This window comes from Spea bombifrons, chromosome 2 (assembly GCF_027358695.1).
Source record: "Spea bombifrons isolate aSpeBom1 chromosome 2, aSpeBom1.2.pri, whole genome shotgun sequence".
Taxonomy (NCBI): Eukaryota; Metazoa; Chordata; class Amphibia; order Anura; family Pelobatidae; genus Spea; species Spea bombifrons.
In genome coordinates, this window is record NC_071088.1 from 8,106,750 (window position 1) to 8,240,000 (window position 133,251).

The 133,251-nt window shown below is 41.8% G+C and overlaps 3 protein-coding genes across 4 annotated transcripts; 1 reads left to right on the forward strand and 2 right to left on the reverse strand.

Annotated features, from left to right (window-relative positions):
• Positions 1-2,890: 2,890 nt before the first annotated feature.
• DOP1B (DOP1 leucine zipper like protein B) lies at positions 2,891-42,636 on the reverse strand. 2 transcript variants are annotated; one of them, XM_053456781.1, is made up of 37 exons: positions 42,513-42,636; positions 36,475-36,633; positions 29,561-29,742; positions 28,622-28,792; positions 27,876-28,065; positions 27,588-27,686; positions 26,961-27,084; positions 26,354-26,463; positions 25,675-25,789; positions 23,883-24,003; positions 23,642-23,761; positions 22,501-22,597; positions 21,826-22,017; positions 20,331-21,009; positions 19,923-20,194; positions 19,117-19,269; positions 18,550-18,650; positions 18,031-18,221; positions 16,082-17,660; positions 15,328-15,439; positions 14,927-15,112; positions 14,073-14,198; positions 13,705-13,839; positions 12,483-12,538; positions 11,983-12,087; positions 11,487-11,553; positions 10,709-10,853; positions 10,350-10,435; positions 9,879-9,988; positions 9,510-9,656; positions 9,223-9,284; positions 8,864-8,992; positions 8,461-8,597; positions 7,690-7,745; positions 5,583-5,741; positions 3,823-3,952; positions 2,891-3,344 (listed from the first exon to the last, which is right to left on the reverse strand). In XM_053456781.1, exons 2-37 carry the CDS (start codon positions 36,610-36,612, stop codon positions 3,090-3,092), a joined length of 6,837 nt encoding a protein of 2,278 aa, XP_053312756.1. In that variant the 5' UTR covers positions 36,613-36,633; positions 42,513-42,636; the 3' UTR covers positions 2,891-3,089. The 2 variants fall into 2 exon arrangements, with proteins under 2 accessions (XP_053312756.1, XP_053312755.1); XM_053456780.1 differs by having other exon boundaries at positions 16,082-17,663; positions 42,513-42,635.
• A 9,214-nt stretch (positions 42,637-51,850) lies between these two features.
• LOC128472772 (carbonyl reductase [NADPH] 1-like) lies at positions 51,851-55,560 on the reverse strand. The gene is made up of 3 exons (XM_053454719.1): positions 55,224-55,560; positions 52,872-52,979; positions 51,851-52,552 (listed from the first exon to the last, which is right to left on the reverse strand). The coding sequence occupies exons 1-3, from the start codon at positions 55,510-55,512 to the stop codon at positions 52,116-52,118; spliced, it is 834 nt and encodes a 277-aa protein (XP_053310694.1). The 5' UTR covers positions 55,513-55,560; the 3' UTR covers positions 51,851-52,115.
• Positions 55,561-58,117: 2,557 nt separating this feature from the next.
• SETD4 (SET domain containing 4) lies at positions 58,118-67,679 on the forward strand. The gene is made up of 11 exons (XM_053456849.1): positions 58,118-58,313; positions 58,777-58,879; positions 59,708-59,803; positions 61,745-61,782; positions 62,141-62,229; positions 62,501-62,930; positions 63,819-63,993; positions 64,265-64,346; positions 64,598-64,678; positions 65,246-65,369; positions 67,438-67,679. The coding sequence occupies exons 2-11, from the start codon at positions 58,807-58,809 to the stop codon at positions 67,573-67,575; spliced, it is 1,326 nt and encodes a 441-aa protein (XP_053312824.1). The 5' UTR covers positions 58,118-58,313; positions 58,777-58,806; the 3' UTR covers positions 67,576-67,679.
• Positions 67,680-133,251: the final 65,572 nt, after the last annotated feature.

The following is a 133,251-nucleotide window of genomic DNA, read 5'->3' on the forward strand; positions in this document are numbered from 1 at the left end:
ATACATACATGCAAGTTATAGTATGTCATTACATAAGGGGGTCATCAGAGGACAGGGTATCCCATGCGGGGTCTGTCTGGACCCTGCTGTGATACCCGGTGGCTCCCCCTACTGGCCAGTCACAGGCATTTCCATTCCCAATGCAAGTCTACGAGTCTATCACTGAAAGAAAACAATTTATTTTTTTTTTATAGAAAAATTACTGAAAATAATACATTAAATAAAAAACTAAACAAAGTAAGCTAAGTGATGTCATTGTGATATCAGTGACATAAAAGTCTATAAAAGGATCACTTTCTACATTGCACTGATAAAATAAAAAAAAATAATAATAAACATATTATTTTATTTATTTTTTACAAATTTTTTTCGGTTAAAAAAAAAAAAAACTGTGTGTAAGTTGTGGGTACCGAAAACATGGAAAAGGGCAATCTTAATGAAACACACATGGTAAAAATGAAGAAAGAAAAAAAAAAAGTTCACTAAACACTCTTCAGCGAACATCCAATATGGAGGCAGACACACCCCTAGTGTCCTGTGATTAGCCAATCACAGAGATCGCGTGACGTAGGTGGTTGCTAATTTGCTAATTGGTTCCCACGGACTGCCTCGGTAGCATCGCGCATGGGCGAGCGCACCCATATTTACTTCATATCCGTCAATATAGGTTTTTGGGCACATTTTTGCATGACCGCACTGAACACCATGAAGGTTTTAAGGGGTTAATGGTATTGTTACTTTTGTATTTCCTCCATTGTAGAAGCCGTATGGAATCTGCTGTTAGAAGGGGTTAAATCCCATGTATTATTATTTTTTTTACATTTTTGCTTTCCTTGTGTATTTTGGAGAAGAGATAAACAGAACACAAAAAATGTTCCTTCTTTGGCCATTAGAAAATTAGAAAAAAAATAACGTGAAAACACCAGGCAGTGCCATTTTTGGTCTAAATTTGACCAATTCTTCCTTGATTTCTGCATTAGGTGTAAAACAAAGTAAGGATTATATAAAATCAATAAAAAGATATTCTATCATAACATTTGAGAAGATAGAGCTTCATTTATGTATAATAATTTTTGTCCTAATAAAATTATTACGGTATTTGAGTATTTCTAATTAATAAGACAGATATACAAGCTCTCGGCGACAACGAGCGATGGAGTCCAATAAAATATTTTCTAGCACAGAAAGTTTATATAACGTTTATTAACATTCATTATTTTACACGTTAACGTATTCCTGTTTTAAGCCTGAACCCCTCATATTAAACATTTGCATTTTTTTAATATTAATATTCAGATGATTTACCGCTAACAAATCTTTCCCACTTCAACCATTTTCCAAATTACATTCATATTAAAAACACACAGGGGGAGGGGAAAAAAAACAAAAACGCACACATCCAAAAAAAGCAAAAACAATGCAATTTATAAACAAGAGAAACTATTTTGATTATTTTTAGATCATGGTCCAGTTCAAACAATAAAACACATTTTTTTCCTGTACAAAAAAAGAAAAAAAAAAATTCACATTTAGAGCCGCCTATCAATTTTGATGCATTGGGGTCATCTATAAAAAGTGATTTGGGTGGAAAGCCTCAAAAGTGGTCTTATCACCATAGCAACATAATGATTCAGCCGACTGGACCATCCTATTGGTTCGTATTATGAACACCCAGGTCATTCTCCTTTTTCTCCAGGACAGGGGAGTGGGTTTTAGCCACACCCACTGCCAACCCAATTCCCCGCCCACTCCTAATCCATGTAATGCTCTCTGGGGCTAGCCCTGCCCTTGTCACAGGTAGACCCTCCCCTCGCAAAGCCTGGAGGGAGAGCCAGGTCCGCTCTCCTTCCCGGGGAAGACCACCAGGGTCGGACCCTCGTAATGCACAGTAAAGTTGGAGAGCTGGAACTCACAGCTTGGGACGTTTGGGTCCCCGGCCGTCGTGAGCAGGTTCATATTTATATGGAGGCTTTGGTAATGCGCATTCAGGAATGTTTACTTTAAGACTTTATCCAAAATGGCATAAAACGAACGCACATATTAACTAAATCTCCATACGGGAGCAGCTCCATCACAAACAAAGCGACGTATAGAAAAACAACGAGGTCGATTCCAAAAACTCTTATCGTTACCAGCCGTAAAAATAATAATTAAAAATACAGGCAACAGAAAGAAAACACAAACAGAGATATTTTAAATGAAGTCACTGATCAGAGTTTTGGTGAAATGGATCCGGAATCTCTAAGTGTTCCGTTTATAACAATGGATGAAGCCGAAGTCTTTGAAGTCCGACCCTGACAGGAATTTAGCAGGGTCACGTAACGCAAGCTTATGTGACCCCGTGGTGACAGCACGGCTGCTCGCACAGAGTATGTATGTATTACAATGTATGTATGAGTGAGTGTATGTTAGTTTAATTGTGTGTAAGCGTGAGTGTGTGTTGGGGGTGGCAAGGGGTAGATGGGGCCACTTGGCTTTACTTGACCCCCCCTGGGCCAGAAGGTGCCAGCTCTCATATATATATATATATATATATATATACATACATACATATATATATATATATATATATACACCAATATGTCATAGGATGACTTATTATTAAGTCCTTTACTCCACAATGGGCGTAATCAATAAATAACGATATAAATAATCTCTTTGGGACTCCAGTGCCGATCCAAAGATGGATGTGAGAGCACATCCCGACTGCTTCCGCCAAAACGTATCTTTACTGCAAATCATTTAAAACGCGAGTGGGGGAAAAAGGGAAAAAAAGAGAGCGTTTTACCCTTATGTTAAAGAGCCTGAAATCATACGGATGTCATTTCCTTGGTTCAGAGCCGACGCGTTCCGCAGCGCACGCCAAGCCCAGTTTATCGTAAATAAAGTAATTGTAATGAGTCATTTTCACATTGTGCATGCACCGCTTTGTATGCGCGCTTTTTAATTCAAGTCTAAAAGTTCTTTTTCTGAAGATTTCACTTCATTCACACACTTCTTGCCGGTTTCTGCCTTTGATGTCTTTTTTGGAGTCTAACACTTCTTTTAACCGGACGTTTCGCACAAGTATTTGCTCTTTTTTTTTTTTTTTAACCAGCTACGACGTCCAAGAAGTCAGACTCCACGTTCTCTTCGAGTTCCTTCAGCACCCTGGCGGAGTCTTCTACGGGGTATTCCACATAGACACTAGACGCCAGAGCCTGGTGGGATCCGTGCCCCTTTGCTTTGAAGGCGTAGCTGAGGGTCCTGAAGAAGGGCATCAGCTGTGTTATGTGGGATACAGAACGGAGATTGAGAAGAGGGAATTCACGGCGCTTCGGCGCAGCTTCTTCGGTGAGGTTTTCCTGAAGATAAATGCAGAGAAAGTTATTGCGAAACGCGTTGAGAACAGTTAGGGTTACAGTTACATCTCAGTCTGGCTCTTTCCCTGAAGACTTTGTTGGAGATCCATATGTTACGGATACACCTGAGGTGTAAAATTTGGACAGGGCAGAAATATTCTGTAGCTCTACTAGGATCAGGAGGTGACCGTGCTGCAATTCATGTAAGTGGAACAGCCTCCCAGCAGAAGTGGTAGAGGTTAATACAGTGAGGGGATTAAACATGCGCGGGATCGGCATACGGCTCCTGAATCTAAGACGAGACCAACGACTGATTAAGGTCTGAGTCGTTGCATTGGAAAATGGGCAGACTAGATGCTTCACTCAAATGGTTAGTAAACGGAGAACCCATTTTCCGTGCATTAATGGATGCCCCCTATTGTCTACATACACAGACCCACCAAAAGCAGAATGTGCATCCCGCGCGGGGTCCACTACTCACCCCAAATCTCAACTTCAGCAGCTCTAGTATTCGAACAACATGGGGTTTGCATTCGTGATGACTCTCTCCAACCTCCGAAGTCATGTTACAGGAATCTGTATCGACTTCTGGGACAAAAGCCCATCTGTACCTGAAATATCCGGAGCAGAAAGATGAGGAATGATAAATCAGCGCCTTATAACGTTTCATTCACACCGATTACCATCCAACCGAGCAAAGCTTCACGATGAGGTGAACGTCTTACTCAACCAGTAATGAAAGAGTATGTTTATTGTGCTGAGCAGGTCTTCATCGATTGTATTTTCCGTGGTGTATTTCAATTGACCAGCATTATCAGTCTCCAGTTTGTGGTTTGGGTCAGGACACAAAGTGCTTGAGTGGATCGTGTTGATCATTTTTCATCACACAACATTTCAGGGTTCAATAGTCCAATGACCAGAGCCATAAATCTGTGTTACCTGCCGCGCTACTACTACGTTTGCATTGATAATAACATTTATTTTCCCTTCCATGTACTTCTCGCCCAATATTTGATGTGATCGCTCGGTGCTTGCATTTTACTAACTGATGTAGCAAATTCACTTTCATACCAAGTGTCCCTTTTAAATGTTTGCTTTCTCTCGTGGAGGCATTAAGCCCTCCAGCTCCTATGGATTCTCCCGTGGAGGGATTAAGCCCTCCGGCTCCTAGGCTCGCAGGACGTATGTTCGGCTGATGTGGACTCCTTGCCACCAGCCAGCTCCAGTACTGGCTCACATGAGACTTCCAAGGGATTTAACGAGCTGAAAGCTCATTAAAAAAAAAGGACCAAGCAGGCGAGCGTCCACTGCAGTGTCAGCATATCAAGTGTGTGTGTGGGGGGTGAACATAATAAGGGCAGATGGTGCCTCCTGAATGTGTGCCATGAGGCAATCTCAAGCTCTTCCAAGATAATTAGCCTCCCTGGGTGTAGTTGGGCCAACCTGGAATTTTAAGATTACACCTTTAATTGCATCACATCTCTGTCTGATTCAGGGCTTTCCCTGCATTGCTGATGGCAGTACCTGTCAGAGGTCTCAGGAGGGTCCGGACATACCCTCTATGAGTACCTTTTTACTCTCACTGTTTGCCTTGATATCGAGGGAATTTCAGCAACACCGGCTGAGAGAAGAAAGTGATCGTTAATTGTTTTCCAAGCTCTTTTATTGTCTTTAACTGCATGTTTTTTTCCGTGACGTGTCTGGCATGTCAATTGTCTTTAACGGGTTAACTTTTGGACTACACAGTGTGGTAAACGTTACTCAATAACAAAGCGATAATGGAAACTCAGCGACATGTATGTGGCGGGAGGACCTGAACTCTGAATCAAAGATAAGTAGAAAACTTGCCACGCTCAGAGTTTTATGTTTAGGCTGACATTCTCAAAAGCCAATAAAAAGGAGATAAAACATTCGGCACAGATGGGTGCGGAACTTTGCCCTCTAATGTCTACGGAAGATAACGAACCTTTATTAAATAATTTGTAATTAATCCTTTTCTGAATGGTAGATTTCAGTCCTCTGCTGCTGCACACTCCAGGCATCATACCTACGTTAATGTATATGTATAATGTATATCCGACGAGGGGCTCATCAGAAAGCGCTTGCAACTATATCAGCAAACTGTCTCTTTAAGTAAGCGCTTCCTGCGTGGGCATCCCATGGCGGCGTTCTCACCACGGTAAGGAACATCTAGTTCGGCGAGATACCGTAATTACAGATCTTATTTAATAAAAGACTCACATCTGAAACAGAGGCATCCTATCCGGCGGGAACGACAGAGCCGTGTCCAGGAACTTGCTGGCCGATAAGTAGAGGTCGAGCGAGCTTTGCTGGATCTCGCAGTATACAGGCCCGTTGCTCTCTGCTGCCACGGCTTTGGATTTGCTGGTCTTACCGGTTCTGTAAGGGTTAATAAAGAAACACGTGAACTGGAAGTCAGGTCGAGCATAAACGTAACATTCATCATAGGGTGCTTGTGCACACAAATATAGAATTTGACAGCACATAAGAACCATTTGACCCGTCTTTTCATTCTTTCATATTTGTTGTTTTTTTCTTTTCTTTCTTTCTCTCTCTCTCTCTCTCTTTCATACAGGGAGATACATAGGAGAATACAGAATACAGGGGGATACATAGGAGGATACAGAATACAGGGGGATACATAGGAGGATACAGAATACAGGGGAATATACAGGAGAATACAGAATACAGGGGGATACATAGGAGGATACAGAATACAGGGGAATATACAGGAGAATACAGAATACAGGGAGATACACAGGAGAATACAGAATACAGGGAGATACACAGGAGAATACAGAATACAGGGAGATACACAGGAGAATACAGAATACAGGGAGATACACAGGAGAATACAGAATACAGGGAGATACACAGGAGAATACAGAATACAGGGGAATACACAGGAGAATACAGAATACAGGGGAATATACAGGAGAATGCAGAATACAGGGAGATACACAGGAGAATACAGAATACAGGGGAATACACAGGAGAATACAGAATACAGGGGAATATACAGGAGAATGCAGAATACAGGGAGATACACAGGAGAATACAGAATACAGGGGAATATACGGGAGAATACAGAATACAGGGGAATATACAGGAGAATACAGAATACAGGGGAATACACGGGAGAATACAGAATACAGGGGAATATACAGGAGAATACAGAATACAGGGGTATACACAGGAGAATGCAGAATACAGGGGAATACACGGGAGAATACAGAATACAGGGGAATATACAGGAGAATACAGAATACAGGGGTATACACGGGAGAATACAGAATACAGGGGAATACACGGGAGAATACAGGGGAATATACAGGAGAATACAGAATACAGGGGAATACACGGGAGAATGCAGAATACAGGGGAATACACGGGAGAATACAGAATACAGGGAGATACACAGGAGAATACAGAATACAGGGGAATATACGGGAGAATACAGAATACAGGGGAATATACAGGAGAATACAGAATACAGGGGAATACACGGGAGAATGCAGAATACAGGGGTATACACGGGAGAATACAGAATACAGGGGAATACACGGGAGAATACAGAATACAGGGGAATATACAGGAGAATACAGAATACAGGGGAATACACGGGAGAATGCAGAATACAGGGGAATACACGGGAGAATACCGAATACAGGGGAATATACAGGAGAATGCAGAATACAGGGGAATACATGGGAGAATACAGAATACAGGGGAATACACAGGAGGATACAGAATACAGGGGAATACACAGGAGAATACAGAATACAGGGGAATACACAGGAGAATACAGAATACAGGGGAATACACGGGAGAATACCGAATACAGGGGAATACACAGGAGAATACAGAATACAGGGGAATACACAGGAGGATACAGAATACAGGGGAATACACAGGAGGATACAGAATACAGGGGAATATACAGGAGAATACAGAATACAGGGAGATACACAGGGACTTTTTTTTTTACCCCAAACTGTTTTACCCCAATAAAATATTTCTTAAAACTAGTTCATTACTAGGTTATATCTAATTACACCGATCCCAATAGGTTTCTTCGCCTTACAATTCACTCTGTCTGAGAAGTATCCTTTCCATTTCGTCACATGGTACAGAAACTGACACCAGATTGGTCGAGTCCCAACAAAGCCTGAATTTTATTATTATTAATGTTTTATTTTATTGTTAAAACTGTATACTTTTCTAATATATATATTTGTCTGTGGCAAAGTATACCAAGTCTGTAGAGAACAGCTAAGCTGTTAAAACGGGGAAATGGTTTTAGATGCTAAAAGTAACAATGTCTTACTTCGACAAAGTATCCTCTTCCATTAAGCGATCTTGGAGTTGGACAAATGCATGTATCTAAAAAAGGAGAAAAACCCATTACAAACCTGACTTTTTAATGTAATTATTTGCTGGTGCAGAAACCATCTACATATAAAAGATATATATATATATATATATATATATATATATATATTATATTTATTAGACACGTGATTATAGGTTTGTAAGAATTGTAATTAGATTTGCAAATGTTGTCAATTCGTACAAATTTCTGAAAACCAGGAGGGGACCCAAATAAACAAAAAAAAAACAAGCAGCGGTGCTCCAAATTTTCATTTGCATTTTGTTTCTTTTCCCACTATCACTCTCTTTCGCACTCGCTCCGTCATTGTCTCCCTACCTTCTCCGTGTCTCCATCACCTTAACTCCGCGTCTTCTGTCTTCTCCGGCGGTCCGCTTGTCCCAGCGGTCCGCAGCATTATCCGAGCCTGGTGAGTAACTCTGTAAAAGGGTGCAGCCAGTGCTCACAGCACGTGGACAGCCTCTCCCCTATTCCTCAAATCATGGGGGACAGGGTGTGTGCCAAGTCCCTGTCCTGTTGAGGATCTACTACACCAGGGCAGAATAACGCTGCGGAGAGCCGGAAAGTCAAGACAAGTGTCCTTTTTCATGAGGGGCAGTGCCGGTTTGGGACCAAAATCCTTCTGTCCTTCTTCCCTTCCCCGATGCTTCAATATTCTAGGTGCTCAGCGCTATAAATCATAATATTGGGTAAATCACATTTTCTTACCAACTCTGTGGCCATAATTGGCCACAACGAAGTGAGATGCTGAGGGGAAATCCTTAGTAAGAGGACACGGAAAAACAGGAACATCTGTGCTGCCATGATAGGAGTTTGCCCATTCCGGATATTTTCTGTAAGTCGCTCTGTAGGAATAATAGAAACATAAAAACCGAGAGCAAAGAAGAATGATGTGGCCCAAAGAGCAAGATCTTCTATTAAAACAGCCAGCCTTCCTACACGCCTCATTCATACTCTACACGCCTCATTCATACTCTACACTACCCCACATTGATACATTGTTTTTAAAGCACTGATTATGTCACAATAAGAAATGGTTAAAATAACAATCAGGCTTTTGTTTTTAGTTTTAGACAGCCTTTATAGACAATAATCCTCAAAAGGTCTTCACCTTGTATTAGAGGCAGGTAGAGGTGATACTGATCAGGTTCACCGCTGAACACGGCAAAGCCTTGACGCTTTAGCAACATGGCCTTTTGCTCACTGCTTGGGTAGAGCTTTAAAGAGCTGCTCGGCATGTCTGCAAAAGAAAAACATTTTGGGGTGAGAGCTCAATACATGCGATAATATGTTCCAGCGAACAAAGAAGAACAATGAAAAGAAACGGGGGAGGAGACGGCGAGGTGAAGAGATAACAAGAAAAAGAGATCTAACAGTGAAGACATCACAAAGAGAAGACGAACAGACATGGAATAGAAGACCAGATATATAATTAAAAAAAAAGTGTAAGCAAAAAACCTGGCTACATACTCATCAGATCCTTAAACATGGTTTTCTCATGGGTCAATAGATGGTCAATAATGGACTTCCAGCTGAAACACAGGAGATTGTATACCAGACCTTAAAATGCATCCTGAACATTCATTTACATTTAATACACATATTATGGATACTTATTGGATGCTTTATCTTATACATATAAAAAGCTATTCTTTTTAAATAGGCGTTTTGGATTCAAAGCTTAACAAAAACATCTGCCGTACCGCAATAGAAATAACCCGAGTTTGGCAACTTCCAACCATTAGTTTCTGACTTACTGAATGCAGGAGGTGTCCATCTGGAAAAAGCCAGGGTCCATAAACAGGTCCAGGACCTCCTTCTTCCAGGCCCGTTTGGTATAGGCGTACCCGCTGAGACTGCTGAGTAGCTGGGCGCCAGCACGGAAACTGGGAGAATTGTATCCGCTACAAAAGAGGAGAAACAAGGGTGGTTTAGTCTCAAAGGCCTGGAACACCAGAGGAACAAACGAAAGATTAATTATCTCAGGTCATTTACAATGTAGGATTTCTGCAATTTGTTATAAAAAAACAACATGGATCACACAGAACAGTTACATTTGTGAATTTTGGAATGATCTCCACCGCAATGTCAGGCATTTCTCTCGCAATCGACGGTTGATAGTTTACCTGTGATTTCGTAGATAAGGAAAGACGTAGTACAGCAGGCGGGATATTAAAGGAACAGCTTTCTCTTTTTCATCACTCCTGTAAACCATGTCCAGAAGAGTCGCCAGGACCTTATGAAGAGAATTTCGGTAAATCAATATTTTATAGCTACAACAATCGCAAGTGTCACCATTTGCATGCAGACAGTCTTGCTCACCCCTACGGCACTAACAGCTTAAGGAAAATAATATCTTGAGCCCTTTGAGGTTTGTAGTGTAAGGGATATTCTAGCGTCAAATTATTATTGCCCAAACACGAGAGACCTGTGTTTCAATTATAGTTTTTCTTGAAGAACGTGGCAGCTGCCTGTTGAACCACATGAGAGATCCTTGAGTACAACAACATTAAGTGTTCCCCGAGGAACTTGGGATCAGGAGATTAATGGACTAAATTAAATTAATGAGCGGATACAGGCAGCACAACAGGACTCACCTCGGCGAGCATCGAGAGAGCGTGGACGCTGTAGACAGACGGGGCAGAGGCTGAAACCATGGAGGATTGTGCGGCAGAAGACTCCTCTGCACGGGGCAAACGCAAAATAAAGAAGAACACATACACCGTGAGTGTCAAGTACAAAATGCCTTAGGGACACAGCACTATAGTACATTGCAACTGTCCTCAACGGGCACATTAAAGTACACGTGTTCAGGATATCTCCAAACAAGCATTGGCTGCAGATTCAGTACAACAGTTTTTCCAGACGCATTTGGTTATGTAAGTGGCTTCACATGGCTTGGCTTTTCAAAACCTTCTCCAGCAAAGTGTTGATGGTATGACTCTCTCTCTCTTACCGTATATATCCTCAGCATCATCTGCATCATCTAAAGAGACCTGTGGCTGAGCTTTGACCTCCAGATTACGGCTCAGCCAGCTGGTCTGCTCCAGCGAGGAGCCGGCGACATTGCCCACGGCTTCCAAGATCTTCTGGGTCACCTCCTGAAACAGGGAATGGATTGTGTTGGAGCGACTAAAGATACATGAGAACGGTTTGCAATGCGTGGCTCAACCAGAGGAATAAAACATATATAGGTTTTTATTCTTGTAAAGTATAACTGTATGCCAGAGGGGGGATTTTATATATAAATAAAAAAAAGAAATAAACCTATGACCTATATGGCAAGCCCTTTAATATTCTTTATTGATTAAAGGGAAACATACATGGGATATTAAAACCCCTATTTGCATCTATACCCTGAACCATTAACCAAATCAGGACCTAATTGTCTCTGCGGTCCACACTTCTGATGATTTTCTTGCTTTAACGCCGCCAGCTTGCATTGGTTATGGTTTGATTTTGAGAATATTAAAAGTTACATTTTGGGAAGCACAAATACGGGTCGGTTTCTCTGTAAATACCCATCAAGAGCCATCGGAAATTATCCTGAAATGCTTGCCACGTGGCCATATGAAACCAGATGTTACTTTTCAGGATTTTAGGAGTTAAATCAGTGATACAGGTAATATTGCAGTAGCAATTTCTAAAATGTATTTATAAAAAGGGGAAAAGTCACTAGACACTCTGTTTTGGTACGGAGAAACTTTCTTATTAAATGACGACCGCGATTCTACCTGCAGATCCTTCTGGTCTTTTTTGTTATCCAAATTAGGTGTCCGGGTTACAAAATCATTCAGGATGCTGTTTTGAGACAAAGGGGAGACGTTAACTAATATTAAAGCTAATGTTAAAAGCCACAACGGTTTGTGTTAAGCGACAGATCAACAAAACAGCCACAAATGGTTATAAATCCATATGGTCAGATTTCCATAGACACCATACTACTTTTTTTTGGCCAACCGAGAAGAATGATCCTGAGAAGAGATTGAGAAGGTTTCTGGTTAAGAAGACAGGAGACGGATGTAGCAGATTGGAAGAGTAGGACCCTCTGTTCTATTTGTAGCATTTTGTCATACGCGTTGCTGTCAATTTGAATGTTTTTGTTATTTTTCCGCTCTCTCCTATAGTAATAGCGCTATGGAATCTGCTGGGGGCCCTATTATTATAATGAAATGTAGCAGCTTGATGAAAAACATAGACGAGGGGGAGAGAAACGAGGAGGAAACGTACCTTAACAATAGGAAGAAGCCGGGAGGAGCCAGGTTGAGCGGCACAGACTCTTTCAGCAGCGCCAACAAGGGCTGGAAGTTTTCCTGCATGTCGGACGGTGATAACCTATTAACACAAAGAGAATCAATCAGACGCCTCCTAATGTCTCATCTCTCAATCATACGTTGCTGGCGATGGCTGAGACACAATGGCAAGTTCATCTATTTTCTGCAAGTCCACAAGCCTGTCAATCACTACCCTTATTCCTTTCTGTACTCAGGCATTGCTATTTTGCGCATGGACGCCTTATGACTATAGCCATACAGAAAGGGTTTGTGCTTCATACATAAATAACAGCAACTCTGAAGTAGAGAAAAGTAAGAAAGATTGTTTTAAAAGACCCTTGATGGACTAAACCAAGGCAAATCCAGCATCTCTATTAGATCTGTAGTTACAAAGTGTATAATACTAAAAAAAATAAAAAATAAATAAATAAATAAAACACATTTATTTTTTTTTACCTTTGAATAAAAGCGTAACTGAACTGAAGCATCGGAATATCAACCAACGAAGACTTCTGCAGATATGTAAGAGAGAAATTAGTAACATATTATTAAAATGGTATTACTGTATTGCTATATCAACATATAGATTTTTTAATGTTAATTCTTGATGGAATGTTGCTACCCATTTAAAACCTGAATTCTTCATCCCCTCTGTGGTTCAGTTTAGCTGCGGTACGGCAAGAATCCGTTTAAACTCACAGGGAACAAAGAGAGCCAAAACTTTCAAAGGGTACAGATTTTATAATTTTAACTATACGTAGCACTGAATAATTATGCTAATGTATTATGTATAGAACAAAAAAAAACATTGAGACGTATTAATGAATCAATTTGCCACCTCAATGAGCGAAACATCACAAGTAGTAATGAGAAGAAGGGTAAAGCTGGAAGGTGCCAGAATGCCTGGGGAGGGGGTCTTGGTAGGTTGAAACATGGCCGTGGGGGGCTAGGGAACAGCGAGTACCTGCTAACCCTTAAAGCTCAGCCGTTAACCCGTTTATAACCATTACATTATAAATACGATCCTTTGTGTTATATATGCTAAACTATTATGAATATTTGCACAGCTCACCCACAGTGATCAACATCCCTATAGAACATTATGCAGCTTTTTATATTAGGGTTAGTTTTTATTGAAATATTTTCTGTTGAGCATCAACAGCATTTAATTTGTGCCGCTAAGTTACGTTTAAAATCTTCTGTGAAATATGGATCATTGGAAAAACAAGGAGCTTCGTTCAATGGCTTGATCTGCTGCGTTGGTGGTGGCGGTGGTGGTGGTAAGGGTTTACCCTGAGAAAAAGGTTTATATTTGTAATTTAATCATGGTCATTTTAATATATTTGTAATGACATATGAGGTAGCCCAAGAAAGTTTAAGAGTGTGAAGTCTAAATCTAACTGCAGAGTGTGAAGTGTGCTGTTCTTGCTGCCATCTGCTTACAAATCTCGGTATAAATCATAAATTATACTTTTAATCATTTCCATTCACGGAACGTTTTACTTTGACGAGTGCGACGCAGCCGCTTTGTTATTTATTATAACATTTTTATTCATAACCATATAACCCCAAAAAGTAAAAAAAAAAAGAAAAAAAAAAAAAAGGGGGTGAATTATTTTGAAACTTCATGGTTGGAAATTCCAAAACTCAAGATGTTCAAGTCTATAGTAAATATTACCTCTTCTCCTTTGATCTGTGGCGGCTTCTTCACAACTTCTTTGACCAGATGCAAGATGGTGTCGATCTTCAAGCTCTTCAATGCAAATACTAAGTCAACGAGGGTGAGCTGAGACTCGCTAGGCACTGGAATAATCTGTAGAGGTGATTAGAAAGCCCATAACACGATATTAGAATACTCCATTGTTATTCTAAGAATGGAAGGCTTAAAATGCATAGGGTTTTTTCCTTCATTGAGAAGGCTCGCTGGCCTATGCTTCATGGAAGTCGTACTTGCTCAACACCGAGGGAGGCATCTGTTAGCTGCCCTTGCTTCAAAGACAAGCCTCATCGACATGTGAGTAACCGGGTACAGTAAATATACTTCACCTTAGCTTTACTTTGGTTCTTGTTAAATCTTTTTCTTTTCCACACGGCGGCGACGGCAGCAATCAGCTGCACCCCTAAGTGTCCCGTTAGAGGGTTGAGGAAATCCAGAATTTTCTGCTTTAGTGTCTGTAGAGAGAGAAAAAAATAATAAAGACTGGAAGCAGCCAGAGTTGGTGCCTCTTACATGGACATCGTAGGTTTCCCACCTACGTTAACTCTCTCCTGTTACCACACACGATCTCCCAAACCTCTACACATTATCAATCCACCATGTACAGAGGTCTGTCCATCACATCTAGTCTTTGGTAAAGTGTTTGGGATTTGGACCTTTGAGATTCTTTTATCACCCCCTCTTCTGCAAGCCCCTCATTTCCCTGTTATTCACGACAAAGGTCTCTCCTCCCTCAAATCCTGCCTCTGTTTAGCGTCTCCATCCCCGACACTTGTTTATCTTCCCCTGATGCTCTCCGTTGGTGTGCCCAAGGGCTCAGTTCTGGGGCCCCAACTCTTCTTTTGGATACCTGTACGCTGTTTACGCGATCATTTACTTCTTCTGACCTCTCGTCTCCTCAATCAAATCACCGATTCCTTATATCTTCATCCCGTTTAAGAATGCCACAATCCACCCAATAGATGAAGTTCACCATCTTGGTGATTTGACTTGGCTCTGCTCTCTCCTCTACCTTCACATCCACCGCTCAACAAATCCTCCTACCTTCACAAATTCATTATCTCCTCACATAAAAGACTATTAAGTACAAAGTGCCCACCAAGAGTCCATTTTACTCGAGCCGTTTGTAGAGTTTCTTATTTTCCCTTATTTTTTTTTATCTTAACAGGGAACATTATCTTACTTTGGTGGTTTTGAAATAAACCGAAGACGACCCTTTGATTGTACCAAGCAGATCTGAAGGTCTCTTCTCCCTTTCTTGCTTGTTAATGACGCTCCACAGAAGCGATAAGCTATTAACGATCCGGGGAAGCTCCTCTAGAATGGCGTTCCGTGCGTTCTTTAGGTTGGCAGGATCTGTTGAGGAGGACTAAAGCAAACAATTCGGTGTAATTAAAACAGAACGGAATTTAACCTGGCCTTGAATGCTAGGGGTATTAAGCGTACGTGTGTGTAAAGCTAGCTTTGTGTAGAAGAATAAGGTTTTCCAGGGCTCTCTCCAAAAAGCAAGAGATTTTAAATTGTATTTTTTCCAGTAGTGAATAATTTATAAATATGACACATGTATGCGGATAAATAAGTTACCTTTTTAGATTGCGCGGGATGATCCAAAAGGCAAAAATGGCCAATTGTTGTCAGGCCTTCCAATAGAGTGAGAGGGTAATCGGGCGACACGTTCTCCCGTTTAGTAGTCACGCTGTTAATAAAAATAAAAGACACGTGTTTATATCTTGTCATGAGCAGCTGCTTTCAAATAACAGAATGCAGGACTGACCCTGGTAATATAAAATAAGTGTTCTCCGTGGCAAAATCAGTGGCAAAATACGACTTCTAGGAATGTTATTTATTAGCATGAATAAAACAACCCCAAATCGATGCTTGATGGTCTAGTGAATACAACTATAATGAAATGGATATATTCCCTTCACAGTTGAAAGCATGAATTCTTGGTGTATTCTACCAAAAAAACATATAAAAGTCATGAGAAGGTTATGGCGGCATCTTCTAGACTATGAAGGGTGACCTTAGGATGTAAAAGACGTCTATTAGATGTGGCTGAGGACTTAATTTCAACTTTCTGTTGCAACTTAATATCCAGATGAAACAAGCTTTGCTGCAATAGATGAGTAGAAGCCATCAATTATAAAGGCACTTTTAAAGATTTTTAAATACTTTTTTGGACTGAAACAAGCATGCTGCATATCTAAATAGTCTAACAAACCTGAAATCCGCCCACCCAGCTATCTAGGTATTGGAAGTTTAAGTTACTAAACGTTTCACGCCAGGAGATGAAATGGTTGCCTGATGACAATTTGGTATTTAGAAAAAGCAAGCTTACCTAATGCTCACAGACTCATTTTCATACTGCTTCACAAGCTCATCCAAGTTCTTACATATCTGCGCAACAAAAGGCGCCACCGTCAGCCCCAAGGATTTTCCAAAATAAGGTAGAGACGACGTGACCAAGGCCACCCACGGAGGGTGCATCCCGTATCCGTATTCTGGACGCAGGGCTCCCACCACTGCGGAGACGAACAAGCCTTGAGACGTTATCGCGTGAGACTGCACGTACTGCATTGCATTAATAGACTGCTGAAAGCTGAGGCCTCGTTGCCATTCCTTTGAGAGGTCTATATAGTTCTCCTGGTCTTCTTGTTGTTGGTGCAGGTGATGCTCCAAGAGAATCAATATCTGGAGGAGCTTCAGGAGCTCAATCTGTAGCGGATGCTCACTCCAGATTTGGTCTTGACCAAAATTGATCACGCTCTCTTCAAACAACTCTTCTTCAGGGTCTTTATTAAAGCCCGATGACATTAACTTGTATCTTTTTTGGCTTGTGTACATGGAAGCAGACAGCGAGAGAAGAACAAATTCTTGTACTTTACACCTCTCAAGTAAGTTGTGGATGAACTCAACATTCTTGCCCTCCGATGACTTGGCCATGGTGGCCAACTGAGACATGACCCTGATCAAGACTTCAACGCTTTTCACTTGAACGTCTCTGTTGCCCAGCACGTCCTTATGGTTGACCTTGAGGTAACATGGGTAATAAGCACGCAGGAAGCTCAGGCAGAGGTATGTCAAAAGCTCTATCAAAAGAGAATGAGGACACATTGATGGAGACTGCGTCTGAAGCTTGCCATAAAAACTCTGCCCAACAAGGGCTTCCTGATGGCGCGCCAGTAGGTTATATATAAGGTTGAGGTGGGCTGTGGAGCTGGTGTCCATGCTGGTGCTAGCGACGGCCTCCATAAATTCTTTGGGGTTGGTTTTCAGAATGGCTTCTAGCACCGAAAAAGCATACAACACCCTTTTGGAATCGTAGGGCTGCAAATACAGAAGAATGTGTTTAAACAGGGCCTCAATCAACTCTTCCTTCTCTTTCTGCTGCTTCAGAAGTCGGGTGCTTCTGATGGCTTGAAGCTCCAGATCCGCTTCATCATCACTGGACAGGGACTCAGACGTCTGCGTTACGTCAGATCCGGTGCGTGCCAGGTTTAGCAACGTGCTTTGTCTGGGGGAATCCACGTAGGCCATGTTTGGGTGGCCTATGATTTTCAGGCTCCCTTGGCCACCAGGGCCATCTGCACAAGTTTGCTCATTGCTCAGATCAGCTGAGCTCGTGGTGAAGGAGGAGGTGTTCTCGCTGTCGTTGTGCCCGGTGCTTGTATCCGCCGATTCGGTGTGCTCGCTGTCCTCCTGATCCTCTTCTCCCTGGGACATAGTGTAATTCGCATGATTTACTGTCAGCTCGTTTCTCATCTTTTCAGGGTCTTTCTCTACTTCAGCCCAGATGGCCTCCCTGTCAACCGTGTTAAATTGAGGAAAACTCTCATCCGAGCTGCTTTCGGGTAACTCGTGTAACGTTGAGTGGTCTTTCATAGAAGTAATTTTCTTTCTACACCAATAGCCGATTTCTTCTAACAAAAAAAGAGTAAATAAATACATTTCCTTACACATAACACAAAAACCAAACTCAACGATTAGAGAATACACTCTGAATTACTTTAATAAATTGTGACAGACACCTCCACGGTCTTTTAGGGTGATTGTTTTATATTGTTAAAAAAACAAATGTTTAAAAAAGACATTGCATAAAAGTATTAATAACCCAAACTACTTTTACGCTCCTGACAGTCAAAAGAATATGTAAGAACCTATGCAATTGCCTAGATTAAAGCAGGGTTTGCCAACCTTTGGGCACAACCGGATCACTCTGTGGTCAGATCACAGGCCAGGAAGCAAAAAGAAAAGCTATTATCACTGCTGATACGCAGGTCTCCTAACCTGATGCGTCTTTCTGCTTGATACAGTGAATGGAAGTGCGCTGGGTCTTCGGATGGAGCAGGAGCAGTAACACGGGCTCCAGGATCCTGGCAACATCGTTTAAGGAGAGGGCTCGGATCAGCCAACCCTGGGCAGCTGCGCCAATGGCACCGTCGGAACAGTTCAGGCTATCAAGCACTACGAACAAAGACCTACAAACCGAGCAAAAAGTCACGCGGGGATCTATAACAAGCCGCCTGCATATAATTCTGCACTTGATAATAGATATACAGATACCCGAATATGTATTATATGAAAAATATTTCTAACTTTATTTATATGCAGATTGAGCAGTGAGAAACATTGAGCCTAAAAACGTTTGTTTTGTCATCCACGTAAAATAGACAAATATATCTCCTGGGTGTTTCTTCGCAGTGTAATACCGGTTACATTGTTATTTTAGCCAAGCTTTATTGTACTAAAGTTGCATATTATAATAATATACGAAGGCATACGACGATGGTGGTAATGTGCTGTCACCTGTCGAACGAACGGTTGTGTGAAGTGACTCTGCTGCCTTGAATCTCTCTTGTCAGATGCCAAATCACCGAGAAACGAAACAGAGCTTCCAGACGGGTGACCTATTAAACACAAAAAAGGTGTAGTAAAATAAAAAAGTACCCCAGCCCCGGAACCTGGATATATCGCTTTTCTGCAGTGACTGTTGCAAAAAATCCAATCTTTACGGAAACACATTTTCTGTTGTTTTTAATGTCTACTCTACCTATTTTCAATCATGAAATATTCCCAGTACGGGGCATATACACTGTGGTTTGATGGGAAGCTGCCATTCGGATTTTTTGGCATTGACTCCCCAGTAAAACACTAAACTAACTATTTTTCATAGCTATAACAAATGTCATTTGGATGCCCCTAGCCCCATCCATTAAATCATTAGTCCGGCCTTTATGAATGGACTGTTACACCAGAAACCCTTTACTTCTGAGACAGACATCTCAAAGTTGACCGTAAAGACTGGACACCTTCTTGTGATTTAAAACCAAGATATATCTGCTGACAATTCAGCTGGAAATCATTAAGTCTCACTTTATCGTTGTCCAGTAGGGTTTGGCAGATGATCTCTTCGCAGATATTAGCAGAGGGGGCCAAGCAATGCAGCCGATAGAAGAGCTCCACGCAGGTGATGTGATGTTCCCTGGTCTCCATGTTCAGCTGATTCCACAGCACGTGGGCCACTCTCTGTAAGCAGTGAGGTTGTGTTAATAGAGACAAACCACAAGTATCACATTAAGCTTGTAAGAAGTATTAACAAGTAGGTTGTAACAAGTAACACATGCACAACTTTGGTGCTGAATTAATGCAGTCCTCTAGCTGTATGCAATTCTACCTTCAAACCCCACACTCTTATTAGAGTTCCCTATTATAACTGTACTGGGTATTTTGGAAGTCGTAGCCTACAATACACTGACCTTCACTGTTCTAGATGTCTGATCCATACCTGGGCACAGGTGTTAGATCATTCTGGAGAGGAACACCATGGTTTTTTCCCCTCATTCTATATGCAGTGCTTCGTTAGTAATTCTGAGTAATCATAAACTAACTATCATTGCAATCTGTATTAGCAGCTTCTTTGAGATATCTGGACAAGCTTTTGAAACCTTAAATAATGCAAGTTAACCTAACTTAAGGACCAAGGACAATTTTTTCTTCCTGTCCTTTTAGATGTTTGGTTTCCAGAACTGTACAGACTGACAAATTAATATATAATCAAATTCCATACGCTCCGCTCTCCTTTTTGCTTAGACAGCATTTATCTTTCCACAGTCTACCTGCCTACGATGTCTCGTATAGTGAATATTGGCTACGTTGGGTTTTCTCGTTCTCATACACACCGGGTAGAAGTCTGTTTTCTCTGCAATAAGTTTCAGAACTCCTGGAGCGACCGGCGGGACAGTGACCATCTGCAGCTTCCCGAAGACTGCGCTGTATCCCGAGGTCTTCGCTCTCCTCATCCGGTCTTCCATCACGAGAGACAAGGACTGGGAGTGATTGATGACTTCCAGCAACGTAGAAATGGCTACGTTCTGGATATAACAATCCTTCACACAACAACATATGGTCATGAGGGATTTAAACCAGAGAGGGAAGCTGGCTTCTCCAGAACCTTGTAAAACGAGAGAAAGAACAAACAACAAGCTGTTTCAGCTGGTAAAGTATCTTTGTTGCATTAATATTTCTGAATTGTATTTAAATATAAAGCAGAACATATTTTTTGAAATATACAAGCTATTGTCTCCTACCAGGATGCTGAAAGAGAGTAGAATACAGGTGATCGGTTTCTTCCTCGGACAGGTAGACAGGAAAGGTGGCACAGTCCAGTAAAAAGTGGCAAGCGGCAGCGAAGGCTTCCCTGCAGTCCACTGTAACTCTGCCCATGTTCTGTATGAAACGGTCAATGTCCCATTCCTCGTCAGACGCTTTGCTATTAATCCTCTTATTATGGGGGAGTCCTGGGGAGAAGTCAGCCTTCTCGTTCTTCTGTTTGGTTACAGGTGGCCGCGGCGTGAAAAAGTCCGTCAGCATCTGTTTGAACTGGGGTACGGTGATTTGCTTAGGTTCCCAAGACCCCCTCTTCTTTGTGCTTCCATCTTTACCATCTGCCGCCACACTCACCTGGGAGCTTCTCCCATTATTCTGTTCCTGCAGCTGAATCCCGAAGAACTGCCTACTGGCGAAGGTGGCCACCAGTTCCTGGATGCACTGCAGGGTCTTCTGCACGTTGCCGCCCTTCTTCCAAACGTCTCCTTTCTCCGGGGACACCCTGGGTACCCGCAGGTGTTGGGACAGCTCCGGAGAGGACGCGCTTAGGCCAATACCGCTGTCCTCGGACTTGAGTGGAGGAAAAACAGGGTCTTCTTCTACAGAGTCAACATCCGTTTCACCGACTGCTTTTATTCTTATGGTTTCTTTGGTTGGACTCTAAAATGAAATTATGAAGTGAGAAAATTGCCGTGCTATATGCATTTTCTTAACTAAAGCTGAACCGGATAGGTATTTATAGTTATGAGAAAGCAGAGGCTACTTTACGTTTATCCAAAAGGCAAACCTGTGCATTTCTTAATCTGGAAAATACTGGTTTAATAGGAGACAATTATAAAAAGAAATAATATTTGCTGCTAATTCATTGTTGTAACAAGTAAACATTAAACATGGATGATTGGGACACGCTGATAAAATAAGTAAACACAAATCAACATGAGTATGCGCTGCTACACAGCCACTGCAAATCCAGTTACCATATTGGCTCGAATACCCTTATAGTTTGGTGCTATTTAAAAGAAAAAATATATATATGTATTTATTTATTTATTTATTTTTTTAGATTTAATGTATGGTAGGAGGCTCCCACCCTCCTTCCTAAACTTTAGTTTTGCAACGTTGATGTAGATGCGGCAGACGTGACCTCCGCTTCCTGCACCAGTCTGCCTCATCCACATCAACGTTGAGAATCATGAATCAGGGCGGAACTAAAGTTTTTGCTTGCGTTGCCGGGGACCGTATTTTCGCCGGACGGCACTACCGAAAACGCTCTGCAGTCTTCTGATCTGGTCTTCCAGACACCCTGGAGAAGGTAAAAATGCTAAACCCGATTATAGGCCGCACCTCCACCTTAAAGATTTAAATTACTGGAAAAAAGTGCGGCCTTTAATCGGGCCAATACGGTATTTTAAAGGGACAGCAAACGTGAACTGGAAGAAGGTTCTGCCGTGTCTGATTTCCATCGCTGCTACTTACAGAGTCTGGGCTCAGACTTTCCATGTCCAGATAGGCCGGCGGCATCTGCACTTTGCTGAGAACTTTGAAACACGTCTTGAGCGCCTGAGTGAGCTCGGGCAGGCTCAGCAGGTCCATGTTCTCCGACAGAGACTGAGCCATATAACTGAGCATCTGCGGCAGGTACTGGGTTTGGACTTCGGAATACAGCTCCTGAAGAAGGAAGGGAAGAAGTCATTCTCTTGTGTACCAGCTATGGCTCTAAAATGTTTCTAAAGTGAACAACATTAAAAAGCTCTCTTTGGTGCGCCATGTGCGGCTGGGACAAGAAGGGTGGTCATCAATAAACGGACCACAGCTATAACCATGCTTACTTTTCCGATAGATCCCTTGCTTTTCAATTCATGGGATGTTAGCCCCTTGCACTTTGGAATTATTTTTATGTCCCACGATGTGCTACATGCCTGCCAAGCATCATGGATTTGTATGTAATACCAGTTATTCATCATGTGCCATCTGCTTCTCTCCTTCATGCCTTCACCCAATTAGAATGATCACATATCACCATATTTAATGACAAATCCCAAGTGTTTTGGTGCGTATTTAAAAGGGTTAATATGATATTCTAAGTACACACAGGTTTATTGCTTATAGGTTAATATAACTGAATGGAGAATGGGGAGAGATCTCCCATACCAAAGGAATTACATCCAGTAGAAACACCGTTAACGTGCAGATCTCAGACACGGACGGAGCTCGGCCCACGGAACGGGAGGCATCGAGAGACTTTCTCCTGAGAGCCAAAACAAAAGAAAAGAAGTAATTACACATAAACGGTAAGATTTTTCTGTCCTTGATCTCTCTATATTGAGAACAAAGAAGCTTTTATGAATATAGCTGCCTCAGCAAATATTTCCTAATCAGTGTCTCTTCTATGGGAAAATGTAAGGAGTAGAAGCTGCTTATCTCTAGGAATGTAAATTGGAATGGGGGATACATTGCAAGACCCCCGAAACTGATTTACTACCTAGGAGGTAACTTCTAGAGATATGTGCGATCAAGGACAAATTCCAGATGTATTTGTCATTGTCTTAAAGTTACTTCTTAGACCCGAGCGTCTCTTAGAGGCGAATGATGGAAATACAGTGGGGCAAACATGCTAAGAAGTCCTAATTATAATAAGTAACATCTTATTATAACCCCGTCTTTAAAAGCTTGTGTTTTTACAATAAATAAGATTTAGATTTTCTATCGTGATGGTATAATATCTCATTTTATAAATTATAATTTTTGGTGCAATCTTAAAGGATTTAGGATCAGAAAAAATGTAGAGTCTCTCTTTATATTAATATTGTGGATGTGGTCCTACAATAATTAATAGCGTCCTCAGTTTGTGTATGTGATAGAATACTGGTTTTGCCTATTTTATCTCATAAATGTCCCTAACAACATACTTTTCTAAGGCCAGAAAGATCCAAGACCCAATTCCCATAATAATTACTGTTAATAGAAGAATAAAGCCCCAAAACAATCAATGAAAAAACTTTGGACACATTGTAAATATTGACTTTGGCCGGCGATCACGAATCCTAGAGATCATGTGGCTATTGATTCCTTACCTGCCAGCCATGGCACCCAAGACAACAAGCCGTTAGATTCTACATACATCGTTCGGTGCCATCATGGAACATTGTTATGGATAAGAAGTAACATCCCTGAGCAACAGCTATTCTCAAAAAGTGATTTAACAAAGCAGTTGAAAGAGAGAAAACAGGTTGAATGAGGTGTATATGTCTAGAAATGATTATAATGCAGTAGCCACCGCTTGCTCACCCACCTGAAACAATCCTCAAAGCACGTAGTCATGTAATCCCAGAGGAAGTCTGAGCTCAGAGACGTGATCAGTAAATTCACAGTCTTGACAATCTCAGACGCGTTTTTGTTTTCTTTAATTGCGCTGAAAAAAACCCACACAAAAAACAGCATAAATTGGAAGAATGGCCAGGAAGCTATATAAACTGCGGTGGAAGACGATGAATATTTTCGCAACTTTTATTTCATTTTTTTTGTAAATGTACCTTATCAGCTGGCTGCCGGTCTGTCCGTAGCTCAGCTTGATGTCTGCCCCTAGCGCATCCTTACAATACGCGTAAAAGGCTCGGATCACTTCCAGAAATAAATCCCCCACTACAGGCGGACCTGAAAATAAACCAGAGTATAATGAGCACACCACTAGACTAGGTTTACTAACTATAAACGGGTAATAACAAAAATAAAACGTAGCACTGTACAATAGTTTTGACCGTTTAAAGCATGCAATCGCTAACAGTAAAATGCTATTATTAAACCCACCGGGGGCACCGCATGTGCACGCCGGCTCTTGCAGCGGCCCGAACAGGAGCTGACGGGTGGCGAACGTCATGCATTACATGACCCCGGGGTTGAAGACGGGCAGCGGCGCAGCGTGGTGAGGCAGGGGGGTTAGCGTGTGTATGTATGTATGTATGTATGTATGTGTGTGTGTGTATGCATACTGTAGAGTCAGAGTCAGTGTGTATGTAAATGTATAGTACCAGAGTTGGTATGTCTACTGTATTGTAGTGCCAGATTCACTGTGTGTGTGCATTGTGTATATATTTTATATATGCGTATTGTCACTGTGAAGTGTGGTGTTAGCATAAGTGTGTATGTCAGCATATAGTGTTAGGTTGTGTGTATCAGTGCATGGCATTAGCATGTGTGTACATGAGTGTCAGTATATGATATTAGCGTCTGTCTGTTACTGTATGCTGTCGGAGTGTGTAAGTGTATGTTGGTGTATGGCGTTAGCATGAGTGCATGCGCATGTCAGCGTATAGTGTTATTGTGTGTGTGTGTGTGTGTGTGTGTGTGTGTGTGTGTGTCAGGGGTGAGCCTAGGGTTAGTGGCACCTGGGGATGGAGAGGAGACTGATGGATGCACGCGGCACAGGGTCACGCACCATTCCAGGTACATTCATATTGCTTTGTTTGTTTAATAATGTACTAATTACCAACTTTACTGAATACGGAACTGATTTTTCTCCAATTATTTAATGAATTTATTTATGTAATATTTAACAATGATTAACTTTATTTACCAACAATTTGGTTTTAATGATTTGTATCATCTTATTAACTGGAATCATGTTTTCACTAATGCATCTATCAATTCTTTATTACACGGATTATCATTAATACATATTTGCCAAATATTTAATGTATCGATCAATACTTTATTAAAACTTCAGAGATCTAAACCTAATTTGTCGACCCCTGAGTTACAGGGTACAATATCAGTCTGCAGTCCCCCCTAAACACTGTGGCCTGTGTCCGGTTCGTGTACAGCCCTCAGGAAACTGTGGACATCCACTACTGTTCAAAAGTTTGGGGTCACTTTTCATGGGGGTGAAAACAAGGATATTTCTCGCTGTAACATTACTGCAAAAGCGTTTTCTAACGCTCAATTAGCCTTTTAAGCTTAAACTTGGATTAGCGAACACAACGCGCCATTGGAACACAGGGGTGATGGGAGTGATAAAGGGCCATTGGGACACAGGAGTGATGGGAGTGATAAAGGGCCACTGGAACACAGGAGTGATGGGAGTGATAAAGGGCCATTGGAACACAGGAGGTATGGGAGTGATAAAGGCCCTACAATAGTTACTTACAACACTGGCAACCTCTGCACTGTATTTTTGAATGGTAGTTTATATATCAATCCACATAAAAATGTTGAAACCATGACCCATGTTTTATAAACACTAGAGAGTCCAGCTTTGCTCTGTAACAACAGCGTGCTCTGTACCAAACAGGGGTCCTATTCTCTGACGGCTTGTGATGGCTCCATTACCTATCTCCGGCTTGTCCAGGAGACTGATGAGGATCCGGAAAGGCTTCAGGTAAACTTGTAGTCCTTGGTCAGGGTCTGAATGTGGGATATTCTGGTGTAATATCTGCATCAGAGCCTGCAGGGGGAGAAAATTGAAAATGAGAGAACAGCAGGACTAGTGCAGACACCTATTTAACAGTTACAGTTCGTAAAATTTAGTACATTATAATAAACAAAATCATTTGAAATGTAAAACTAGCATACAAGAGAAACAAAAATAATAATATGATGATAACCAGTTATCTGCTGGGTAACCATCACATAGGTGTCATTGATTAGTCAAGGGCTACTAATAGGTTATACCCGCTACAGGCAACTGCATTAAAGGGTTAAGGTCTATCTTAATATAATATATTGCTCAATGTTGGGCTAGAGCTGGATACATTTTCAATTGGACCCTAGGCAACCCAGGCCAACCTTACACCAAGATCAAATTAACGGGGGAGCACAAAGCGAGGATGTGCGGTACAAATTTGCTTGCTGCCACCTACGGTAGGACCCAACATAAGTAGAGTCCCAATTAGCTGTAAATGTTGGATAGCTTGATTACAGGAACACTCTAAATAATTAACATAGACGTGGAACCCTCCATGACGGAGGATCCCATGACGTTAGTATTGATAGAAATTATCAAACTCACCTGAACCAAAAAATCCTTTGAGTACTTCGCAAAAAAACTGTTACAGTATTCTTCATCCTCTGCGGATACTTTCAGCTGTGGCGCCACGAATCCCCCTTTGATATCAAACCCTGTAAAGTAAAAGTATTTGCCTTTATTGTCTACATTAGAACTTCTCGGTAGGGAAAAGGTCCGGCAATCAGTAAACTACAAATCCTATGTTGTTCTACCTTTCATGGCATCTCAGATCACTTTTGCCACAATGAACCTGGGAAGCAGGACCATCCTTGGTGGCCTGTCAATAATATAGGATTTGGGTCCTAATATCTTTCAATCAGAGGAGCCCAGAAGACAATTGCCCCTCTGACCGCCTAACAGTTGGAGCCTAACGTCCCATTGATCCAGCCATGTTTGGCTTACAACAGACTAAAACCTTACTGTGGACAAACCCACCATTCTATTTTTCGTAACCTGTATGAATAATAGCGGATGGAAAGTGGACTATGGGAAGCGGCAGTTGGGTTGGTGTTGGCCACAGACACATTTGCTGGGTAGTTTCAGTAACACATGATGGCATAATGGAACCTGTCAAAGCAGAGGGGATTGGGACCCCCTACATTTCACTTACCCAGCAGCCAGGCAAATAACCTCCTGTTCAGCGACATGTCCCTCCTGAGGACAGTTTGGATAGATGCCGACAGAATGCGAATGAAATCGGCTTCGAGAAGCAGGATCGGGCATTCACTGGGCACCTACACAAAGAAATAGCCAGTTTAGAGACACGTTACAGGCCCATTGATACAATGGCCAGTGAGCATACGTACCGACCATCAAGCGAATACTCAACTCGCAGAATAGGTTTGGGTGAGAAGGAACTAGGCTGGAATTTGGTGTTTCAGATCTGGACCCTGTTTTGATTCATCATCTTCTAGAGAGGAGTAGAAGCCCAATGCCCCCATTCCCTTAAAGCAGCCTAGGCAGAGGGTACTTTGTGGTTATCTTGGTGGCATAAGATACCCCGACAATACAAGCCTCAATTCACAGAATCGCTTGCAAGAAGCTCAGGTTAGGTATGTTCCTGGATCGATGATGCAAGACGTCTTACCGTAAAGTTGGTCGGCTTCTACGGCTCAAACCATCTTGTTAGGGGCAAGAAATTATTCTTAGCAACTTTCAAGACGCACAGCAAGCGTCTTCTACACAACACACACCACAGGTACCAACCAACAAACATCAGCACCAACTCAGAGCGTACCAGAGCTGCGTGGAACGGGAAGTAGAAGAGCAGAATCTCCAGCGTGTTCCTCTGCACGAGAACGTTCGAATCCATAACGGAGACGCAGAGAGCTTTAATCTGCAGACAGAAAGTACAATATAGTGTTACCGCGTACTATGAGGGAGGGGAAGACTACGCTTAGAAGAAAATAATTCTTGTCCTTGCATTCTTACAACGGTAGCTCCATGGCGAGGAGGAAGCCGTTGGGGTCCGCCGAGGTTCCTGGAACGCGTGCGCATTGTCATTTATATCACCCGACATACTTACAGCCAGCTGACTGTCGTTGCCCAGCATGTGGCTCTGTGCTTTGGCAGGTAGGTCTCTGTTGATGTGACTGACAACAAAAAGCGAGGCCGGGAGTCTGATGGAACTGTTGACCAGGACGCTGCCCCAGAGCGCGCCGTAGAACACCTCCTGTCCTTCCACCACGGCCAGCCTCTGGAGTAACATGTCCGTCCTCAGGAAGACAACAAAAAGATTTGCCTTGGAACACGTAGGATTTATACTGTAAGATTCTAACTGATGGATTGTCGAGGAGTGGGTGAGTTTGGAAATTTTATTTCATTTCATTAATTTATGTTTATAACGCAGGTTACTAAGCATCATTTTGCCCCCGCAGAGTGTTAAGCATGACGGCCGTGCTCGCAAGCTTATCATCGATCAATAAATAATGTGGACCCCATTCAGTTTATTACCTTTAAAACTCCATCTCGGATAGCTGTGCCGCATCACACGGAACCAACATAACCTCTATGAGGATAATCCTTTCCTATTTTGAGGAGGTAAACTGTCATCTTTTTTTGTTTTGACTGATAAATTGTAAGCTCTTCGGACCAGTGGCCTCTTCTCTTATTATACACGGATGTCTTGCGTGTTCATGTTACCGTTAATTTTGTATATTTGTTGATTTCATTGTTCATAACAATAATAGTGTTGATTAATAACTGATTAAGATCTCAGTCTTTACAGATTAGATCAGGCCCCCAACTCTTATACCAGGATCCTGCGCTTACCTCTCGTAAATTTCAGAGCCCTCTTCCAGTCCTGGGAGTAAGCCCGTGATGAAGGCCTGAAGGCTCGGCAGTAGCGATTTCTGAAGAGGAAGGAAATACGTCTCGTACAGACCTAGGAGCACCGGCCTCACGGACATGGCTGCGTGTGACAGCAGCGGGAACAATCCGGAACTTCAGGGAAAGGAGACACAAAACGTACATTAAAAAGGCAAACAATAAGTGACAACCGTTCATTCAACTTGAAACACTTAAAAACCTGGATTTCTTGCCTCTGGCCATAGGGCCTAGGGGTGAATTGTCAGATTCACATGATCATAGCTGGGGTTTTCTAACCATCAATTAGCCTTTTAAACTTAAACTTGGATCAGCGAACACAGCGTGCCATTGGAACACAGGATAAGTGATGGGAGTGATAAAGGGCCATTGGAACACAGGAGTGATGGGAGTGATAAAGGGCCATTGGGACACAGGAGTGATGGGAGTGATAAAGGGCCATTGGGACACAGGAGTGATGGGAGTGATAAAGGGACTCAGTACGCCTATGAAAAGATTCCATTAACAAAACAGCTGTTTCCAGCAATGATAGTCATTACAACATTAACCCCGTGTGCGCTGGATTTCCATTTTATGTTACTTTAACAGACATTTGCTTTTGTTTAAAAAAAAAAAAAAAAAAACACAACACAAAAATAGGGAAATTTCCAAGTGACCCCAAACTTTTGGACGGTAGTGTACGTGTACAGCATGTATATAAACGAATAAGATGGCGCTACATAAATTAAATAATATTTAAAAATTAATTAAAATAACAAATATCACACTTTAATCTGACTTTACTGTTTGGAGATTTTCAGGATGACACGATGGGAGTGACGCTTCCACGTACCAGTGACTGCTCATATACCGGCGAGCGACGGTACAGTGCCGTACTTCTCCTACCTGTAGAGGAAGAGATCTCTGGCCAGCCATTTCGTCCCGATGATTTTGAATATGATCTCGTAGGTCTCCAGGGCTTTGAGGTGCACGCCGCTGGGGAGAGCCGGGTGCAGACATTGCGCCAACCGCTTACTGATGATCAGACGCCTCGGAAGTAAACAGTACTTTAAATTGCTCTGCAAAGCCTGCGGGGATAGAAAGAGACAGCGACATGGAACAGACGTTTAAACATATAACCTGCACACATACTTATGTACAAACACGTGACAAGTGTGTCGATTGTAGACTGCAAAAATATAGTTTAATTACAAATAAGCCATCATCCAAAAATGCGGAATCTTTAAAGCTCTGTTTCCTAAACATTTTTTTTTTTTGGTTCCCTTTTAACAGCCGGACGCGACTCTCTACGCGCTGAGCGGGACACAAATATTCTGATGTCGAATGCCGATGAAACAATTTACACGCGTGTTACAAGCAACGCGTGACCATCAATCCTCTGCGGTTATGTATACGAGATTATGGTGCAGAAAAGGGCTCTATCACCTTAGCAGGGACATTCCATCGGCCGATACGACCAGTTTCCAGAACCGCTAGGACCGCTTTCTATTTATAACACTAACGCTTTAGGCAGCCCGTGGAATCTGAATTATTCTTTACGTTTCGATTACGTACCAAACAGAGAATATATGATTTTCTACTGGGGACTGATATGTCTCATGTATGTTATTGTTATTGTTCATTTCCTATGTTGACAAATTGAATGTTAGTGACTTTTCACCGCCCCCTATTGTAACAGCGCTACGGACTCTGTTGGTGCTCTATAAATAAAATGTAATGTAGTAACGGCTGGTCCCAGACCTGTTTGTATGTGAGGTTAAATACATACACATACGTGTTCAGCTCGCTGAATGTGAAGGGGAAACAGTGAATTCCCTACATGCCTCACACAATCTCCAAAGCACACAAAGGAGTGTGAAACAAAAACAGCTCAATAAAAAGCTTCTGTTTAGATAAGACCCGCAATTTCACCTTTAGACTTCCCTTCAATGTTATCACTCATTCTGCATCATATTAACCTTTGAATCCCAGACAGGGGACCAGCGTGTCACCCGCGTGAAGCCTATATGGTTAGCGTAAGGTCCTTAAGGTGCTGTTCCACTTAGACAAGAAAGTAAATTGCACTCCCTAGTATGTTAAGCAAATAAACCTCAGCAGATCCTTCTCATTGTATTATTTCCCTTTGTCATGTGCAACTTGGATACAAAAGTTTTGGGTTCAGCAGAGACTGTGGAAGAACCGGCCCAGGCGGACTCTGCTGCCATCCCGGGAGGGAGATCGCCCTCTTGGGTTATCGGCATACGTGGGAACTTCTGACCTCCGGCTACCAGGAGCCTGCCCTCACAGGACGCGGCCAGGACTGCCCACCGATGTCAGTAGGCGGTCCCATGATGTCGGTGGGCGGTTCCATGACATCATGGGTATTCCTACTGATGTCAGTGGGCGTTCCTGCTGACGTCACTGGAAACACCCTCATTTAAAGGGAAATGGGCATGGCGTGTCAAGACCCCGCTCCCACGACCCAGATAATTTGAGTCAAATGCGGATAGTCTCCAGGTATGGTTATCAGACTCCCCGGGGCGCTGACGCTCAGTGGGCCGGTTACATCTGATCTCCCCGCCCGGCTCATTTACAAGACGGAGGCTGTGCCGGCCTAGCACAGACACCATAGACTGTATTAAGACGTCATTTCCCGGTGTTCCAGGTCTTAATGCAGCGCAGCTCCTTTTAATGCGGTGAAGATGGCAGCCTCGGAGGGGGCAGCTGGGGGATCTGCCCCGGATCAGGTCTAGGGCAGCACCGAAGGTAAATACATCGCTGAGAACAACAGCTTCAAAACCGTCTGGATGATCTTCTACGCGTGCGTTACATACACAATAGTCTTGAGACTAAAGAAATTCATGGCCTCTGGTTAATCAATTTTCTATTTATCGCCTTAATTCAAGATATTGCTTAATTCATTCAACGTACATTCCGCCTATTAACTATTACGACTCATTTTACGGCACATTCGCAGACCTTCTATTGGCTGGCTTCACCATTACAGCCACCAATGAAACGGACCGTCTGCTAGAATATTTATTATTTTATGATTGGGCACAGTAACTAAGTACAGCTTCCAAAGTGACTGCCTGTATACACGGCTGTGTTTATATCTTAATATAATACACGACAGTCCATCCTCTCAGGATCAGCGACGCTGGTTATGTTTGCACTTTAATGCATATGATAGCTGAGAGGTCCCTTTCAATTTCCGTGATGGCCTCCTTGTAATTTCACGTTTGCCGTGCGGGGATGTCGTCGGCCAAACACACCTCCTTGCGTGCGATCCGCTTACCGACAGTCAGCCCCCCCTGAAATAAGTCAATGTTTTGGTCTACTTTATACAACACATGTAAAAGTGCTTACAGAGTATTTTTGTACGCGTTGCTCTCTTAGGGGGTCCCTTTAAACGGAGCGTGTGCTGTGAGTTCTCACGTGTGCCGTCACATCGCACTCAGGGTGCGGCTGTCAGAGCAAACATTCGGGAACCGGATGCGGAGCTGCTGCTAAATACACAACGGCAAGAACGCGGACTGTATCACAACGGGTCCTGACCGACGAAACACAGAGGGTCTGACGTACAGCGCCGCCGAATACATATAATATATAATATATTAATATATATATGAATGAATACTATGGGTTGGAAGGGAGATTATATTTGTCCAGGACAAGTTAAGCTCTTCATAGATACCTCCCTAACGGGTATAAAAAACCAACACCATTATTTCCTCTATAAATTTACTAAGTACGCTGCTATCCCCCTTTGAGATAATATATCCATTAGACGTGATGGTACATACGTGTGGGCCGCGCATGCAGGTGACCTACCCAATCAGACACAGAAGCTGCAGCAAGCGGAAGATAAGCAACATTCTCTGCTGCGCTGACACAGCCTCAGCGGTCAAAGAGACAGTCAGAGTTGACACAGAAGTTGCAGCTCTGTTGCTGCAGCTGCCTCCCTCCTCCATGGTCTGACATGTCTTGTCAATCAGCGCCAGGCCTCCTCGCCATGCGTGGGTTGTGAGAAAACTATTCGAAGTCTGGGTCGTTCCCCACAATATAAACATTTGATGCTAATTTGGATTTGTGATCAAAAATTCACTTTTTATTTCTTTTAAGGAGAACACAGATAGAAAGGGACGGGTTTTACATCCATCCATGTTTATTCCCCATGCATTTTGAGCAACATATCCCAGCTTCACCAGTGACTGCTCCCTGAGTCAGCCAGCCAATCAGGAGCATTAGCCCTGTGTGCATGCGCAGACACCACGCACGTGCACACTCTCAGTGGTTGGGCTCCATCATTAACACAGTGGCACCGAGTCTGTGTCGCTGGCATAGCGCGGGAATATCCAAGTATTTAGGTTAATGTGGGTGGAAGGGGGTTAGTGGCATTTAGTTGGGCGTTACTTCTGCCCCCTGGTGATGGAATCTCACCTAGTCGCACCCCAGTCCTCTGCCTCTCGAAGTACGGGGACAGAGGAGAACGTTAAAGAACATAGCAGGAGTATGGGGTTTATTCACTAAATGGAGCGTTGTGGTTTCAACTTCTTGGCTTTACTGTCCATTACGAAGGGCCAACACTGGAAGGTTTTTCCGCGTGAGGGGCTGAACTGGCCCTGTGTAATATATAGTTCAATGAGAGTAAAAAAAAAAAAGTCACTGATTTAACTAAACATTGTATGGGCTGTCTCGTGCGGGAGCCCCAGCGCTGTCTGAGAGTCAATGCATGTATGTGCAAAAAGGCCTCCCACTGGTTCTGACAGGGGTGCTTGCCTGCCAACGACCGGCTGCAAGTCTTTCTTTTGTGACAGATAAAGACAGCAAATTAAAGCAGTCACCTTTTTTGTAACCAAACGTCCGATACATTTCGAGAGTATCTAGAGAGAAAACCCCGACGTGTTGTGCTGGAACTCTGTATTGATACCAGGGACAGGGGTCTATTGTTAAACGACGGACTAACCGAAAGGTCAGCGTGACTCTCCAAATGTTTACCCAGAATGTTATTCGTACCGAGACGTCTCCTACAATAACCTCCATTCAGCGTTCACACCGCACAAGCAGGCCTTGGCATCCCGATGAAGAAGCAAACAGCGACAGAAAGCCAAGGTGGCATCACATTTATAATGAATACATGGCACAGGTAGGGGGTGAGCTCCCGCGTAATGCGGCCACATGAGATTCGATTTAAGAACATCGAAAACGCAAGACGAGAACAGGAGGCATTAGAGTGCGCGGGGGGGGGGGGTTACAAACAGGTTTTTGGGGTAAAATTTTGCGATTTTGCTACAAAGACAAGTCATCCATTTCTTATTGGACTTCAATGTTACAATCCACAGAACTCTGTCTACAGAGACCCTCCGTGGCACGCGAGTCCCCAGCCGCCTCGGTGACCTCTGTGCAAACCATCTGAAGAAGCAGCGCCATAAAATTACCGTATTGGCCCGAATATAGGCCGCACTTTTTTCCCCCACTTTAAGTCTTTAAAGTGGGGGTGCGGCCTATATTTGGGGTCTAGCGCCCGACGCCCGGGACATGCAGTTCCGGGCGCCGGGCAGGCAGCGGGGTTAGGATACAGATCCCCCGCAGCGGTGCAGGGGACCTGCATCCTACTGTCTGATCCGCTCAGACAGCATCCCCTCCCGGCACTTTCCACGGGGGGAGTACCGGCACGGGAGGTTGTCTAAGCGCATCGCACGGACGTTCACCGGCAGTGGCGATGCGCCGTTGCCGGTGAACATCCGCACGATGCATTTTAACCCCCCCCCCCGACTTACCAGAGCAGACTCCCGGGTGTCTTGCAGGGCCGGCGGAAGACATCTACGCAATACGCGTATACAACTTCCGGTGCCGGCACTTAATAGGAGCTCTTTCCTGCCACTGATTGGTTGCTTCAAGTAGCCAATATATGGCAAGAATAGTTGGATCACGGAGCAAGCGAGCAACTGCAGCCAGGGGGTATCTTTACCTGTGGGGCCGCTCTAGGCTCGATCCAAGGCGGCGAACCCCATCGGGTCGGCATACCGAAAGCAATAAAAGGAGCTGTGTGCCTTTAAGAAAGTGAGCACTTAACAGCGCAGAGTGGCCCTTGGCCTAGATCCACTGACTACAGCAGCAAGGCCGCAGCTTCTTGGTCGGTAATGTCCCTTTAAATGGTGTTTGGCATGTGACTCATTTATCCGTTGATCGGAAACAGCTTGAGGAATCACTCAAGTTTACTTAGTTTCAGAATCTTGTATCAGTTTTTTTATGGTAATAATTCTAATGCACCCTCCGCGTCATTCTATTTCGATGTAATTCTTTTCACATTTTTTGTGCATCGCTTTATTTTACCCCAGCCCACTAATAAAAACCTGCGCAGCCTGTACAATGCTTGGCTCTTTAAACTCATTGTAAAGGGATAGTGACAGCAAACGAGTTCACGTAGCCATTTATTCCAGCCGGTTAATGTCTTCACCGGCTATAGAATTTGGGCCACTAAGCCTGCAGCAGGAATTAACAGGTTAACCTGCTAGACGACAATGAACACCTTGATTGGGCACAGAGGTCAGACTAAAGTCACATAGCATGAAAACAAGCTGATCTGATAAAATATTTGGCATTAGTGCCTTTAAAACGATGCTTTTCTAATAAACCGGGTTGCGACCGATTAACGAGTCTGACGGCGGGGAGCAGCGGATGTGCTGGGAATTGGCATCGACTGAAAGAGCCGCACCCTGCGCGATCATCCAAAACCCACAACTCATTTCCAGAATCCGGATCGCACACAACGGGACGGAGCGAGCAAACGGATCACGGAGTAAAAACATCCCACGGGCCGGGCAGCCGACCCCATCCAACCGCGCAGAATAAACATGTATGTTTAGTGCTTAAAAAAGGAAACTCCACCATGTTTTTATTACTAGATCAAAATATTAAAATATTGTAATTTTTTTAATTTATTTTGGGTCTTCAGGATCTTCTACCCGCATCCCATATCCCCCCTTACAGGTACCCAGAGCAAGAGGTATTAGCATTGCGCTATATATTTATATATATATATATACACACACACACATACACACACACATACATATTTATAATAAAATACTAAATACTGAACACACTAAAAAGGTAAAGGAAATTAATGGACTCCAATGTATGTGCATTCCTTTAACCCTGTGCGTGCTGGCGGCCCAGGCGCGTTTCTCGCTACGGGAGGATATATATAAATGGCTTACAATTCACCTTGAGAAGCATTTATTTTTCTTAGGACGCGTTCAGCTATTCATAGATAATCATGCTATAGAAATAATCTCTAGGTAGAAAATAGACGTCACCACGTGGGCCAAACTGCTTTTGAGGGCTCAATCATTATAAAAGCCTTTTGTTTCAGGATAATAATGAAATAAATAAAAAGCTCTATAGACCGATGTAACATGTACTTGTCATACCTGTTCGGTTAGCGGTGATTAAGTCAGATCCAGCTTGGCATTAACTGATCGCTTATCTCAGGCCTTCAAGGTTCACACTCGCCGATTCTAATACCGTCTTATTCCAAGGTAAGAAGAGACAGCAGACGCGGCTCGTCACACAGAAACGCAAACACCCAACGCTAACAGGACGCTAACAGGATATAGGGGCAAGACCCAAATCTCACCCGAGATTATATATATATATATATATATATATATATATATCACAAACTCTAACGTCAGTGTGTGAGAACACACCATCCGCTGCCTTGCTGTTTCATACTACGCAGTTCAACGTGGTCAACGGCAATATACATCTCTTTAAAAAGAAAACATTCAAAATTAAACAGCTAGACGTACCTTATTTAGTTTGCCGAGTGAGGATATAAGATCTGCCCACTCGCTCGAAGACTCGAAGTTTCTCAGGGCTTTCTCGATCACCGAGGAATAATTGCGGTAGCGGTAATCCCCCAACAACTCTTGTTCCTCAGGGTCCATCTTTCATTCTTGCTTCAAACCCTAAAAAAAAAAACAGGTTAAGGTGGAAATAGAATTATTCAGTAATAATAAAAGCTCGTTACTTGACAAACTTATTATTATGTATTCACCCCCCCCCAAAAAAAAAATTTCTATACAGATTTTATAAGAAAGTAAGAAAAGCGTTGATATTACGGAAGTGGGGAGAGAGGACAAAGCGCTGTCTCTTTAAGAGAGGTTTAAACAGGATGTTGATGCATTCACTTCCTGCGGAGCTGGCTCCGCGATAACTCCGCCTATAAAGTGTTGCATTAAAACTAATTTGGGCGTTATAAATGATCTCCTAATCGCACGTAGTAAAAAGCTACTTAGTATAAGGTCCGGGGCAGAAGCAGGATGATTGCCCCCAGTAGCCCTATTCAGCTGTCTCTGTCAGCCCCCCCCCCCGCGGACTCTGAAGACGGACCGTCTAGGCTCCGCCTTTAACATTTATCTTCCAATAGCCGGGGGCATGTTTGTTTTATTGGGTGTGGTTGGAGGCGTGGCTAGGGGTGTGTATTATGAGCAATTTACATAAGGCATTTAGAGTAATAATTAGTTTTTTTTTTACACCAGGGGAACATATAAACCCGTTTCCATCTGTTATTGTTATTATACACATTATTTGGGGTGTTAGGGCTGCAGAACCCGGTGATACACTCGTACCCGGCTCCTAGAAGAGAGGGGCATCAGGGGAGGAAAAACGGGGAAAAAAAGATCTGGGTGCCAAGCAGGTTCTCGATGAACCAGTATAACAAGGTGTGGCTTTGCGGTGTCCGACCCAGTGTTCAAAGACAGATCTTTTTTTCAGATTAAAGTAGCAGAATTTCAGTTATTTGTCTTTTTTTTTTTTTTTTTTAATAAAACTAGTTCAAATAATGTATTATATTATATATATATATATATATATATATATATATATATATATATATATATATATAATAAATAATATACATTATTTACCGATATATATATATATATATATATATATATATATATATATATATATATATATATATATATATATATAATATACTTAAAAACAATAATTTTTTTTACGTGTACATGCAGTCAATTTCTCATTCTTCAGAAAGAAGTTCAAACAAAGTTGGGATGGGAGCAAATATTTGCTCTGAAGCTTGGGCAGGAATTGCCCCTGTAATCAATGTACGCAGCTTCACGCCGGGGAAATACCGTAATGCAGAGCACAGGGCGGCCCCTCGCTAAGAAACTCAACCAGGGATCTTAGAACTGGATGGTTTATGTACGTTGTGTAAACTGGGCTTTAACAGGTTTAAAGAGACTCGTGCGCATTCTTCCTGCCACTACGGCTGCTTTTGATTACAAATCCCATCATGCACAGGAATCCATCCAGAGCAACAAACTGCCTGTCCGTCTATTCACATAAGAGGTTAAAGTTCCTAAGGTGAAGAACAGGCGACGTACAGACAGATCTTCATATCAGATCAGAACACGGCCCACCTGTCTTTTTCAGGAGATAAATCTTAGGTTGATAGACAGCCGTCTGCTCCTGATTAATAATTAACCACATTTATAAGCGGATCTCTGTAATTCAGATCAATGCTGCGCAGTCTGCATGCTGTCAGAGGCTTAGATGTAATGTAAGAAAGTTTTATTCCATTTAGAGGGTTGTGGATGAGTGGAACAGCCTCCCAGCCATGGCTGGATTAAGGAGCAATTGTACTGGAAGAGCCGCTTCTCTGGTTTTCATGGCTCCAGCAACCCGTTTTTTCTTTGGGGATTTCTTTTGCTCAATATCTCTTTTCTCCATCTCACTTCTCACATTCCTCACTTTTTCCCTTTTTACTTGCTTGTCTGCCTTTTACGTTTCATCCTCCTAACTTCTATCCACACATGTTAGCAGCAGATCCTTTAAATCCTGTAAACTGCGAGGTGCGGCCCCCATGGACACGTCCGGGTGCCTCGTGTTCTCCAGGTGAACGACACACCTGGCCGTCCACGTGATGTAAAAGAAAACGTGATCAGAGCGGCCTCCTTCTTCCATGGCTCAGCGATCCGGTTCTTCTGCTCACGGGCCCATTGTAGGCGCTTTCGGCAGTGGTCGGGGGTCAGCGTGGGCTCCCTGACTGCTCTGCGGCTACGCGGCCCCCGTACACAACAAACTGCGACGCTCTGCGTGTTCTGTTGGATTCAACCACACGGGCCGGCCTCCCCCCCACGTGTATCAATGACCCGTGCATGACCCTGTCGCCGGTTCATCGCTTTTCCTTCCTTGGGCCACTTTTGCGAAATACCGACCCCTGCAGACCGGGTTATTCCTTCACCTGTCACAATGTTATGGCCGATCGGTGTATATACAGAAACACGCAGTATTACAGAGGAGGATGCAGCACTGGCCAATCATCCTCCCTCCCTGACACCGCGCAGGGAAGTGATGTCATTTCCGGGGGCGCAGTGTCAGGGAGGCGGGATGATTCCCGCACGTTGCGGGGCCCGATCGGATCACTGCTTTGTGGGACAGGCGAGAGGCATAGATCCATCAGAACGTCGTCCCCCGGAGCAATTGCTCCACCGTTAATCCAGCTCTGCTCCCAGCAGAAGTGGTAGAGGGTAATACAGTGAGGGGATTTAAACATGCGCGGGACAGACATACGGCTCCCGAATCTAATACGAGACCAACGACTGATTGAGGTCCGAGTCTTTAGATCGGGACAAATGGGCAACTGGTAAATATTCCTCACTAGAAGGCAGTCCAGACAATCTCCATAATGCGGCTGAAACGGAGAAGAGATCTCCGAGGGCCGGGAAGCGTCTTCACATCTCTGCCTATGTCGGCCCAATTCAACGTTTCAACCAAAGACTTCTTCTAATGGACATTTTAACGTCGTACATATTATAAAAGTTTAAAAACCCATTAAGTGCGCAGCCCCGGGGGAGGTCAGCTGTCACCCCAGGAGGAGGAGGTGAGCTGCAGCTCTGCAGCCGCAGCTTCTCCCTAAAGCAAGTGCTTTATTTATTACTTTTCTGTGCGTTATTTTGTGGTGACGCTGTCTGGGGTGTTATACTCTCCCTTTAATCATCGTAGGGTTAAAGCCACACGCAGTCCGCGGAAGCCGATGGGTGGTGAGCAGTCACTGAATGGCGGAATGTATTCTGGGTGATTCCTGCGTCCCCGGCTGGGACTGTAAACACGTCGCTTCCTACTGAAAACGATTGTTTAACAACCTGCCAGACACAAAGCGGCCACGGAACGGCCCAGCCGAGAATCCCCGGCCTACGGGGAGCTGTGACCTATAGAAGCCCCATAAAATACTCAGCCCCATAAAATACTCACGATGTTCTTTAATGTTCATTCTTTGTTGCACAGAAATGATTACCTCTGCGAATTTCCTGTCCTTATTGGGCCCTTACAAACATTGCCTTAACCAATCAACAATTAGCAACAGCTGAGATATATTGTAACGGGGAGGAATAATTATGCAGACGCACACATATAAGGTGGGTTACACGAACCCCTTCACATAGCTTTATTTTGTGGACAGAGCAATATATTGTAGAACTTGGGTAAAGCGCAGGACTCAACCAACCATGTCACCATGGCAACAAGAAATCGCTTCCAGCAGATGATGTAATTTCCCGGCACACAGATGTAAAAGAGCGTGTAAGAAGCCATCAAAATTAGAGGTAAAAACAAAAAGGGTATGTTAGCATGCGTGTGTATGAAAGTATGTTATTGTGTGTGTTAGTGTATATGTGTGTGAAAGTATGTTATTGTGTGTGTTAGTATGTGTGTGTATGAAAGTATGTTATTGTGCGTGTTAGTATGTGTGTGAAAGTATGTTATTGTGCGTGTTAGTGTATATGTGTGTGAAAGTATGTTATTGTGTGTGTTAGTATGTGTGTGTATGAAAGTATGTTATTGTGCGTGTTAGTATGTGTGTGTATGAAAGTATGTTATTGTGCGTGTATGCAAATATGTGACTGTATATAAGTATCTTACTGCATATGTTAGTATGTTAATGTGTGGGTTAGTATGTAACAGTGTGTGTTAGCGTGTGAAAGTATGTAAGTATGTGTATTATTTGTATCGTTGGAAAAAAGTGGCTCCTAAATCTCAACCAAATTAGTTGAAGACGGGAAAGCTGACATTTCTCTTCTACAGATATCCGATTCCCGTGTCACAGTCTGCTTGTGACGTTCGCAGCAGCCGGGCTGCCCCTCACACGCCACCAAATTCCCGAGCCACGGCCACCTCCGTGAGAAGCGTTATATGTCACAGCGACCCCACGTGTGACCTCACAATAATATATATTATAACATTATACGAAAAAGGGCATATAACACGGATATATACTACATAGAATAAACTATAGTATTATATACAGTTTACTAATATTTACTGTATAGAATAAATTAACTATATTATTATATATATATTATACCGATATTTACTATATAGGCTTATTTAACTATAGTATTATATATGTTATACTGATATTTACTGTACAGTGTAAATAGGTTAACGCACCCTTAAATTTCATCAGATAAATTAATGTGTCGCAAACATTTGAGAGATCATAATCTAAAACTAGAAAATCAGAGGCTTAGATGTAATGTAAGAAAGGTTTCCTTTACTGAGAGTGTAGTAGATAAATGGAACAACCTTCCAGCAGAAGTGGTAGAGGCTAATACCGGTACAATAAGGGAATTTACACAGGCATGGGATCGGCATTGGGGTCTGAATGTTTCAGATCTGCTTTCGATTTCTATGTGTCTGTTTCAAGGTTCTTGAAGAATTACACGTAATAAATACAATCCCCCGCACTTGGGAAATGATCGAATTCCGTATTTATTATGATAAAGAGGAAGAGTGAGAGAAGAAAGCAGATCCCTGTTCTCTTTATGGCCACAGAGGAAGCAGAACTTTTATTTGAATACAAACAGGGTAGAGATGAGCAGCGAAGCCGCAGAGACTCGCTTTTATCACATTCCTAATACCGCCTGTCTGAAGCTAGCAGGTCATTCCAGGCCGCCAAGAGCTTCTGCAGCAGCCGCACGCTCTGGGTTCAGCATGTCGGTGTATGTAGCAGGGCAGGTATGCTTTCCAGCCGTGTGGGGGTTAATGAACCAAACATTATTTACCCCCCAGGCTCACGCATTTACCTCCAGGCCAAGTAGTGCATGCAGATTCAGTACAGAGAGCATGCATGCCGCACATACATGAAGGTTATTACACGGGGCCGACGCGCTGGAGACGCAGTAAGGGCGCTAATCGTGTATTTTAGGGTAATTCATTGTATTTATTCTCATTAATGTATTCTTGTAACTGGGGCAATTGCCGCCTTCTGGGAGGACTACGATTTCCATTGCTCACAGCCAGGCGAGCGAGCCTTGGGTGATGGGAGTTGCACGCTATTTGTTGGAGGCCCATCCAGGTTGGTTAGTAGAGCAGTAGTGAGCGAATGGCCACCTGTTCCCCGGCGGGGCTACTGGGGGCACGATTGGGCCGCCATGCAGACCCCATGATTAACCCGGTGCAGCAGCTATACAAGGAGGAAGCAACTATTGGGCAACCGCACTCCCAGCACTACCATTCCAATCACCCTCAGACAAGTGATGTCAGCTCTCAGGGCATGTGAATAAAGCTACAGGCATGCAACTCCCATCACTCTCATCTATGTTGACAGGTTCTCAATGTCCTCAGCCCTCAGCACAGCTTTCAGTGAAACATGTCACTGAGTGAGCCACCTGGGCTAATGCTCCTGCTGGATGATGGGGAAACCACATGAGTCCCCCAGCCAGTGGTGATGCAGGAGTCATCACTAGTACAGGTGCCCCAGCAGAGCTCTATGACACCCCAGAAATGCCCTGTATAGTGAATACCCGCGCGTTACACCCACCTGCTCAGCCGGCTCCAGTCAGCGCATCCCCTCCTCGTCACCCCGGTCTGTCAGAGCTCGAATCCGGGCACCGCCGCTCTGCTCTGACACCACAGCAGCCTGACAGTGCGGGGCAGAGTCCGGAAACCACCACCAGCGCGGTAGGCGGGGGTGAATGGACTAAGATTATCGCGGGGGAATAGGCAGTGCTACAACCTGCTACACACTGTATGCACTCAAAGCATTTCAGATTCTATTCTAACCGAGAACAACACCAGGTAAGGCACTGCTACAGAGTAATGGAAAATGTTTTGTGATGGCTCCCCCCATGGACCATATGGTACAGTCCAGCTGCGGACTGGCTGGTTCGTCTGGTTCTCATGCTGGTGATGTCACCCAGTTTAACCTCTTCTTCCCCAGAGCCCAGATAGAAGTGCGCGTACTCACATTATGATGGGCCCGATGTGTTAACTCCTTCATATCAAGCAGTAGAGGGGTTTACACGCTGGATTCAGTATATATTTTACACACATTAAGGGGCAGATGAGGTGATGTAAGGGTTAATATTGATGAATAAAACCAATTTTTGGTCTGCTTTATTTAAGGCCAAATTATTATGATCACTGCTCTGTATAACGGGCCAGCAGGACGTAATGATTTGGATTTACACAAACAGCGCACGAGTAAGGCCCGGGTCAAAGAGCTTACACCCAAACGTAGAATTTGTTGGCAGATATTGAAACCCATTGGGCCTGTCTAGTCTGCCCCAGTGTTACATTCTAGATGGTAATAAACCTATCCCAGGCAAATTCTCTCACTGTATTAGCATCTACCACTTCTGCTGGGAGTTTGTTCCACTTACCTGCCACTCCCTGAGTAAAGTAAAACTTGCTTACATTACAAGACAAGCTCACTACAGCTTTTATGCAATTATCAAACGACAGAAGGTGGGCGCGTGGGTCTGGTGAACCAAAGGGGTCTTTATTGTTTAAGGGACATTATGAGGGCAGTCATGTTACGAACACGCTCTAATGAAGAGAAATCTCCTGCGGCAGCCGCAGGGGTAATTGCGGACGCTCGGACTCCATTTCTGTAGCATGATCGGTGTTTGCGGAGGGTGCTTTTCACTTCCTGTCATGTGACAGGGTCAGGTGGTAAGAATGTGGTTCTGTAATAACTCGTCGCAGTCAGTAAGTGTACGCTGTCAGTAGAAATGTAAGGCTCAGAGTCACCGCATTCCCGCAGCCTGCAGTCACGGGAGCAGAGATACTCTGCGCAGGCAGGAGCGTAAATGCGCGTGCGTCGCAGGCAGGGGGTATGCAGTTACGTGGGGAGCCTCTGTATCCATGCATGCGGCTGCGTAGTTGTGTGCGGCTGCGTAGTTGTGTGCGGCTGTGTGTATGCATACATAGATATTGCCTCTTTCCTTGTGCTGTTGCTGTGTTAAGCTCTACATGGACACAAAGAGGGGTCTATTCACTAAAGAGTGCGTCTACGTTTCATATCACTATGCATCATCGAGCCCACACAATGGGCTTCTCCTGTAGAAGAGCTGAGTTGGCCCCGCATAACTCTTGATTTAGCGATGCATTATTTTAAGGGGAGTTCCTGTTGCCCCAGGATCCTACATGATCATTATTCACCATCCTCAGCTGTGGGTCTGAACATTATTATCAACCTTAAAGGGCGTTTAATGTCCCTGAGACCCCCTCTATAGAAGAATGCATATTAAAGTCCTCTGTGTGAAACCTTATCCTTCTGTAAGAAAAGAAAAGAAAACACCTGATCTAGAAGTTGCAGCCCTGCAGCTGCAGCTGCCCTCCTCCTCCATGGTCTGACAATTCTTGTCGCTGAAATCAATAGCAGCTGAACAGACCTCTGCCCACAGGGTTCAGAGCTGGTAAGTGTATCACGTGCGCGGAGATGTGACACCCGAGGTGATGTAGCACCACCTATGGATACCACTTATGGTGTACTGTGCCGGCACTCACTTTTGGCACCCTCAAGTATCTGATTTCCATAGTTTAAAAGAGGAATTTTACTAAATTAAAATCATTCTCCCGTTTGTCACCAGTATCAGGGAAGTAAATTAGGTGAACCGTCTCCTAGTGCTATTTGTCAGGCTTGTAAATAATGAAATACCAGCCCCGTATTTTACACCATTAGTGTGTACACAGCTTATATACCCCCCCACCATCTGCCCCCCACCACCTTCATCATACCTTCACAACATCATTATACCCCCCATACATATTTCCCTGGTAAATTAAAAGATTTTTCAAACCATTTGTCACCATGCAAAGTTATTACCTTTAATCGAACCAACAGACACAGTATCCTCAACCAAAGACATGCATTCCAACATACACATTACACATCTCAGCCACACACACCACATTCAGCCATACACACCACATTCAGCCATACACGCACATACACACCACATTCAGCCATACACACACATATAAACCACATTCAGCCATGTACACGCATACACACCACATTCAGCCATACACGCGCATACACACCACATTCAGCCATACACACACATACACACCACATTCAGCCATACACACCACATACACACCACATTCAGCCATACACACACATACACACCACAGGCTGGACTCAACATCAGCATTTAAGATTGTATACTTTATTGTGCACTTTAGTGAGGTGTGACAGCCAGGAATAAGTTAAAGCATGGATTTGGTATGGATAAAGTCACTCAATATTAGACTTGGGCATTCTGACTTGTACAAATATGAATTTGAATGAAATTAGCCCGAACAAAACAAACAGAAGCAGAGAGTCCCAAATTTCCATTTGCATTTCTTTTCTTTTTTTTTTTACTTTCATTCATGCTTACGCACTTTCCCTTACACCCACTTTTTCACTTTCATTCACTCTCTAATGCTCACTCTCTCTCTCAATGTCTCCCCACCCTCTTTGAATTCATGCACCTCTTCTTGACTGCTGCAACTCAGTCTTACATGGTCTTCCTCATACCCCTCTTGCCCCCTTACAATCCATAATAAATGCTGCTGCCAGGGTTATCTTCCTAACCCATCCTTCCACTAACAGCACCCCCCCATAATCTGTTATAATCTGTTCACTTGCTGCTCTCTGTACATACTTACTCTGTCCCTCCACTCCTCTGATGATCTTCACCTCTGCTCAGCTCTTTTCCAGTCATGCTTGTATTCTTGCTTTCCTATCCATTAGATTGCCCAGACTTGCCATGTCAGACTCTCCTATAGTCTCCATCCTAAAAACAATCCCTTGAGACCATCTTCTTAAGGAAAATCAATCAACTGAAAGCTTAACTCCCCTCCTTCCTCCAACTACAGCCTCACTCTTGCTGTCGAGTGTCTCCTCAGCTAGTCTATTGATATAATTTATTTTAGCCATCTTTACACTCAGATATAGTTGTGTGGCTGGTCCACCTCGTTCTACATTCACAAGGTCCACCCCACCATGATCTGAGGTCTTCACAGGCCACGAGCACCGGATCTCTTCACTTTCACAACAAAATACTAACCTATCGTATATATCAGCTGAAAAGAAACAAAGTAAAGGGGTGCTTTATATAGAGATATATTGTTTCAATGGGCTTCAAAGAGTTTACAGTGACTGTCCTTGAAATAAATGGCTCATTGACATTTACAAAGCAAATCAAATATGCAAAAAACATTGGCAACCAACACTTCAAACACCGATTATTAAAAAGGTTTGAAAGAATATTCACCGTCGGCACTGAGAACTTTTTTGGAAACAAATCAAGATACTTTTATTTCCCAGTTGAACTAACAGAGGTATCTCAACTGATTTATAACCCCCTTACCCAGGAATTTCACAGTCAAATGCATGATTTTGTCACCAATATTTATCAATGAATATGATAAGAAACAAATATAATAATAATTAAAACACACTGCGTGCCAGCACAGTCACTTGCCTAATTTTGTCCCAAATTTTTTGTTTTGTGTTGACCAAAAACTAGTGAAAAAGTAAAAAAAACCCTAAAACTAAACTGCGCATTTAACGCATTCTCTGACGTCTTGAAGGCTGACGCAACATTCTGAACACTTTAACTAGTTGACTTCTTTATGCATTATGAAGAACTAACTATGTGTGAATATAAATAAATAATAAAAGGTTCATAGGGGGAGGACGGACATAATTCATAGGGCAAAAACTTTCAGCCATTTTTAAAAATGGGACTTTTTTGCCCCCCTGGAAACGTTTATGAAGACAGCTGCTCCTGCGTAGGGTTTCACGATGGTAACAACGCATTACATGACTTTCGTGTCGTAACATTTCGAAGTTGATGTTTTTATCATTTAATCAGCGAGTGGATCTTTGATATTTCCGCATTACTGAAGCAATAGACGAGTAGTGAAGTATTTGCGAGAACTTCAGCAGGAAGAAACTCGACTTTTCACCTGGCTGCATCAACGCATGGAACTGAAAAATGTAGTGAATATATTGTTTACTAAGAAAATATAATAGCGATATTAATAATTAGATTGTAAGCTTGCGAGCTGGGTTTACCCTATTTAAATAAAAGATAATAATAATAATAAATCCCTAATTTCTTCTCTACCAGCAGATGGCGCTATTAGACTTTATGTTTTGTTGCAATCAGTCAAAATCCTCAGTTAGTTATCCCAAATGCTTGAAACACGGGGGTTCACGGACCGGACGCTCTTTTTATGGGCAAAGCCGCTTTTGGCCAGGTTGGGTTTTATGCCGGGGATCGGGCCCTTTCGTACCCGTATGGTAATTTGAGTGGCCCAATGGATTTTAACCCCTCGGAATCCTTAGCGACTTCAAATGCTTAGAACCTGGGGGTTGGCACACTTGGCACCAGTATATCTTGTTTGTAATCAGTTTAATGACATAATAAATCCCAATAAATCCCAGCAGAATGCTCTTTTCTACCGCCCGCCATGATGATGATTTATTTCACTTGGTAAGTCACTGTGACTAAGCTTTTTTTTTCTTTCATGTTGTGATGTTAAACACATCACTGACTTGTTACAAAATAATACAAGTGATTGTAGAAACACTGATATTTACATTCTTAGATGTATACATTCTACCTGCCTCTTGTGTTTTAGCCATGTAGGCCACCATTATTGTTATTTATTGATTTATATAGGGCCATCGTATGGGTACAATGGTTAAACAGGACACAGTAAGTAGTGTATAACATAACAATAAGGAGTTATAGAAGCAAAAGTTCAGGAGGGCTCTGCTCAAACGTGTGTGCAATCTAGAAATAGTTGGCGGTATGTTACACATGTGGTAAAGGTGCCACCGGTCACATAAGTGTTTCGAGTTATTATTTAAATAAATAATTATATTCTGGAGTGATATTGAAAAAGTTGAGCTGGAGGTAGGTGGAAGGAAAAGAGTTAGCCTTTCAGTGGATAGGTGTCCCTGGGGCAGAGGGTCTTGCGGGATTTTTTGAAGGGCGGGGAGAGATGGAGAAGCTGAGGAAGAGCGTTCCATTGGATGGAAGCAGCCCTTGGGAAGTCTTGTTGACAGAGCCTCCCTGTCCATGGGACGCAGGCGGCACTTTGACAGGAGACAAGACACGTTGTTTCTGGATAGATTTGTGGAGAAGGAGAAGCGTTTCTGCGCCTCTCTTTCTCTGTGAATCTGCTTTACTCTCCCGCACGTCTGCAAAAAAGCAGAGCCACGTGGACGCTCTCTCCTCCGTTCCTCCAATCGGAGCAGACGCTGTGACATTAGCTCCGCCCTTTTGCAGAAGTGCATCGGGAGCAGTGACATGCTGGTGGAGCGAGAATCGGGGAGGCAGGAACGTAGTGGGGTCACATAATGTGAGGTTACCCTGCTGTTAAATACGAGGCTGCTCACAGCCACAGGGAAAGCTGTGGTTAAGGTAAGAGTGTGAGTGAGGGAGTAAGCATGAGTGGATGTGTATGAACATGGATGTGTATGAGTAAATTTGTCAGCATGGATGTGTATGTGTAAGCGTGTATAAGCATGGATGTTGTGACAAACCCTATAGCATGAGGGCCATACATGTCACTTTTAGGGGTCCTAAGCACAGTCCTCTAGGGCAATCAGAGTCAGGAACAGCAGCTTTGAACAAAACAGCACTTTATTCTTAATTGCTGAAACCCCAAAAACCAAATCATAAAAATAAAACCTAGCTCCCAATTGGAGCCCTCTCTAACTTAACTATGCTGGTCTAGACTGACCAGCCTAATCACCCACTAACCCAACCTCCCAGCCAGACCCAGCTACGCCAGGCTCTGGAAAACCTCCCCCAGACAGCACACAAAATGTCCAGGCAGGTATTGCCTCACTTGGCTCAGGGATTGTCTTCTTCAGGGCCTCTCCTTGCCCTGGGAGCACAGGGAACTTCCTCTTCCCCCAACAGTCTCTCTGAGTATCAGGCTCCAGGGGTTTTTAATGTCCAGCACCTGTGCCTAATGCCGGCCCCATAGGAATCCCGGACCGGATCCTGTGGACTTCTTGCCTCCTGGAAAACCTGGCATGGAATTTCCACAAAATGGGGAAGTGGAGCATTGGCCCACCCTGCTCTCCAATTGCTCCACCCCAGGGACCCATATGTATAATCTGCATAGCAGCTGTACCCAGATGCCATGCCAATCAACTCCCTGGGGTTCACAGTCTCACAATGTGTAAATATTGCTGTGTGAGCATGGAATATACACCATTAGCTACAACTTTTTGCCTTATGTCACTCAACCATTGTCTTATCCATTCAACTATTCTGGCATCCAAAGCCAAAGACTGCAGGCATGATCAACAGTTCTACCCTGGTCTATTATCTTAGTTACCCAGTTAAAAAAAAAATGTAGTCAGTTTGACAAGATCTTCCTGTAGTAAACCTGTGCCGTTCCTGATCATGCAAACCCTTTACTTCCAGATAACCAACAATTCTTTCCTTTAATTTGGCAACTACTGACCTAAGACTTACTGGTCTAAAGTTGGCCGAGTCTTCCCTACTACCTTTATTTGTGCAGTGGTACTGCGGTTGCCAGCTTTCAGTCTTCTGGAACTACTCATGTCATTAGTGTCTGGTAGTGGTTTTGCCAGGACACGTTGAAGCTCTTTTAATAATTTTGGGTGTATCCCATCACTTCCCAAAGATTTGTCTGTTTTTACTTTGGAGAGTTCAACAAGAACGTATTCCTCTGTAAATGCATCTATGTTACATGTCACACTATTTCTCCTTGCTAACAAGGATCCTTCATCTTCATCTTCATCTGTAAAATAGAAGTATTTATTTAAACAGTCGACTAGATCTTTAACCTCATTTATAAAATTACCTTCATTTGTCTTTAGTTTTATTATTTCTGGGTAACGTTTTATTGTAGATATAGACTCATGAAATACAGTGGCCTCTAGCTTGGTCTTTAAGCGTGATTAAGAAGTTCCTATACATTCATTAAAGCGGCCACTTCTTGTGCTGTTCCTGTACAGGCGCATGCAGCTCATCCGGGTATACTTTATACAGCGCAGAATATTATTTTTCATGGTCCATCAGGACTCTTGCATGCGCGCAGTGGCAGCTGGAGTCCTGTTTTATGCCAAGTCATCGTGATTACACGGTTTACACTGTTAAAGAGACAGGGTCAGCACAGATGCTAAATCAGTGTAAAACTGTGATTAGACATTGCATTGTATTGTATTTACAAAAGTGTTGCACATGAATTATATGAATGGAGCCCTGTCATGCCACGGCATGAGTAACTGGAGCTTGGTACTGAATGGGTTAAGGGATTTGAGGCTAAGTCCAGTAACATTTGTTCACACCTTTCCTTTTGGAGCCAGAACCCAAAATAAAACTTGATTACCCCATGCTGGGTATTGTCACCTTGGACAGGAAGGGATTCCTGTGGAAGAGTGAAGGGCCAGACATGCTGGCTACATCTCCCTGGGGTGTGGAGACAGGGTATCAATAGACACAGGGTACAATTATTAAATGTATAATGTCCAAAATACGATGAGTACATAACCTTTGGGCCCTATCGTACATTGCATCCTTATGCCTGTGATGTGCTGGTTTCAGGGAGACCAAACACGCCATGCAGGCCTGACCATAACAAGTGTTATGCGAATGTGTTCTTGTGCTAACTGATACAGGTGTGGAGTTTGGTATGAAAATGATCACTAGGACTGGAGAATTATGATGATCCTGGTGTCATAATTATGCCAAGCTCAGCCAGCGTCATATTACATATTTTCTGATCCCAGACCAAAGTTGAGAAGATATAACCCCGCCTTCAGAAGGTCATAGTTCTGAACCCCCTACTCCCATCACCTTGCTCAGGTAACAGGAAAAGGGCGGTCTTGGGGGGGGGAATAAAAAGGTGGGCAATTGGTAATGGAGGGAGAGCCTGTTTTTACCATCACAGAGACAACATCAAGGCTCCAAGGAAGTATGGTATGATACGGTTTTGTCCCTTTTATTTTCTACTGTTTTGTACTTGTACTATTGTCTAAGTCTATGTCTCTTTTTATATGCATTTTTGTATAACAGCACTGTGACCCATTTTATGCTCAGATTAAACATTTTTAATCAGTTCTGTCTTTGTTCTCTAATCGAATTCAGCCTGGAGATAGCCTTTTGTATACATATAGATATGTCACGTTACTAAGCGGTTAACTATATAAATATCAGTTTGGGGATTGTGTAGTTATCGCAGTCAGATTGTTTTTGGGTAACCTAAGACGCCCGGTTTTAAAGTTCTTGGTGGTGGCAGCGTGTTTTACACTGGGAGTTTTGGGGTGACTGGTTGGGGTTGGTGGTGGTTGCTTGGTGCCCTGCGGGGAAAGTGACCAAACGCGCCAGGAGTCTGGTTGCCGTTTGACCCTTGTTACGCCCGTACTCCCATGTCGCGGCTCGGCCGATAGCCCTGTCCGTGACAAGCCCCATTGTTTATTAACCTGCTGAGGGGATCACATCTCCCCCAATAACTGAATTACCCTCTATGCACAATATACACCCCCCAGCTCAGACAGCAAACACAGTGGAAAAGAAACACAGAATCAGACGGCCCGTCTAGACTGCCTATTTCTCCTGCAGTAAAGACTCGGACCTTGGTCTCATCTGATTCCGGATAGCTTTATGCCTCTCCCATGCATGTGAAAATCCCCCCGCTGTTGTCAACCCTACAGGGAGGCTGTTTTACTTATCTACCACCCACTCAGTAAAACTCCCTTACATTACATCTAATCCTGTGCATTGTCACCCACGTTAGCGTGTGAGTGTATCTGGCAACTTGAAGGCTAATGTCCGATACTGGTTTTATCAACGACACCGTCCAGCGTGACAAATACCGAGCAAGCACAAGTCCGAACAGATTATATTTATTCAGAAGCAAATGAATTAATTTCTAAATAAAATATAAAAACTAGCTTAACAACAAGTGCTGTTATATTTTAACATAGAGGCATTTTATTAGAAACCGTCCAGTTGGTGCAGAACCACAATAATCACCAAGCATTCTAAAAAGGAAGGGCCAATGTGCTTTTTGCAGGCTGCACATGGGTAACCCGACAGCCTCCTGGCGGCTAGGCACAATCGAAAGGCTCTGTGATAGATTTTTTTGGTAGATGTTACCATTTCACTACTTTCTTCTCACTAACCAGCTCCCCGTGAGGTGAAGTTACATCTGGTGGAAGCAGAGCCAGATACACTGGTGTCTCCGCACCTTCGTCTGGCGACTTGGTGGCATTAGGACCAGCCATATCGGTCCTCACCCACCCTGGACAGCAGGCATTTAGCAAAATTCCATCTTCTTTTCTTGTCTCACTTAAGAGCCTGGCCTGGATCCTTGACAGCACAGTCACTCCGATTTTGGACACTCCATAAGCAGAGTTTGGCCAGCCTTCTTTTTGGTGGATATCTTGCTTGGCTTCTTCTACAAACTTCTCCATGAGCTTCACCAGTTCCTCCTCTGTGATAGAGTCACTTCGGAACACCTCCTGTAGCTTCGGGCTGCAGCGGCCTAAGGAACTGAAGCTAACCATGCTGGATACATTGACGACTCTCCCTGTTGAATCAGAAGACAAGCAGTTACTAATGGTGTTCCTCTAGAAGATAAAACATTAAGCTCTAGCATAAAGAAGAACCTTAAACAAATCAATTGTTTTTGTGAACCCTCTCGGACACTCTAGAGACAGCAATGAGAGGGGAAAAACCCAATCAGTTACAAACCATGGCATATATGTGTATAACTCTTACAAACAAGTTACATTGTGACCAGGAGATAATCTCAAACAATTTTGATCTCACAGGCCTGAAGTCCGAGCAGAACCTCTCTGTGAGATCTCTACCACCTGTTATCACACTCCCCGTAATAAAGCACCTACCGTGCGGCTTGATCAGCGGCAGCAATTCATTGCATGCGTCTCTAGTCGCAAAGAAGTTGGTTTTCATGGTGACTTCAGCTTGGATGCCGAATGGGGTGGTGTCAGCAGCTATCAACATAAAGATACGGGGGTTATTAGAAGGTTCCACCAGCCACATCATAGAGATACAGTGTGCAGATCCGGTGAAGGCTGTCCAAACAGTCTCCGGATCAGGTTATGAGTACAAAGCATAAAACATTGCCAAGTGATACAGTTCTCTCCACCTTAATCATCGAGGACACAACGATCTCATTTGTTATAAAAAGCAAAGCACTCAAACGTTCTTATTGGAATACAGGGATGCAGTTGGTTTGTTTCAAACAAAATGAACAAACATTCTAGAACAAGGCTGTTAGCCCTCTGAGCCGGCTCCGTGGAAATGGCTATTTGACTTCATCTAGGGCTCCCACTGACATCTTCCACTTTCCACTGTGCCGTTTTCAGCGCAACAAATTGTAAGCTTGTGAGCCGGGCTCTCTCTACCTAATGTATTGGTTTGTCTTAGTCTGTCAATTCTCGTCTTGTCATATATGTATTGTATTAAGCACTGCGTAAATTGCCGACGCTATATAAAGAAAAGATAATAATGTGCCATATGAGCCCCAGCCTATGGCCGATAGACTGATGTTATTCCACAAATGGCCACAAGGGGCATTAATCCCGGGTTTCTTCTTAGGGCTATCCAAGCAGAACCTATGGCCAATGTGCATAAAACTTGCGGAGGTTCAGGTTCACAGCCATTTAAACTTACGGCTGCTATATGTACATTTTTTAGATGCCATTGTGGGGAGATTTGTCTCCTTTGATTCTACAATCAGAGAAGACAAGAAATACCGGTTGCTGTAGGAATTACAGATGAATCTGTGCTTTCGTTGTGAAGCATGAAAAAATCCAAGCAACATTTTAAAGTTATATTTGTTTGCATTTATGCAACACAAAAGTACATTTTGTTTGGGAGGCAAAAAAAAAAAAAAAAAAAAAGTTTAAGTTGTGAAGTATACCAAGTTCAATCACATTGATGATAAAGAAGGCAGCAAAACCCCCATATCGACCGATTTCCAGTTCTCCTTCCTGACGCCAAAATGCCAACCCATGCCTTTATGGCCAGGGGCCGTCCGATGACGTACGCGGGGCCGCAAATTACCTTAGACTCGCGTGGTGCGTGGCTGGGCATTTCCGGCCAGTGGCTGAGCTGCAAAAAAAGTATTTGCCTTCTCTATTTCTTCTATTTGTTCGTATTCGTCACATTTAAATGTTGCAGATCAAACCAATTTTTTAACATTAGACAACCCGAGTAAACACAAAATGCAGTTTTCAAGGGACGATTTTCCGTATATATTACTAAATCAGCCAAATGTTACCGATAATCTGCCTCCAGAAAAGCCTTATGCCCCCCCATAACATTTGCCAGTGCTTCTGACTCCTTGGTGTCTGGTGGGGGCAATCGGGTGGCACCAACACCGGGGCTTCTATGACCGAGCACCGGAAGGTCATGTGACGCCAGCACTCCATCACAGAAGCCCCGGTGGAAGTGCCAGCAGTAGGTAAAATCATCACAATGACTCGGGGCTGGACTTTAAGGCCAGCGGTCGATTGATGATGGTTGCAGCCGCTACATCTTATGTGCTCCAGGACTATCCTGGCGTGCCAGATGTGACTACACACATGTATGTTATGCACCACAGCAAAGGCTCCACCCCGTCCCCAAACAGGATTTGGGATTTCAATTCCCAGAACTCACCGAGGGTTATAAAGGTACATTTCTGGAAAATGTGTCTGCAAGGCCCTGTATAATGCATAATTCAATCTCACTTACCTATGCATTATGCAGGGCTACGCGAGATATTCCTGGAGCAAAGGTTGAATAGGGTTGTCCCTTCAGAATGTAAAATAAGGTCATTAATAAAAACTGCAACTCTCCTGCCAACTTTGTAAGTTCAAATTGTTATGCAACACATTGTTACACCCCGTTTACCCGTTACACCCCGGTTACCCGCTGCACAGCGCTAAGGAGGATGATGATGCGATATTTATATTTTATCATTATTGTTGTATTTAGAGTTAAATTTCAATGAGGCCATAAGGGATCTACAGTAAATTAAATCTAAACAAAGAATTGGTGTGGGGGGGGGGCTTACATTTGAAGTATAAGTAAAAAGTATGAATTTTAAGAAAAATACATAGCAGTATTAACCCTCTGCATGCTGCCTCCAATCCACTGGTTAACCCCTTATACACCAGCACACTATATTGACACTTAGCATGCTGCCCAGTATATAGGTCTTGCCCAGGCTCGTAGGGCCCCTCACTCACTTTTAAATGCAATGCCGGCATTGTTGATGAGCACATCCAGCCCTCCGTACTTCTGCTTCAGGAAGTCCCTGAGAGCCCGGATACTCTGCAGGTCATTGATGTCCAGCTGGTGGAAGTGAGGGGACAACCCTTCCTTCTCCTGCAGGGCCTTGACAGCTTCTTGCCCCAGCTTGGGGTCCCTGGCTGTCAGATACACATCTCCCTTAAACTGCTTACATAAAGCCCTGACTACCGCCAGACCCACCCCCTTATTGCCCCCTGTGACTACTGCAACCCTTACACCAGCCATTCTGATCCCTAGGAGCGCCTGACTGACAACAACTAAAGCCTGCTGACCAGCGATGAGTCCTGCAACCAGCAATCAACTGGTTATATAAAGGCAAGGGGGCGGGTATTAAACGCTCCTCCCCGTGAGGGCGGGGAGAGCAGTCAGAGGCAAAGACCTGCCCACCCTCCCACTTGTTCATTTTAGATAAGAACGTGGGGCGCCACCTGCTGGTTAAAAAGTATTATGACCGGTTTTCTGCTACATTGTTACAGTCACAAAATGATTGCACCCATAGCTGTATGTATATACAGTACTGTATTATTATTATTTATTGTTTTATATAACGCCATCAGATTCCACAGCGCTGTACAAAGGGTAGACAAGACATAACAATTAATATATAACATCAGAAGATGGCATACAGAAACAGAAGATGGGATGGTTAACAAATACATAATACCGGTATATATATATACATTTACACATACATACACAACAGGAGCTGAGGACCCTGGCCATGAGCTTCCTCTAGCCTTACAGCAATAGAGGAACTGCTGCAATACTACCAGTTGGTAGTGATCCCTAAATACCTAAGTACCAAAAAGAAAAATATACAAAATCTATAAATTCTAGTGCATGCGCTAGCTCTGAAACACAAAAACAGAGTATAAAAATAATATATTTAATAAATGCTAATTGCGTCACTATTTAAAATATATAATTGAACATATAAAAATCAATTGATATAATATACAATCAACTTGCAAAAACATACACAAATGCCAGTGACGGGACACGTTTTGCCCTCAAGGGGCTTCTTCAGAGGATTTTTAGAGCTGGCTTAATGATATGGACACTGTAACCTTTAAGAGCTGCTTTGCGAAGTATAAACAGTATAGTACGGCCAGATTCAGTATAGTGGGCCTGGATTTAGTTAAAAACTGTGTATATTCCTCACCAGGTTCAATTCTATTTTTCCCGCGACCCAGATTGCAGAGTCATGATGACTCTGTGAATGCCCCACATTTAAAATAGAATTGAACCTGGTGAGGGATATACACCGTTTTGATAAGCATCTATTAAATGTATTATTTTTACATAATATATTTTTACATAATATATTTAATAAATGCTAATTGCGTCACTATTTAAAATATATAATTGAACATATAAAAAGCAATTGATATAATATACAATCAACTTGCAAAAACATACACAAATGCCAGTGACGGGACACGTTTTGCCCTCAAGGGGCTTCTTCAGAGGATTTTTAGAGCTGGTTCAATAATATGGACACTGTAACCTTTAAGAGCTGCTCTGCGGAGTATATACAGTATAGTACGGCCGGATTCAGTACACTGCGCCTGGATTTAATCCAAAACTGTGTATATTCCTCACCAGGTTCAATTCTATTTTACCCGCGAACCAAATTGCAGAGTCATGATGACTCTGTGAATGCCCCACATTTAAAATAGAATTGAACCTGGTGAGGGATATACACCGTTTTGATAAGCATCTATTAAATGTATTATTTTTATACTCTGTAGCCTTTATTTGTTTTGGAGCTAGCGCATACACCAGAATTTATAGATTTTATATGATGTTTATGCCTGAAGACCACTCGCCTTGCCAAGCGCCATAAATAAGTGGGGCAGACTCCATTTGTGGTTGATTTTACTATATTCAGAAAGAGCTGCCATGTGACTTTTAATGGGAAAAAAAATATTATTATTATTAATATTATTATTATGCATCAGCAGGACACATATTTCACATGTTACTGACCAGCACATATAAAGTGCTGTCTCATGTAGTATGTGGGATGTGTGGCCCAGTCCAGGAGAAAAGAAGATGGTATAAGGATACATTCCACACTTTGTGCATCTCTGCTTGCATCCCAGCCTTATAAGCCTTTTCATCTTAACCAGTAAAACATGGGACCATTTCTCCAGGTGCCGTACTACAACTCCCATGATGCTTTGTCAGTACATGTGCCTGACAAAGGCTGGATGGGGACCATGGGAGCTGTAGTTCTTCACCAGCAGGAGAGAAGCTAAAATGTAAAGAGATTATATTTTTATGGTGTTTTTTGCTGTTTGTGTATCGCTTTTCTTATCCGCGGTATCCTTGGAATAAAGATCAAATGGCATATATATGTAATGCTACTGCTGTATTCCATGAGTACGGTTATATATGTGTGCTGGCGCTATATAAATCAATATAATGTAATGTGTGTGTGCGCTCGAATTACTGAGTGTCTTATGTGAAAGGGTATGGATATCCCCTGTAGATTGTAAGCTTGCGAGCCAAGTCTTCTTTACCTAGTGTATCGGATCATCTTAGTCTGTTAGTTCTAGTTTTATCAGACCCTTTGAAAGTAGGGATTGTAAGAAGCTGCAAAAATTATTGGCGCTTAATAATAATATTAATTATTATTATTATTGTTATTATTATTATTATTATTATTATTATTATTATTATTATTATTATCTGTCTCTCGTGACAAAATTACAATCATTACACAACACTGTGGGGTAAACAGCAGCTGCAGCCCCCACACTCCCTACAAGCAAACAGTTACATCCCAGTGATGTCACTAAGCGAGAACCAATCAAATCGGGGGGAGCGGCTTAGTGACCCGGATTCCCGGAAGTGAAGGCTCTGTGCTCCACATGTGTGTTCAGGCGCTATTGGGCTGCTGGGAAATGACATAAAAATATCTCAGGATCTGCAGATCGCGATCTATTTCCAATGTGATCGCCTCCATTTACCCCAATGGGGGAGTTTATTTATTGCGTTCTGTGATTTGCCCCGGGGTGGAGGTATGTGTAGATATATGTCCGAGGGCGTGAATTACCGTGATAAACAGCTGCATTCGTATATAATTATACGTGTAGTTATATATATATATATATATGAGAATTGGGGTGAAACGAATAACGTGTTACTAGCTGACTGTAGATGTGGAGATAAGTCAGAAATGTTCTCTAATCTTGGTTTGTTGAGACGTTTAGTGAATTAACATTAAATAAAAAAATTACTCCATTTAATTCATTTATTTCTAACATAATTGCAAATAAATGTATCTTTTTATTTTAAAAAAACCCATATTTGTATTACCTGGAAATCATATTTATTCACATTTTCTATTTCAATACAGTTCTAAACCCCTAAAACAATATACTCTTTATCAAAACTAGTATTATCTGCATGTCCCTACTAGCTTCATGTGTGTCCCGTGTTACACGTCGCAGTCTTTAATAGGTATTTGTGGTGTACTTTAAGGCACTGAGACCAGGCTGAAGGGAAAAAACTATGAGACTGAAGTGTGGTCGGACCGGTCGACAGAGAAAGAAGAAAAAGGAGAAAGTACCCGGATCCAGCAATGGTAATCAGGCAGTAATGGGTTATTTTGTATCGCTATATAACGCGTCCGTAAGTGGAAATACTGAGGACTTTCTCCTTGTCTTTGAACGACTCAAAGACTTTAATCAATCCTTGGTTTCATCTTAGATTCAGGATAGCTCTATGTCTGTACCGTGCATGTTTATATTCCCTTACTTTACCACTTATGATGGGAAGCTGCTCTAGATCTGTTTGGATCTATACCCTATTTTATTAACACCTGCCAGAAAACATGGCTGCAGCGATGCAAAGCAAGCGAGCCCAACCAGCGGGCAGTGAAATCAGACGTTACGTTTATGTCTGCGTTGTTATTGCGCAATCAGTGCTGTACCAGTGGAAGCAATATTATCGGCGTCTTCAAAGCTTGCGGACCATAATGTTTCAGACCTAAGCTTCCCTTAATTAAGTGGTCCCTGTATATTTACATCGATACCCTTATGAAAAAATACTGCAGTTTTTTTGGACATGAAAAAACTGCAATACTGCACTTTTACTGCAGTTTTGCTGCACTTTTACTGCATTTGTACTTCACTGTACTGCAGTTTTACTGCAGTTATTTTTGTAAGGAAGTGCAAATGCAATAAAGCTGCAGTACATTGAAGTACAACTGTAGGTTTGCAATATAAAAAAAAACTGCAGTAAAAGTGCAGTATTGCAGTTTTTCATGTCCAAAAAACTGCAGTATTACTTCAGATAAAACTGGAGTAATTTTTCGTAAGGGATTTGCAATCTAGTGTTAGCCACCGTTGCCACCTCGGGTCGCTCCTGCCATTTGTTTCTCGGTAGACGTCTAATTTGAACTCTCCTTTAGTGAATCGCAGCTGCGAGGATGAATACATACAGCTGCGTCGGTGGCTGAGAAAGAGAGGATTTGGAGACAGACGCTTGAGGCCCGTGGAATTCCCAGGTGAGGCTTACGGGTGACACTATGTTATGTTATTCTATAATCGTTATTACCATATTTGTTCGTCTTATATTCAAGGCCGTCTTATAATCAGACCTCAAATAGAAGTCTGACTTTAAGAATAAGATCCAGATCCCTCGCAGCGCTGCAGGGGAACCGGATCCTCCTCTATGATAACCTCCGCTGCTGCTGGCAGGTTGACAAATAAAAGGAAATAAAAACAAATAAGATCATTTTTCTCAATCATAGTTTTTATTAAATATAGAATACCGTATTTGCTCGATTATAAGATGAGTTTTTTTCCAGAGCAAATGCTCTGAAAAATACCCCTCGTCTTATAATCAGGGTCGTCTTATAATCAGACCTCAAATAGGTCTGATTATGAGACTAAGATCCAGATCCTCCGCAGCGATGCAGGGGACCTGGATCCTCCTGTGTTATGCCCCCCCCCTCTAACTTACCGGTGCTTCTGAGTCCCCGGTGCTTAGTCCGGGCAGCGTGTAGAGCTCTACGCGATTCGCGTGGAGCTCTACATGCTGCCCAGACTAAGCACCGGGGGCTCAGATGCAGGGGACCTGGATCCTCCTGTGTTATGCGCCCCCCCCAACTCAGAAGCACCGGTAAGTTTGGAGGAGGGAGGAAGTGTTAAATGGGGGGTGTAAGGCATTTCTGGAGGCAGAGTGCCCTGTGAAATGCCTTTTAACCCCTTTAACGCCACTCTGCCTCCTGAAATGCCTTTTACCTCCCTATATGCCACTCTGCCCCATAATATGCCTTTTAACCCCCTAAATGCCAGAGTGGCATATAGGGGTATAAGGCATTTCTGGAGGCAGAGTGGCACATAGGGGGTCAAAAGGCATATCATGGGGCACAGTGGCATTTAGAGGGTTAAAAGGCATATCATGGGGCACAGTGGCATATATGGGGTAGAAGGCATTTCTGGGGCAGGGTGGCAAGCCTGGGGGCAGATGTGCATAACTGGGGGGGCAGGTTGAAAAAAATAAATAAATAAATAAAAACAAAATATTTTTCTCAATCATAGCTTTTATTAACAAACAATTGTTCACATAGTTTACATGAACTAACATTTACTGGTAAAACTTTTTTCCTATAGGGTTGTCTTATATTCAGGCTTTTTCTTTTTTTTCATAAGTTAATATTCAGATTTTGGGGGGGTCGTCTTATAATCAGGGTCGTCTTATAATCGAGCAAATACGGTAATCGTTGACATGAATTAATATTTACTAGTAAAACATTTTTCCTATAGGGTAGTCTTATATTCAGGCCTTTTCTTTTTTTCCTAAATTAATATTCAAATGTTGGGGGGGTTCGTCTTATAATCGAGCAAATACGCTATTTATAGAGGGCCTGCGGATTCCGTAGAGTACAACAAGGGCCATGAGAGGTGACAATAACAACACACGTTACAGCATACTGACGCAGAAGGAAAAGAGAGCCCTGCAGTATGAGCTTACAATCTATTAGCAGGTTAAGGGGGAATGAGACAAGGAGAGTGGTTGCTTGGGATGATTTGGTTGTAGGAGGGTGATGTGGAGAAGTTAGTGGTTGGGATGTCTTGAAAGTGGAGCGAATAGATGGTTTCTTTTCAGAATCGTCAGTGTAGATTGTAAGCTTCCCTGAACAGGTGGCGTTTCAGCAAGTGTTTAATGTTAGAATAAGTAGGGTAAAGTCTGAAAGAACAAGTAGAGAATTCCAAGTACAGCGCAGGTAAAAACCTGAGGAAGTGAGTGCTCTGCCGCGAGCTGCGGTTTTTACTACAGGGGTCTGCATAGGAACGTCAGCCCCCATCTTTATCCAAGAATCTGAGAATTCTATCTATCTGCTCAGTATCCATTCATTCGTGATATTGGGAGGATGTTCTTTCTGAAATCTTAAATCCGGATCGTATTAGTTGCTGCTCTCATGACCCCATCTGTTTTACAGACACGGGGAGAGGACTGGCCACCACGCAGTCCCTGCAGGTACGTTGTTACAGGGTTCATTCTTCTCCCTTTAACTCGTTTGCTTTCTTCTCCTTGAACCCCCGCGTTGTAATTGTCCTCCAAACACACATCGGTTTATACTCGGTGTCCCCGTCAGAACGTTCGGGAGGATCCCTCGGCAGCTTGGACCCTGCCGTGTGGCAGAGAGGTGCAGATTCAGTTGAACTTGGTAGGAAATCCGGACTATTCCCTCCCGAATTCAGCCGATAACCTGTATCCTGATATTACGGATTGCTGAGCTACCAGGACGAGCCGGGCTCTGCTCATTAGTTGCTTTGTTTTAGTATAATCACATCTTATTCATTTTTTCTTTGTTTTTTTTTTTGTTTTTTTAAAGCCTGGTGAACTGATCATTTCTTTGCCAGAAAAATGTCTGATCACAACAGACACTGTCCTGCAAAGCTATCTCGGGAAATATATCAGAGCGTGAGTAGTTAAAAAATATTACATTGCCGCTGGAATGTTGCTGATTCCTTTCATGGCGTGTAATAAAAAAAAACAACATATTAAAAATGTCGATATTCTTTGAAATTGTGGAATAATTAATTGGAATAAAAACATGTAACGAAGATGCTGAGCACAGATTTTATATACAAGAATATATATATTTTTTCTTTCAGTATTTAAACTAATAAACACCGATACTTTTTGCAGCTTGCGTATATGCAAAATGAACATTTATACTCTCAATTTCCAGATGGAGTCCCCCGGTATCCCCTTTGTTGGCTTTGTGCACGTTCCTCGTCGCAGAGCGTCATGCCGGCGACCGTTCTCTGTGGAAGCCATACCTGGCATTGTTGCCCAAAACCTACAGCTGCCCGGCTTACTGGGATCCAGAAGTCGTGACGTTTCTTCCGGAACCTGCGAAGCAGAAAGCTTTGGATCAAAGGGCTGAGATTTACGATCTGTATGTCTCGTCGGCGCCGTTCTTCAAGTCGTTGCAATCTTTATTTCATGAAAACGTAGAAAACATCCTGACGTATGACGCCTTCTGGTGGGCTTGGTGTACGGTGAATACCAGGACTGTGTATATGAACCATCCCCAGAGAGACTGCTTCTCCGCCGAACAAGACGTATATGCGCTGGCGCCATACCTAGACCTCTTGAATCACAGCCCAAACGTGCAGGTAAGATGACCGTGGCTTTGAAAGGCAACCACTAAATGGCGTGTCTGTATCTTCATGGATAGCCTGACTTAACTGTTTCCAGTGTGGGCCAAGTCCTCCAAAAATGGAGTAATTCTCAGGTCAATGGGTCAAAAATGATAACTCAGTCCTTTATGGAAACCAATTTTTGGCACAAATGTGGAAGAATTGTCTCACGTGCAACATTTTAGCCGGTTATTATGTATTTGCTCTTTGGTCACTTAAATTTATATTACTTTAAATCACTTTAAATTTTAAGATGTCCCCCCCCCAAAAAAAAAAATCATATAGGGATTCTGCCCACCCACCAGGAGATTTATTCAGCCAAACACATTTCTATACATATATGGGAAGCCCTCCCGTTGGACCATTGAGGACGAGGGCAGCTACACAGTAAGGGCTTTCATTTATTGTCTTAAGTGATATATATATATATATATATATATATATATATATATATATATATATATATATATATATATATATATATATATATATATATATATATATATATATATATGTATATATATATATGTATGTATATATATATATATATGTATATATATATATGTATGTATATATATATATGTATGTATGTATGTATATATATGTATGTATGTATATATATGTATGTATGTATATATATATATGTATGTATATATATATATATGTATGTATTTAATGATTGCCTATTTACAGGTTATATGTAAAAAGGGGCTGAAAACAGGGACTGGTCTATGAAATTGTGTCGTGTTTGGTCTGTCTTATTTAGATGCAGTAAAAATGTTTACCTAGATATTTAGAACATTACAAAAATAAAGCCTTCACATGCATTGCTGTCTTCTGTTTGTCCTCGTTTCTCCCTAAAAGGTAGAAGCCGCGTTTAATGCAAAGAGTCGGTGTTACGAGATCAGGACTAAGGTTCGCTGCAGGAAACACGACCAAGTTTTTATTTGCTACGGACCTCACGATAACCAGCGGCTCCTCCTGGAGTACGGCTTTGTGGCGGCCGGCAATCCTCACCAAAGTGTTTATGTGACAAAAGGCGAGTACCTGAAATACCAGGAGCCTTACACACGTCCAACAGATTAAATCTCCAGCCGTACTACAGCTTCCATTCCAGACCACCTCATCATCGTGGGGGATACGGGCAACAACAGCGGGTTTTGGAACGCATGCAGATCGTTTTCCCACAGAGCACAGATCCCAGTGATCATTACCAGTTAAAGTCTGGACTTTGTTAATGATCTATATTTAGCGAATATTATCCCTTTTTCATGCTCTCAAAAATGCTGATTTTATGTTTTTTGTTTTAGATATCATCCTTCAATTTTTATCTTGCAAAGACCAACAGCTTAAGAAGAAGTGGTCACTTTTGAGGGAGAATGGCTTTCTGGAGTAAGTCATTCTTTCGTTGTTTTTCTTTTTAGCCAATCTCGTGATTATTATATATTCTTTGCATCCGGATCAATCGCCGAGTGTAAATGTTATTACAGTATTGCATTATTAGCTATGCTAGACGTGGCTTCAGATGTATCCTTTAATGGAATTCCGTGTAAAAAATGTAAAAAGCTTGTGAATAAAATTATTTAACAAGGACCCCTGCCAACTGTCCCACTAAGAGTGTAACATATTCATTTTCCCCCCAGGAATTTAACATTCGGAATGGACGGACCCTCCTGGAAGCTGCTGACAGCCGTTAAGTTACTGAGCCTTGGTCGAGAGGAATTGTACGTGATTTATTCCTTACTGGGAACGGATTATCCTTCGTTGTAGTCTCTAGGGGTCTGTCCATTAAAGGGGGACCCTCATCACCCTGCCCAGTATGTTCTCTAAGTAAAGCATTAGGTGTGCTTCATCTAACACCGTCCTACTAGGGAACTAAAATACTTGGGCGGTTACGTTGCGCGCTATGTTGTGTACGACGCCACCGCTGCACTCTTCTGAGCTACACGAGACAATGAGGATAATGGGTAGGTGGGTATTCAGGCTAAACATAAAGTTGGGTGAAATGAATGATTTAAGATTTAAGGTGAACCATTATGTACTTTATGCTTTATTAAACAAAAAATGGGCAGGATGGTGGGAGATCCCCTTTAAGGCTGTATGGTATTTTTTCTTGTTTGTTCGTCACATGTATTTACGAAGCACAAACAGAAAGTGGGACAGTAAAAGTTAACAACCATTAACCACGTTAATACCTCTGACAACTGAAGCATTCCCTAGCTTTTTGAGTCGGAACGCACCATGCCACATTATAATGATAATAATAACAACCACTTATTATTTCAATTTAGCATGAGCTGGAAGAAGGTGCTTCTGGGAAATGTAGTTTCCAAGTCCAATGAACACAATGGAAAGGAACTTGTTAAAAAGATCTGCTTTCACATGCTGGATGAGACCACCAACAAACTGAAAGAGGTGGGTCCGCAATCCGCATAAAGCTTTTAAGGGTGTGATACTGGACTTTTATAGTGATGTGTATACCTCTTTAAGGTATGAGGGACCTCTTTCCCCCGTGATGTTCCTCCTTTGTCGGAGCTCAGAATGTTTGCTGGGTATGAGGGTATCACAGGGTTCTAATGAAAATAGAAAAAAGGTTTATACGTTAAATTGTGTAAATACCTTCTTTGACGACCGTTTCTGTGCCCTGCTGCCTTTCCCGGAGCTCCGCTTCTCTTGCCTCTTGTTTTCTGTCTACTTTCGCTTCCACTCGTGTCTTCGTTAGTCTGGCCTCTCAGGGAACTTCTGCAAAAGGACAAAGCCAGGTGGACATCATCTCTTTGGTTCCTCTAATTGGGGGAGAGGATGTGCCCAGAGCCTCCATCCTTTTGCAGAAGGGCTCCGGGAGGCCAAGTTCACAGAGAAACGGATGAAAGAAAAATAGACAAGGGGAGTAGCGTTTGAAGAAAGAAGAAGAGGCAAGAGAAAAAGCGGTGCTGCAGGGAAGGAGGCAGGGACAGGGAAGCGGATAGAGTAGGTAGAGAGTGTGAGTGTGAGTGAGTGTGTGAGAGAGAGCTCAAGAGTGGTTGAAAGTGTTTTTACATTTCAAATTGTAAAGGGGGGTCAAATAGTGCACTCCTTGGATTAGAATACCTTTCTGGATTTGTTTTTAAAAATATAGACAAAAGGCCTATCTTGTAACAGAGAGCGATAATATATCTGTAGGTCTACAACTGCACAATCCCACTGTGCACCCCATTTTATTTAGATTTTTATCTCACTAGACTTGTAGTGTATTAGATTAGCGCAGTTTGTCCAACACTTGGCTGTTTTTAAGCACTTGAGTTTGCCAATCCTCACCTATAAGGAGCCAACTATTTACTGTAAACTTTTAGGAGTTTAATAACCAAAACACATCGTTGAGTATGATACAGTCCTCCTAAATCCGGTTGTTTTGGGCAAGATTAACCTCAATCGACCTAAGTGGAACACACTGGTAGGTCTTAATCAAAGCAAGCTAACAGAGGCACTTTATTATTATTTTTTTACTGGGATATACTTATCCCTCTTCTATCCCAAATTATCCTCACCTTTATCCTTTGATCCATTTTATTGCCTCAATTACACTCCCCAATGCCAGTGAATGTAGAGAAGCTCACAGAATACAATACATTGTGCCTGGTGTAGGAATATACCCCGTTACCCACATCACTCTTTAATTTTGCCTCCCCACTTTTGGCTGCCCCCCCCATATCCCTTCTCATGTGCCTCCTTCTGCCCTTTCTACATCTCTTGAATTGACACTGCGATGGAACTGTGTACTTGCTGCCCTGATCACAGAAGCTCAGTAAATGGGACCCCTGAGGTCAAACCCTAAAGTCTGTGTTGCGGTTCATTGACTTGCATACCTAACTTTTGCTTGGTATGTTTGTTAGTTTCCATGTGTAGAAGAGACCTGTGACCAAATAAAATGTGTTAACTTCCACAAAAGATTCCTTTAATCCACAAATTGTAAGTGGGGTTAGGGCTAGTGGTTGTGCATTTATTTCTATTCTAAAATCTGCATTTGTACACCAGCATTATGTATTAGTGGGTAATACCAATAGACTGCAATAGACCCGTACCTCTCCTGTTAATATCGGTTGTTAATAGATCAGGCAAGTGCCTTTATATGTTTTTAACAAAAAATGATATTTTAAGCACAGTGGTCCAATCCCATTGGGTTTCTATGTTCCATGTGGGTATGGAAGCTTGTGGAGGTTATCCTTAAATTCCAACAATATATTAAACATGCTGACACATGCCCAGAGGGAAGGGCAATTTTTCTAGCCATGGTCCCTCAGAGATTTCCTCCAAAATGGGTATTTCTCTCCTGAGTGCTAAAGAATGACTCTTTGTGAGTCCAGAGGTAGCCGCCTCTTTAACCTGCTTTAAGGTCAATTAAATGGAAAAAAAAACTGATTATCTAATAAAACATGCTGACACAAGGAAATAGACATGTTGCAAAGTGTATAACGCGTAAATTTGTTTATTTATTCCCCTCCAGATTTCGTTTTTAAAGTGTAAGAATCAAATGTTAGAAGATCACCTGGCTTTGGTAGAGGCTTTGAGGACAGAGGAACTGAAAATTCTCCAAACCTCAGCAAACATCCTACAGAATGTAAACCACGTGGGCGATGAATAAAGAAGTTAATTAGGTTACTAAATAGCATCTTATGGCCTTTGTGCGTTTGTCTGAACAGGTTTTATGCATGTGAACCAAAAGAGCAACAATAACTAAAAAAAAGAAAAAAAAAAAAAAAAAGAAATGTTATAGCTCAATAATATTTCATTTTATTGTTATGTATGCAAGTATATATGTGTGTGTGTGTGTGTATGTGTATATATATATACCTATACGCTAACGTTCAAATGTTTGGGGTCCTTTATTATGTTACAGCTAGAAATCTACTTGTTTTCCATTAAAACAGCAAAGTGACCCCAAACTTTTGAACATTAGTGTATATATACATACATACATTCTTAGTGTCTTTTATTTTAGAAGCTAATTGTTTTATATATAAGATCAGAACCAGCTTTTATTCAGTGCATTAAAAATACCGTATTTGCTCGATTATAAGACGACCCCCCCAAAAAATTTGCATATTCATTTAGGGAAAAAAAAGCAAAAGTCTCAATATAAGACTACCCTATAAGAAAAAAGTTTTACTAGTAAATATTCACGTGTAAACTATTTTTTCATATTCAATAAAAACTATGATTTTTATCTCCTTTTCCTTGTCAACCTGCCCCCAGTTATGCACATCTGCCCCCCCAGGTATGCCTTATACCCCCTATATGGTACTCTGCCTCCCAGATATGCCTTATACACTCCTATATGCCACTCTGCCTCCCTGGCATTCCTTTTAACCCCCTATATGCCACTCTGCCTCCCTGATATTCCTTTTAACCCTCTATTTGCCACTCTGCCTCCTTGATATTGTGGTGTATTTATGTTGGGTGCTGCCCTAGACCTCACCGCGCGGTCGCTATGTCCAATGCATAAAAAAAGGCAATACACACAGTCCTGGATCCGTCACTGATTGTGTATCCCTTTGGCATTCAATGGGTTATTTTTTTGTAGAATTCCTGGTTTACCAGCAATTCACGGATAAAACTTGACTCCTTAATATGTATCACCATCCCTGTCATATCTCCACTTGTCCTCTAGGTGTCGCTGCAGCCCTTCCTTCTGCCCTCTCCTTTCCCGCACATGTATTGCGCAACCTTTGAACTGTAGGAATTTATGAGCAGTAATGAGAGGAAATGGCTCACACATTATAAAATATGTAGCAAACATTCAAGGGCTTCCCATGATGTCAGGTTCATAATAAACCATGCCAAACGTTCCCGTATTTCACAGAGGGCTGTGGCGTGAGTAAGCATTTGTTTGGCAGAATTCGGTAGCTTAGTCCCTGTCTGATGGAAGGTGAGGGCTGATAGGACGCTGCTACTGTTTTGCCGACGTCTGAGTTTTCCTTGGGGCATCGGAGGCTCTGTTTCTAAATAATTATTATATATATTATATATACGGTATTATATATATATATATATATATAGTGCCATCATATTCCACGGCGCTGTAGAATGCGCTCTTGTCATGTGACTCAAAAGGAGGAACTGATTAGATTATTGATAATAACTGGAAGAACTTTCGGTGTTGTTTTTCTTATTCGGTTAAACCTTTAAGAGGAAGGAATAAAATGACAGATCTTGTAGCATGTATTTGCTTATTAGAGAGTTCACCAGAAAATCTACTCTAAAACCAGTAAACATTAGTACCGAGTAATATTGCATTTTTTTATATGAACTGGTAGAATGTGAGTATAAATTAGGGCTGTTGATTCATGGGTATGGGAAGTCATGATCTGGTAGCGGTATGACAATGTATCATCAGATACAAGCTGAAGTCCATATTAACCGGGTGTAATTACAGACAGTGCCCACTAGGTGCTGCTCTTCTACTGTAAGAGCAGAAATTCAGACAATCCCAATTGTGTTGGGCTTAAATCAATTGAGGTCGCTACCTGACCTAGAAGCTGCAGCCTTGTTGCTGCAGATGCACTCCTCCACCGTGGTCCAACATTGGCTGCAGCCGATCAGTGGTTGGAAAATGCTCCTATTGAAATTAATGTGCGCACTTGACGCTCATGCACGTGGGGATTCTGAATAGACCCTGGCCCTCAGCGTTCACAGAGTTAATACAGAGTTAACCACTGGTAGTTGCTGGGACTGGGGGTGGGGGTGGGGATAATGCTTCTGCAAAACAGCCCCCTTCATTACTTATATATTGTGTATTTTAATATGCAAGCACCTTTACTTTGGTTTATTAGCTAAATCGAACCATAAAAGGTAAGATTTGGAAGAAGTTACAGAGCAGGATTGTTTTGGACCCATACTGGCAGAAGTGTATTAAATTCTATATTTAAAAAATCTGCCATATTAACTCTTTAAAAACCTAACTATGAGATATTAGTTGTTACTGCCTAAATGTAACAACTAAATGGTTACAAAAATGGACCTTATGAAACAGTAATGAGCCACAGATCTCAAAATATCCCACATGGATAAAGTGCAAAGTGGTAAACTGAGTGCTGTTGCCATAGCAACTAATAGAAAGTTGAGGGGTGCTTTTGAGCGGCAATGTCCTTGCACCCCATTCTGATTCCGGAAGAAGATGTGACGTTGCGATGGACAGGACCTCCAACTTGCCCCAAGTGCCAAGACCCCTCATTGCAGCTCAGCTTTTACCACCAGAATGCCACGATAACATAATCCTGATTATTAAGATGGGGGGACTGTCCCCCCAGAAGTGGGATACTTGGGAGGTATGTCAACGTATCTTGTCTTCTGGGTGCTAAAGCATGAAATCGGGTATTGTAAAGTGGTTTGTGACCCTGTGAGTTCCGCTCCATGCCCATTGTACAGCTCTACGGAATTTGTTGGCGCTATATAAAACAATAAATAATAATAATGATGTCATCTCTGACCTCTTATTTTCTCTCCTCTCCTTCTGCATTGTTGGCTGCTAATGTGTCAGGTTTGTCTTTTGATCTGTATTATCACATCTTTCCTTTTTTACAAGATCTTTTCATCTTTAAAAAGGTTTTTTTTTAATAGAAGTGAGGAAGATTGCCGCCAAGAACAGTTTTTACTTTTTTTTTTTTTTTTTTTTTAAATGTTCTAAAAAAATGTACATTTTATTACTTAAAGGGACATTGTCACGAAAAGAAAATAATTTACGTGGCATGAGTTGAGTAGAGCTTGGAAAGAAAACGGGTGTTTGTTTGAGTTGGTTGAAGATGTAGGTGTTTATCTACTAAACAGTTAGTTGTAGATGATGTAATAATAATGTAAGTGTATTAACACCGCATCATCTTTTGCCCTTCAAAATCCGCAGGTGATCTCTTACACATTTTACCATTTAGTATCCTTCTGCAGAAAATTTAAAGGGACCACTCGTCAGATGACATCATTTAATATAGTATTATACTATATTTAGTTTAGTATACGTAAAGGGACTTCTGCAGAAACCCAACCCCCCCCATGTATTTGCAAGAGTGATATCGTTAACATTTAAAGGCACCCCCAGTACTTTAGAGATATGCGGATATAATAATATATGAATAATATCTAATATACTAATTTTGGTGTTTGAAAAGTGCTATTATCACCCAAGCAACCAATTGAACGGTCAGTGAGTGGTCAATACTTCCAAAGCAAGGGTTAATACATTTAAAGGTACCTAAAAGGGGCAGACATGACAATTATATTATTATATGAACCAAATTTGATTAGATTCAGATTTAAATGCTGTTGAAACACGAACTGCGCATGCATGCTGTCTGCGCAAGTAACAGGACCGGTGGAAGATTAGCGGTTCCCAGGGAGGCTGAAGATTTTTTTTTTTTTTTTTTTTAAATACATTTATTGGAAAAAATACTGGTTTTGTTAAATATTTTGCCTAGATGTAAAGGTTTTAATTTACATTATTCTCCCATTAAATGGATTTTTTTTTCTTTTTTTTCCCGAACACAATTTTATTTTTATATTTATACATCTATAATTATATATATATATATGCATACAATTATATTTTTTATATTTATACATATATATTTTTTATATAGATACAATTAATTAATTTTTTTATATTTATATGTGCATATTTATTTTAATTTAGATTTTACTCCCATTAAATTGAATTTTTTCCCTTTAAGTTAGGGTCACCTACCTCCAAGTTGAGTTGCATGGCCTTACCTCTGACACTGGGCGGTGGATACATGTAATCTACTCTTTGTTACTGTAACATACGGCGCGTCTTGGAGTCAAAATCATCTTTCAATATCATAATTCCTTTTTGTTTGGTGAATGCCTTAAGGTGACTTTCCCAATTCCTCGGAGTGAAAGGAACGTGACAATGGGTGGTCTGTTTTAGACAATTGTGGTTGAAGGGACAAGAGTTTATGTGGTAAATAAATCACACCCAGACTAAATCGCTCTGGCTGTGATCAGACACGTTGGGACCCGACACCTCGCGTACAGCTGTATATACAGACTACGGGATCCATTTATTAACCTAATGAGGTGTCAGCAAGTATGGGCCATGTGCGGCCCTCGTATGGCGGGGTAAGGGTTGGGTGATGTGATGGGATAGAGTGTTATTAAACAGAAAAAATGATCTAATAATGTTTTGTCCAGTTATTCAGTTGGATGGTCTTCAATTGGTTGGACCTTCTAGGTATTTTTCAGGGCAGAACCCCCAAAAAAGTAAATTCTATGGCGGACAATGAAGAAGCACAGGCCTCGAGGGGCAGATCCAGGCCGGCTTTTGTGGATATCCCATCATGTGCAATGGCCGTTCAGTCAAAATGGTTTGAACTAATTAAATCACTTGAGTTGGAAGCAATGATTTATCCAATCGCTGGTCTGTTTGTGGCCCTCGAGGCCTGGAGTCCGAAAACAAAAATAGTATTAAGTAAGTTTTGGGTTGCATAGGCAAGCATCATCTCTTGCTGGAGTTAAAGGGGGATGGGGTGTAGTGGTCAAAAAACTTTAAAAAATAAAGTTCTTTCACGAGAACGTCCTACAGAAAAACTATTTTCTTCTTGAGCATAACCCCAGTGCTGTATACAGTAATATAACCAGCTAGCGCTATATACAGTAATATAACCCCAGCGCTATATACAGTAATATAAACCCCAGCACTGTATACAGTAATATAAACCCCAGTGCTGTATACAGTAATATAACCAGCTAGCGCTATATACAGTAATATAACCCCAGCGCTATATACAGTAATATAAACCCCAGCACTGTATACAGTAATATAACCAGCTAGCGCTATATACAGTAATATAAACCCCAGCACTATATAAAGTAATATAAACCCCAGCACTGTATACAGTAATATAACCAGCTAGCGCTATAAACAGTAATATAACCAGCTAGCGCTATATACAGTAACATAAACCCCAGCACTGTATACAGTAATAACCCCCCAGTGCTGTATACAGTAAAGTAGGTCGGCATTGACTGGTTTTATCTAATTGTTATCTCAATAAACACCTTTTATCTGCAGGCCTGGAGGCGGCCATTGCTGTCAGTCATGTGATATTTTGGGTGATTTTCCTGCTCAAACACCAAACCGAGCTGATGCTTTACGGCAATGCTAATGAAGTCCGTGATTTTATAGACTTTCATTAGTTCTGACTGGGTGATTACGATGGAGCCTTTCCGTTGTTTAACAAAGAGCAGTATTATAAGTGTTTGTCTAGTAGGTTGGACTAAGATAACGGAGTAAGAACTAGACTTGGGCACCAGGGGGCTCTTCGTGCTCGGGTTTTCTTCGTTTTCCCCGGTTAAGGGGTTAAAACGGAGTTAAAGCCGCTCTGGCGCCAGGAGTTTAAATGTCCGTATGAGCAACTCTATTGGTCGTCAGCAGGGGGCTCGTCTGCCATTGGTTGATGGCAGACGAGCCCCCTGCTGGCGACCAATAGGGTCGCTCGTACAGACTGTTATACTCCTGGTGCCGTAATTGTTCGGCAGATCCCGCTGGTCTCCCTGTTCTATCATTTATTAACTGATAGAACAGGGAGACCAGCGGGATCTGCTGGGTAAGTTGCAGCATTGGGATTTTAAAAGTCTGCACGAGCGACTCTGTTGGTCGCTCGTGCAGACTTTTAAAACCCCAATGCTACAATTTACCCGGCACATCCCACTGGTCTCCCTCCCTGTTCAATTAATTAAATGTCCGTACGAGCGACCAATAAAGTCGCTCGTACGGACATTTAACTCTGTACAGAGAGGGAGACCAGTGGCATCGGCAGGGTAAGTTGCAGCTGCAACTTGCCCTGCCGATGCCACTGGTCTTTAACTAATTGAACAGGGAGGGAGACCGATGTCACTGGTCTCCCTCCCTGTTCAATTAGTTAGTCCGTGTCGGGTTAAATGTCCGTACGAGCGACCAATAAAGTCGCTCGTACGGACATTTAACTAATTGAACAGGGAGGGAGACCAGTGGCATCGGCACTGCCGATGCCACTGGTCTCCCTCCCTGTTCAATTAGTTAGGGGTTAACTTTTTTAAAGGGTTAAGGGGCCATGCAAGTGAGCCTATTGGTCGCTTGCACGGCCCTTTAACCTATGGATTTCCGCTCCCGTTAACCCCTTCGATGCTGCGTTAGATAACGCAGCATCGAAGGGGTTAACGGGAGCGGAAATCCATAGGTTCGCTGTCAGGGGCTACAAAGACCGTGCGAGTGAGCCTATTGGTCACCTGCAGGGTCTTTCTCTGGCATCAACCAATTGGTTGATGCCAGAGGAGGTCCCTGTAGGCGACCAATAGGCTCATTCGCACTGCCCTGTAACCCGTGACGGCGAACCTGCGGATTTCCACTTCCGGGAACTGCTGCGATGCCGCCAAGACAAGACAAGGTAAGATGAAGGGGGGGGAATGGTAGACGAAGACGAAGACAATCACGAAGATCTTCGTGGTGTGTGTCTTCGTCTTCGCCTACGTTTTACCGCCGCCGTCTTCTCTTCGGCGTGTCTTCGGAACGAACACGAAAACGCACTCTTCGTGTTCGTTTCCATGTTCGCCCGAAGACGAATGCACAAGTCTAGTAAGAACTCATACAAATGACTAATATGCAGCTTCCTGAAAACATTATATCATTAAAAAAACTAGAAACATTTAAAAATAAAACAGAGCAATACTGTGGAAAATGTATTTTTATCTGATACTATTAATAAAAGTATCGAAGTTAGGCTTCAAAAACATCATCGGTTACATCAGCACTCGCCTGGTGCGGTTTCCAGAATTTTGAGACATTTTTTAGAGGCATTCAACCTTTAGGCCGATCCAAGAAAAATTACCAAATGAATCTCAAACCCAGAAACTTGTATATGGCCAGATAGTGTGACGGAATCCCCAATATTTATGCCTTATATATATATATATATATATATATATATATATATATATATCATTATATATATATATATATCATTATATATATATATATCATTATATATATATATATATATATATATATATATATATATATATATATATATATATATATATATGGGTTACCCATGCGCTGGGTAAGCGCTGAAATCTTGCTTTGTTTTAGTTGCTGAAGAATAAATATTATCCTGAAGGTTATTTAAGGCTCTGTTACTGTTCCCCAGTTGGGATGTATAACCGGCCCCCATAACCGACACAAAAACGCTGACCCCTTTATTAGTGGTTTATACAGAATATAACTGAGGTCAAAAGTCGCCATTTTTCGACACTTGCTCTGTTGGTCTAATAACTGTTAGCAGGAGCGTCCGGGGATCCAAACGTAATCTCACATAATCCACAAAAAAACGAATTATTAACTAATTATAGCTAAAATGACACCAAACCACAGACCTCAGAGTGCATTAACCCTCTGCTGTCTAAAATGAATTGCAAAACTTATCCTCTTTTCTTTTATTCCAACCACAGATGTAAATCATTAACATAATAATTAGTATATAATATTCTAATTAGATGGATAAATAGATAAACATACCCGGGAATGCCCATGAGTCAGCTGCCTGGATACCTGCTTCTTCTGGGGAGGAGTGGAGTTCTGCAGGGGTGGAGCTAGGCCCAGACAGATTTTAGTTGGAAGGAAGTGGGCGGAGCGTAGGCAGAAAGTGGGCAAGGAGCGGGTGTGGCCAAAGCTGCTTTCCCACTGAGACAATGAAGAAAATGAGCCGGAGATCCGGGGAAGCAGAGCTTTGCGAGAAGACTCCAGGTCAAACCCGGAGAGATCTCTGGTATCCTGTAAGGAGCAGGAGAGTGAAGGGACGGACGGTGGGATGTGGGAGATCAGGGGAGGAAAGAGGGACACTTGGGAGGCATTTAATAAAGACGAGTAATAACCATAACTTATAAAGACTTTATTCGCATGATAAGTTTGACTCTATACACCAAACATTTTATGTCTAAATAAATCCTATTTATATGATAACTACAATGTATTTACATGTCACGAAAAATAATACCGCCTTTCTTGTTATTAAGGAAAATGAACGCATTATCGGCCTTCATGGGAATGAATGCTTCGCACTGTCCTGCTTTTCTGAGCGTAGTCACATGGAAGGACGTCAGTAACGGCATAAATCCTGTCTTGTGAACACAAAACTTACAGTAATTTCTCAGCCGACAAACAAAATTCCTTTTATCGGGCCATCTCACGCTGAATTTTTTTTTTTTCTCCCTCCAGCTTTTTGCGTCGCTCACCAGCAAATGGTATTTGTCAGAAGTAATTGGCAAATGCTGCAGGCGATATTCAAGGCTGTCTGGGTGGAAAATCTCAAAGCAGTTGTCTGCGTTGAAAGAAAAATATTACATTTGATCTTTTTTTTTTTTTATTGTACTTGTAGACATGATGTATGTCTGCATTCTTTAACATGAAGGTACTTATTCCTCCCCGAAAGACTTACTTATAGGAAGTTAAATTTCAGATGTATTTACAAAATCTCTGTGAAGTAACCCCAGCATGTGGAAGAAAATCCCTCTTCATGAACTCTAAAATAATTGTTTAATAACATTTTTTTTTTACTTTTTAGTTTATAGAAAGCAGAAAAGAACCATTCCACCCATCTAGTCTTCTTATTTTTCCTGATGTAAGACTCGGGTCTTAATCAGTCTTATCTTAGATTCAGGATAGCTTAATGCTTATCCCATGCATATTTAAAGTCCCTCACTATATTACCCTCTACCACTTCTGATGGGAGGCTGTTCCATGTTTCTAGGAGTGGTCTATTAAGGCTATTAATATATACTTTTGTATGTCTTGTATGTTGAGCTCCTATTACATGATTTATTTTGCAGAGAGAGGGATTATCGGTATACTCTTATGACTCCCAGCATGCTCGGATGGTGGAATGGCCAATCTTGGTTTATTTCTTAGGACAATGCTGATACGGGTTATATAGTCCCTTATAGAATCTCACCTAAAATGTGCGTTTCCATGGAAATAGAACCATATGCTTCTCATAATTTCGATATAAAAAGTTGAATTTCCAAATGGGAGAAATGGGGATTTTTCAGATATTTGCCATGATCCACTGGAGGATCCTTTCTTACTTTTACCCCATCATATTCCTACATATTCTTACATCATATTCTTACATCATATTCCTACATCATATTCTTACATCATATTCTTACATCATACTCCTACATATTCTTACATCATATTCCTACGTCATATTCTTACATCATATTTTTACATCATATTCCTACATATTTTTACATCATATTCTTACATTTCCTATTTTATTTCAAGTGAAATTTAACTTTGTTACTTTACATACAATGTCCACAGTATCTGCTTTAGATTGTAAGCTCACAAGCCCAACATTCTTACCAGGAACTATGCGGCTAGATGGCAAGTTCACGAGCAGGGCACCCAACCCCTGATGTATCTGTATGTATTAATGTATATTTGTTATGTATGAGTTAACCCCCCCCATTTACATTGTGATCCGTTATTTGTTGCTGCTTAATGAAAAAAAAGGTAATAATATCAATAATTCTAATAATATTTAAATATTTATCAACTCCCAGAACAGGGGATCTGGGTGGAGTATAAGAATTAGGAGAAGAGGACATCTCATTGTCCATCGCTGGGAGGTATATTATTAAGTAAATATATAATAATGATAATAATGTATAATATAAAAGTATATCTCTGAGAATAATCTGCCCCTGGCCCGGTATAACCCCGTCGGAAGCGCGCTGTTAAAGCCTGTAGCAGACCGTGTCTCTCGTACAGCAATCACTTCATACCTGTATGAGTTCAGGTGAAGGATCACATGATAATGGATACGTTCGCTGCTCTCATGCTCTTCTATCCATCTCTCGGAGTCGTGTACACCTTCAGGGCATTCCGAGGCTGCTGTCAGGACTCGGTGATTAAATACGTACACGCATGAGGGTGTCTAACGACTTATAAAGCACTGCCATGTAGTAGCTAACAGCTTTATCATGATAGATTGAGACGTTTTGGCCTTGCCGTTCTTACACCTTTGATAAAGGTGAGAGGATAATGGATTCCGCGCAGCTCCTGGTGGCGATGACAGGCTGATTTCGGAGCACAGCCATTAAGGTTGTTTGTTTTGTTTTACCCGTTCGCACATACGACACAGACATCGTTTGTTTTATATAGTTTTAAAGTATGGAGTATTTCCATCTTACCTGCGGTTGATGTTAACAAATACCCAGTGTTTTACGTTGACGCTCCTCTTCCATTCAAGGAGAGACCAATACCGGTAGTATACTTGCCGGAAGAGATGAAGCTGTACCGGGTTAGCCATAGAAAGAGAGAAAGCCAATTTGGTAAAGACGTATAATGGATTGCAAGCTTCTGAGGCTACTTAGGTCTCTTCTTCATTGCACAACCATGATGTTTAATATGCTTGAAGAAGAGGCCTAGATAATGGAGTTTTTTAAGTACTAGCTGGGAGGTTTGTGGCATCCAGATGTTGGCCAGGGTATAATTCCGCCATGTCTGAAGCCAAAGGCAACCATTTCTACAGACATTCAAACTCTGTTACAGTTTTACTCCTTCCGACCCTCAAAATGTCTTCATTATTAATTATTTGTATATCTGTAATTATTATTAGTAATTATATGTATATACAGATGTTTGTGTATATATATATGGGGACAGTTGTTCACACAGTCTTTATGACTTATGCATGTTTAATGAGGCTGAGTGTGTGCAGAACACATTGAGGTAAACCGCAATTTCTGGTAAACAACGGAATGGCTCGGTCTTAATCACCAGAAGGGACCATGTGACTTTTGAAAATCGCTGGATGAAAGGACTTCATTAGGTAATAAGACTTCATTAGCATTGCCATGAAGAATCAACTCAGTGTGATTTTTAAGCTGGGGACTTCGCCCGACATATTACAAGACAACAATGGCGGCCTCGTGTTCTGCCGATAAAAGATGTTTATAGGTAGTAAATGGAATCCAGCTCTACTAATCTACGTCACTGTTTACAGCACTGCACCTAATGCTCAAATTTGGAAGGGGGCTTCCCCTTTACCATAGCAGAGTCCTGTAATACAAGGGCCACAAATGAAGATGACCGGTGGTACTAGAGAATAAGTCACTGGCGATGTTACCAATTGTTTTGTCTATGGGAAAAGGCGAGATGTAAGGTACATTAATAAAAAAAATACCCGATCCCTTACTGTTCTGACCACGTTCCGTAGTCTGCATTTTATGCCAGTGACATCATCATCATCATCCAGTGACCCCCCCAACCTAACCGCTGAGGTTAGTGCCATGAAACGAGATTACTAGACCACAGAGGATTAATTAAGCGGGGGCAGAAAATGGAGACGCAAAGTGGTGGAGTGGAACAGAACGCCAGAGGAATTTTTCAAGGATTATAACATTATTTTAAAGAAAGAAAAATTGGCAAATCTTTAAATCTGCAGTTTCATTGCCTGTTGAATTTTAGCAAAATGTTTTTTTTTTTTTTCCCCCAATCAGGTGAATTGATTTGGTAAAAGAGTCTCAATAGTCGCAATTTTTTTAACCCTTCAAAAAAAAAAAATTCCGCCATATAAAATGAGACAATCTACTACTTAGATTATACCTTTAAAATTACTTTTTTGGTCTTTTTTGCTTTTTATTACTATACTGTAATTAGATATCGATATGGCCTTCGCCCATTTCATCCCTCTTATGTCTGGTGGGGCACTGCCACCTTAACTGTGTTAGTAGATATTATTGTATAATTATTATATAATAGTATGTGCATGAGTAATGCGGTAATGAAATATGTTTCGCCAACGGATGGGCTAAAGATTGCATAAGTAGAATATTTGTGCTATCAGTAAAACGCCAAAATAGACAATGGAGACGTGAAATTAATGGTTTGCCTGGAATGATAGTTTGTGTTTCAAGCCAACTACTAAGCAACATCTTTTAAGACTCCTGGCACTGTAGGGCGAGAATAACAAAGCCGGCTTATATTTAATAAAGAAATCTGCTACTTTGTACACTACCTAATGTATCGGTTCATCTTAGTCCGCCAGTTCTTGTTTTGTCAGACCCTTTGAATGTAGGGACTGAGAGAAGATGTTGGAATTAGTTCACTTAACCGAATAAGCGCATATATAAGCGCTACGGAATTTGATGGCGCTATATAAAACAATAAATAATGTTAATAATTTAAATATACGCATACAGCCTGTGTACATTTGCTGGCACAGGACCTTTATTTGTGGTCCTTTGTGGGTTTTTGGTTACCTGAGCCGTCCCATCAGATTTTTTTATCGATATATCTGCCATAATCTAATAATAAAACAAGCTTTCCATTTTGCTATATAAAACGCCGGCAATTAAGCTTCGAGAGCTTGTTTGGGATTTAAAGAACATAAAAAGCTTTCCCTGGTTGTGCTCTCTGCTCCACGAATGAATCAAAGCCGGCTTTTAAAGGGAGCGGCTGCCGTACGACGACTTGTTTCGTCTGAGATTGTAGATAACGTTACGCGGTGCAACCTTTGAAGGAGAAATGTGACCCCCTCGGTGTATTACAGCAGCGCTAAAGAAGCGTCTGGGCCTAAAAGCCTTATCTTGAAGCAGTCAGGTGTTTGGTTTCAAGATGATCAAAACACTGCTTTATTAATTTAGATGTTTTTTTTCTCTTTTTAGAGACGAGAGTGCGGTAGACGGTTCTTCACGAGCTGTCTCGTGTAATGTGATAAGGATGGTTGCACTCAGTTTCAAAAGGATGCAGTCTTTTTCCCTCCAAGCTAAAACTACAACATTTTGCTACATAAAAAAAAAAATGCGGAAATGTATCAAAATAGCCCATACTGAATAGTAAAGGCGTAGAGGAATAATCCCCATTTTTTTTCAGAATTTAAAGGGACAGTTTAATGTCCCTGACATCTCCGCTGTAGAATAATGCATGTTAAAGTGACACTAACCAAAAAAATAAAAAAATAAAAAAAACACCTACCTGAGGTAAATGACGGACCCCCCCCCCCGCCTTGCATTCCTTCTCCGTGGTCTGACGATTCTTGCCACTGATTGACCGCTGGACAGACCCCCCAACCCCAACATTGGCCAAACACATCTTCTTCCCAGAAAATAGATGGGGGGGGGAGAAAATGCAGACGGAGGGAATGGGTAATAATTATTTAATTATTTAATTAATATTATTAATATTATTAATATTATTATTGAGTGAGCAATTTTGGTGAAGAAGAGCAAGACCCTCCTCGCCATCGATAACATATACAGAAAAAATACAATAACATAACATTTCTTGTGTTGGATTGATTGTGGCGGAAAATAATAATGATTTCATTTGGACTTAAACAAAAAATATCCAACTACAACATTTACCACTATTTGTTCTGAAACAGGTGCCTTAAAAAAAAAACATGCGGTATTTGGTTATTTGCTTATCTTTTGGGATTGTTTGGAGACCAAACCACAAACCATGTTGGTGTAAAGTGAGGTCAGGGCTGGATATTATATCGCAGAGACATTCATTTCTGGTTCACCACAGAAACCTCAGGCGGCTTTTACCTGCACAAACGCTTCAGAGTTATAAGGCGTGTGGGAATGGAATCTTCGCGTGTTCCGCGGACGCTTTTACCTGTCTGTATCTGCTCCGGAGGACACACACAGGTGAAAATGAATGGCTCTCAAGTGGATCTTCGACATGTTTTAACTTATTGTTGGATGAGACAATCGCATGTAATGTTTAATGGCTGAGGAATTTGTCTTAAGTCCAAATTCTTGTCTTTCAGCCGGTTATGGTTGCTGTGTAATCAGTGACAGATAACTTTCTTTACAGAACAATCCTGCAATCACTCGCAGGTCAGCGGCTTTGATAAAAAATATTAAATAGAATGAAATACTTTGGGAATCCTACCTGTAACTTGCTAAGAAATAAGCCATTGGGTTCGGCCGGATGTGTATCATGCAATATACGTGATGTATACATACTATAACATATCATTGAGTGGGTGACATGGACGTTAAAGGGAGTTTCGTGAGGACAATAACAGATCTAAATGGGCTTCTTATTTGATATAAAGTGGCTTATATTGGCTTGATACATTCCTAGGACTTTGCAGAGTTCCTAATGTCGGCGTCGACCCCCCCCAAAATATTTAGTTGGGGTATCTAGAGCCTGCAACTGTGCAACCAGAAATGAGAACCCCATTGACAAATATTAATGTTTATAATTCTCTTTGACTTTATCCTGGCTGCTTGCCCCGGAGTCTCCAGGTGAGTATTTTCAATCTCCTGGCGGAAAATTTGCATTTGGTGCCACCCTCTTCAAACACAGGCCCCACCCATTGCTTTCTACTCTCCGCCCATTTCCCTCCCTCCTTAAAGACCTAATTGAAGCTAGCGCTGCCTCTTACTGAAGTAATGCACCCAGGGGGCTCCAGGCAGCCCACCCTGCAGCAATGTAGTTGCCCTAAGCCAGAAGGTCCAGGAGGTCAGCAGTCCCCCTGCCACAAAACTGGGGGCGGAATCACCCTCTCGGGTCATCTGCCTCCTGCTGTGCCGGGTGGCTGCTGACCCCCTGGACCTGTTGCTTTAGGCCAACTGCGTAACCAAATTGTTGAACCGGACGGATACAAGGGAGTTCTCTGATCCTCAACCTGCCCTGCTGTGGGGCAATGCCCTCTGTATGGCCTAGGCCAGTACCCGATGTAAATATGCCGCTGCTACCCTGAAACATATACTTTTAAGTACCGTGTACAATCTACATCACCAAAAAACAGGAAGATCTCTGCCTGGGGTTTGAATAGATGCATTCTATGAAAAGGCGGGTTAAGAGATTTAAAGCAAATCCTCTTAATCTTAAAGGACAGTAGAATTCTAGAACAAAACAGCCCGAATACACTACCCTCCCGGACATGATGAAAGACGGTTTTCACAAAAAAAAAGCTATTTTATTTTGGTTTAAACAAAACAACAAAGAAGGGACAAAAGACCAGTTCTGACTTTTGATGCTTTGTTTCGTAATGTAAAAAAAAAAATGCTGTGCAGAACAAAAACAGCCATTAACGTTACCAAGGATTTATCAACGAGTATTCATTTTTCATGTCAGCATTCAGTTTCCTACACAGAGCACATATAGCCGTTTATGACCGTTGTTTACTGTATTAAAAAGAGTTAAAAGTATACACATAATTATATCATTAGTATTTATTAACAGATTTACTTAGTTTTTACTGTAATAAAATGAGATGTAATAAAATCCCCCCTGCCACGTCTTTCTTCCAGGCTATATATGTTAAGATCCTTTAACCTGTCCTGGTAAGGTTTATCTTGTAATCCATAAACCATTTTAGTAGCCCTTCTCTGCACTTTCTCCAACATTTCTATATCCTTCTGGAGATACGGTCTCCAGTACTGTATACAACACTCCAAGTGAGGTCTCAGCGGTCCTCTGTACAACAGCACGAGCTCTTCCCTCTCTCTACTGCTAATACCTTTCCCTATACAACCAAGCATTCTGCTAGCATTACCTGCTGCTCTACTGCATTGTCTACCTACCTTTAAATCCTCAGAAATAATTACCCCTAAATCCCTTTCCTCACACGTTGAGGTTAGGACAGTATCCAATATTCTATGTTCTGCCCTTGGGTTTTTATGCCCCAGATGCATTACTTTGCATTTATCCACGTTAAATGCCAATTGCCACAGCTCTGACCATTTTTCCAGTTTACCTAAATCATTTGCCGTTTGGCTTCTCCCTCCAGGAACATCAACCCTGTTGCAAATTTTTGTCCAAGACCTTCTGCAATATCACTAATAAAAATATTAAAGAGAATGGGTCCGAGTACAGATCCCCGAGGTATCCAACTCATAACAAGACCTTGCTCTGAATATACTCCATTTACTGCAACCCTCTGTTTTCTATCACTCAGCCGCTGCCTAATTCATTCAACCGTTGTTTACTGTAGTAGTCTACAGATAATTTTGGGGGGTATAATTCCTCCACAACGATGTGAGAGACTGATAAAGTCATACAGAAAACGATTACTTTAAGTTATTGCTGCTAAAGGTGGTTCTCCAAGCTATTGAAACATAAGGTGTACTTAGTTTTTCACATATGGCTTCTCCATTTTGGCTTTATTTTTGTTGAATAGATCATGACACGGAGTAATATGTCATGTGTTGTTGCTCATCTGGGGTTATATTTACCTAATTTTTAGACCTCCTAGGGAGCAGATGATTTTTGTTATGTCCTGAGTGACACGCTCAAAATTCAGCCCTGGTGCTTCCAATGAAAAGAAGATATTAAAGAAAGTAAGAACACTCACAGGACTTTTCTAAGAGTATTTATTTTATTCAAGTGATTATGATTAAGAATATCAAATGTCTCTGATGCAGAGACAAAATAATATTGGAGCAAAAAAATTACTTTTATAAAAGTCCTGTGATTGCTCCTGCTTTCTTGAATATATATATATATATATATATATATATATATATATATATAATGCTTCCCTTGGGTATTTATTTACTACGGGGTTATTCCCCACGTCCCCGGTCACAAGCAGCAGGAATAAAAGATCTATCTGAACTTGAGTGAAAAGTGCCAAATGAAGATTTTGAAAGTTTTAAACTACAGTAATTTGTCCTATACCCAATTTGCCTTTACAACTGAATGAATTGTATCCATATTTGAATATGTTCCTTGCAGGATTTGATAATTATGACTTTATGTTTTTCCAGTATAATCTGCACTCCTTTACAAGTGTGAGACATCGACAACAACCACAAAAAACAATAAAAAATGGAGAAAGAGCTAACGTTTAATAAAAAGCTTAAATCATGGTGAAAAAACGTAATTTTTTATTTTGCCTCCATTGTCTTCTAAACTCCAACATTTTTTTCTGTTAAAAACACAGCATTTTATCTAGTTGAAGGCCACCTTGAATGCCTTTCGTTTGAGACTCACTGTTTCCAAGCCAATGAAAGCGATTCACCAGAGGTTTCAGAGTTAATAAATCCGCACGCTGTGTGACGAGTTCAAGTTAGGTCTCCGCTATATGTTGTGTTTCTTGTGATCAGTGTCAGATTTAACATAAATAATGTTCTTTTTCAGATTGTTGATAATCTATGTTAATCGTTTTTCAGCTGTAACGTTCTCATTGAAACAGGGAATGCATAGAAATGTATCAGTGCTGCGGCTAAACTGCGTGGGAATGAAAAGGCTTGTTTAGGGCAAAGCCTCAGGGCGACTCTTATCTAAAAGGTGAAGCATCCTCTACATTTTCTCTGAGGGTTTGAATTAAAGTGACAGGTGTCAGGAATTAGGGATATGCTGCTTCTGGGAATCATAGCTGTTGATGGCTATACATCTCGCCAGCCTCGGCCAGGTCTTAGGAGGACTATAAATCATTCACAAAACCTATTTTTAGACAACGTATATTCTGAGAGCAGGGCAATAACTTCCAATGGGGCAAAAGGGGCAGATACCCGTGGCACAGCATGGCAAAGAGCGCCCTTGAGCTGCCCAATGGCAATGTGCCTATGCCCTGGGACATCAACGCAGGGTTGGACCTCCGTCCATATATTCAGGGGATATGACAAGGCTAGAATTGACAGACAAAGACAACCCAATACATTAGGTGGAGAGAGCCCTGCTCAGAAGCTTACAATCCACAATAATAGTATAATAATAATTATAATATCTATAATAATATTGCGCCGAGAGATAGTTTTGATGTCACTGGTTGCAATGATACTTTCACTGTAAATAATAAATATACCCTAAAGAACTTTTTGGAAATGGATATTAGCCAATTGCTTACCAAGGGTGTTCCACAAACTCTAGGGTGTTGCTACACTGTGAGGTTTGCTACCAGGCCCGGACTGGGACAAAAAATAGGCCCGGGCATTTAAGCCAGAGCAGCCCATTTTTATTTAAAACGGGTTTTTTTTTTAACTTTATTTAACATCCTCCATGTTAAATAAAGTTAACAAAAACTTTATTTAACATGGAGGATGTTAATTAAAGTAAAGAAAAAAAAAAACCCCCGATGTTTTAATTTAAGCCCTGGTGGGGGCTTCCCGGCCCCTTAGAGTGGCGGACCCGGTCGCAGTTGCAGCGGGCTTAAAGGGCAGGTGCCCCTTATGCCCTGCGTTAATGAGGCCGCATAGGCCCAGTCAGTCCGGTCCTGACTGGGCCTATTTTAAGGTAGGAGCCTGGAGCTGCAGCTCCATCAGCCCCTAAGTCAATCCGGCCCTGCCCACCGGGGAAATGCCCGGTGTGCCCAATGGCCAGTCCGGGCCTGTTTGCCACACAGAACACAATCCTGATAATTGGTCCGCTGCACTTAGTGTTGTTTTTAAACACAGTCGATAACCATCCAGAACCTACAGATGGTTGCTCTGCTTGGTCATCAGATTAATGTCTATAATTCATGGGTTGTCAAAGTACCTACTTACTCTGTGAGTCAAAACAGCGTTTCATTTTTGCAGTCGAGCGGAACCAAAAAGGAGTGACTGTCAGCGGAGAGAATGGTTCTAAAATCATTACCATAATGCCTTGTGTCACCCGGCTGACAGACATAGGGGCTTGATTATTACACTCCGTAACATGCTGTTTTAGACCAAAACCAGCTGTTTGGGTGCATGTATGTATGTTTTTTAGCATTATGTAACATAATGTTTTTGAGCGAGCACCGTGCCTCCTCTCCCCATTTGGCCGATATGGTAAGTTGAAGGTCATTGGAGTTCTAATCCACAATGGGTGGATATAGAGATATAATATATAGAGATATGTATGTATGAATTGTATGTGCGTGTTTTTTTATATATATATATATATATATATATTTATATATATTTTATTAAGTTATGGAGGCGGTAGCCTTTGACAGGCGGAGCGTAATGTCACAGAGTCTAATTCTTGAGATCATATTATTTTGTCTGCATTCTAACCTAGCTATAGATCCGCTGCCGCACGGTCATACAGTACTGCCTAAAAATAATTTAGCTGAATAAAAATGCTAAATTTACCAATGAAAATTACATGATATTTACAAATATTTTTACGTTGTTTTATTCTACCTTTGATAAATTCAAAGAAATATACATTATTTAAAAATAAACAATATGCAATTTTGCAAAATATTTTATATAAATATTATGTCTCTCAAATCTGTAACAAAATATACAACAGTCTCAAAGGCCGGGTATATTCAGAAACCATAATAATTTTATTTTAAAGTCAGAAGTAGTCCCCACTTTAGATGACATGCAGGTCTTACCATGTTGATCGAGTCAATTTAATTTATAAATCATCATACCTGGGAATTTATGGGCTTATCTCTCGGAGGTCTTATTGGAGGTGGGGGAGGGGTGCGTTGGGCTTATTCAAGCTATCAGGAAAGGTGATAAGGAGCTGGGTAGAGAGAGGCCAGTATCACCTGTCATTCCCTATGCTGAGTGCAGGGTTATGACGTCCCCATACCTAGGAACTCTCCGGGTTTGCGGGAGCGGCGTTGCAGGACGCCCCACTCCTCGCCCACTTCCCTTACCACACCGGCTTCCTGCATGTTGGGCTAGCCCAGCAAACAGCGTCAGCGGGACCACCTACTGACATCAGCGGGACCACCCATCCCAGAAAGTGGAGGGCTCCAGGTGGTCAGAGCAAGAAAGCCCCCCAGGTATGGACATCACAGGTAAGGACACTGTGGAGGCTGTGCTAGCTAGACATAGACCTCCATAGTATTACTGAGCCAACTGGACCATGGAGCAGGACAATCTGCCCCCATTATACAGTAACGTGGCTCCCCAGACCGGCAACCCTTGACCAGTCTGTGGTTGCCCTGTGGTCCTCTGGGCCTACTGGCCACACATGGATAGTTCTCATGTATGGCAATCATTACGTGTCACAGAGCACCCCTCTGCCCTGGGTGGATAGACCTCAATGTCCATGTAATCCAAGCAGCAAATATCCATTTCTGTGCGAGCCACTGCCGTGAAAATAAATTATATTAATGAGTTATTACTTCCACCAAAAGAGGATTGACCATCACGACCCTCCAGTAAATGGGTTCTGGTAAGATTGTTGATAAACGGGTAATACATACAAAAATAATTATAACGGGACTATCATTTTAAAGCCCAGATTTCCATGCGAAGGGTTTATAAGTCGCCGCTCCTTGCCATGTAATCTTCTTCTAACAGGAATTTACCGCAATGCGCCACAAATGCATGGGGTTTTTCTTAAAAGCAGCTTGTAGCTAACCACATAAAGAGCTCAAGTGTGCAAAGTTCATTAGCATTGTTCGGACAGATGATCTGATTTAGAATCGAAGGCATTTAGTAGAAGAAAGGAAAACGATTACGTTTATCCCGTGTAGTGAATACAGCTTCTGGTATCTCAGCAACATTGTATCTCGGAAGCGTTTGAAACCCGCACGCCTTCTTTGCCAACCTAACACAGGTGTCCGAAAATAATAACTGGATAAATATCACCAATCACTTATAAAACTTTGCTTGTATCAACATTTGTTGGTCACGCTGCAGACTTCTGTTTGCTTAAGTCAGGCAAACAGTGCGATTTACCGCAAGGAAAAGAAATTAGCAAGACAAGGAGCGGTTGGCCAGCAGTTAACCTTATAGATAATGTTATCTATAAACTTTATTTATTTTCATATTCGACTTAAAACCTTAGGTTTGACAGATAAAGACGTAGTTAACCCATGTAACGTTCAGAATGGATTGCGGCTGCGGCATGCCAACCGTTTATTGTTTTTTATAGTTTTTTTTTTAATGTTGAGAATAAATTATTTTGTGTGGTTCCTGAAATGGGTTCATGGCCCACAGATTTCTTTATCTTTCTTTAAATTAGAATTATTAGCCCTGAATTGCAGCTTTGTTTTTTTTTAAATACTAAATTGTGGTAGCCCAAAATGATAACCGATAAATAGGGTAAAACATTTAAATGCAAATGAATTCATCTTGTAACGCATTCAGGATTATAAATAATGATATGTTCAGTTGAACACCCCAAATCTGCTGGCCCAGTTTTCTGTTTTTTTTTGAGAGGGGGCAGACTTTGGGCTTTATTCACTAAAATTAATGTTATGAGAAACATAGAATTTGATGCCATATTCTTCATTTTTCTGATGTAAAGACCTTAATCAGTCGTTGGTCTCATCTTAGAGTCATCAAGCCAAGTGCATGTTTTAATTCTTTCTGCAACTTCTGCTAGGAGGCTGCTCCACTTGATGATGCTTCTTTATATAATTCAAAACTATTCTACAAATGTGTTGATCTATACATTAACTAACACTTTGGCATCCATGTGTATAGATCAAAATACCTGCATTGTAAAGTGTAATAATTATGAGCATAATAGAAGCCAGAAAAGTAATATATAACGCCACTTCTTTAATTCTTCACATTGAGGCGTTAAATCTCTGGGTCAAGGGCGAGACATTTAGGCAGACCTTCTCCGCACCCTATCCGCCTCTCAACGCCATACCAATTTAATGTATTTGAGGCTGGCCCCGCCCATTTACGCAGCTATCACTGCCTCTTATGCAGCTAACCCCACCCCTCACAAAGCCACACCTCCCAGGTATGCTAATGATGGGTATCAGGGAGCTAAGGTCAAACACTGGTCCAGTTTTTTAGATTTTACCGAAAAAAGGGCTAATGATTAATTGGTTGGTGGCCGTAATATGATCCAGAGGTGATAAGATCCAAGTCTCGAGGACCACGAAGAGGCCAAGATATTCGGATATTCCTTCTGAAACCTAATTTTCAGTTACCCTTTTAATTTCGAAAAATCATTATCGGCAAATTCTAATCCCTGCCTGTCATAGGAATCATTGTCAGGAGTTTTACTGAGATGAAGATGAAGGTGGTGAGGTTTTATTTAAAATTCAATGACTTGGGGATTTGTGTCGTTTTTCCCCTTATATCTGAGATAGAAATCCTCATTCTGGAATAAATAAATCTGTCAGCCCTACCTTTCTGTTTTTTCAGTAGCCGGGCCAAACTATGTCACCCTCTAAACAGCCTCATCCTTCTAACTAAACACACGGCCTTTGGATTATAAACGTCTGGGACTCTGTCCAACTCCCTCTTAATCTCGTTGCACATTATGTACTAAAGGCCGTTGGGTGTGCACTCTTATTATTTTCAACATATATGGGCCCGTCCCAGCTAAGCCCCAAGCCTGATGCCCCTCTCTCCTGCCCTGGTACCCCTAACATAAACACAAATTAATAGGAGATCACCTAAATTACCTCGATAATACCCCATCCATAGCCAACACCATGATACGCTTCCCATAGGCAACAAACTGGATGACGTAGGCTTAAAAATAGACATTTTCCCTATTGTACACATTTGAATAAATGAAATAAAAATGTTTATATTTGTACATGAAAGCATTTACATACATAAGGTGAGATAATTTCGTTCAGTTTTAGGGTCTTAGACCTTAGATAAAAATGTCCACACAAATTTGAGTGCTGTCTTTGCACAATTCCAGTGTTTTAGCCGAAACAAAGTATTTTGTTGAAATATAAGATTTCTATCACAGCATTTCTTATTCCACAAGATATTTTTTTCCCTTAAATACAATATATATATATATATATATATATATATATATATATATATATATTTATTAAATGTTACATTTTATATGGAAACATAGACTCAGCAGATCAGATCCATTCAGCCTGTCCAGTCTACTTGTTTTTAATAATCTAAAGATTCAGACCTTAATCAGCCATTGGTCACATTTTAAATTTGGGAGCCATATGCCTATCCCATGCATTATTAAATTTCCTCTACCACTCCAGACACTACATTTTCAAATTTAAAAAAAATAATTTACGTAAATTTGTTTACTGCTGTTATGAATTTGTTATTACTATCATTAATCTACAACATATTTGCTATTTTTTTCTCAATTTTTTAATTTTATTAATTTACATGCTATGACCCCACTACCCACCAACCCCCAACACTAAGTATCTTTATTTCTATTAAATTACACCATGCAGCCTCGAGGGTCTTCTGCAAGATCTGCTTCTTCCCTCTTCTATCAACGACATGTCCCTCAAGAGCATCAGAATGCATCATAAATTGGCATATTCTAGTAATTATTTCCCATTTATACAGTTACATTCTTGTTTCTGCTGAATTGGTGACTTCTGCATCCCATCAGCTCAGACTGGTCCTCTTACTGGACATCGAGTAATTTCCCAGTGATCATGGTTACAGGAACAGAGCTAAAGATGGGCTTTTAAAAATGTTCAAAGATGGGGCTCAAGATGGATTTGTGAGAATGATCCGCGAAATGGGTGGACAAAGTAATTGTAATCCTGCAGTCAATATCTGTCATGCTATTAATCTACACTCAGAAATATTAGCAAACACGACCTGAACACACAACATTGTTATTTGTGTACTTGCTGAACACAGTAAGCCCTTGGCTTCAATGCACGCCCAAGCTAATAAGTCGCTATGGATCTGTGCTCGATTGGGGCAAAACGTTGCACAAGCAGTTTGGTGCCGGCTATTAATTGCAAGGCCTATCATTTTTAGTTGGAAAAAAAACCCCAAACCCCCCAAAAATCTGCATTAATAAAGATAAAGAGGAGAGGAACACTACATCATGCAAAAGTGGGCAATCTCTATAGGCCAAGGGCGTCCAACCTGCGGCCTTCCAGCTGCTGCAAGACTACCTCTCCCATCCTCAGCCAGCCCCTTAGCTGAAAGAGCATTATGGGAGATGTAGTCCTGCAGCAGCTGGAGGGCCACAGGTTGGACACCCCTGCTATAGGCCAATTGGTTCTTATCTACTGACAAATTCTATGTAACAGTGTAACTGCCATAGGGCGTATAAGGCGTATATTCACAGATTCCCAACGGCTTCTTCAGGACCTTGAGTCCCCATGGGATATTTCACTCAGCTTTAGATTTAATGATAGTAAGCAATTGGCTTGTAGGCTCCAATGACTTTCGACGGTCTTCTCCTGGACACCGGTGTCCGGATATGGATACTTTACCTACTCCTACTTCAGGGTAAATGGAAGACAGACATGAAACAAATGCTAACTAGAGGAAGGTGAAAATAGTTGAGATGTGGAATAATAATAGAAATTCCCGGATTCTTTCAATGTTTTAGCCCCATAGCGAATTGGATCTACTCATGCCCTTTGTTACTGGATAACACTTCAGATGTTTCACACTATAGATCTGTAAACTTCATAAGTGATTCTAATTTAATAAAGAAAAAACAATGTTGTTTGTCTAATAATTTGAATGAATCAACAAAGACTTGACTGTATTCACAATTAATAGCCAAGTATATGAGGAAATGTCTTGTGACATAGAGGAACCGGTCAGGAATACACAGCCCGGCCCATTCCAGTTAATCTAAAGTTGAAATGTCTGTTTGAGCTAGACTTACCAAATGTCACTAACACCCAGTCCGTCGGGGCCAAGCATTCGTGCCGCACAATAGAATGTGTGTTCTGCGGTATTCCAGCCACAAATACCAGGTGTTCTCTGTAAGTGTCGCACATCGACGTGTGATACTGTATCAGCTCCTGTTCTCTAACACAACTCATTCTGACTTTCTTCTTCTGTGTCAGGGACATGCATGAAAACTTCCTTTGAGGTGGAAAACCACATAACTGGGAAATGTTTTGTTATACAGAATACTCAAGGTGATTAGTGAGAATTTAAACGTCTTCTTATAGAAAAGATCTAACTATCAATAGAAACATAGATTATATAGAATTTCACGGGAGATCAGACCCATTCGGCCCATCTAGGCTGCCTATTTTTTTAAGACGCTGACCTTTAGGTCTTTATGCCTATTTCGTGCTTACTGCATGAGCCTCTACCGCTTCTGATGGGAAACTATTCCATTTATCTACTACCCTCTCAGTAGAGTAAAACTTCCTTACATTACATCAAAGTAGATAAGTGGATCAGCCTCTCACCAAAAGTGGAAGAGGTTAATAGGTTAAGGTAATTTAACCCTTTGGTAGTGGTCAGGGCACGTTCTTCCCTGTAGGAGGCCAGGCCGGTTTTCATAGTTTTTCTATAGTTTGATAAAATGAGCAGATTAGATGGTTCTTATATGCAGTCAAATTCTATATTTCTATGTATCCCCCCCCATTATTTTCCCATAAATGATAAATAGTAAAAATAATGGAAACGAAATAATTTTCTTCAAAGCCTTCATCCACTCTGTAAATGTATTCAATAGATATGGTTGTACATACGTGTAGATTGCACGCAAAGCCTGTGAAGGCAATAGTACATAACATATTGCATGATAGGCACATATATGTAGTGTTACTACTTATATCTGTCCAATACCATCCTACAGGCCACGACTGGCATACCTGGAAACTTGCGCAGCTTCTCTGGTTCTCTTAGTCAACACCCGAATCCTCCGGGTCATGGGGTCCTGACACGCCCACTCCCCGCCCATTTCCCTTTTAAATGGGGGTGTTGCCTGCGATGTCGGCAGGAATGCCCACTGTCGACATCGGGAACGCCCACTGAAGACATCGGGAATGCCCACTGACATCTGCGGGACCGCCCACCAAAGTCAGCTGGACTGTCCACTGACGTCAGTATGCGGTCCTGGCCGCGTCCCGAAAGGAAGCCGGAGCCCAATAGTTCTTAGCTACGACAACTGGCCATACCCGGTGGGCCGACATCAGTCCAAACACATGTGATCTGCCCCACCAGTGACAGATGGGGCACTAAAACATAACTTGCACCCTTTCCTATCCAGCTGTCAGCCGCGCTCATGTCATTTGAGGGCCTCCGGCCTTAAAGTGCCGGCGTCTCCTTGTCATCCCCAGTCCAGTCCTGCCGTCTTATCGAGAAAAACAAGCTGCCTTAGCTGGAGCTTTGCTCTTTTTTTTCATACAAAGAAAAGAAAAATCCCGGTGTTTACTCAGCTGTTGTCAGTTTAAAGTGCTATTTGGAACTTTCTATAGAAAGATTTGCCTGAAAGGTTTGCGTATTCCAAGAAGCCACAATGAGTAAGTACATATAAAAGAGAAAAAAACATTGTGATGAGTAATCGGAGCAGAATCAATGATAACCTTTTTGCATTATACATGCTAAAGTTCTCTTTTAATTGCTCTTAGCCAAAGTGTGGGTGTGAGCGTCGGAGAAACAGGAGCGTAGGGAGATCTGTCAGTTTGTAAATGCAGAAATTAATGGCGTGCTTAGGATGCAAATTTTACATCTGCCAATACAAATGTTTCGGTATTTGTACAGTAAAAATAAGACAGAGGACGTTTTTTGGTGTGACTATTATTTTTACTATCAGTCAAAACATGGAAAAGGTTTCAGCAAACATAACGAAGTGGAACATGAGATCACTGGAGAGAAAGATCATTTTTCCTTCGGTTAACTCTGCCAAAACGGGCAGAAAGCTGAATTAAGAAAAAAAAAAAAAAACACGGTTGCTATAGAAGCGTCGCACGGGAAACTGGCAAACAATTAAACAAATATTTGGTTTCCCAAGGACATCAACCAAAGTTATGCAAAGATGACACTTTATTAAACTGGAAGGTGTTTTTCGATGGGACTGTGTGAAATGACACAATATGTATAAACCTCCTATGCAATATCTATGCAATGGCAGAGAAGGGCGCATGGGTAAGGAAGCTGCAGCGGCAGAGTATTTCTTACCGATATACCTGGTAACTCTCTGGGTTTGACCCAGAGTCTCCAGGTGAAGCCCTGTTTCCTCGGGTCTCCAGGCCAGTTTCTTCTTTCTCTGGGAGGAATTCTTTTTTTTCACTGTGCACATTGATTAAGGTGTCCATACATACATACATACATACATACATACACACACACGCACTCATACTGGGACACACAAACATCCTGTCTTACACTTGCTCTTGAATTCACACTCTTACTTGCCTTTGAACCATTTGCTCTAACATATACGGTACTTTTCTCCCACTTATTTTCTTTCTTCTTTTACTTTTAAAAAAATTTTTATTGAGTGTTTTCAAAAGAATAAAACATAAAAAAAATTATCAAATAATAAAAAAAGAACCTAATACTCCCATGGTATCTAGCAGTATCTAGCGCTTCTACTACGAGGTTGCGCAACGTGTCCGGTGACCCCAGTCACCGGACTTCCCACTGATTAAGGTGCCCCGGGTACTAAGACTGGCCCTGGATATCATTTGGAGAGGAACATTGGGGAACGTATTGTGAAGCTATTTTATGTTTCTGTAATTGCTTCATGTCTGCGATAGGCCGGGAGGAAAGTCAGATGGCGCCCAAATGGTGACATGACAACAATCACACAAAGAAAAGAACACGACGTGAAGATAAAACTGATACAAATCCAAACCAGATTTAATATATGAATATTCAACCGAAGCAATTAGTTTTTATTTGATAAACTTGGTGCCCTTTCAAGACAATTTGTGTTCTACCAGATGTGCTGACAAAACATATTTGACCAAAAACATCCTTTTTATTTTATATGGGGGGGGAAAACATAATTGAAAAAATATGCTGGGCCGATATTATTTGCTTTTAAGCTGAAACAGATAATAAATCAGAATATCGTTCCATTGCGTAGCACTTCTAGTCTTCTCTTTATTGGGATGCTGCAAAAGATAACCCTTTGTTTCTAAGAGTCACTGCCTCCATCGATAGCGGTACCTGACACATTCGAGTGAGCTGCATCTTCTAATCACACACAAAAAATTACTTTTCCATTATTGGGGGTGAGATATAACATGTGATTCTAGGAAAGTTTGAAAAGTGGTGCTTCAAGCGAATAGACCATTCCAGTGGTGATTAAATTGATGAGGCCATCTTTAAAACCTTGTACCAGAATTGCTTTTGCCCATAATCAACTTTGTGTCCACTTAGATGTAAAGAAGTGTTGCTTTGTTGAGAGGTAGATGGTGGGTAAGTGGTAGATAAGCAGAACAGCTTCCCAACCAGGAGCATAACAATCATGGTCGAAGAAGTCGCAACTGTGACTGGGCTTCTACTCTAGTGTCCCGGGGTGACCCCTGTGACCACTTATCCACTACTTTAAATCCGCTAGGTGATCTCTCACACTGTGTCAGTGTCTGTCTCATCCATCATGCAAAGATTGTAAAGACAAGCTGTTTGGAGGCAAAGATGGCACTCACAAGCTGTTTGGGGTAATGGTGTCACTGGGGAACATGTTGCTTGGTGAAGTTTTGGGGTCCCAGGGCATTTTTTAGCCGGGTCCTGGTGGCTTCTAGTTATGCCCCTAGCAGGCGTAGTAAAGGCTAATACAGTGAGGGGATTTATATGGGATGGGCTCCTGACTCTTAAGACGAGACCAACGACTGATTAAAAGGTTTAATTCTTTAAAGCAGGAGAAATTACCAGACTGGATGGGCTGGGTGGTTCTTATCTGCCATCACATTCTACGTTTCTATGTGTCCTAGGATAAAACACTATGGGTGTGGAACTTCCAAGCTAACCTAATTCTATATACAGGCCCCCCTTTCTCCATCTGTGCCAGTATGTCCTAATGTGTGCAAGCTATTGTAAATTTAGTATATTGTACTTTTTTAATGTTATTATAAATTTTCACTCTTCTATACTGTAATAGTGCTACAGAATCTGGTGGCTCTCTGTAAATAGAATGTCGCATAATATCAAAGCAGGACCTTTCACCCCACACTCCCTCCAGAGAGTGATATCATTTGACCGTCCCCATTCTCTTCCCGGCCGCATGTCCTCCTTTGCTGGATCCTCGCCTGAATCCTAGACCTGAACTGGCTGGAGTGGTTGTTCCAATCGAGTTGTAGGAGTAGGCCGTGTTGTTCAACCCATTTTTTATGCTCTATTTATTATTTCTTTAGATGACAGATCCATTTTTAAAATGTGTTTGTCTTTGATGACCAGCTTTATAAGCTGCTAATTTCCATACAATAAATGTAAGCACCAGGTTCTAGAATGCTACGTAATATTTCCATAGCGCATTATAAGGTAGATCCAGGGGATCAGGAGGATGAAATCTCCACCCGTGTACATTGTCTGAAGTTTCTTTCAACCATGCCCAGGTAGATTTACTTTCTCATGCTACTCGGTAAATATGTCATCAATTACTGCGAATTCCTGTGTAGCTTTTGTTCCGGGTTCCACTTGACTTCTAAGCAAGTGCTTTGCAGTTTATTCATTCTTATAAGGGTACGTTATTCATTTAACAGATTATAAACCACAGTGGGTGCGATAAACATCCTTAAAATGATTTTCTTGTGTACCAAACAAGCAAAATAGGCAATGATTTTGCATAGTATTAATATATTATTTTTGCGTCTTTGTCACATGTACAATAATACAATGGGTAGCTGAAAAGATGGCTGCTGATATTTTTGTATGCTCCAAACATAAACTTCACGTTGTGTATCTTAAAACAAAGGGAATGTTCTTCTGAGCACAATGTTTTGTTATTTTTTTGGAAAGACAGAGAGAAAGAAGAACCTCACCCACCATCCGTACCACACATGAAGAGCCTCTCCTGCATCCAACCCTGCCCTTCTCGCCTTTGACTCCTCCAATAAAGGTGTCCTGCTGTGGACACCTAAAACATTAGGTTCTGATGAAGTATTTACTTTCAACAAATGAAATAATAATTTAAAAGCTGCATTTTGTGTTTATTCACATTGTCTTTGCCTTATATTAAAGTTAATTGGATGATCTGAGATATTTAACCCCTTAAGGACAATGGGCGGTCCCTAAACCCCTTGAAAACAATGCATTTTGAGCCGTACATGTACGGGCTTTGTCATTAAGGGGTTAAATGTGACAAATATAGAAGACATTGGGAAGGGGGGAAATACTTTTAACACAGGCCTGTAGCTACCATTCTGGTATATCAATAAAACATTTAGAGAACCAAAGATAAAGACAATATGTATAGGAATTATTAAGCTATATACTTGTTCGTAAATGTTACTTTTTGTATGAGTTTCACTTAAAATACAATTGTCTACTAGACCCAAATTCGGCAAAAAAGCAATTAATGTAACTTCAGAATTCTAATTCCCTATAAATCTATTAAGATTACCAGCTCAGCTGTCTGGGGAACTTTAATCTTCTTTAGTCCTCATCATGAATGATAACTTCTATGTTAATGAAGCAAGGGCTGATGCATGATACATTCTATTGGCCAACCTTCAAAGCCAACGTCTGGAGTGATCACTCGGGTTCTACCAATAACATTTGTTTTCCATTTGTATATGAAGATTAAAAATGTTATTTCCAGCCTTATATTTAAACTCGCACACATTTTTGTTTTAAAAGGGCCAATAAACTGTAGACTAATCCTTACCTCAGGGCGAAAAACATTTCAACAGAATAAACATACGCATCTCCCAAACATTAGGGCCTACTGAGTGTCTTCAAAAATGTATTTTTGACTCTTAGAAACTAGTTAAAATGACACTTCCACGGGCAAAAACCGGTTGGATTATATGCGTATTTAAGATGTTTGGGAGTACAAGCTTGAAATCGAGGTAGAATCTTCTTCGGAGGTCATATGTTATATGGTCATATTTTTAACCCCTTAAGGACAATTGGCGGTCCCAAAACCCATTGAAAACAATGCATGTACGGGCTTTGTCATTAAGGGGTTAATAATTATTTGCAAAAAAAAAAGAATGACATTAAGGCACTTAATAGTGCTAAATATTATCTTTACAGATATTATTATGATCTAGGTGACGTTTGGAACTAATATGAGAAACAATTAACCAGTTGTGTTCCGTGAGACTCGCCTACCTGGGTATTCTGAGGTTCTTAAAATAGTAAAACATTAAATAAATTGTATAGGCTCTGAAATCCTGATAATAATGATGAACATCAATAATGGTGTCGTAACCTACATTCACAAAGGGGAATTGCTTTGATTTCTAGGCACAGCTGTGCAAAAACAATTGAGGTGCCCGTTAAGTGCCAGATGATTGATAAATATGCAGATGGACAAGATGACGACACCAGTGAGGAGATACAAGTTATAAAGAGTCTGCATATTTAGGATTTTTTTTACATTTTGTTCACAAGTTGTAATCTTGTTTTATGGACTTTCAATATACTTTCAGGAGTTACACCTCCTGTTATTAATTCTAAACCTCAAATTTAAGTGTTTTTTTTTTTTTTTAACGTATAAGTCACTGGAGGAATGGATCTGGAGTAGAAGGGTTAAACAGGCAATATATGTCCATATGTTACCAAAATTATAACATGGGGAGAATCCAATGAGATCAGTGGATTCGCAACTTTGTCTCTCCAATAGCGCATGCCATGATATCCTTAGATTAACGTAGGCAAATCAGCAAGTGTTTTCTCTAGGATCGTTGGTAATTAACAAGTCATACGTACTCAAGTAAAGTGAAACAAAAATTCTGGGCCATTGGCTGTTCTCTAGTTGGAAATGCACTGATTCCAGTATAAAATAAGGGCATCATTTTTAAAACCTATTTCAGGATGTGATATTTTTTTCCAGCTATATACTTAACTCAGAGTCCGCTCTACCTAACGTGGATACATTTCGATCAAATTGTACACTAAAAACGTTATTGTGCAAGTTGTTGCTATGGATACATTTATGTGATTGCTGGCACATATCCCCCCCAAAAAAATAATGAAAAAAAATTATAAAAAAAAATCATTAAAGTGGAGACTAAAATAGGATGCCTAGAATGTCAAACCATCACAAACAGAAAGTGTTTCCTTACATTCTATTTCTCTTATTCTAGTTATACTATTTAATTTAGATGAAAATAAATCAGGACCTATTAATGTTGCTTAGCCTTTGTTGAAGAGGATGGTTGAAGAAGACACAGTATCCAAACCCAATTAAAAATAAATTAGACATCATTAAATGAACAAGACTCTTTAGTCTAGCCTCTTATTACGTTACCAAACAATGAGCTATAAATGGAAATATCTTTTAGCTTTAACAAGCAGAATTGACTTGAAATGTTTTTAATAATAGACGTACCCACGTGGGTCTCTGGACTTCGAGCTTCCATTGTCTTTTTGGTAAAATATTCTCTTTTAGGTCTGGTAATATCTTGATCGGATTGTTGCTTTACAAGAAGTCAACAGCAGATGTCAGCAGGTCTCTGTGCTATGACGGCGTCACGAATTGTTTGTTGTTTAACCGCTTTATCATATAGAGGTTTTATGGCGGTGTGATGGGGTATCACAGTCATGGATATGCGTCGGCTTGTGACGTTGAATCACGTCTTCCACGATTCTCGATCATTATTGGTGGTCTCAGGCGGTCTGCGTACGAGAAGATTGTCACTAACACATCGTCGCAAAATAATTAAACTATGATTTACATATTTTAGCTCGGGGACATTTGGATTTTATCTCTGCATGTCGCAATGTTACAGGTAACTCCACAAACTCCATTGGTCCGTTTGTCCCCCCCTTTTTTTTTTTATATACGGTGGCTTCTGGAATGTAATTTTGGTTTTCCTTCTCGTAGACCCTGGAAAAGTCATTGAATTTAGAGAAATTACAGCTGAATCATTGGAGCACGGGGAAAGTGATTTTGGACTCCCCATTCTATTGGCATGCCCTGCGTAACGCCGCGTTGGACAGAGAGCTCATGTTAAAGGCCAGAGTTTCATTGATCTAGGGCTGAGTGTTTCATTGATTGAAGCGTTTCATTGATCTCAAGGCACCAAACATAGCAGATTCTTAATTAAAGGTGTAATGATGTGAAGATCATGAAGCATCCTATTAATATACTTGTGCTGATCATACTTGGGAGCAAATGCGAAGACCGGTTCCCAAGAACATCATAACGTACCATTTACTTAATCATAACTTAGGTCAGAGCCGCACAAATCCGGTCTCCAAATATACCAGTAATTTTGCATAAATTAATTTTTCATTGAATTAATAGTGAGATATCCAAAAATGTCCAGATAGGTGTCATAAATGGCACTTTAATATAAGTGTCATCCCCACAAAACATTCTGAGCATCTACAAAATAAAACTAAAATAATAAAAATAATAAAAATAAAATAAAAATAATAATAAAAATAAAAAAAACATATATATTTATACAGAAGCCTGGAAAGAAGAAGAGGCGTGTTAGGTTACGTTAGGTCCTTAAAGCATATACAACTTTTTTAATGCGGTACAATAACACATTTTACTCTAAAACAAACACATTTTATCTCTTTTTGTCTCAACACTAAAGTGCTGTTCAGTGGCTTCTGTATATTCTACATGCAGAGTGATATAGCCGATCAGATAAAAGTAGAGTGATAACTACACGTCATGCCTCCACACTAGAATCATTCATACGTGAGCACCCTCTGTGTTGCGACACGGTTATCTCTGTTGGGGATCGCGGGTTGCTTGGGAAAAAAAATCATATTTTTAAGTTTTTAAGAACCCTTTTGTTCAAAAACTATAACTCAACCGAGATAAGCTTTTTAAAGCCCAGAATGAGTGTTTTTTTCCCCCTTTAGGTCCAAACTCTAGGTTCATCTAAAATCTCGTTACTGATATATTGTTACTTGCCCAGCAAGACACTCTGATTAATGTTAGGCTATGGAGGAACTGCCATAAAGGATCAGTGAAAGTCACCCGAAATATCGTATGATTGACAACAATGACAGCTTCTAGGTCTGCAGATGAAAGGAGTTCACTGGAAGAAAATTAGATAAATATATATAATATAATATAAGAAATATCTGTATTTTTTCCATAGAGCTCTCATAAGCTTATTATTAGAACTAAATGTCTCTAAAACTTTTTGCCAAACAAAAAACACAAGCTGTATGTAATTTAAATTAATAATAAATGATTAATATATTGTGTTATTTATTTTGTATTTTAAAAGTAAACCCAACCTATGGTGTTGCACTTAGTGCAAGCTAACACTCCCATGATGCTCAGGCATCCGTTGGCTGGTACCAGTGAAAGTAACTGAGGTTTCCCATTATCTGTGTTTCCTTTGGCTTCACAGTTTGTACGATTTACTGATCCCCCTGACGTTTACCTCCGGGACAAATTTATATTTCATGAACTGCTTTAATTCCAATGCTTGTGAACTATCCTTCAACACCATGTGCTCACAAAGTGTCTAGATTTTGTTCCAAACTATTTTTTCAAGACAATTAAATAAAAGGAAAATCCATTCTGAAATATACATATATTGTAGACACCAGTTTTTTATGTTTTGTTTCCATTTATTATTGTTTTGTATAGCGCCATCAAATTCTGTAGCGCTGTACAATGGGTATTTAAGTCAAATACTCTGCTCACTGCATCGCTTAGTAAAAGTTACTTATTTCTTGTGATGTCACTGCCTAGAATCAACAACTGCAATTTTCAAGTATTTGCAACCTTTTAAGACCAATTAAAAGGGTACATTCCACAGAAAATTAATTTTTCTCCTTCAGTTTAAACCCCGGCGCTGTATGCAGTGATGTCAGTCGACAAAAACCTGGTTTTAACTTATTCTATTCCAATAATCTCCCTTTATCTGCAGACCTGGAGGCGGCCATTGCTGTCAGTCATGTGATATTTTGGGTGACTTTTCCGGCTCAAACACCACACTGAGCTGATGCTTTATGGCAATGCTAATGAAGTCCCTTCCTCCATAGACTTTCATTAGTCAGAGAGTCCAGCTGATTGAGACTGAGCCATTCTATTGTTTCTGACAGGCAGTATAATAAAGAATCAGGGTGCTTGTCTAGCAGATTTGGCTCAGATAACAGCGCAAAAAAACTTACATTCTGCAAAAACTAGAACTGTTTCATAAAAGAAAAAAGATTTTTAAAAAACTTATTTTTAATCAGCTACTAGTAATATATTTGGTAGGAGTCCAAATGGTTCAGGGACATTCAATTGGGCCTCTTGTGTCCTTTCTCCTTAGGCATTGGGAAATTGACAAAGTTTGAATTTTCAGCAGTTTTTTTTTTAGGAATATTTTAGATGTTTTAAATAAACATCGAAATATATAAATATTATATTTTTTGTACTTTTCCACGGCTGATTTACCCACCGGCAGCTCGCCTTTTTCCTGTCACACGCACCTGGGGGATTTATATTATTTTTCAAAAATTTTTTTCAAAACAAGCGTAAATCAAACTCCGGCGAGTAATTTATGCCAGGTTAAGACTACGGGCTGCTGGGTGGAAATTTGTTAAGCTTCCGCGCGATTCACAACATGTCACTTTGTAAGATTTTTTCATTATTAATGAACTGGTTCAATATGCTTAACCATTTGACTTTGATTAATTTGATTCTGAGCCCTCTCTCTGGGACGCTGTCCAGTTTTCAGCGCAGACCGAAGCATCGGCTCCTCAAACCTGAAGAGGTTCATTCACAAATATATATAAATATATATATATATCCTTTTATTGCTTGAAAGTAATAGAAAATTGGGTCTAGTCACTAAACCGAGTGCTTGTGAGTTGGCAAAAAGTCACTAATTTAAAAACACCCTCGCACGCCTGTCACGTCTTTCTTCCAGATATAGATACTTTAACCTCTCCTGGTAAATTGTATCCTCTAATCCATTGTAATCCAGTGCTCTGTAGTATGGATACTCTTGCCGCCTTACTCTATGGGATAGAGAGTAAAGTTAAAAACATTAAAAAAAAAACACCTAAAAAAAACATTTTCTTCGCAAACACAGGCTTCAGACTCCGTGTTCACAAACCTACCAACACGGACGTGTAGGGCATTTATCACAACCCCGTCCGTTTAACGATACGCGGCAATTGAGATGTCCGAATAACTGGTTATCGGAAATAGGCGAGGAAAAGCTAATCTCCTGTTGGTCATTTCGATTATTTTGTAATGGCTCACTTATTCACTAAAAATGAAAGTTCTATGGGAAGTGGATCTGTCGATTCTACACTTTCCAGGCCTAAAAATGTAACACATTAAAATAAGCATTATCCATGTTAAAGCCTACCTATCGTATATACAAACATAATTATTCCTCCTCATTTAGGTATCTCTGCCCTTTTGTTACGTTACTGGTTGTTAGTAATTGGCTCTGGTAGCCTTTGTAAGGCTTGATGAGCAGAAAGGAGATAAAATTGAATGTACTCCCATTCAAAAAACACATGCAATAGGTAGTCTCAATAAATTAATTTCGTTATACTATAATAAATCTTGAATAAAAATTATATATATATATATAACAAAACAATGTATATTACGCACCTCTCATTAGATAACATTGAGATTATTTGCCTTATTTTGTCTCAGAAGCAGGAATGATCAGTAGAAGGGTTGAACTTGGACTTATGTCTTTTTTTTTTTACTATGTAACATTGTTACACTAAATGGGACTGTAGCTTGTTTTGAATGTTTTTCCATGAAATATTTGTTTGTTTTTTTATCAACACGTTGAAGATTCTTTAAGTTTTAGGCTACATCCCTGCTTTGCACTGGGTTAATGTAATTAATACAAACGCACATTTTCCTACTGGCATCAATAAGTGTATTTTTTTGGTGTGTGTGGGGGGGTGGGCAGTCGGATCTTAGTCTACCTTGTTTACAACAGTTGTACTTCTGCCAAAATGGCACAGTGACACAGTAGGTTTTCCGGTTGGCTACCAGCAGAAAACAACAAGCCAGACATGGGTAATTATTCGGAAGTGGTAACGGCTTACAAGCATGTCCGGAATTCCTCCACGTACCATCTGGTGTTCAAAATAAAGTCAGATTAATGGACAATAAATCTCATACTGGAGGATATGATGTCAGTAGAAGGCAACGCTCTTTAAAAATGCAGGATTTTACCCAATTTTAACTATCACATTTAAAAAAAAGACTGGGGATTCATACATTTTCATATAAAGTGTCATCTGGTTATTTAAATGTTAGATATATGGATAGAGAGGCTCATGGCCACTCCACGAAGTGTCCCTCGGTCTCCTCCCTATGGATTGTGAGGGTACATGACCTCTGTGCCACCAGGAGCAAAGATCACTTGTGTTTGTGTCCTAGTACTGCATGGACTCTCCAGATGGATGGATGGAAGGCATAGCCTAGTGACCTTTCAGACCCAGGTACAGTCCAAGAGGATAAGCAGAACGTTTTTGTGACTGTAGAACAGATCTTGAGTTTATTTATCAGCTACTTCTCCAGTAATACCTCCTGGAGGCCAAGGAAGATGGGTATTAAAGTTTGGCTAGAGGGCAGTATTTTAGTGACCCGCTGGCAACTTTATGAAACTGGATATATAAACACATTTTATACTGTTGAGATATACGTATGTATTGTGGCTTTTAGGGCTGTAAAACACTGTGATAACCTCATACCCAACAAACAAAAAGCTCCTAGAAAAGAGGAACATTTGGGGAGGAAAGCGGACAGATGGAGGTATGCAGTGTGGTGTCAGGAAGGAAGGCCTGGATTGGGTATCATGTGGTGGCCCTGGCACTTTAAGGCCATCTTCCACTTGATGACATAGGTGCGGCCAACGAGTACATGTGCATTTTTTGTGCACACCTGCGGACGGGCATATCCCAATGACTAGTGGCCAACCAGGCATTTCCTTCCATTTGAAGGAAGAATACATTTTATAGATTAATTTGCACATCATTCGGATATTAAGGGTGGTCCTTAAAAGCAGTAGGGTCTTCTAGAGCTGAATATGTGTTCTCATTCACACAATAATCTGTTACCTCCAAGCCCATTATGGGGTGGCACATTGCCATGCTCCACTTATTTAATGCCCTACCACGCCAGCATTGCCCAGATGTAATACCTGTTTCTCCGGTTGAATAATAATCATATTTTGCTGATGACTTGAGGATGACGGCCATAGATATTCACTAGAACGTCTTCGGTAACTGACCGGCACAGAATGACTCTCCTGTGGGTCTTTATTGCACATGATCAAATCAACGGAATTTAGAATTTATCGGGCACCGTTCCTCAAACCCCATTTGCATTAGTAGAAATATCACAAATGTGATTATTGGCCCTCTTTGCGAGGTAGTCACTACAGCTTATCAGCATTTATTGCCTTAAATCTTCAGACATTTTCTAATGTAAATTAAATTAGGTTTCCTCTAACTGGATTTTTTATGACATTTACAAAAAATAAGCGCATTCTCATCATTCCACAAACAAAGTGAGGATTTAAAAAAAAGAAATGAACGCGTAAATAGAAAATATGGTGCAGCTCACAAGTCTCTACTTACAGCATGCCATTTTGCACAGACTTAAAGAGGCTCGCATCAGATTAAAAATAGTTTTTTTTTAAATATTGTACTATTTTCCTTTTTTAAAACAGTTCTAGTTTTTGTGGAATATATTATTTTCTGGGCAGCTGCATTTTATGCTCTGTTATCTTAGTCTAATCAACTAGACAAGCAAGCGGAGTTATTATCATACTGCCTATGGTGAACAATAGAATGGCTCAGTCTTAATCACCCACACAGACCCACTGACTCATGAAGGTCTATGGAGGAACAGACTTCATTAACATTGCCATAAAGCTCGGTGTGGTGTTTGGGCACCGAAAATATCACATGACTCACAAAAATGGCTGCCTCCAGGTCTGCAGATAAAGGACATTTATTGGCCAAAATGAGATAAAACCAGGTTTTACATTACTGTGTACAACGCTGGAATTTATGCCAAAAAAGCAGACAAAATATTTTCTCCATGGTACTTCCTCTTTAAAATTAACCTTCTTTCCCCAAAAACCCTTGTCGCTAATACCACTCATTTGTTAAACCCTTGACAGATGTAGCTTCGACTCACGGGCCAGGCTTGGCTCATTTGCTCAATTAAATAAAACACCAACACACAAGATGGGTTTGAAAAGGCCACAGCCGTTTTATTTAACAGTCATTGTCCTGTAAAACCTGAAATAATAAACATAGATGCGTTAACAGAGACAATGACGTAACCAAAACCAACCTAGCTTGCCAAGTTATCCAGGTACCATACCACACACCAATTTTGGGAGGGGACATACCAGGATGCCCCAACCCGGACCTGAGGTTCCGAGCACCACTCCTTGCAAGGAACCTCCCACCGGTTATGACCACCAATGATCATACCACCACATTAACCCCTTGGATACCTGGCAAGCTACCGCCCACGACTGTGACTAATGCAGCAACACCATACCAGACACCAATTTGGGAGGGGACATACCAGGATGCCCCAACCCGGCCCCGAGGTTCCGAGCACCACTCCTTGCAAGGAACCTCCCACTGGTTATGACCACCAAGGATCATACCACCACATTAACCCCTTGGATACCTGGCAAGCTACCGCCCACAACTGTGACTAATGCAGCAACACCATACCACACACCAATTTGGGAGGGGACATACCAGGATGCCCCAACCAGGACCCGAGGTTCCGAGCACCACTCCTTGCAAGGAACCTCCCACCGGTTATGACCACCAAGGATCATACCACCACATTAACCCCTTAGATACCTGGCAAGCTACCGCCCACAACTGTGACTAATGCAGCAACACTACTCCACAAACTCAACCACATAAGGGGAGGGAGGGTGGGACAAACACCACCAGGTAAGGTTAAACAAAATGGATCCTTACCCCTGTGATCACCAAACTTAAATATCCTCCTACCAAAACTCCTCCCCTAAAATCCACAATACCTGCCTTAGCCTAACCCTGCTCAGCACTCTGTCAGGGCCCACTCTAGTCCATTCTGGCCCCCGTGGGCTTCATGACAGATGTAGCTTCGACTCACGGGCCAGGCTTGGCTCATTTGCTCAATTAAATAAAACACCAACACACAAGATGGGTTTGAAAAGGCCACAGCCGTTTTATTTAACAGTCATTGTCCTGTAAAACCTGAAATAATAAACATAGATGCGTTAACAGAGACAATGACGTAACCAAAACCAACCTAGCTTGCCAAGTTATCCAGGTACCATACCACACACCAATTTTGGGAGGGGACATACCAGGATGCCCCAACCCGGACCTGAGGTTCCGAGCACCACTCCTTGCAAGGAACCTCCCACCGGTTATGACCACCAATGATCATACCACCACATTAACCCCTTGGATACCTGGCAAGCTACCGCCATGAGCCCATCCCTTGACACCTCAAGCCGGATGGGCTCCCCCCACAAAAGAAAGCTTGGCCCGTTCAAAACCCACCGCCACTCACAAAATCAAGAAATCTGCGCCAAATGCCTACAAAAACCTATCCAGCACCACAAACCAGCCCATCCACCTTTGCTGCCTCTGGACAAAGCACACCAGCAGCGTAACCATGACGCCCAGGCAATGCTCAATACCCCTCTAACTCACGTAAGGTGCTAACAACAGGCACAGCACCTGTACAAACCAAATCAACCGTCTCACGGTGACCAACCCTCACATCAGCAACATAAATGAACAAACTCATAACTGAACAAGTTTTGTAATGTTGAGCCACCAAGGTCCAACAACCCACACCAAAATTTCCATCCCACAAGCACCAAACCCTCTGGGTAACCCAGCTGCACAAACGCTATGCCCAACTGCGGCCCCCACCGACGGGCTCAGTTCTCCAACCACAGTTCCGCCACATCCCCATAACTAGTGAATGCCGATAGGTGACCCCCACAAACCGGCACCCCCCCCAGCAAGAAGAAGAACAAAAACAATCTTACACATAACCAAAATTGTGTAATGGCAACCAAACCACCACCAAAAACTCAATCACCAAGCACCAAAACCCCTTGGAGACCCAGCTGCAAACCGCTATACCTAACTGCGGTCCCCGTCGGGGTCATTACTCTTGAGAATGGCTGATAACCTGCCTACCAAAAGAGGCCCGAAGAAAAAACCCACAGAGGGGAGAAGCAACCCGAGCCCCCCCCCGACCACCAGCCTCAAACACCATTTGCATGGTGAGGCGGCCAAGCAGACCGAGCCAACATCCATCCTGATGTACCCGGAAGAACACAATCCGCTGATATAACCCCCAAAAGCCCATCCACATGGCATCATAGGGCACAGCAGACAAACCAAACCTGCCCACCAAGACATCCGCACCAGCACTATCGCACAGCAACGTCCAAAGCAAAATTAGACAGTGAAACCTCATTAACCGCCTCCCACAAATCCCAATGGGGGGGGTAGGAACACCCACCACTTGATCCCACATCCACAAACTAAGGAGTGCATCACCCAGCCCTAACCCATAGACCTGGGAAGGGGTCACCCCTGCCAGGAACCACCCAAACATGGCTACGTGGGCCACCCACTGAATATACTGCCACCACAAACAATCCCACCAATGCCAATATTTGTGACCTTGGGAGTCCACTATACTGCCAGGCAAAGCAAGCCCCCGAATGGTGTACCCCCAACTCCATCTGCCGAGGCCACTTCCAATGAAGCAAAACAAGAATCAGCGATACTGCTATGCAACACCCGAACGAAAACATGCACCACCAAGCACAAAAACATCCACCAAAGCCACCAACCATGAGAACCAAAGTGCCCTTCCTCCGATATAGCTCCATCAAAACCACCCTACCAATACCCCTGCCAACTCCCCAAAACAGGGCCAACACTAAGTGGAACGGTTCAAAGAAAACAAGGAGAGGGCGAATATATCCCAGACCTCAGGCCATACTAACATGAACCAATGGCCCCCTGGACAACCCCGTCACCAATTGTCCCAAACACTGCCCCGCAGCCTGTGGAGCAAGAGCTCACTGACCAGCAAGTCAGCTCTCAGCACCTGCTTCACCCCACCCCACACATAGTTACCCGAATCAGAGCCCTCCAGCTCCCGAAAAGCCAAACCGAATCAAGACCAGGGAAATTTAACAAACCTATGCACCAGCAAGTTTCCAATCGCTCAGAGTAAGTGCACAGAAAACCGAAGGAACCCAGAAAAGACATTGAACACCACCACCCCTCCCCAAAGATGGTGACCTCTTAGACGTACCAGAAGCAGATCAAAATCAGACAGCGGCACCCAAAACAGGAGACTCGCCCCGCAGCCCCACGAAATCACTTTGGGCCATGTGGTACATACCCCAGCCCGCTTGAAGTCTTCGGACAAACCGTAGACCCCATGGCCCCGGGAAATGCTGACAGGCACTCTTTCTGCAAAGCGAATCAACCATCCCAACAGAATCAGCTTCAAACCCCATGACGGAACCAATTGGTCCCCCACCGCTATCCCCCAGGCACCAACAAAACAGCTCTCTCTATGGCGACCCCACCAAAAACATTACCACCATATAACAAACCTGACAAACAGATCAGATCCCTAGTCAGGAGACTCCCTCCAATACATCTCACCCCAGTCATGCCGTACCCCAGTACCGAAAGTTTCAGAAAACCGCGGTATCGTAGCCCCCTTTCCTTAACCTCGTCCCATCCATGCTTCCCAGAGGAAGCCAGAAACAATTTCCCTCATGCCTCTCGTCCCCCTCCTCCATCTTAACATGACCCCCAGGCTAACCGGGGACACCGTTCAGGAGACATAAAACACCTCAGAAAAAACAACCATCAACATCGCCTTACTGCTGCAACCCTTCAACGATGCAATTTGTCACATCAACAGATAACCCTTACCCCCACACCCCAAAACCCCAGCATGACCCTACGTGATTGCAAGCGACCTGGACAAATGCAGCTTCACACCACAACAAAGCAAAGGTTCCCTGTGTAAAGCTGCCTGTGCAACCCACTCAAGAAGCAGCTACAGGAGGGGGCAATAAAGGGGGGGGGGACACAAACATCTCCAACACACCGTAACATATAAAAAACTTAGAAAGTGACAGCAGATAATAACCAGTAGGCCCATCCAGTCTGCCCAATATCTGAGTACTTTCCTTAGTACCTGCCCTTATCCTATATCTAACTCTGTCCTATGCCTATCCCATGCCCGGCCAAACGTTTGCACCGTATTAACATCTACCACTTCTGCTGGAAGGCTATGCCATGCATCCACTACCCTTTTCAGTAAGTAATATTTCCTGATGTTACCTTTAAGCCATTGCCCCTCTAGCTTATGACTATGTCCTCTTGCAGTGGTAGTACTTACTTTAAAAGAAAATCTCTCCCCTTAACTTGTTGATTCCCCTTAAGCATTTAAACGTTTCTATCATATACCCCCTGTCACGTCTGTCTACCAGGTTTCACCTCCCTCCAACCACCGATGAGACTGACAGCTCTCAAGAGCCATGCTTTCCCCCTGCAGTGGTCCGTCAGTAACCGTGACCTAAAACCATGCCACTGCCTCCAAATAAAACATTGCTACGGAACCTGCCAGAACCACACAAACAAATGCAATGCAACCTGCAAAGAATCTCAAGCCCAGCACATCTATAAAACTTCCCAGGAAACTCCCCACTATACACTCCATAGATACCACACTACAGCCCCTGAAAACATCTCAGCATCAACCCACACATGTGCACCCGATGGAAATAACACGCAAAAAAGAAACCTTAATAATGGACCCCATGGCCGTACCGTACAGCAAGGTCGTATGATCCTGTGCCGCCGCAGAGAAACACCGCAGGAGTGGCAGCACCAAAACCACCTCCTTGGTGTGCAGATTCCCACCAACTCATCCCATCCTGATGGATGCATCAATTAGGGTGAGCCTGCGTGTCTGTGAGAGGGATGGGGCGCTGCAGCCGGAAACCCCCCATATGCCACTTCAGGATGGAGATTGGGAAAAAGAGGGGCCTCCCCAGCCCCCCTGCTCCACAGCCAAAACCTCCTGCCCCACGGCAGCTGCCCCAGGTAACTGCCTAGGCCTCACTCCGGTGTCTCCCTACCTTGACATCTGCACAGGCCGCAGTGCAGGCTGCACCCGGCCGTCCTGCCAGCTGCTCTGCCTCCCTGGATGACTCCTGGAGGACCCACATCTGGGGAAACACTGCGGTAGGCCTCAGAGGCCTATACCAGGCCGAATCACCTCCTGCAACTGTTGACTCCTTGCACTCTGCGCCCCCTTTTCCATCTGGGGAGCGGCCAGCAGCCACAGGACACCCAGCTGGGCCATCTGAAATCACTGCCTTCCCATGGGCCCTTCTGGCCCGCTGTGATGGAACGCTGCGAGGGCCGAAGCCTCCTCTATGCCTTTGCACTGCACACCAGTATGCCTCTGAAGGCCTGCAAATGGGTTGCTTTGACTCCCAGGCTACGTCCTGGGCTATCTGCGTCGTCCTCCTCAGGTCTGCCTCTGCTCCTATGCTCCAATGCTGCTGCAGTCCTCCATGCCAGCCTTCAGGAACAGTCCAGCTGGATCCAGCATGCGGCCTAGTCGCTCCTGCAGCCACAAGGTCCAACAGCTGCTGCAGAACCTCAAATCCATACAGACACCTGCAGGGGACGAGAAGAGGGGAGAGAGAAAAAAGGGGGGAACAAAGAAAGAACAGACAGGCACACAAAAAAGAGCCCCAGATAAAAAGGAAAAGACTCAGACACAAAAACACAGAAACAAGACAGACCCAAACACAAAATGACACAAAAAAACAAAGACAGGCCAGGACACAAGAGAGAAACAGACAGCAAAGATACACAAAAGAAACAGAAGCAAGAAACAGCCAAGTATACAAGAGAGACAACAAGAGATAGACAGGGAAAGACAAACACCACCAGGTAAGGTTAAACAAAATGGATCCTTACCCCTGTGATCACCAAACTTAAATATCCTCCTACCAAAACTCCTCCCCTAAAATCCACAATACCTGCCTTAGCCTAACCCTGCTCAGCACTCTGTCAGGGCCCACTCTAGTCCATTCTGGCCCCCGTGGGCTTCATGACGCACATATAACCAAAAAGGATTTTAAGAGGCCCTTTTTTTTGTTTCTTAAAAAATGACCAAAACGGTGGAATACAAACAAATGGTAAATTTAACCCTTTAAAGATACAGGGAATTATGTAGAGAAGAGCATCAATCACGCCCCCCACACATGGGATGAGGAAAGGAGACGAGGACCACGCATCTATTGAAGAAATCACTCTGGAATGTTGAAGAACATTTTCAGTATGCTTCTTAGGAAGGATATTTGTCCAAAGTTGGGGTTGTTGGTTCTGTAACATGTTCCTCTATACTCCAAATAGTAATATAATATAATATGTAATCCGCCAGGCTGGCCTGGATGGTGTACGTAGTAATTCTTTATTTGCTTTCACGCTTTTACATAATGCGCTCTGTTTTTGCAGACTTTGATGAAGAGCGTCCGCTGTTCCGCCAGAGCTGTGCATTTAGGGAGCTAGTATGGAAATTCATTTTTATGTAAATTGCTTGAATTAATTGGTGGTGACTGATGGTCTTTTCCAGCCTTTCGCTTGGGTAACCCAGAACATCTTTAGCAAAACTTTATCAGAATTTGATCTATGGGACACGATGGAACGGCAATCTTCTTAAATGGATTCCCTGTAAAAGCTAATCATAACGTGATCTAAGTGCGCACAAAGGGGACAATCTATTATGGATACATTTCCTCACTTGTTCTTTTCTGTAGATATAAAATGCACATTTTTAAAAACCCCTTAACCTACCGTGCTTAGTTACATGAGTTCAACGTTTGGCAATAGGTCAGACGTCATGATGTATTTCTCATCCAACGTCTGTACACGGTAATTGATTTTGTAGGACAGGAGAAAAGTCTCCGGACTTTTTTAAGGTGATCATTGAATCCGAAGCTGCCACTCACCGCTGTGATGGGATTTTCCATCATATCTTAGCAGTCGTCCTCTTAAGAACATGGGGTGCTGGATCCAGCATGCAGTGGAGGTTCTACTGGTCTGGTAGAGACCTCCATGGCGTAACTGGGACGGTTCTTATCCCCCAACCAGCCCATGGAGTGGGTGATGCACTTGGAAGCCATCACCACAGTCTTGCCTCCCTAGGCCTACTTAGCCTATAACACATCACTGGTTTTAGTGCCCTTTAAAGGAAAGGCCTATATTTTAATATTCATTTTTGTTTTACAATATATTGAACCAACCTTTTCTTAGTTTAAAGTTCCCCCCCCCCTGAAAATATGCACAAAAGCTCCAACTGTCTTGGTTCCTGCAAGGCAGTCTTGATTTGGGGGCTCTGCCCCGCAAGCAGTGATCAGTCCTACGAAGGAAGCAGGTCTTCCATAATGCAGGTCTTCCATAATGCGCATCAGGAAGTGATGTCATAACTGGACACGCAGTACAGCCAGCCAGACCTGGAGGGATCCATGGGGCATTCTGAGCTAGGAGGTTAGAGGAGGGGGGTTGGTGAGAGAGTGTGCGGGGGGGGGGCAGAATGACGAGAGGTATGTAACAGCTGTATGAGTTGACTGGCCATTTTCACCATACATTAAAAGCTTAGCTTGCCCTGGATAAAGCATATTTAAACCAGAGCAATATCTCATCTACTCAGTGCCTCGTGTATTGAACTAGATTGTAAGCTCTTTGAGCAGGGCGCTCCTCACCTGATGTTTCTGTAAGTCAGATTGTTATGTTATATACTACTTGTCATGTCCTGTCTACCCATTGTACAGCGCTGCGGAATATGATGGCGCTATATAAATCAATAAATAATAATAAACTATACATTACATTGGACAAACTGAGAAACTTGCCAATGTCAGCCTTTCCTTATGTAGAAGGCAATGAGCCGAAACGGCAACCCTCCTGCAAACATTTCACTGAGAGAACCGCAGAGTGTCTAAGTCTCGCATCCCTGCTCTTCCATAGACTACGGTGCCAACGGCATAGATCGAGCACCAAAGGGTTAATTGCAGAACCAAAGCAAGATACAGCGGAATAAGCAAACCACGGGATTCCTCCTTACAGTCTACGAACCACAATAAAAGCCGAAAATGAAGGCATGGTTACTTTATATATACAGGATCGCTTTAACCGTAAAACTACAATGACCACGTGTCCTTTATCTCAAGAGACAGTCCCGTTACTTTTGTTCCAGGAAAGTATTTGTCAATGCAAGCGCCCCTGAAAATACTTATTAATGCCAAGGTGCCATGATCTTTTGGTCTACAAAGCTACGAAATGTATTTAGCATAATCAGCAGTTTTATACATTTCAGCACCAGCTACCTCTAAATAATATATATTATATATATTTATATATAATGAGATTCTACTCCTGAGAAAAATGACAAATTAATTTTCTCCACACGCATATATATACAGTATATTTATTTTTATATATATATATATATATATATATATATATATATATATATATATATATATATATATATACACACTACTGTTCAAAAGTTTGGGGTCATTTAGAAACGTCCTTCTTTTTGAAAGAAAAGCTCATTTTGGTCACATTATACCCCCACTTTTCCCCAATTCAACCTACCTATGAGTCATTGCTGCTATATTAAAATTGTGGTTTAACGAATATATGGAGCACTAACCTTTATAATTAAAATATTAAAAAAAAAAAAAAACTCCAGTAAGAAAATATTTTGAATATCAGACAATAAAATAAATTATATGGGAGACAACTTGGTCCGGCATCATCCTGTACTCTGTTACGGTGAATGAAGTCGTTTTCACCTAAACGTAACGTATCCACAAGGGCAAAAGGATAAAGAAATCAAAACACAGCAGGAGTAGATAAATGGCCCATGAAACGGGGGGGGGGGGAAATGAGCTAATTAAATATTTAGAAAGAAGAGGGAATCCATCCTAGCGCGAGTACAACGGTGATGGATCATGTAAATGGAGTGCAGGAGTTAGCATTAAAACATCTTATACATGCTATCTAATTACCACCTTATTGACGTGACGCCCATTAGTGTCTGACAATCGCATCTAAGCCGTTGTTCTGTCTTTCCTAATTTCCTTAAAGGAAAAAAAAAAAAAAGAAAGAAAGCTAGCTTTCTCCAAGACGAGATAATGTAGCGAATAATAACAGATACAATTAAAAACTCTTCTTTTTTTTTTCTTGTCATACAAAATTGATGTCACTTCCTGCAAAAAAAAAAGGTAATAGGGTGTTAAGGAAACGCTTTGAAAGATCCAGGTAATGTTCCATTACAAACCTCAAAAAAAGCCGTCAAGTCATTAGGAACAATTAGCGCCTTCCAAATGGGGCCGTTTACGTCCCTTTCTAGCGTTGGCGGTAAAATTTAAGTGCATTTCTTAGCATAAAGGCAGTGAAACGCTATTAAGGATGGTGTAGAAAGTGAAGAATGTATGTATCACGCGTTTAACTTGTTTCCTCCTGATGTATTATGTATTAACCTGACGTTTATTGCTGGGCAGATACCTACAAGGTGTCATCACTGAAAAGTGGGCCTAAAAGACGATCCATATAGGAGAAGAACAGAATGTTGTGACGTTCTGGCATTGACAATATTTTGACAAGACTGAGGAGGACTCCACTAAGGTATAAGACAGATAAAAGATCTTCATAGAACTCTGCCAAAAGCTTGGTAGAACTTTCCGCTCTGGGATGAGAAAGGTGGTGGTGAGGGGTTGAGGTGGTGGTATTCCAGGGCTCTTATCAGAGCTTCTGGTCTTTCTTTTCTGATGTGTGATTAGAAGCCCATCCATTTAGAAAGAAGGTGTGTAAGAAAGTTCATTTAGAAAGAAGGTGTGCTGTTATGTGAGAAAGTCCATGAGGAATACTAATAGAGGTACCCCATATCCGCTGTTGTAATAAAGACTTGACTTAAGTAACTACCAAGAAAGAACTCGTTGACATGGCGTGTGCGGCCGGGCATATCTGGCTGTGGCCCCACGTGCCAGCAGTTTGTGTGGCTCTGTCTACCAGCTGCCCATGGGGTATTTGCTTAGAGTGCCAGATGGCAAGTCCAGCCTGGTGGTACCCAAACCCCTGCTACACTCAGTGAGTAAGCAATGAGTGTGTTATGAGTGTGTTTTGTGCTATGGTCCCCCTAACCATGTCTTCCTAACCAGTAGAGTCAAACTCTAGCGCTCAAAAGCCCCAGACTTACGGGTTTCCAGGACGATAACGATGTTCATAAGGGATGTAAAATTTCTGAACACCTGTAAAGGAATGAATTTCTGGCCTGCGAGGGAGAGGCCGCCTTGCTATTCCATTTTACCCTTTTGCACCAAAATATATGACGTATATATATGACATACATACCGGTATATGAAATGTGTTTTTCATCAGTTAATTTCTTTGACAGGAGTTTGCAATCCATGTAACTGCCTGAAACGTTCTGTCTTTATTTGCCCCCCGGGGTCCCTGAGCCGCAGTATATCTTTCCAGCTGATGTTTACGGAGCGCGGGACTTTATAAAAGTATTTGATATCTGTGGTTAATGATGTGTTTGGTAAGGAAGTGTTTACGGCAGGCTTAGCAGCTACTGATCTTTTTGTTAAGTACCGTATTGGCTCGGATATAGGCCGCACCCTAAAAGTTTGGTGCTTTTTTAAAGAAAAAGTTTTTTTTCTTTAAAAAAGCACCAAAAAAAACATGCTGCCACTGTCCTCCCCCCCGAGATATGCTGCCACTGTCCTCCCCCCCGAGATATGCTGCCACTGTCCTCCCTCACCGAGATATGCTACCACTGTCCTCCCCCCCGAGATATGCTGCCACTGTCCTCCCTCCCCGCGATACGCTGCCGCTGTCCTCCCTCCCCGCGATACGCTGCGCTCCCTCCCCGAGATCCGCTGCCCTCCCTCCCTCCCTCCCCGAGATCCGCTGCCCTCCCTCCCTCCCTCCCCGCGATACGCTGCCGCTGTCCTCCCTCCCCGCGATACGCTGCCGCTGTCCTCCCTCCCCGCAATACGCTGCCGCTGTCCTCCTCTGCCCCCCCTCCTCGACTTACCGGAGCAGACTCCCGGGTGTCTTCAGGGCCGGCGAGGGACATCTACGCAATACGCGTATGCAACTTCCGGTACCGTTACCGGAAGTTGCATTTGCGTATTGCGTAAATGTCTCCCGCCGGCCCCGCAAGACACCCGGGAGTCTGCTCCGGTAAGTCGGGGGTGGGCAGAGGTAAAACGCTTAGATAACCTCCCGTGCCGGCACCCCCCCCCGTGGGAAGTGCTGGCAGGGGAGGCTGTCTGAGCGTATCGGGGAGAAGGATGCAGGTCCCCTGCACCGCTGCGGGGGATCTGTATCTTAACCCCGCTGCCTGCCCGGCGCCCGGGACTGCATGTCCCGGGCGTCGGGCGCTAGACCCCGAATATAGGCCGCACCCCCACTTTAAAAACTTAAAGTGGGGGAAAAAAGTGCGGCCTATATTCGAGCCAATACGGTATTAGTTTTATAGCTTGGGTTCAGAAAAAGAGAGAGAGTGAAGCGTAAAATATCCGTGATCCTAAAACACAGAGCTGTACACAGTAAGGTAGGCTACTGTCGACAAAAAAAGTTGCCATTGTTGTCGGTCATGTGATATTTTGGGAGACTTTCCCGCTCAAACACCACACTGAGTTGATGCTTTATGGCGATGCTAATGAAGCTTATTTTGAATCTGGTTCTAGTAATAAGAAATTGTGGGGTTCCCCTTTAAGTCTTTTTTTTTTCAGACAAAACTTGGCAGATATTGTTCCATTTCCTCTGCTAGAATCTATCGTACCGGGGAATGCCCAAACCTTTACAGAAATGATTTAATGAGGCAAAAGTTTGTTTCCGTCAGAATTTTCTCAGGAACTCTTAAATGACATGTGACAGACATACTAACATACCCAAAGACATATATAAACACACTAGCATACCCCCACACACTCACACACACACCCAGACACCCACACTAATATACCCAGATACTCAAACTAACACAACCAAACACACACACTAACATACCCAAATACATATATAAACACACTAAAATACCCTCACAAACATACCAAGACACACATGCTAACATACACTAAGACACATGTTCACACACTAAAATACCCACATATACACACTAACATACACACAAGCCCTCAAACTAACATACCCAAAGTCATGTATTCACACACTTATCCATAGACACACATTCACTAACATACCCAAACACACACACATGCCCAGACACAGACACACGTTCTCTGACTGACTCATCCCTACACATACATACTAACATATCCAGACACACACTAACATACCCACACATACTAACATGCCCAGTTCTACTGTGGGCTGTACCCCGATGTCCAGCGGGCCGTCATAGAAACTGAAAAGTGTTTCTAAAAATTGCTTATGTGTTTAAGCTTCAGACTAAAGATAAAATATGTATTCAATTAAGGTTTATTTGCTGTATATACTAAAAAAAATGCAGTTAATATTTATTTAGAACAGCGTCTGGCGATAAAGACTTTTTCTGTACCATGTCTAATGTTACACGTGTTTATCATTGTTAATCTTATATAATGTTTATATTAATATTATCAATTTTGGATTCTCCCTTCACTATAACGCTACAGAATCTGTTAGTCTAATATAACTAAAATTAGATGTAATATATTTTTACCTTTCCGGTATTTTTTATGCTGTATTTAGAACTATGACCATTCTGCGTGTTCAGAACCGAGAAAGCATGGTTGTATATCCTGCCGCACTTTAAAATGTTGATCTATGTGATGCACTTATCATTAAAGCATGAACAATGTATATTTAAGACACCCACCAGGAATTTAAAAAAGTCTCCGGAGATCTGAATTCTCGCAGGAAAAGCTAATAACTGCGCACGGTCCATTCCTAGTAATTCCCGCGGCAATAGCTTGTTTGCAGTTTGTTAACTAGACTTAATTGAAGTAGATTAATATTGTATCATGCTTTTAGTGAATCCAATAAGCCAACTCCATGAGGCATTGGGACCTACAATATACTGTAAGGGAAGTTTTATTTTACATAGAGGGTGGTAGATAAGTGGGACATACTCCCAGCAGAAGTGGTAGAGGGCAATACATCAGAGGAATTAAACATCTAGGAAAAATTGTTATTGTTGAGTCGGTGGAGAAGACTCGAGAAAAATGTATATTTTTTCAAACTCCCAAGCATACCTGGAATGCGCCCTGACTTTGGTTAGCCATGCGATGGGCAGGGATATTCCAAGATAGTAAATGGGTTAGGAGGGGGAGTGGGATTGGCTGGGGAGCAAGGGTGGCAAAACATCATCTGCCCAGAGAAAGAGTGACCCGGACCCCCGGGGCAGCAGCTCCTCGCCCGGAGAATCTGGGTCACACCTGTGGAGTTAACCCGTGTGATCCAAAGAGGACAGCAAAGAACTACGGTCAAAGTTACTTTTCACATTTAGAAGTAGAATAATAGTGGACATCGTGCAAGTCTATTGTCACATTAGAAATGGCAAAGCGGTTCTAGAAACGGGTTCTAAAACGGGTTCTAAAACGGGTTCTAGAAATGGGAAAGATTGCCTTGTAAACAAACAGAAGGAACTTACAGTTGCTTGTCTGGAAAGCACTCCTACCTAGATCTGTGTTTCAGCGGCGGTAACATTGTTGCCAACTCTAATGTTATTGATACCGAGCTGGAAATACGCAGTAGCAAACAAAACACAGGTACAGCTGTGCTTAGAACCGTTGTGCATGCATATTGCATTGGCCCATTAGCGCCAAGACTTTTAAATCCTCCTTTACACTTAGCAATTTATTGGTATCCTAAGATACGAGAGATGAAACATAACGGCTGAGCTCACGTCTCTCGTTCCATTTTGCCAAATGTATCTAGAAAGCCGTGCAAACTTTTGATTGAAGTCAGATTTAAAGCCGTTATTTAGTCATATCATCAGGGATTTCAGCGCTGTGATGGATATTACAATATTTATTACAATGTTTGGTATTTACAAGCCTTTTATCATGTGTTTATCTGCCAAAGAGGTGTTTTGATTCAAGTAATGGAGTTACTTTCTCAAACCCAACCACAACTAAAAGTTTGAGGAATAATTTAATAGCGCGATGCATTTAGTTCACATGGCCCTTAACGGTTCTTTAGCCGTAAAGGGGGGTTTTAACACACACTGGCTATGCAGAATATATATAAAAAAACAGAATTCAGCGCATACCCAGTGGATACCATTAAAAAATCACCTAAGGCATAAATATTGGGGATTCCGTCACACTCTATGGCTATATAGACTGCTTCGCCCGCCACTACGTCAAAGTACCCCAAGTTTGGCCAGTCCTGTCTAATTTTCCACGGCTATATTACTTATGGAGGAGCTGAATCAGTGGGACAGCTTTCTGCTCCACTAACCCCTTATCTCCTATATCTGCCCTCTTACTGCCCCTGTCCAGTATTTAACACTCTATTACAGCCCTCACTGCCTGCAATACCCACCTTCATCTTCCCCACGGCAACTGAATCTTTTGCCCCCTCTCCCACCTGCCCCAGTGGTGTCCTAATATATAGACAGTTTTAACCCAAAAAAGACTCTCGTAAAATGTAAAGCCTTCTCTGGACACCATTAATGAGGCTCTTATGGCAGGAGGGGCTGCTTAACCCTAAGGTCTGGTCCGAACCTCCAAATATGCACAGCACAAAATAGAGCATATATACTGAATATATAGGATAAGACTTAAAAAAGGTTCATCAATTTTACAAGAGAAAAAAAAACGGGCAGATTCTATGTTTTTGTGCAGAACCCAAATCTAGAGCGGGTAGGAAAAAGGCTTGGAGAGAAGTGGAGGAGTTTTAAAGACATTCATGTAATAACGGACAATTAGTAACTGTATTTGTGTTTGGTCCTAACAAAAAGTTATTTTAAAATAACCCTTTCTATGCTCTTTTAAAGGACAGTTTGATTTAACCCCTTAATGACAAAGCCCGTACATGTACGGGCTCAAAATGCATTGTTTTTCAATGGGTTTAGGGACCGCCCATTGTCCTGAAGGGGTTAACATGGCGCGTTATGTCCGCCAATGTTTGCGTCTATTTGAAGGCAGTGACTTACTGCAAAGAACATCTATTTCCTTGAGTGCAGATTTCAGGAAATATGTTACTGCGAACGATTTATGGGGACTATTTCCCAGTAGATGAAAATTTAACTTGGGAAATCCATAAAGCGTTTTAACTTCCAGGACATTTTGTGCTCACGAAAATCTTTCGAGAGAGAACATTTAATGTGAAGAATTTATAGTTTCGTCAACAATTTGATTACGGTCTGTGTTAAACTCTTTGCTTGCTGAATAAATATGGAATCCTGACAATAACGTCCCCTGAGCTTACTATACTTGCACCTTCCATATGATGATAGTTGTTAATAAATAAGGAGATAAGAGAGTTATCTCACATTTTCCCCGGCACCTATTACAAAAAATCAGAATAAAGGAAATGTTGACTAAGAATAAATAATATTTTTGACAATATTACACAAAACACACTAAATAATAACCACGCAGGACCTAAAACATAAGGTGGGACCAAATAGTAAGGATGGAGCCGAGGGGAAGTTGGCAGCGTTATGTCGTAATGCCTGTTTAGGAGACAGTGTTGAAGGTGGTGACCCTACCAAGATGTCTGAGATGTTAATTAGGATGACTCTGTTATGAAAGTCTGGACAGGAACAGCAACTTACAAAGTGCAAAAAAAGTGCAATACATTTTTTTATATCTGGTTTGAAAAGTTTGTGACGACGGAAAAGTAGTCCTTTCACCAGAACAACCAACAGAATGTCCAAGTCAACCATAGCATTTGTAGTCAAGGGGCACCGCACACTACTGCCACTGCCTAAAAGGTGCACAAAAACACCGGTACTGTAGCAGGACTAGGCAGGCTGGGGAGATCATAAATAACGCACAGAATAATACAGCCCCCCATCCATACACCACCAGGGATGAAGTGCTAAAAGAGGTCAGCTCATGAAGTGGGATTTAATATTTTTAGGCTGAGTAAGTGGGGTTTAGATGAAGAAAAACTAAAAATATGGGGGTAGCATGGTAGTTTTGTAGAACGAAAGAGCTCAGTCACATATCTTATCACAGAGTGCAGAAAGTCTCTGCTGTAATGCTAATAGGATCTATAAATTGTTGCAGCTTCATAGCAGTGTTTTTTGAATTGGGGGTGCGGGAGAGGCATGGCTTGGGTCCTGTGGCTCCTTTAGGGTTAATTCTTTTTATTCAGTATATATAGGGCTATACACCCTCCCAAACTACTTAAATACCCCCACCTCATAATACTTGGGTTTCTTCGACTGGTCTCTCTGAGTTACAGGTTGACTCAAGTGACCAGACTCGACTTCAGTGGCTCATTTTTTTTAGCATGCCCTCGAGTGCTGACTCACACAACCAACTTGACAACACTCAGTGGGAGATTCTGTGCAACTCAAGAGCACTCAACTTGACAACAGCTTAACTCTTACTGAACAGCTCCCTTGCTGTCCAACTTAACATAGTTGAGTGAGCTCACTGTAAAAAAGACTGACAACTCAACCCTCGCTGAATAAACGAGTCCAGCTAGTCTAATAGCCTCAAAGTCACTGAAACGGTCAATACTCTGTAACCCAATCTCTCCAAACCTGATGACTGCAGCTATGGTGGTTAACCTTCATAGGACTGTACTGGGCTAGAGAAGATGTTAGTGGTCAAGCGGAATCGGGGTACAAAAATGTTTTTCAAACCTAGACAGAAGAAAAAAATATTGATTGGCTTCTCAGATGTAATCTGCAAGGGTTAATTCTACAATGTTAACCCTTTGATAGGCAGGCTTTCCCCTGCATGTTTTCAATTGTGAAAGGGGGATATTGTGATCCTGGCAGCATCTGTGACCATCCAGGCTCACAAAGAAATGAAATGATGGGAGTCAGGATACTGATCAGTGCTGCTGCTATAAATTGGGCTCAACGCAACATTAACCCTTGCAACAAGGGAGGGACGATAGGCAGTCCTTTTTTTTTTTCCCTTCCTGGAGGTCATGTCCTTTCTTTGTTTTTTTTGGGGTCAGGTTTCGACCTGACAAGTGGTAATTGATTCCCCTGCTGGATAGGCTGGTGGTAAGTGCAGGATGAAGTTTCAGTGAAAACAAATAGCATTTCACAGGTCTGACCTTTCATTTTGCAGCGATTGTTGTGGTTGCACTTGAAGTCTGTGAGGTATAATATTTTCTTGCCCGCTGCATGCATAGCCGCGGTGTCACATAATGTATGCCTGATAGGATAAATACATCATGTATTTGTTTAGTGGGACAGTCCGTTGTATTGTATTGTTATATATTATGAGCACCTTGTAAACTTCTTGTAACACTGTTGCAAGTTGTTCAGTTTTAGTTTGTGTTTTTGACAGTAATATACGGTATTCGCTTAGTTTGTGTATGAAGCTTACTTTTTTTTTGTTTGGGTCCACGGGATAAAATAAAGAAGTCCTTATATTGTAATGTAATAATCTACAGAAATCAGGATTTTCAGATTTCAGATTTCTGTAAAATCTCTCGAGACTCTAAGAAGTCTGCCTCGGCCAAAGCTCCTCTTGTTTAAGGGATGTCCCCGGAGATACCGGAGTTAGAATGACAAATGGTTTGCCACATCCTTTTTTTCAACATTCCTTCACCCAGTTTTTGGTAGGCTGTTCTGCACCTCTTACTCACAAAACCTTATTTTATTATTTAAGGCACGCGTGTCACATATCGTATTTGTGTTATGGCCTGTTACACAGGTTGGTTGTTTGGGACCAGACTGGGGATGATGAGGCAGGCTTGGCACTTTAAGGCCAGTGGCCACCAAGTGACATAAGTGTGGCCGACGGCTGGATATGAAGGGCTGCATGTTACGCTTCTACGGTGACGCAGCGGGCAGCCGGGCCTATCCAGTCCATGGCCGCAAACTGCAGCACCTGATCTGCCACCGGATGGAGCGAGGTCAACCGGCGACCCACCAGGCATTTGCCTGGTGTGCCAGATGGCCAGCCCGGGCCTGGCTAATGCCTTTTTGCCCGGGGTATATTCTACAGAATGGAGCACAAAATACAGTACAGACCTCACCCCACCAAATAACACAGCGTCCTAGGCGAAGGTTAGGGGAGATCTTTTAATTTTCCCCACTGTATTAACTTCCAATCCACAAATGGCAAGCCCACCCTTTGGATTCTGACCAGTTTGGCAATTATGTTACCGCTACACACTGATTCACCGATCCTTGTCAGTTTTTATCCATTTGTTTACACGGACTTTTAATATTATCTTTTATTTCCCAGTCCCCTCTGAATGTCCCCAGACCTGAGATAGAGTCTGGCTTCAAAGCGAGAGCCGAATTCCTCTGGACGCTCTTACAACTTATGAGAATCTGCTGGCGCGATATAGAACAAGAAATGAAATTCCTTAATCCTTAAATGATTTATTTCTATTTATGTGAACAGACAGAAGCACTATTAAACAATAATCCTCATGGACAGCCATGTAAATCATAGCGAAAACAGCTGAGTATAAATAACCATTAGCTGAGTAAGCATCCAGATGTGTTCAGCATCTCATACACTCTCTGCTGTGAATTGTCTCTTCATGTGTGTTTATGTTGTTTATTATATTTCGGGTATAATGTGATAAAACTCAGTCCAGTTACACGGAGCCACAAGGCTGGTTCACGAAGGGTCAATGAGGACATGTGTGCCGGTTCCCAGATTTTTAGATGATACCAGGTTCCGTGTATCGTGGGCTCCGATTGCTATCTAAATCCGGGTATGTAAAGAAGGATCATATCTTGGGACTTCATAAACTGACAGTCTTCGTGTATTAACCCTATAATAGCGACTCATTAATGGTTGCAACCAAATGGTTCTAATAACATTGCTTATGAAAATCATCACCTGTCAGGATGTATTGTAGAGGAATCCTGAATTAAATCGACCGTGTTCTAGAACCTATGATATACCAATGGTACAAGCACTAGTTGGGTTCAGATAAAATTGAATTACAGCAGAGTATTAGGAGTCAGATTTGTGACCTTAATCTGTTGAAGTGCCCATTTAACCTTAACACCCTAATGTTGGGGTAAAAAAGAGCTTTATACAGGGGCAAACACATGGAATTCCCAGGTCTAGTGAATATTTTTTGAAAAAAATAAAGAAAAAAGGTACCAATTAACCAAATCTGGCACAATTCCATTCTATGGCACTTTCTGTAATATAGATATCATGTTTTATAAAATGTATTTCGGTATTTGTCCAAACATATCATGTGTTCACAAGTCAGCAATTATGGTTTTAAACTCAGGTGATGTCAATCACTTATTCGTATCTGAATGTCGGGAAATGACATCATATCCTGGTTCTCAGACTCAGTCACTGTGTTGGGACAGAGAGAGAGCCAATGGAGAGGGCTGTGCCAATGGCCGTGCTCACCACTACCTGAGACAGGCCAATGGCCGTGAGCATGGTCGCCAGAAAAGCCCTTTTCATTGGTGTTCCCTCAGTCCCAGCACAATGAGTCTGACATCATTTCCTGGCACTTAAATGCAGGCAACATGCAAGCACCGCGAGGAAGCAGGAGAACAGACCCTTCGCCGGCCGCTGGATCACAAGAGATGAGCTTTCTGCTGAGCCTACAAAGGCTCCTAAATGGATGAGGATGAGGTTCACCGGGATTTTGGTCCCAGTATGGAGAGCTGCCCCTAGTAAAGCAGATCAGGGGTTTCCCGGTCTCCCCCTCTGTTGCTAAGATAGGACAAGTATCAGAGCAAAAAAACATAAAGCATAAATACCCACGGGTAGAATGGGTAGAATGGGTAGATGTAAGTATAAAAATGTGAATGGCTAAAATGAACTACATTGACCAAAATATCCAGGAGAAAACTGAAGATTATTAACCTCCTTGGTCTTCAGCGGCATTTCTGTAATGCAGTTTGTGAATGATTTATATAATGATGATAATCTCGGTATTAGTAACCTGATGTATTACAGTATATCGGGATTAACCTGCCGCTTATAAGAAGGTAATAACAAGCTGTCATCTTCTGCACAAAATTCTGGACAGATAACGTAAAGTGTAAAATCACCCTATTGCAATATTAAAAAAAAGTTTTGTTTTTTTTTCATTGGAAGAACTATATATTATTTTACCACATTTTGGAGGAGGCAAGGGGATATTAAGGCACTCACAAGCTGCTTTGGGGCAAAGGTGGCACCGTGAGACATGTTGCTTGGTGAAGTTGGGGGCCCCGGGGCAATTTTTTTCACCGTGGCACTGGATATTAACAATTAACTAGCCCATCACAAGGTTTCTATTGTAGTCACTCTCTTCGTATATAGCTTGGAGGAGGAATATGAGAGAGGAGATACAATAGAAGTATTTAAATACTTAAAGGGAGTTAGCAAACAAACAAAAAAGAGGAGAGTTTGTATCAAAGTAGGAGAAAGGGTAGAACAAGAAGTCATGGTTTAAAACGACGGTCAGAGGCTTAGATATAATGTAAGGAGATGGTGGTAGATACGTGGAACAGCCTCCCATCAAAAGTAGTAGAGGCTAATAACAGCGATAGAATTCAACATATAAAATATATACAGGTAAAAACAGACCGGGTGATTCTTATATTCTGTCAGATTCTATGTTTCTACTGGATTCATCCCGGTATGGATGCTCAGATACCATTGAGTCATATTAGTTTGTGAAAGAATCATCTTCAGCGTATGTTCCCAGGCATCCATATGTACTTGATTATGTTGTTTGCCAAGTTGCGTGTAACCTTACATACATAATGCTTAAATAAATATGTGAAAATATGGTGGCAGCTCCCTTTTAACAGCCTCAATGACAAAATAGGGATTATCTCTTGCTGAGCAGCAGGCAAAAGGTGAAAAAATATGTATATAAAAAATGATTTTAATATTTTCCCAACAACTACGGTAGAATCTTCCCTAAACAATGTTTTGATTTTAAAGTATTTTTTTAACGCAGACAGAAATTCCGGTAATTTCAATCCATTGAATATTTTATGAAATATATAAATGTAACACGCACATTTTTCACTTATAAGACTCTTTCCGTTATGAACAACGAACAAGAACATTTTCCCACAGTAAAAAAAGATAAAAAGCAAACAGCTCATCAGCGCAGGAGCGTCCACGTGAAACGCCACAATGTGTTTATTCCAACGACTCAGAGATGAGGGACTTTCCTGGTGAAAATGAAATTTCTACGTTCCAGAGAGTACTGGATTTATGAAACTTTTTATTTTCAAAAGGTAGAAAATAGCTGTGAATAAGAAGCCGAGTTTTCCACTTGAGTATAAAAGGGCTATTTTTTGGAGTTAGATGATTCAATTCACAGTAACACCTTCACCAGGGTAAGGGCCAATGCTAGTCAATTAGACCATTCAAAGCATGCATGCTAGCCGAACATTGGTGTTATGATGCCATACATGCGATTGGCTGCTGCTACTCAGATTGGGTTCAATGAGAGCCCAATTCCCATTGGCTAGATAGGAGTTCTAGTGGACATGTGCAAGAAGCATACTGGGGCATGCTCCTTGCAGCCAATAGAGGCAGCTGGGGGAGGAGTTTAGAGGGACAGAAGTCTTGTTTTACAATTCCAATTTGTTGAACATGCTCAATAGAACTCCCATTCTACTCAATAAGAGTTGAGCGCCTATTGAATGCAATTTTATTAGCCATCTGAACACCAGTGTTCTGGTAGCGTACATGCTATTGGCAGCTGATTTGTTTCAATGTGGGTGCTACTGAGCATGTGCAAGAAGTTTACATACTAATGCTTCCTGGTTTCAGTAGAAGAGGCTGGGGAGGACTTACATGAAACAGAAGTCTTATTTTTATACCTTCTGTAACTAAACAATTAATTAACCAATTTGTATGCATTACAATACCTTGTTTATGTAAAATGTTCTCCAACATGCATTAAAAGCAAAGTAAAAATACAAATTTGGGGACTCGACTGGCCCTTTAAAGACATACTGATATGTTACCTGCACCAAGGAAAGGTAACATTTCGGCTGCTATCATGAATCATGATTGTCCATTTTTAGCTTGTCCTACCTGACATCTTCTGTTAAGTAACCAGCAGTGTTATGAAATCCCCTGCAAATCCTTACTGGAAGTACACAAATTTCATCATTAATCAAAAAATATATATATATTCCCCTGGAAATAGGTTAAATGATTCTTCAATCTCAGATCTTTAGAATTGCATAGTACTATAGTACCACTATACATCCCGGTTGTCCTCCTTCCATCTCGAATGGCCCCAAACTCAGAAGAAAAACATGGCGGTGGGTGATTCCCAACTTTTGGGCAGAATTGGAGTTCACTAATGGAGCTGATCGAGCATCATTATCTTTGACATCTTAGAATGACCATTTAGCCACACCTGATCCAAAAAGCTTCTCATTTCAGTCCTTTGATGAAGATCTCCGAAGACCGAGATCTATTTTTCAGGTTGATACACTTTAGAAGAAAGTGCTCGGCGCATTTCTAATGGATCAAAGGAGCTAAAATACATTTTCATGAGTACTTTAAGGAAAGCACTGGCATCCATTCAGCTTTTTTTATAAAGCCTAACTTTAACTATTCTTCCTACATTATTTATCCAGCAGCGTATGATTGGTGTTTTTCGTACGCTTGCATTATTAGAATTCATATTTCAGACAATAACGGCTTTCCATTTACGTGGGCTCGACCCATTCACTTTAAATCCATTTTTTAAGACGGTAACTTAGATCTCTTAGCGATACGATGCTGTTTTTTCTAATCAAGTGCCAGCATTGTAATGCCCTCAATAATTTATATTTGATTTTTAATGCCGTTATCTATCATGAATAATTATGCAGGGTTCTCCGAGCATTCCATCCCCTGTTATGTGGTTTTTGTGAAGACTGTGGTTTCTCCGTCTAACTGCTGTTAGTTATTACCTTTCTCTCCAATCTGCAGAGTGCTGATCTATCAAAAAAACTCCGAGTGCAATATGCATTAAGACAGACCGCCGAGGCACTCCATATTTTCTCGTTTGACTCTTCAGAAGTAATTATACAAAAAGTGTTTTCCCTTATCAAAATAGACATAAATAAAACACAAGATCTGAAATGGTCAAGAAGACCCTTCCATGGATTTTTTCCTCCCCCTACTAATGCAGCGTTAGTTCTTTTTTACCGCTGTATAAGGTGACCTGCGCATTTGATTGTGGTTGAAGTGTGGTTTTTGGTGAAGTCTATAGGTCCAGAACGAAAAAGACGACCAATAGCCATTTAAGCTAATTCTTTATGTAACCAAATCCTTTAAGATCCCCCCTCCCCCGCCCAACACCACATCGTCATGTTTTATTGTTGTTATATTGTATCTGATTTAACTTGTGGTAGCACACAAGGAGATCCATACAATCGTGTGGTTTGATAAACAAGTGGCTACTGAGGAAGAGCTGGGCTTAGCTTATTAAAACCGTTCTCGGGAATGAAAGTTCAGGTTCATAAGCGACATAAGCGTCAAAGTATTGGCTTTGGTGGAATAAAAGTTGACTTCTGTATCTGAAAATGTGCTCCTGTATATGATACGGATGTCAAAGCTTCTTCCTAGCTTTTCTGCAGCGGTCAATTATCTCAAATATCAAGTAAATTAAATAACAATAACGTTGCAGTCCAATGCAAGTTAGCGTATTTTTTTTAAATAAAAAAAGTTGATTTAATGATCTAATGGGGTTACACGTTTATGTAACACTTGAAATTATTAAGTTAGTAAAAAGTATTTAATCATACCAGTCTCCCCTAATATTGCTACGCAATCAGCTAATTCTCAACAGGGCCGGCCTTAGGGGTGTGCGACCTGTGCGGCTGCACAGGGCGCCGTGGCAACAGGGGCGCCTGCCCGGGACTTAAATTAAAACATCGGGGTTTTTTTGTTTTTTTTTTACTTTATTTAACATCCTCCATGTTAAATAATGTTTTTTTTAACTTTATTTACCACGGAGGATGTTAAATAAAGTTAAAACAAAAAAACCCCTGCTGTTTTAATTTAAGTCCCGGGCAGGGGCGCCGATCGGTCGCTCGTGAAGTTTTCAGCAACCGCTCGGCGCCCCTCACTCTCCATGACTCCGTTGCAGTGCCGGCGTTTCATGCTGAACGCCAGAATTCAGCTGTGAAGCGCGCACCGCGGCAGATCGGGAAGACGGACGCCTCCCGCTCCCACCACAGGACTCTGGCAACAAGGTAAGTAAGGATAGGGAAAAGGGGGTAAATAGTGAGAAGGGGTGGGGGGGCAGTGAGAAAGAGGCAGGGGGGTAGATAGTAAGAAGGGGGCGGGGGGCAGTGAGAAGGGGCGGGAGGGTAGATAGTGAGAAGGGGCAGAGGGGGGAGATTTTTTTCCTTTTTTTGGGGGGGATGGGGGGCGCCAGAGGAGTAGTCCTCACAGGGCGCCAGAACACTTATGTCCGGCTCTGGTTCTCAATAAGGAATGTAACGTAATTATGAACGGGCAAGATGAAGACACGATGATAAAGACAAATGTATGGACATGGGTCCAAAAGAAAAAAAAGTGGAGCCATCTTTATTCATTCTTCTTCTTCGGTTAAGCAGTTTTTTTTAGACAAGCACTGGCTTTATTTGAAAGGTGAAACAGAGCTCTTTCATCAGAGTTGGCTCACCTCACTCAACGTGATGTTCGGTATATCATCCATTGGCCCTGCAGACATATTAAACAATGGATCTACACATTACACCCCTTGCGACAACACCACTAAAGGCTGAATCCAACCTCTCCTGGGAATAGATTAAGAAAAACATAATTTCAAAAAGAATCCTTATTTTCTTTTCTTTGCTTATGTTGGTTTTGGCATTGGGGAGCGAGTGTAGCTTGGAAGCCACCAAGTACAAAAAGCTTTGTCTTTTGATCCCTTTTAGATGCTCCCACTCAATCAAGGTTTTTCTTTTAATGAACAGATATTGTGAATTTGTTTACATTCTGTAGCCTGTTTAACCCGGCGAGTGCCGGATGCTTCATTTAACGCATAGTGTTACCTTAAGGGTTAAACACACAAGTCAGAGACTGAATAGCTTCCATAGTCGCTGAGCCACGTTCAGCGAGAGATCAATGTTGCAGACTAATTCATATCAGCTCTCTAACAGTCAAAACTGCTCAATAACGTGGCAGCTCGCCTGTGTCTGGGACCGCCGAGGCAAATTGAACGCGACAGCTTCAAACTGTTCACATAGATTTCGTGTTTCTCTTTTAAGCTTTACATCTTGCTCAGACTGGCAATGCACCAAGTCTCTGCGGAATATGGAATTCTAGGATAGAAGAACGATGAACGGTCACTGGTTGGCCAACATTGGTCCACGGCAGCAATACGGGAAGGCAGACCAGATGAAGATATGGAGACAAGGGCATATAAAGTCTCTTTTGATGGTGGCATCAAGAATAAACAAAATATCATCCTTCCATGACTGGGCCAAGTTTAGAACGGATTGTCTCCAGCTGTACGCTCACCTCGATACCCTTCAGAAAACATTAATATTAATATATTGTGAAATAGATACTGGCTGTACCTGCCAAAGATGAGGCAACGTTCTAAACTGTTTTATCCAAAGTGTTCCTGTGGTCTTCGTGCGGCAAACACAAGGATGTCTTGATGTGAATAATTTGGTTTGGGTAGCAATGGTCTGACATTTACAAAAGAAGCGTTGTGCATATAAGGTACTTAGAACCCACAATGTGACACAGGTTTTTTTGTGAGAAGTTAGGTGTGGTACAAAATGTGGCACAGGTGTCACAAAAGAACGGTGCTGACATCATGCGCCACGCCGGTGACCTCATGCTTTAACACAAATGCCCAGTCTGTTTTGTGCATGTGCAATGTCTGCTCGGAGTCTACTTGGAATTGCTAGAAAATACAATAAATGTTGTGATGATTTCCTTGAATTTTGGGAAATTATTTCTATTTTTTTGTTGCTTTTTTTGTTGCTACTGGGTGCGTGGAAAAATATTACCGGTGATTAGTTCCCAGCACAAAATCTATACAATGCGTGTATATTATACATATTTTAATAAAAATATAGCTATATGGTTGGTTGTCAATAAATTCCAATTTTTCTTGGGATATAGGTTTATATATGTATGAGTGTATGCTGATATATGGCATATATTTTCTGACCCCCCCCAGGGAATGGATAAAATATACATTTCTCACTTCAAGTTAGATCAGTTTGGCTAATACATGGTTCTGAATATTTTAATATCAGGAATAATATAATGGCTATTTTTACACATTTTCCCATACACAGGATTTGAGGATTACATATATTTTTTTTATTGTTATTTGTTTGTTTAGCATTTCAACTCTAGTTCAGCAAAAAAAAAAAAATCATTTTTTATAAAATGCAAAAAAAAACTCAGTATGTGTTCAATTATTGAATACATCACTGTAAAGAAAA

Bases quoted from the DNA above. Each gene is read 5' to 3' on its own strand.
- SETD4 (XM_053456849.1), top strand. From the start codon at position 58,807: ATGAGACTGAAGTGTGGTCGGACCGGTCGACAGAGAAAGAAGAAAAAG. The intron at 59,804-61,744 runs GTGAGGCTTACG...TCTGTTTTACAG, and splicing joins GAGGCCCGTGGAATTCCCAG to ACACGGGGAGAGGACTGGCC. The intron at 62,931-63,818 runs GTAAGATGACCG...TCTCCCTAAAAG, and splicing joins ATCACAGCCCAAACGTGCAG to GTAGAAGCCGCGTTTAATGC.
- DOP1B (XM_053456780.1), bottom strand. From the start codon at position 36,612: ATGGACCCTGAGGAACAAGAGTTGTTGGGGGATTACCGCTACCGCAAT. The intron at 28,793-29,560 runs GTAGGAGAAGTA...CTTTCCCTGAAG, and splicing joins AGAGATCTCTTCCTCTACAG to TTCCGGATTGTTCCCGCTGC. The intron at 15,113-15,327 runs GTAACTTATTTA...TGTTTGCTTTAG, and splicing joins ATCCCGCGCAATCTAAAAAG to TCCTCCTCAACAGATCCTGC.
- LOC128472772 (XM_053454719.1), bottom strand. From the start codon at position 55,512: ATGGCTGGTGTAAGGGTTGCAGTAGTCACAGGGGGCAATAAGGGGGTG. The intron at 52,980-55,223 runs GTGAGTGAGGGG...TTATGTTGATAG, and splicing joins TGCCGGCATTGCATTTAAAA to CTGCTGACACCACCCCATTC. The intron at 52,553-52,871 runs GTAGGTGCTTTA...CTGATTCAACAG, and splicing joins GCCGCTGATCAAGCCGCACG to GGAGAGTCGTCAATGTATCC.